At 42.1% G+C, this 136,555-nt stretch overlaps 1 protein-coding gene and 2 long non-coding RNA genes across 4 annotated transcripts; 1 reads left to right on the top strand and 2 right to left on the bottom strand.

Annotated features, from left to right (window-relative positions):
* Window positions 1-32,436: 32,436 nt before the first annotated feature.
* FEM1A (fem-1 homolog A) lies at window positions 32,437-37,355 on the bottom strand. The gene has a single exon (XM_027850985.1). It carries the CDS (start codon window positions 37,353-37,355, stop codon window positions 35,352-35,354), a length of 2,004 nt encoding a protein of 667 aa, XP_027706786.1. The 3' UTR covers window positions 32,437-35,351.
* Window positions 37,356-37,954: 599 nt separating this feature from the next.
* On the top strand, window positions 37,955-86,130 carry LOC114035058. Its single transcript, XR_003568182.1, has 4 exons — window positions 37,955-38,053; window positions 80,634-80,809; window positions 81,852-81,977; window positions 85,757-86,130. It is a non-coding gene; the product is annotated as an uncharacterized LOC114035058 (long non-coding RNA).
* Window positions 61,643-71,309, bottom strand: LOC114035057. Of its 2 annotated transcripts, none has more exons than XR_003568180.1 (6): window positions 71,277-71,309; window positions 70,504-70,711; window positions 69,915-69,978; window positions 69,092-69,172; window positions 63,718-63,821; window positions 61,643-61,938 (listed from the first exon to the last, which is right to left on the bottom strand). It is a non-coding gene; the product is annotated as an uncharacterized LOC114035057 (long non-coding RNA). The 2 variants fall into 2 exon arrangements; XR_003568181.1 differs by having other exon boundaries at window positions 70,504-70,738; window positions 71,277-71,300.
* Window positions 86,131-136,555: the final 50,425 nt, after the last annotated feature.

The following is a 136,555-nucleotide window of genomic DNA, read 5'->3' on the forward strand; positions in this document are numbered from 1 at the left end:
AAAGACAGAGTGAAACAAATTTCCAACCCAAGACAACCTGGATAAGTGATTAGAAAGGTCTATTGCACCAGACTGGGAGAGAAACTCAGTTCAGCGTGGGCACACAGGGAGAGACCAGGCCTCAGAGAACCTGGAGCAGGCCTCAGGGGACTGAATAATGGGCAGCTGTGGCAGTTTCCAGACTTCTCAACCCACAAACACCAAAGACAACTTAGAAGGTCAGTAGCAAAAGTCTGTGACCTTAGTTAGAGAAGCTTGTCCCACCCCCAGTCCCAGTGCAGCCTGGGGCCAGCAGTGGTTGCTTCCAGAGCTCTCAGCCCACAGACTGAGGGGGAATCAAGTGGCTGATCAGAGGGGAATTGCAGGGATCTCTTTGCTGGTGCTGAGGCAGGATTCTCTTGCTTTGCCTATGCTTAGATCTGGGTCACAGTTCTGGGTGGCGGTCCTGGGGTGAGGAGGAGGGCTGGCGTGTTAGAGCTTGTGGTTGCAGTAGAGAAGGAATCATTCTCACAGTTCCAAGGCAGAAAAGAGTGCTTGTGCTCATTCACAGACCAGAGCACAGGCCAGGAAAGGAGTAAACACCTCACCCTTTATCATACCACCTTAGAAGAACTGAAAATTTACATGTCCCTAGAAGTATCTCTGAAAACAGCTGCATAAAACCCCCAAAGCTTGGGATAGTACATTCTCCACACTGGAAGCAGACCCCTACCTTAACAAAGAGTTTAAAACTCAAGTAATTGTCTGGGAACATGAGCAAACAGCACAAAAAAAGAGTCAGACCATAGAATCTTTCTTTGGTGACAAAGAAGATCAAAACATACAACTAGAAGAACACAACAAAGTCAAAGCCCCTACATCCAAAGCCTCCAAGAAAAATATGAATCAGTCCCAGGCCATGGAAGAGCTCAAAAAGGATCTTGAGAAGCAAGTAAGAGGAGTAGAGGAAAAACTGGGAAGAGAAATGAGAGTGATGCAAGAAAATCATGAAAAACAAGTCAACAACTTGCTAAAGGAGACCCCCAAAAATACTGAAGAAAATAACACCCTAAAAAATAGCCTAACCCAAATGGCAAAAGAGGTCCAATGAGAAGAATACCTTCAAAAGCAGAATTGGCCTAATGGAAAAAGAAGTCCATAAGCTCACTGAAGAAAATAATTCCTTAAAAATTAGAATGGAGCGATTGGAAGCTAGTGACTTTATGAGAAATCAAGACATTGTAAAACAAAACCAAAAGAATGAAAAAATAGAAGAAAATGTGAAATATCTCATTGGAAAAAAAAAAACTGACCTGGAAAATAGATCCAGGAGAGATAATTTAAAAATTATTGGACTATCTGAAAGGCATGATCAACAAAAAAGCCTAGACATCATCTTTCAAGAAATTATCCAGGAAAACTGCCCTGATATTCTAAAACCAGAGGGTAAAATAGAAATTGAAAGAATCCACCAATCACCTCCTGAAAGAGATCCCCAAAGGAAAACTCCTAGGAGTATTGTAGCCAAATTCCAGAGTTCCCAGGTCAAGGAGAAAATATTGCAAGCAGCCAGAAAGAAACAATTCAAGTATTGTGGAAACACAATCAGGATAACATGGGATTTAGCAGCTTCTACATTAAGAGACTGGAGGGCTTGGAATATGATATTCCAGTGGGTAAAGGAGATAGGATTACAACCAAGAATCACCTACCCAGGAAAACTAAGTATAATCCTTCAAGGGGAAAAATGGACATTCAGTGAAATAGAAGACTTTCAAGCATTCTTGATGAAAAGAACAGAGCTGAATAGAAAATTCAACTTTCAAATACAACTCTCAAGACAAGCATGAAGAGGTAAATAGGAAAGAGAAATCATAAGGGACTTATTAAGGTTGATGATATCATAAGGGACTTATTAAGGAAAGATGATATTTGTAACTCATGAGAACTTTGTCAGTATCAGGGTAGCTGGAGGGGAAAAATATATATGTATAGATAGATTGATAGATAGAGAGCACAGGGTGAGTTGAAGATGAATGGGTGATATCTGGAGAATAAAATTAAGGGGTGAAAGAGGATTATACTGGGAGAAGGAGAAAGGGAGAAGTAGAATGGGGTAAATTATCTCACATTAAACAGACAAGAAAAGGCTTTTTCAGTGGAGGGGAAGTGGGGGGAAGGTGAGAGGGAGTGAGTGAATCTTATTCTCATGGTATTTGGCTTAAGGAGGGAATAACATACACACTCAATTGGGTATGGAAAGCTATCTTACCCTACAGGAAAATGGGGGGGGGGAAGTAAGAGAGCAGGGGGATGATAGAGGGGAGGGCAGATTGGGAAAGGGGGTAATCAGAAGCAAACACTTCTGAGGAGGGACTGGGTCAAAAGAGAATAGAATAAATGGGGGCAGGATATGATGAAGGGAAATAGAGTTAGTTTCCATAGCATGACTACTATGGAAGTGTTTTGCATGACTACACAAGTATAACCTGTAGCGAGTTGCTTGCCTTCTCAATGAAGGTGGGTGGGGAGGGAGGAAGGGAGAATATTTGGAACCCAAAGTTTTAAAAAATTGTTTTCACATGCAACTGGAAATAAGATATACGGGCAACGGAGTATAGAAATTTTTCGGCCCTACAGGAAAATGGAAGAGGAAGGGGATAAGAAAGGGGGAGGGAGATAGAAGGGAGGGCAGATTAGGGAAAAGGGTATTCAGAATACACGCTGTCTTGGGGTTGGGGGAGGGACGAGATGGGGAGAAAAATTTGGAACTCAAAATCTTGTGGAAGTGAATGTTGAAAATTAAAAAAAAAAGTTGAGCCAAAAAAACAAACAAACAAACAACCAACATTGCATTTTTCCTATGATATGACTCTTTAAAAACATAGCCTAGCCCTTAGTGAATTTTCTTTTTAAATCACTGGCTCAAGAGTCAGAAGACCCTGGGTTCAAAACCAGCCTCTGGTTCTTAATAGACTCAGGTGACCTTGGGCAAGTTCAGCTTTAGTTTTCTGCTAAGTGGCACAATGGATAAAATTCCAGGCTTGGAATTAGGAAGACCTGAGTTCAAATATGACCTCAGGCACTTGCTAGCTGTGTGACCCTGGGTAAGTCACTTATCCCTGTTTGCCTCAGTTTCCTGCTCTGTAAAATGAACTGGAGAAGGAAAAGGCAAACCAATCTAGTATCTTTGCCAGAAAAACCCCAAATGGGGTCACAGAGTATTGGAGACAACTGAACAACCTGATTTCAGAAAGGTGGTGCTGAGATGGTGACCTTTGGAATCAGGAAGCCTAAGCTTTAGCCCTCCCTTGGATACATACCAGCTGAGTGACCATGGGAAAGTTACTTTTCCTCTCAGTAGCCGGAAACAACTCGAAGACTAAGACTAAAAATGGGAAGGAAATACTGACTTGGATCCCTAGGTGTTTCTTTTTCTTTTTTTGGGTGAGGCATTTGGGGTTAAGTGACTCGCCCAAGGTCACACAGCTAGTAAGTGTCAAGTGTCTGAGGCTGGATTTGAACTCAGGTCCTCCTGCCTTCAGGGCTGGTGCTCTATGCACTGCACCACCTAGCTGCCCTCCTAGGTGTTTCTATACCAGGAGTTCTACAAACTGTGACTTGTCAGGACCAAGAGTGCCTGGGGCCTATTATAAAGATGGGTAAGGAAGGGCTAAGGGGAAGTTAGGAGAATTGCCTCTGGTTATATCTAACAAGTGGAGCTAAGTTGAGAACTCACGTCTGAATAAATCAATGCTCTTATACCATGCAGACTCTGACCTGGAGAGGCAGAAATGGACTTTTGATTCTACATGGGAAAATGCATAGAGTGCTGGACTTGGAGTCAGAGAGACCCAGTTCAAATCCCTACCCCAGATTTTATTGGCCTAGGAATCTTCCAATTCATTCAATAAAGGTTGAATGACTTGCTCAGAGCTGCATATTGTCAGCTAAAATCCTACCTTCTGCAAATAGCCTTTCCAGGCATTGATCTTAGTTCCTTTCCTCTAAGGCCACCCCTAATTTATCCTGTATATATCTTGTTAGAATGCTGTCTCCTCCATTAGACAGTGAGCTCCTTGAAAGCAGGGAATGTCTCTTGTCTTTGTTTGTATCCCAAAATGCTTAGCACAGTTCCTGGCATATAGTAGGCACTTCATAAATGTTTATTGACTGACTGGCACATAGTAGGCATCTCATAAATGCTAGTTGACTTGCTGATTAGGCAGTTGGTGTCAGAGGTGGGATTTGGGCTTGGGGCTTTCTGGCTGATTACGTCACATTTCCTAAGTAGGTTGTTAAGCTGTGTTTCCAATATGATAGGATGTAGTTTGTTGTTTCTGATTGATATTCAGAAAGAACCAAACATCTCCTAGGAAGTGGGCAGGATGAGTGATATAGTAGTTCCCCTTTCTGAGGCCCAAAGGCATGGTGTGACTCGTCTGAAGCCATGGCATGTGCCTGGCAGACTAGGGCAAGAAACCATGGCTTTTTCCACCAGACCATGACTTTCACTAGTGACATAAATGATTTTTGCACACTAACCAATCCCAGCCACCCTATAAAATTCACAAGCCAGAAGTAGCCATGCAAGAGCCAATAAAACCACACCCTCTTCACATCTCTGCACTAAGAATAGATGAAAAACATTTTAATTAAAATTTTATTTTTTCAATTATAAAAATATTTCCTCTCCCTCCAACCTCCTCCTAGTGGAAACAAAAAAGAAAAACAAAACCCTAGTAACAACTATGCATGGTTGAACAAAATAAATTCCCAAATTATCTGTAACCAAAAAAATTAAGCGTCTCTTTCTGCACTCCGAGTCTATTGCCTGTCTGTGAAGAGGTAGAATAACATTGGCCATTGATGAAAAACATTTTTTAATTTAATATTTTATTTTTACCCTAATAACATGTAAAAACAATTTTTACATTCCTTTAAAAATTTTGAGTTCCATATTCTCTCCCTCTCCTCATTGAGAAGGCAAGCAGTTTGATATAGGTTATACATGTGCAGTCATGCAAAACACATTGAAAAGCATTTCTTAAATGCTTACTCTGGGTCAGACCCTGTGCTAAGTCAGGAATGTACATTCTAGCATGGGGAGGCAACACATAGAAGAGAGGGGAGGAGAGGGGCAGCCTCAGAAGGGAGCTTTGATCTAGGAAGTCCTTGGGAAGGTAAGTGGAGCCATGGGGAAATCTGTTGTTGCACACTTTCCAGAAACAATGGTGGTATTGATTTGATTGCTGCTGGAGTGACTGGCTGGTTGGAATGGAAGCATGGCCTAGTCTGATGCTAGCAAGAGATGGTATTTTGTGAGTTTGTCCTTGGGACTCATTCACCAGTTGGGATACTTCAGGCCCAGGTAGAAAGTTCCAAAGCTGCATATTTGTATATGCAAATGCACTGACTGCCCCTGGACATGGTCAAGAAGAAGGCCAGGATATACGGTTTGTAATAGTTACCTCATATATGTGTCTATAGATATATGTGTGTTTTCACACACACATATATGCACAGACCCCTATATTTGTGTGTGTGTGTGTATGTGTGTGTGCATGTATGTATGTGTGTATATACCCAAGGTCATGCAGGTAGTGTCAGAGCCAAGATTAATGCCCAGGTCCAGTGATGTTCTGTTCAGCACCCTAGGTTGAAGGCTCTTTCCACTTCCTCATGTTGCCTTTTATACACAGTTTAGGTAGTGCAGTGGATAGAGCTCTGGGCCTAGAGTCAGGAAGACTCATCTTCCTGAGTTCAAATCTTGGCCTTACTAGCTATGTGATCCTGGGCAAATCACTTAACCCTGTTTGCTTCAGTTTCTTTGTCTGTAAAATGAACTGCAGAAGGAAATGGCAAACCACTCCAGTATCTCTGCCAAGAAAACCCTAAATGGGGTCATGAAGAGTCGGACACAACTGGACAAACAACTGAGCATGTCTATCTCATTTACTACTGGGTGAAATGAGGGGGTCAGTCTAGAATGGTCTCTGAAGACCTGTCCAGCTCTGAACTGCCTTTCAGACATCTTGAACCGGTTGTCCAATAGACATCTTACATTCAATGTGTCTGAAACAGAATCTGTTATCTTTCCCCCTAAACCCTGGCCCCTCCTGCCTTCCCTATTACTAAAGATGGCATCACCATCCTCTCAGCCCTTCAGGCTCACAACCTAGGTGTCATCCTCCTCTCCTTTCTATCTCTCACCCCCCATATCCAAGTTGTTGCCAAGGCCTGAAGATTAACACCTTTGAAACATCTCTAGAACTAGGCCCCCTTTCTTCTCTGCCACTGCCACCACCTGGTGCTTGTTCTCATTGCCTCTCACCTGGACTATTACATAGCTACTGGTGGGTCTGCCTGCCTCAAGTCTCTCTCCACTCCAATCCACCTTCCATTCAGCCACTAAAGTGATTTTCCTAAATCGTAGGCCCGACCATGTCACCCTCCTACTCAACAAACTTTATTGGCTCCCAGTCTCTTCTAGGATCAAATACAAATCCCTCTCTTTGGCATTCAAAGCCCTTCATAACCTAGCCCCCTCCTACATTTCCAATCTTCTTACACCTTACTCCCTAATACATACTTTTTAAACCAGTGACATTGGCCTCCTGGCCAGTCCTAGAGCAAGACACTCCATCTCTCAACTCTTGCCATCTTCAATGGCTGTCCTCCATGCCTAGAATACTCTTCCTCTCCATCTCCACCTTCTGGCTTCCTTGAAGTCCCAACTAAAATCCCATCTTTTACTGAAAGCCTTTCCCAACCCCTCTTAATTCTTATTTCCTTTTTTTTCCTACATAGAACTCTTTCGTACATATTTATTTGCATGTAGCCTCCTCCCTTTAGATTGGGAGCTCCTTGAGGTCAGGGACTATTGGTGTTGCTGTTGTTTTTTGTTTTGCCTCTTTTTGTATCCCCAGCACTGAGCACAACATAGAAGGTGCTTAATAAATGCTTATTGACTGACTGGCCATTCTAAGCTACAGTCCTCTGTAGTACTGACATTCTGAGTGGAAGCAGTGTGGGGTGAGTTGCAAGGCTGCTGGGAGGATCTAGATTTGAATTCTGACTGGCACTTATTGTATGACCTTGGGCCTCAGCTGCCTCTACCTTAGGATCAGAAGGTGTGTTTGTGGTCGGGGAGGGGGAGAGTAGGGACTGCCCTGAATAACCTCTAATGTTCACTCTTGAAATTCCATCTTCTAATATATAGTAGAAGATAGCTGTGATGTGGTAAAGAGGATATGGAACCAGAGGACCTGAGCCCAGCTCCAAGCCCAGCTCTGCCACTAACTGTGTCATGCACTTTCTCTCAACCTCAGCTTTCTCATCTGTAAAACAAGAGGGTTTTGACTAGATGATGTCTCAGATTCCTTCTAGCTAGGATCTTATAAAACCTGAGTCTGATTCCTAGTCCTATTGCCAGGGTGATAGCACCCTGGGTTAATCATTTAACTTCACTGAGACTCAGTTTCTTCCACTGTAAAATACTCAATCTAGTGACCTCATAGGAGGGTTATGAGAAAAGTCCTTTGTAAACCCTAACACGAATTTTTATTACATCCCTTCCAGCTTTGACATTCTGTGTTCTACATTTTAGCCAAAGTTTTGTTGTTGCGAGTCTGAGATTGTAGGAGTCCTAGATAAGTCCATGTTCTAGGTTCCACGAACATACCTGGGATGTCTTCTCAGGTAGAGAGTAGTGTTGTCTTCAGAAAACATCAAGGTCATTCGCTGCATCTCGGGCCATCACCAGTTGTCTCAACCTTTGTCTTGCCACTGGACTTTGATGACTCTGGAAGAGAAAGTGAGACTGACAACTTTGCGCAACTCTGCCTCACTTCAATCCAATTTGGGTACAAGTCAAGACATCACTCTATGATGTCATTGGTCCTCAGTGTTATAGAAATCCCTGTTGTCCCTCTTCCCCCTGGTGGCTCCTGTGGAAATAGCCTTGAAGCCAGGATAGGAAATGATGGAGACAGAAACCAGTCAGTATCGGCCTAGAGTCATGGCCACACAGCAAGGCCACTAGGGTCTTTCTTGGGAAATTCCCTGTAAATTCCTCTGTCTATTCTCTGTCCCTCTGGACTGGTTTATTAATATATCTTTTAAAAAAAGATGTCTAGGTCATCTTTTTTTTTAAAATTAAACTTGAAATAGAATAGCCATCAATGTACATAGATCTTCAACATCTAAGGTAAGGATAAAACCTTAGAGCTGAAGAGACCAGTTAACCATCTATCCTAAAACTCTCCTTTTATATGGGAGGGAACTGAGGCTTCTGGAGGGGCAGCGACTTGTTCAAGGTCACACAGTGAGTTAGCAGCAGAGATGGAATCCCCCATCTGGGGACTTTTTCATTGTACGAGGCTGCTGCTTCTGCATGTAAGAATCTCTCTTCCCTACAGATTTTTGGAAGGTGCTGAGTCTGGCTTTTAGGACGACATAAGCCATAGTGAGCAGACCCTGGGTTCTAAGAGTGGCACTAACCATACACTGCTTCCACCCATTGTCTTAATGATTTTGTTTCATTTCCCAACTTGTGTTTCCTTGGGTATCATAATCTCCAAGATACCTGCTTTAGGCGATGGAAGCAGGGTGGTATAATAGAAAGAGAGATCAATTTGGAGTCCAAAGGCCTGGTTTCCATCTGGGCCTTTGGTCACATGCTTCTCATGTATCAAATAGGGTATCATAATACTTTTTACCAAGTCACTTCCCCTCTTGTCTTTCTGTTCCTCATCTGAAACATATAGGGATAATAAAACCTACTTGTCTTGAAGGTGGTGAGGAAACATAAATTTGAATTAATTTGTTGTTTATTTATGTCTGATTCTTCACGACCCCATTTGGGGTTTTCTTGGCAAGGATACTGGAGTGATTAACCATTTCCTTCTCCAGCTTATTTTTACAGATGAGGAAACTGAGGCAAACAGGGTTAAGTGACTTGCCCAGAGTCACACAGTTAGTAAGTGTCTGAGGCCAGATTTGAATTCAGGATGATGAGAGTTTTTGACCCCAGGCCTGGCACTCTATCCATTGGGTCACCTAGTTGCCTGTTAAATTTGAATATCTATCTATAATATTATGTGTATGTATATATGTGTGTATATATATACACACATATATACATATGTATCCATATTTGAGACTATAAGAATCTCAGTCATGACGCATCTTTTTTTATTTTTTAATTTTTTTTAATTTTAAATTTAATTTTTTAATTTTTTAAATTTTATTAATTTATTTTGATTTATCAGCACTCACTTCCACATGCTTTTGAGTTTAAAAATTTTCTCCCCCTTCCTCTCCACTACCCTCATGATGCATCTTTAATCATAATTATTACGTGTGTCCATTCTTTCCAAAATGTCTCAGTTCCACCACTGATTTCTTGTGTTACCTCGGATAAGGTCCTTAACCTCCCTGGTGACTGAGGAGTGGGAGACACCTGCTGTGTCTCACAGAACTGTGATCTAGTTCATTGTAGCTAGAAAAATGGAAAGAAAATCAGCTACAAAGTCAGAGGGCCTGGGTTCAAATCCCACCTCTGACATTACCTGTGTGATCTTAGGCAAGTCATGTAACTTCTCTGGGCCTCCATTTCCCCAGCTGCACATGAAAAGGTTGAACTGCAGGAGTTCTGAGATCCCTTCCACTTCTGACATTCTGTATCTCCAGAGGTTTCCCAGGATCAACAGCTATGAAATCAAGACTTATCAGGACCTTTTAAGTAGCATCTCCTGTGGGATCCTGAGGGATGAGACAGTATGGCCTAGTGGGTAAAATCCAGCATGAGGATAAAGGACTTAAACCCTTGTTCTGCCACTCATTGGTTGCATGCCCTTAAGCTGCTCACTTCCCCGTGGGAGTGGAGGTGGGGAGGAGCCTATTAGATTTATATTTCTAAAATCCCCCAAAGCCTAAGAGATAATAAAATAGAAGCATCTCTTGATGAGAATTCAGGACTAGGCACTGTGCCCAGTAGGCAACGTCTCCCAAGCTTAAGGGGCATTGAAAGGTAGTTGATGGGGACTTTCCTTATTGAATAGAGTCCCAGAAACTGGAGCTCTGGGGTGGTGGTGACAGTGAGCTGCCTGGAGGTGAGGGGGGCCAGAGAAAATTCAGAGACTACAGACCCCACTTCCTCCCTCTCAGTGAGCCTGCCAGGCTCTGCCCTTTCTCTTGCTATTGGCTGAAGAAGTAGAGGAAGGGGGCTAATAATGACAGGGAAGTCCAGACTCCTGGGCCCCAAAACAAAAGAGCCGAGACAGAGCCTTCGCTTCAGCCTCAGCTCAAGTTTGCTAGGAGAAGCTACTCTCTGAGTTCAGCCTCTAAAGCTCCCCAGGGTAGGTTCTGCTCATAGCCACTTTATTTGGAGCCCTGGGGTTTCACTTGGTTGCCAGAAATAGAATTCACATGCCAGCAGGGGAAAAAAAAAAAGGAGCAACCCATTGTCTTATTTTCATTTCCTCAAAATTGCTGCCTTTTTCAGAAATACACCCAGTTCTCAGGGTGAAGCTCAGTCCCCTTTCTCTCCTGTGTCCCAGTTGGCTTTAGAGAATTCTCTTCTCCAACCCACCTCCTTTTGCAAAGTAGGAACCTGAGGTCTAGAGAGGTTAGGTAAACTGTATGAGGTTACACAGCGACCAAGGCAGGTCAGAGGATTTTAAATTGGAAGGGACTATGGAGACGATCTAATCATCACAGAGAAGAGAGAACTAAGATTCAGAGAGAAGTGCCTTACCCACTGATAACTGGTAGTGATGGCTTCCAACCCAGGTTCTCAGATGTGTCTGTACTCTTTCCACCACCCCATTCTCCTAGGCCCCAGACCAGCCCACACCACTGAACTGTGTATAATGATGATCTCATGATGAAGAGGCAATGTTAAAAAAGAGGCTGCTGGGTGCCCACCCGTTTCTTCATTTGCAGAGGAAAGTCATGCAGTATTGGGAGTGTAATCCAGAATTGGGCAAGGAGCAGCTGTGAGGTGAGGCCAGCAGCAGAGGTCACTGTTGGCCAGTACTTTCCTGCTGTCTGGCCCCAGCCTATTAAGTCTCAGCCAAGAGCCACAAGACCAGTAGCCTTCTGTTCTTCCTCAGTGGTGGTGGGGGTGGTCGGGGGGCAGGGAAGTGAGGAGGAAGGAGCCAATTTCCTTGGGAAATCAGGAACAAATCAGCTTGTTGTCCCCCTTTCCCTTTTTGAAAATTTAATTTTCTGTTCTTCAGTTAATAAAATCTATTTTATTTCTCCCCTCTAGCCCCGCCCCCCTCTTTTCCCCATGGTGGGGTGGGGATAGGGAGAAAAACAAAACTCTTGAAACCAGTATGAATAGTCAGGCAAAACAAATTCCCACACTGGTCATATCCAAAAATTCTGTCTCAATCTGTACACTGAGTGAATCGTGTCTCTTTCAGGAAATGGGTAGCATGCTTCATCACTCATCCTTTGGGATCATTCTTTTTTTTTTTTTTTGGTTAGGCAATGGGGTTAAGTGAGTTGCCCAGGGTCACACAGCTATTAAGTGTTATGTGTATGAGGCCGGATTTGAACTCAGGTCCTCCTGACTCCAGGGCCAGTGCTCTGGGATCATTCTTAGTCATTAAATTGATCAGGGTTTTAAAGTCTTCAAATGTTGTTTTTCTTTTTCTTTCTTTTTTTTTTATTCAGTTGTTTCAGTTGTGTCTGACTCTTCTTGGGGTTTTCTTGGCAAAGATACTAGAGTGGTTTGCCATTTCCTTCTCCAGCTCATTTTTACAAATGAGGAAACTGAGGCAAAGATGGTTAAGTGACTTACCCAGGGTCACACAGCTAATAAGTATCTGAGGCTAGATTTGAACTGAAGAAGACGAATCCTCCTGACTTCCATCCACTTCGCCACCTAGCTGCCCCTGAAGTCTAGAGAGGGTAGGTAAATTGTGTGAGGCCACATAGGGACAGTGGCAGGTCAAAGATCATCCAACTAGAAAGCCAGGAGTTGTACCTAGGGTCTCTGAAATCCAGGTTCAAGGCTCTTTGCATTGGCACAGCAAACCTATACCTGAGCAGGAATCCTCCTGGTGGCATGGTAATCTATGGTCCAATTCAGCACTTTAAGTGCCAGGAACCAGGTTAGGTACTGAGGAGCTAACTGCAAAGCTGGAAATGTCCTTGTCCTTAAGAAGTTTTATATTCTAGATCCCCAAAGAGTGGTCACTCTGCCCATGCTTGTCAACCTCCAATGATAGGTCAAGGCAGCGCCATGCAATGGAATTTGGCTTGAGAGACCTTTGCTCAGATCTCAGATTCGTCGAGGGTTGTATTATTGGTTGTATGAGCAGATCACTTAACCTATTCTTCATCTAAAGTGAAAATAACCTTTATACCACTTACTCACAAGGCTGCTATGAGAAAAAGTGCTAGAAGGAGGAGCTATATTGTCAGAAACAGCCTCTTTCATTTTTTTTTTTTTACATCTGAGATTTTTTTCCCCCTGAAGCCCAAAGTCTACTTCTTTGCAGATATTCCTGTGACTTCTCCCAGCCCCTCAGTGCTCTAAATTCTGCCCCAGAGGTAAAGCAGAATAAACCTCGTCCCTATTCCCCTACCTTCAGTCCTGCAAATGTTGGAGGCCAGATGATTAAGAGCTGGAAAGGACCATTAGGATCATCTTGTTCAATCTTAGTTTTGCACAAGAAAGGACTTGGAATAAGGGAGAGAAACTGGCAGATGCACGTAGTGGAACACCCTCTGTCATCCCAGGAATAGGAGAGGCTGAGGCTGATGGATCACTGGAACTCCAACATTCTAAGCTGATCAGGTGTTTGGACTAAGTTTAGCATGGTGGGGCCACCCTGAGGGGCCAACTGGCCCAGGAGAGAGAGATGGACAGACAGAGAGACAGAGACAGAGACAGACAGACAGACAAGGAGGCAGGCAAGAGAGGCTCTTCACTATTGTGGTTGCTCGCCAGCTCCTTCCTAAAATGCTGCCCCCAAAACTGAACACAGTACTTCAAATGTGATTGGACCAGGGCACTATACTTAGGGACAATCCCCTCCTTATTCTAGAAAACTTTGCTTGTGTATAGCACCCTGGTCAGATCCCATTAGCTGTCACATCACAGCTTTATGTCAGATCTTATCCAGCCTTCCTAACAACTGTTCATATATTCCCTTGTCTCAATGTCAATGTGCAAAGAACTTTGCCTGGCTCTGGGGGGCAGGGGAAGGGAATGAAAACTCTTGAGCAGACATAGTCCTCTTCCTCGTGGAGTTTCTTTTCTTGAACTTTGCTGCTACTGCTAAGGCACTGGTCATCCATTTCCTTAATGCACAGGATGAGAGAGAACACATGTGGTCACCAACCTGAGCTCAACAAAGTCTGGGAATAGAATCACAGAATGACCTTAAAGATTCCCTTCTGTCTCCATTTTATAGGTCAGAAAACCGAGGTTCAAAGAAGGGGAAGTACTTTTCCTGAGATCACACAGCAACTAACTGTTGAAGCCACCAGGACTTGAACCCAAATCTCCTGACTCTTTGGCCGTTATGCAAGGCTTCTTGAGAAAGTGGCAGGTGCTGCTGACCCTGCCAGCTCCATACCTCTGCCAGGGTCCTTTTATTTTTAACCTGACTAATGGCCGCAAACACCGTGATGGGTTTTTTATAGCCATCTGATCTCAGAAGAGGCTGTCCCTGGTTTCCTGTTTCCAGGAGGAATTTTTTGTCTCTTTCCTCATTAAGAGAGGACAGCTGAGACTTCCCTGAGAGATCTGGGCTCTGGTCCCATTTACCCCTCCAGCCTTATCAGTCCCCAGCTCTCCCATGGGCCCACTGTGTTCCAGCCAACCAGCTTTCCTCCCTTTCTCTTGCACATACAGAATTCATTCTGGCCTCTGAGCTTAGACACGTGCTATTTATTCTCCTACCCCAAAGATCACAGGATCACCTATTTAGAGCCGGCAGGGACCTCAGAGCCCATATAGTTCAACTTCTATTTTCCAGATAAAGAAAGTAAGGCGGGGGGGGGGAAGGGAGGGAGAGTTAAATGACTTCTCCAAGGTCACACAGGTACTATTAGAGGTAGAATCTGAATCTGGGTCCTTTGACTCCAGAATCAATGCTCTTTCTACTGTTCCATCACGTTGCCCTGAAATGCTTATCAATGCCCACTTAGGTAGGGGCAGCTAGGTGGCACAGTAGGTAGAGTATTGGACCTGGAATCATAAGACCTGAGGTCAAATTCAACCTTAAACACTTAATAGTTGTAAATGAACTGGAGAAAAAAATGGCAAACCACTCTAGTATCTTTGCCAGTATCTTTACCACTGAACAATAAAGCCTACTTAGCTATCCATATCTTCCCCATCCGTCGACGACCAGCTTCAGCTCTTTCTCCTCCAAGCAGCTTTCCCTGGCTACGTTAATTTCTAGTGACCATGCCCTCCACTGTTCTCTTAACAGCTCTTCAAATCTGCCCCATATGATCCAAAACCAGACCACATTCTTTCTTCAATATCTATTCTTAATGTGGGAGACTTCTTTCCCTAATAACAATGATAATAATAATAATAAAAACTAGCATTTCCATAGCACTTTAGTGGTTGCAAACTTCTATGCATACAGTTATTTATTTTGATCTCACAAGTATGCTGTGAGGAAAGAGCTATTATTATTCCCATATTATAGATAAGGAAACAGAGGTTGAGAGAGGTTAAGTGACTTACCCAGGGTTACACAGCTAAGTAAATATATGGGTCAGGATTTGAACTCAGGTCTGCTTGACTTCAGTCTAGCCCTCTATCCATTGTACCACCCAGCTGCCTAAGAAGACTATGAAATCTGAGGGCTAGCATATGTCTTCATTTGGGGGGGGGAAGAGAGGGGAAGGTCTTTCCCAAAGTGAAACTCAGGTCCTTGTTGATTGAAACTAGGCTCTCAGAAAGGTGATTTTTTCTTACATTTACATTCCTGCTTCTAGGGTGAAATGGAGAAAAACACCCCAGAGGGAATCAGGAAATCTGGGACTTATTCCAATCTGTGCTCTTAATTTGCTGTGTGACACTAGGCAAGCTGCTTCCCCTCTCTGGGCCTCAGTTCCAACATAAGGAAAAGGAGTAATTAGGCTACGTAATCTCTAAGGGTCCTTATATCTCTGTCATTCTCTGTTCCAAGATCCCTTTTGGTTTTAACCTGGGTTTTTTTTTTTTTTTAAACATGCTCAGTTTGCCTAGAATAGAGGCCTCTGAGTCCCCTATCACATGGATGGGAGCAGCTTCCTTTGACTGGCTGTCTGCATTTTTAGAACTCACAAGACTGTTTCTGCCATATTTTTGGGCACTCCTCTCTGCTGCACTGCCTGGATGACACGAACTGAATTGGTCAGAGGGGCAGGGCTGGCCTTCTCCTGCTCCCTTTCTCTTACCCCAAATCCAAGAAATGGGTCCAGTGGTGTTTATCTCTACTATGTGTTGGCTGTCCCCTTCAGTGTCAGAGGTGATCCTGGAGCAACAGAGAGTCTGAGCCATGGAGACCTTCAAGGCAGGATTATAGGTAGGGTGGTACAGCAAGCATGAAAACCCTGAGAAGCCAATGTGCCTAGGACTTGAGCCCTAGCAGGATTTTGGACTTGGAACTGGGATTGTTCTCTAAGAAAACCAAGTTAATCTATGAACCTCATCCCCTTTCCCTCCCCAGGACTGAGATGGTGCAGGGGGAAGGAATATTATGCTTTCCACTTGTTGGGGGGAGTAAGTTTGTATATTTGTGATTATACCTTCTGAAGTAAATTATTTTTTTAAAAGCTCCATTGTGTTATATATGTTCTTCATTCACATTTTCCTTCCACCTTCCATGGGAGAAAATTGTGTAGCAGAAGTAGAAGGATTTGAGAAGTAATCATGAAGGTGACTTAGAGGACTTTGGAATTGTGAGCAAGGGAAGATACTGAATATAGGGGAGGGAAAATTTGGGAGGCCTTGAGAAGCTGAAGCAGAAGGAGAAGGCAAGGTTAGAAAGGCTAGAAAGTGAGTTAAAAGAGAAAAGTTGGAGGAGGGTGGTGTCAATCTGTTCACCAATTAGAGAATGGCTGAGCAGATTATGAATGTAATGGTGCCATAAAAATGATGAAAGGTATGGTCTCAAAGAAACTTGAGAAGACTTGCATGAACTGATGCAGAGTGAAATGAACAGAACCAGGAGGACAATTTATACAGTGACAACAACATTGTAAAGAAAAACAGCTTTGAAAGACTTAAAACTCTGATCAGGGGTAATGACCGATAAGTTTATTTACTTATGTTTATGTGCATTTATAATCTTACCTTTTCACTGCTTTTCCTCAATTGAACAGCAATAAACCCTCCTTCTAAGCATTCATAGTCTAGAGTAACAAATACCCACATTGGACACATCTGAACATATATGTCTTATCACTCTGCATTTTAAGTTCATCATCTCCTTGGGAGAAGATGAGTGGAGTGTTTTATCTTACAACCTCTGGACTTGTAGTTTATTACTGCATTGATTAGAAATCTTTCTAAAGTTCTAAAGTCTCAAAATAGTTTTCCTCCACAGTGTTATTGTTAGTGTAGAAATTGTTCTCCTGTTCACTTTGCTCTTAATTCTTAAACTGCCTATTTATTCATTTACTATGGTTCAGTAATATTCCACTGGGCAGCTGGTTGGGCTTGGAGTCAGGAAGACTCATCTTCTTGAGCTCAAATCTGACTTCAGACACTTATTAGCTGTGTGATCTTGGGCAAGTCACTTAACCCTGTTTGCCTCAGTTTGCTCATCTGTAAAATGAACTGGAGAAGAAAGTGGCCCATTCCAGTATCTCTGACAAGAAAACTCCAAATGGGGGACAGCTAGGTGGCACAGTGGATAGAGCACTGGCCCTATAGTCAGGAGGACCTGAGTTCAAATCTGGTCTCAGACCAGACACTTGACACTTACTAGTTGTGTCACCCTGGGCAAGTCACTTAACCCCAATTGCCTTGCAAAAAAAAAAAAGTGGAAGAACTCAGAAGAAAGAAGCTCTGGAGGGGCAGAGTGGAATCCCTAATTAAGAGGGTAGAAGAATGTGACACAGAGGAGAAAGAAAAAGAAGGACCACAAGACGCTTGGATCTAAGAAGCATATATGAACTCTTCCCTCAGAGGAGAGAGCGTGACCCTCTGTCTGTCCTCCATATGCCTCCATAGGGGTTGTCATGTCATGATCATCCAGGAAAAGTCGAAGGAAGAAGAGTCAAGTCGCAGTATTTAGCGATTCCCTGGTGAAGGTCACCAGGTCGCCGAGACAGTTGTCAACCTCAAAACAACAACAGAGAGGTCTGCTGCCTTGCTGTTTTCTTCAGAGTGAGCATGTATCCAGGTTATGACAGAGAACCTCTCAAAGACATGTCAAACTAGATGCTCACCACCCTCTTCTGGTGATTCATAGGAACAAAAATAACATTGCCAGAAGGAATCTTGAGAGTAGCGCTGAAGCTTACAAAGGGCAAGAAACTGGATATCTTAGAGGCACAAATTGGGTTTTTATCTTTCCTGCTGAGTGAAAAGCAGGGGCTTCAGAAGAGAAAGGCACATTTGTGAAGTGAACAGCTGGTCAAGAAGATGGTTTCTGAGAATGGGATTAGGATTTCTGGAGCAGGACTTAAAATAAAGCAACCACAGGCTCTTGTCCAACAATGGAGAGTACCTGACAAGAGTGATCAAGAATGTATTTGCCTGCAGTCTAGAGGGGCTTTAACCTGAAAAAGAAACAAGAGGGAGAAAACTGCCCATTTATAGCTACCAAGCTAGTTATGATAAAGAATAGCTTCAGTGTAGCAAGAAGAAAAGCAGAACATATTCAGAAATTCATAGGAGGAAAAACAATTCAAGAAATAGAGACAACAGAAAAATACATGGCTTCAGAGGCAAATATACAAATGCACAGAATATGGGGAACCAGAAGGGTGAACTAGATTTATTAATGCAAGGAAGCAAATTTGTTCTTATAGGCATTCACTGAGACTTAGAGGGATGACACTTATGACTGGAATATGTCTCTGAAGAAGTATGTCATTTAAAAATAAAACGAAACAGGGTGGGTAAAGGAGGAGAAAAGAGTGAAGTGGCATTGTATACTAATAAAACATGCTCTAAAACATGCTCTTAGGAGGAAATTCAGTAGCCAGAAAGCAGTATAATGGGAGAGCATTTGGGTGAAGATCAACAGATGCAGAAATGTTGTTGTTGTAATTTTCTGCAGACCACCTGGACAGAAAGAGGAAATAGATGATATATTTGGGAACTGGATCACAAGCTTGGCATGCAGGCATAATATAGTAGTGACGGGGTACTTCAATAATCCAGACTATTGTTGGATATCTCTCTTACAAGAAGCAGAGAATCTAAAAATGTATTGATTTGACTGAATAATAATTTCATTCTTCAAAAGGTAGAGGATCATACAAAGGAGACTGGATCTGATTCTCACCAATAAGGAAGAGCTGGTGGAATGATAAGAATATTGGAGGAAATAATCACTTCATCTTAGAATGTGTGATGGAGAAAGAGAGAAGACATGATGGGAGTAAGACATGAACATTACATTTTTGGAGAGTGGATTGCAAAGGATTCAGAGAAAGAGGTAAGATAGTGTGAACTGAAATTCTGTAAGGAAAGTCACTCTTGGAAGGATGCAGTGCTTTCAAGAATGAAATTCTGAAAATACAAAGAGATTCTGATAAGGAAGACAGGGGGAAGTTGTTTGAAAAGAATAATGTGGATGCACAGGGAACTCACCAACTGATTTAGATTTGAAATGTGTGTGTGTGTGTGTGTGTGTGTGTGTGTGTGCAGGGGGGCAAACAAGCATTACTGAGTACCTACTATATGCCAGCTGCTGTGCTAAGTGTTTTACAACTATCATCTTATTTGATCTTCACAACACCCCTGTGAGGTAGGTGTTATTATTATCACTATTTTATGGTGGAGGGAAGTGAGACAGAGATTAACTGATTAGCCCAGGGTTCCACAGCTAGTAAGTGATTGAGGCTGTATTTGAATTCAAGTCTTCCTGATTCCAAACCTAGCATTGTGTACACTATGGTGCCACCTAGCAGCCTCTCAGAAAGGTAGATAATGGATGATGGCTACAAAATATGGCATGGCAGTTTAAGAATAATGTCTGGCAAGGAAAGTTAAGGTCAACAGAAGGGGGGATTTAAGCTATACTGGAGAAAAAGGAGGTTCAAAGAAGAGAAAGGATGATCTGATAGCACGAGGGAGAGCTGTTCAACTCTTATTTTCATTCTTTTTTTTTCTGCTAAGAAGAATGATCCTTATATTAAAAAAGACAATAAGAATACTAATAGGGAATTAATGCAAGATAAGTAGGGAGAGAGTGACCTTGATAAGTTCACCTGGTCCAGATGCATAATGTACTAGCATGCTGAAAAAGTAACAGGGGGATGTGATGGCTGAGCTACTGGAATGACTGATTTTTGGAGGATCAGGAAGGAAGGAAGGAGGGAAAGAGGGAGGGAGAAAAGGAGGGAAAGAGAAGAAAGAAGGAAGAAAGGAGAGAGGGAGGGAGGAAGAGATGGATGGAAGGAAGGAAAGAACGGAATGAAGGAGGGAAGGAAAGAAGAAAGGAGGGAGGGTAAAGAGGGAAGGAGGGAAGCAGAGGGAAAGAGGGAAAGGAGAAAGGAGGAAAAGAAGGGAGGAAGGAGGGATTTATTAAGTCCCTATTATGTGCCAGGTACTGTGCTAAATACTTTATAAATATTATCCTATTTGATCATCACAACAATCCTAGGAGGTATGTGCTATTATTATCCCTATTTTATAATTGAGGAAACCACAGCAAATAGAGGTTAAGTGCCTTGCCCAGGGTCAGTGGGAGAAGTATTGCTAGACTGCAATAGAGCCAGTGTCTCAATTATTTAAAAAAAAAGATGAAGAGTCTGAAATCTATCAAATTCTAGAGTATAATAGGCTGCTGAGTTAGTGGTGATCACTAAGAACCAATATAGCTTCCTCAAGGAGAAGTCATGTCAGGCTAACCTTAGTCCCTTTTGTGACAGTGCTATTACACTAATAGATGAGGAGGAAGACATAGATCTAGTTTCCCTAGATTTCAGGAAAGCTTTGAACAATCTCTTGTGGACAAGATGGGAGAGATATGGACAGAGTATATCCACAATTCACGTAGGTGGATTCAGAAGTGATTGGATGGCCTGATCAAGAGAATAGTCATTAATATTTTCAACGTCAGCTTAGCAAGAGGTCTCCATTCAGCAGCATGCTCCAGAGATATAAGTTTGACCCTGTGCTGTAGAACATTTTTATCAGTGTCCAAAAAATGCATAGATGATGTGCTTCTCAAACCTGTAGATGATACAAGTCTAGGAAGGAAAGCTAATATACTTAATGACAATGACAGGATCCAAAAAATTTCAACAGGCTAGAATATTGGATTGAATCTAAGATGATGAACTCCAACAGGGATAAGTGACATGTCTTATACTTGGGTTCACCCAAATCAGCTTCAGATGGGGCAGCCATGGCTAGATAGAAGTTCATCTGAAAAAGACCTTAAGCTTTTAATAAACTCAACATGAGTTAACAGTGTGATATGGACAAGGAAGCAAATTTGACTGTGAGCTACACTGAGAAGCATGCCTGCCAGAATGAGAGAGGTGATAGGCAGTCAGTAAGCATTTATTAAGTGCCTATTCTGGGCCAGGTACTGTGCTAAATGCTGGGAGATAAAGAGAAAGGCAAAACAGTCCTTGCCCTCAAGGAGATCACAGTCTAATTGGGGAAACCCCACGTAAATAAACACACACACAAACATATATTTGTATATTTGTGTGTGTATGCTATGTATGTGTATATATATATAGATAGATAGATATAGATATAGATATAGATATGTATACACACACAAATATACACACAAGATATAGACAGAATAGATGGAAGGAAATTCAGAGGGAAGGCACTGACAGTGAGGTGGGGGTGGGGGTGGTGGAGACCAGGAAGGGCCTCCTGCAAAAGCTGGGATTTGAGTTGAGCCTCATACTCTGCTCCGCTCAGACAACCTCTGAAGTACTGTGTTGAGTTCTGGGTGCTATATTTTAGGAAGAAGAAGCTGGAGAGCACCTTGAGAAGGACAACCAGGACAATAAAGGGTTGTGCTAGATGAGGGTTGGTTGAAGGACCTGGTGATGATTAACCTGGAGCATAAAAGATGGGGCAGATATGGCAACTGCCTCCAAGTATCTAAAGGACTGTCACATGAAAGATGGATTAGACGTGTCCCATTGGTCCAAGAGGGATGGTACCAGGAGTACCATGAAGATGCAGATATGAGCTTAGATTTGATGGAAGGGGAAATGTCCTAGCCTGGTGAGCACCACTATGCCACTGCTGTCCTCAAGCAAAGATGGGATGACCATTTGTCAGGCAGGTTGTAAAGGGGATTCCTGTTTGGCTGTAGGAGGGGCTGAATGACTTCTGGGGTCTTGTCCAGCTCTACCATTCCATGTTTAATGTTTTCAGAACATTCCAGCTGTGACACTCCAGGGATTTGTCTCATGTCTCTACGTCTTACTGGAATCATTCCAAGGAGCCCAAACTGCTTCATATCCTAGTGAACTTGGGCTGTCGAAACAAACTGGTCTACTCAACTCACCAACCACATTCACTAAACACCTACTATCTGCAGGACATTGTCCTCAGCCTGCAACTGCAGAAGGATCACAAAGATTAATAAGACCAGAATCGTGCCTTTTACAGAGTCTTAGAGCAGACACAAACAATATATATAAATAAACAAAATACAAATCAGAATTTGAGTGCAAAGGAAAGTTTCAATGTGGTACCTTCTCTCCTAATTTTTCCTGAGCACCCAAAGGATTTTATTAAGTTCCCTACTTCTTGTCTGAGTCGTTAAGCTGTTCATTCATTCAACAAATACTTATGAAGCACTGAATATGTGCAGAACATAGTTGTTCTAATATACACAACAATCATGTGAATGAAAGTAATGCTAAAAGGTAATTGAACCCTGAGAAAATGAAAAACCAATGATGGCCCCACAGGACAGATGATCAGGGCAGATGACATAGTGTACCTACCTCCTCCAGGCAGAGAGGTGGGAGTCTACTATGGCAGAACGTTACACACATTTGCCAATGTAGTCACCTGATAAGGTGTTTTTGCTTAATTGTTTTTTTGTTTTTGCTACAAACAGGGATCAGCTAGAGCCAGTTCCTATGGCTCACCAGATCTGATTACAACATTTTTGTTGCAAGCATTAGAATGAACACCTTAGAAATCCACCTGGACTTGATTTATTGTTTTGTTGATTATATGGGTTTAAGAAACTGATGGAGAAAAAAATGATACAGATGAAACTTAAAAGTGGGTCCTGCACTTTCAAACATTTACCAGCACACCTATGGTTCTAAGGAAGGGTTCCCCCACCTCACCCCCGCCAGAAATTAATAACGTATAAAGAAAAAAGTATCAACAAATATATTAAGAAAACGAAGTAACAACAAGGTACAAAAAAAGAGAGAGAACATAGTATTCTTCTGGTGCAGAGAGGGTAGTATATTCAAAGCAATGGGCTCTCATGCCCAAGTGTGTGGAGAACCCCAGGGGGAATGTCAAGTTTCCTTTTTGGCTAATGATGCTCCATCAGAATCTCTCTATCTTTAAACCACAGCCTGGGAAGCTTGTCATAAACACTGCTCATATAACAGGCCTGGAATCTGAGCGCAGGGGTGGGGTTGCCATACAAGGGAATTGAGGCATTAGCCAGGGCCACGTCTCCTATGAGGAACATGTCCTCTCTCTTGGCTTGCTCTGTCCCCCACTGCTTGCCAGCAAATTGTAGTCTCATGGAATTGGAGAGTTAGATCAGGCCATATCCCAGATCAGAATATTAGACATAAACTCATATATCCCCGATTGTCAGAGATGGAAGGACCCTTGGATACTAGTGAGTCACAGGATCATAGGGATTTGAGTATTGAAAGGGATCTGAGAAATCATCAAGTCCAACTGCCCCATTTTACGGGGGGGGGTGGAAACTGAGGCCCAGTGAACTACCGTGACATCTCAAGACCATACTTGTAGCAAGTTAGTCCTATGGCCAGCACCAAGACCCATGAACACCAAAAGCAATGGGATTTTATTTCATTTAAAAAGACACTCAGCAGTAACAATTTGAGTTGTTTTTAGTGGGGCTCAGGTGATTTTTGTTGAGATGTATGGTAGCATAGTAGATATCATGCTGGACATGAAGTTAGGAACTCCTCCTCAGATTGTTCTCCTCAGATGCTTAGTAACTGATCCTGGGCTAGTCACTTGAACCTCACTGGCCTCATCTGTAAAATGGGAATAATGATAGCCCTTCACTCACAGGGTTGTTGCGAGGATCAAATGAGATAATGTGTGTATGGGGCATTGCAAACCTAAGCTCAGGAAGGCTATGAGTTCAAATTCCACCACTCACAGTTACTAAGCTGTGTAACTTTGGACAAGTCATTTAAACTCTGACTCAGTTTCCTCATTTGTAAAATGAGGGAGATGGACTTGATGCCTCTAAGGTCCCTTCCAGCTTCAAATCTATGAACCTACGGAAGATATTATCTACCCCCTACATTTTGGCCTTTTTGTATTTTAATCTGCTCCATGGGTTTCTGTGGTCAGAAAATTCATCAACGAGCAGCTAACCTTCCAGTGATAAGATCCTCCACAATGAATATCAACACTTTTCTATAACTGTTTAGGGTTTACAAAGCATTTTCCTGACCAAAATGCTGTGGGTCAGGCCATGAAGTGTTATTATTTTTGCCTTGTAGATGAAGAACCCAAGCCGTCCATGATACAGCCAGGATAGCTGGTCATGAGGTGGTGCTCCCTTCTCTTCAGGCTTGCCAGCACCAGCCACAATGGGAGCATCAGAGGAGGTGTTCATTATATCCCATTTCTCACAGAAACGACCCTTCCTTTGCCAATCCCCTTTTGACCAGTCTCCCTTCATCCTTTCTTCAATACTTCCAAAGCACCAGGACTTCATCCCCGCATGTACTCTGTTGACCAGTGCAGAGAAAAGCCTCTTTAAGGGCCAGGAGCAGAGCCGCTGATGATCCATCCTACCACAGCCTACCTTCTGGGGAGGAGTCTCTGTTCTGAGCTAGTCCTCTGAGGACTAGTGCACAATCCATACTCAAAGCCATTTCAGCTTGAAAGAACCTTCTGGAGAGACCTTCAGAAGCCCCAGTTTCCTCTGGGCCATGATGGTGCATCAGAAGACAAAAGGGAAGAAAGATCTGCATCCTAACTATTCTTCAAAACCCAGTGCAAAAAAAAAAAAAACAACAAAAAAACAAAAACCCCAAAAAATCCCCCAAAAAACAAACAAACAAACAAAAAAAACCCAGTTCAAGTCAGGCCACCTCCATTAAGCCTTACCATATGTAACACTCATTCCACAAAGGGAAAGATATTCCGTCAGGGCTGCGTCTTGTCTCCACATAGTCATTTTAGTATATTGGAAAGATCACAGGATGTAGAACATTAGAGACAGAAGGAGACTTAGGGGCCATCCAATCCAATCTTTTTACATTATACAAGGTGTCCCAAAAGTCTTATTGCCGTCAAACTTTAAAACTGTGCCTTAGTACTTATGGGCTACCCTGTATATAGATGAGGGAATTGAGGCTGAGAGGAAATGACTTGTCCAAGGCCACACAGGTAGTAAATGGCAGATCTAGAATCTGAATCCCTCCAAATCTAAATCCAACAGTCTTTCCACTATGCAATGCTGCATTTGAATACTGGCTTTGCTACTAATTCACTGTGTGATCCTGGGCAAGTCACTCGTCTTTTCTGGGTCTCAGTTTCCTCATCTGTAAAATGAGCGGATTGGATTAAGTCATTTCAGCTTTCTAGTTCTTGAAATTAAAAAAGACAATAAGAAATTGTGTAGACAGAGAAGAGCATCTCTACAAGTGACCTAAACCAGAGAACTTCTCTGAGACCCAAACCAGAGAGCTGCATCAGGCATTTCCAAAGAACCAGATAGATAAGACTTATTTTACTATTGTACTTCTTTTTTGTTCTTTTTTTTTTGTTTTGTTTTTAAGGTAATTGGGGTTAAGTGACTTGCACAGGGTCACACAGCTAGTAAGTGTCAAGTGTTGGTCTGAGGTCAGATTTGAACTCAGGTACTCCTGACTTCAGAGCCAGTGCTCTAACCACTTCGCCACCTAGCTGACCCTCTATTGTACTTATTCCCCTTGTGCTTTTTACCTGTAAGGTCTACTTTTCCAAAGGGATTGCCTCCTTTGGTTTTGTTAAAATGTTATCAAAGAGGATTGCCTCCTTTGATTTTGTCAAAGTAGGCCTTTCCTCTTTCCCTCTTCCACTCACTGTTTCCTCTCATAAGCCCCATAGTTGGGCGCCATCTCCAGTTGTCCTGATCTATATCTTGCCAGTGAACCCAGATGGTTCCGGAGGAGAAAGCGAGGCTGGTGACCCTTGCACAGCCCTCCTTCACTTAAATCCATTTCATTTTCAAGTCATGGCATCATCTTCCTGATGTCATGGCCCTCTTCAAGAATGAAGGACAAACAACAAGCCCCATAGTTAGAAACTCTTGAGGAAGTATTTATCAAATATCAGTTAGTGACTCATTGAGGAGGCTTTACCTCTCAATAGAATCAAATGGGGGGATGAAAGAAATGATTATTAATAACTAATGATTTGGGGAGATTCAAAGCTCCCCCTTTTTCTATTTTCAAGACCTCAGTCTCTGAAGGTTGAATTAACCTTTTCCTCTCTCCCACCCCACCCAACCTTAAAAGGAATTCCTAGTCTAAGGTGAATTCCATTCAATCAAGCTTGGGTGGAGACACCCTTTTGTCTAAACTGCCCAAGGCTGGGGGTAGTCTGGGTATAGAGATAGTCTCTCTGTCCAAGAGTGACATGATGTCACTCTCAGCCCCTCATTGTAATATTCATTCTCTCATTAATCTTTAATCATAATCATCAATCAATCAGGGTCGATTCCCACACCTACTCTTTGAAGGGTATTTAAACTGTAAGCCAGCCCACCATGACTGTCTTTGGTCTAAGAGAAATGACCAAATAGCCATCCTTATACTAATAAACATGTTGACCTTATTAATAAAATGAAGATTATCGGGGGGGGGGGGGGGGAGACAGTAAGCACCTAGAGGGCAGGAATTGCAATTTACATCCCCTTGTTTTGGCACTTAGGATAGCATCCTTCCCAGCTTCTAAGTAAGGTCTGCTATGAATGATTCCTACTTTTATGGTCATCGTTTGTCATGAGATCCTAATTCTCTTCTTCTTCCCATTGAATTCTGTTATTATTTGATTTACCTGTATAAAAAAGTAGTTCGTATTTTGTCTGGGACAGGACTAAATCTGTGAATTAATTTAGGTATTTTTATTAGAATGGCTCAGCCCCTTGATGATGATAATAACCCTCCTAACCTGCCAGTCATGGATCATCTTATACTTCTCACTATTGTGTATCTTGTCTCTCCAAAACTAAGAGCTTCCAAATAGCAGGGACAGCATGCAGTCCAGGGCCAGGCACGTTGCAATCACTTACTAAACCCTGTTGAACCGAAAATCAACTACTGTTAATGACAAAAAAAAAATAGACCCGTTCCTCTGCCCACAAGCCTATTACCCAGCCCCGGCTTTTTGGGGGATTGGGGAAATGTGAACACACAATTGCTCCCCTTTAGCATTTACCCGCTCCATCGCCAGAATGGAAAACACACTTCCCTAGGAATGATCAACTCAAAGTCCACCTTTGGGGACATCAATATAAACTGACTTTGTCTCGAAAATTACCATTAGCATGCAATTACAGGCCTCTTAAATGTTAAATGATATGTACCTGTTCATTGTGGCAGGGAGTTCTGGAGTCAGAAGATTTGAGTTTTAGTCCTGACTACCACTAACTTGCTAGGTAAGTCACTTCCTCTCTGTGGATTTATTTCTATCAGAAGAGGACATTGAACTAGAATGACATCCCAGGGCCCTCCCGGCTCTGACATTCTCTATTCTAACACCTTTCCCAAATCCAACATTCTGTATTCCAAGGTCCCTCCCAAATCTGACATTCTGTGTTCCAAGGACCCTCCTAATCTGTTATTCTGCATTCTAAGCGCCCTCTCAGCTCTGATACTGTGTCCTTTCTAACTCCGAGATTCTATGTTCTAAGGACCTTTTAAGTTCTGCTATTCTGTATTCTAAGGTTCCTCCCAGCTCTGACTCTGTGTCCAGTTTTAAGGTCTCTTCTTACCATATTCTATGTGCTATGGGCCCTTAACAGTGCTGACATTCTAGTTTAATGGCTAATATTAAGTGCCTTACATCTCTGGGATTCTGTATCTAACATAAATGTTCCATAACTTCTTTTTAACTCTGTTAATTCTGTGATTTTAAGGTAGGGATAAGTCATCATGTGGGAATGTCCTCTCTCCTGGAGCTTCCCAAGATGCCACCTTCTTGTGTTTATCTAAGTCCATGTGCTACAGTCATGACAGTACTCCCACAAAGGCTCTCGATAATAGAGGGTACAGGCATCTTTGAAGTATACAGATAGTGTTTGTTTGCTACGGCAGCCTGAACTCTGTGGACAGAAGGATCGGCCAAGATGGTGGAGATCAGGAAGAAGCAGAGCCAGGAGGGTGTGCACTTCCTTCCCTCCTCCTCTCTTTCCTCTTGGCCCAGATGGTGGCAGCACGGGTAAGTGCCATGGTCTTCGTACCGCTGGAAAGCTCCAAAGCCACAGGAGAGACCAAAAGTGGCATGCCAAACAATATAAGAAAGCTCATTTGGGCACTCCCTGGAAGGCCAGCCCATGTGGAGGAGCATCTCACACAAAAGGGATTGTCTTGGGTGGAAGCCAAGCAGCCCAATTCTGCCATCAGGAAGCGTGTGAGAGTCCAGCTGATTAAGAATGACAAAAAAATCACTGCCTTTGTTCCCAACGATGGTTGTTTGAACTTTATTGAGGAAAATGATGAAGTTTTGGTTGCTGGATTTGGTCGAAAAGGTCATGCTGTTGGTGATATTCCTAGAGTCTGATTCAAGGTTGTAAAAGTTGCAAATGTTTCTCTTCTGGACTTGTACGGAGCAAGAAGAAAAGACCAGGATCATAAAAATTATATGATGTCTTTGTCATAGTAAAAAATTTTCATGTAAAAAAAAAATAGAGTCAGACTCTCCCTGTCCACAACTATCCCACAAAGGGATATTGAAAATGTACCAGACTGAATCCTAATGGAGAAATCCAAGAAAAAGTCAGCGAGTCACTTTTCTAGCTTCGGTTAGCCTAGGGAGACAGAACAACAACAACAACAACAAATCTGTGAATACTGAGGATGGGATCTAGCAAGAGCTAGCATAGGGACTGAATGTGGTGCGGACACAGTGCACCAAGACAAGAAGAGGTCCCAGACTTGGAAAAGAGGGACCTCACCATGTGCAGGGAACAGGAAGCAACAGGTAGCTCTGTTTCTCACTACTCAGTTTTGAGTCATAGATCCAGTGTAGACTGAGGAGCGGCTCAGTCACATGACCCCTGTCAAGGTGGTCATAACAAAAAGATGTTGGGAGGCCCTTGACTGCATACTGAATGAGAAAGCAGAAGCAAGCAACATCTGTGTGATTCTGACCCTCCAACCTTGGCCTTAGCATAAAGTCCAAAGTTGTAAAATATGATTAGAAGAATGAGCAAATGTGCATGTGTGTGCATGTACACATACACAAAGACAACATCTCATATAGCTTACAGTAACTTAGGGGATATAACACTGCAGATAAGGTCTTGTCACTGGAGTAAGAAGAGTTGTCCTGGGAGACTCACCATTCAGAAGGGAGATTAAAAAGGTACAAGAACTAAGGTGGGGATGGGCAATAAGATGGCTAAAAGATTGAAGAAAAAGGGACTACTTTGAAAAACCAAAAAGTGTAGTACTATTTGCCCCAGCTCCTCAGCCAGGCATTTAAGGTCCTGTTTTCTAGTGACTTCCTCCCTCTTATCTCTCTTCCAGATATGCCATCTTCTAATGGAACCAGGTTACCTCCTCACCACGTTTCCATCAGACTCAATGCCTGGACTGCCCTTACTTCCCACGACCACTCACTAGGGTAAAGACCTTACCCATTCTTCAAGTCCTCACTTGAATGCTGCCTCCTCTATGGAGTATCCTGCCTGATCTAGGCAGCCAGAAGGGTTCATCCTTCTTTTGAGCTCTCACTGCCATTCTGTCCCAACTTCTATGTACTTGTCTTATCAGTCTCACTTCTTGTCTCATTCCTGCCACCAGAGAGGATTATGAGCTCCTTGAGGGTAGAAGCCATGTCTTGTTTTCAGAGTAACTTGAATTGGTCACGCACTTTATGGTTTACAAATCATACTCCCCATACAAACCTGCAAAGACATGCAGTGCAAGCCCCATTTTACAGACGAGGAAACAGAGGCTCAGAGGAAAGGCCTGACTTACCCCAAATCACAAGAATAGATCATCTGACTCCAAGTCCAATGCTCTGCCAATGACAGTCTTTACATCGCCCAACCTGTATCTAGCATGCTTTTAATAAGCCTTAAGCTGAACTGACTATGCCCAACATTTTTTTTTCTTTTTTTTGGTGGCTGACTGCTTTTTTAATTCAAATTCACAAACATGCCTTCTATGTGTAATGAACTGTTAGGCTCCGGGAATATAAAAACAAAACAAAAAAACCCAATACCCCAATTAACACAGCACTGTCTCCCCTTTAGAACAGAGGTGGGGAACCTGTGCCCCCCAGGCCACACGTAGCCCTCCAGGTACTGAAATGTGTGTGTGGGGGGGGGGGGTTGGGGGTAAGCACTGAATCCAAACTTCACAGAACAAATCCACTTAACAAAAGGATTTGTTCTGTAAAACCTGCACCCAGCCAAAAGGCCACACCCAGGGACCCATCCCTGCTCTAGGAGCTCATACTAGGAGGATACCACATGCATACTGATGAGTTAACGTTAGGAAGTTGAAGAGACTCTTATATAATGAAAACAGAACATCCTTAACAATCCTAAAAAATAAAAGATATACAATTTTTTTTTTCTGGAAAGAGAATGACAGATTAACAATTCATCCTTGTCCTAGGCCAGGAGGGTCAACCTCGACATGAGGCCAAACAGATTTCCAAGGGGGGTGGGGTGTAAGAAAATGAAAAAACTAGTGGTCACTCTCCTGTCTGCCAGAAGAGTAGCCCAGTGTACCTCTACCCAGTGAAAAGTTGAAGTAGAGACAACGTTGCCTACTACTTCATCTTCCAGAAGACAAGAGAGGCCCTGCTTGCAGCTTAGCTGAAGGCCGCTGCTCTTGTGGTCAACAAGGAGGAGATGGAGCAAAGTTCTGAGGGAGGCCCTTGAACTGAAGCCCCATCTAGGACTACTCACCCAGTCAGGTCATTTGTTTCTAGTCATTTATTTTCTTGCTGGGATGCAAGCATCCTCCTTAGCTTGTTCCCTGAGGGCAAAACAGTATTTTTTCTGTTTCCTTCTAAGTTCTGCTAGGTTAGTGCTCCAAGCATGTGCAAGATCAAAAAGGGGTGGTTTCCCTTTTCTAGAGGAGTCGATTTAGAATCATAAAAACTGGCTGTTCATAATAGCTACCTTATCAGTCCGTGACCTGTTGGGGACCACTCTTCTACTAACCCAAGCCAAATGATGAAAGCATAGTTTATTCTACAGACTTCCCTCAATTCAAACAACTAGAAGTTCTTTGTTATTATGTTCATGAGGGTGGTAGAACTGAAAAAAGCTGGTAACAGTTGTCTCTTTATTGATGAGTTGATGATAGCTATCATCATGCCTATCTTATCAAAACAGTATGCCCAACATTTATGCTTAACTACTAGCATCATACGTAAACAAAATGTGAAAAGATGTCAGTTGTGAGGAAGGGAAAATCTGAGGGGCTCTCCCTCCCCTTCTCCTTACCCCCATCAGTATGTTTAAAGATCATCATTGGGAGGAAAAGATTGGTAAAACCCCAGACAACCTGAGTAGAACCACATACTGGCATGAGCCATACCTCATTTCCAGAAACCATTCTTATATTTGTCTTCCAAAATTCTCATCTTCCTCTCTGTCTCAGGTTCCAAACTTTCCCTCAAGCTCTCACCATTCTCATCCTTCCAACTAAATGTGAGGCTCCATCCTCCCATTTCTCATAGATCTCTGCCTGGGCCTTCTTGTCATTCTCTTTACCTCAGTTACTTGTGGACATATCTTTTCCCCACTATATCGTAAAAACTCTACCTTGCACTGTTTCTTAAATTTAAAATCTGAATTTGAAGTAATGAGACAAAGGACAACCTTGTCTTACTGATTTAGATTATTTCTTGTAGTCAGACCACAGACAAATACACTCACACACACACAAATACCACAGAACAAAATACAAAGCTTCCTTCCTAGTCTCACATCACTTAAGGTTGATTTCAGGTCAACTTTACATGCCCTTAATTAACATTCCTCAGGAACTGTTTTTCAATGTTTCCAAGTCATATTTTTTCTCATGTCGGATGTCTCTGGGCTGTTGTCAGTACTTCATGTTCTAGCCAGAGATATTAAGACATGTCCCTTTACACATGACTTGATTCCCTGTGTAACCCAATCTGTAGTTTGGTAATTTGCTGTGCTTTCTAACAGCTCACAGAGCACTCTTGCAGCATGGATGGGGCTCGGACTGTTTCTATTTCATGCTTTTTGAATTTCATACTGACACAAACATAAAAGTATATCCACTGAGTCATTCTGCTGTTACTCTGGGACCCTAAAGAATTCCCACCCTTTCAGCCTTGGCATCATATGCTACCAAGGCATATGGCATATTCCATACTTGTTTAATGCACACTCTTAAAAAAAATGTACACATAACTTTTTGAAGGTTACTTCTTGAGAAATAAAAGTACTTAGCATCAAATAAGATTTTGTTTTTTTTTTTTTTAAGTCAAAAGCACTTTACAATCTTGAATGCCACACAACATCCCTGTGAGGTAGGATAGTATCTTCATTTTACAGGTGAGGAAAACAACACAAGTGAAACCCTTCAGGGCTCGAACTTCAACAAAATCTCGAGGGTCTTTTTTGTCCCAGTACTTGGGTCCCTGAGATAATTCATGCCATCAATTCAGTGAGACAGCACGTGGAGTGGGAAAAAGAAATCCATCCAATATCTGCTCTTTTCTCCAGCCAATCTGGACTTTGAGGGGTTGGGAAGACATGCAAAGGAAGGCTGTTAACCAGTCAGGAGCAGTTGTAACCACTAGGTTGGTGAAGCATAGCATTCTAGGTTAATTAGGTCTTTTTTTTTCTTCTGAAAAATGTTTTGTCTGGAGAAATCTCAATATAAGCAACCTCTTTTTTTCTTTTGTAGTCAAAGTGGTATACATTAGGTTACTACTGTATATTCTTTCAAGGAACAGGACATATATGGCAGCATGGAATTTACACAGTAGCAGTGTTGGCTCAGTTACACTCATAGTGCTAAGTGCTACAGCAGAACCCCATCTTAATATCTGGGTACTGGGCCATGTATCCTCACCATCTTATGGCTTCTTATCACAGTGAGAAGGGTTGTGGACATTAGTGACTATAGAGGGGCTAGGATCTGATTTTTGGAATTAAATCAAACTTGCAGAAGGGCTAATTTATTAAAAAAAATCTACTGCATCAATCTATTCAAAAATAGGATAAATCAACAGGTTTAAGGCTGCAACTTAAGCTGGTGAAAAGGCATGAAGTGGGGAAAGTGTTTACTTTGTCCCCCAGCTTGCATCCTTTCCAGAAAGACAGTGTTCCTGGAATAGTCATTAGACAGGCTTCACTTTAGAGTTCATCAAAAAGGACGTTTTTTTCCCCTGAGATCCATACACATGCCAGATGCCTTTTCTTTTGGGACAGAAGTCAACATCGAAGAATTGTAGATCCAGTACGTTAAATTCAGTAGTCCAAAGATATTATGCCCATCCCTTTCAGAAGCCCGGACAAACACTTCCCTAAGTTGTTTTTGATTGGAGCTAACCTTCCTATCTTGCTTCAGCCCGTGGTTTAAAAGTTGGAGCATGTGCTAATTTGCTGGACAATTTTACCCAAAGTGTGTGTGTGGTGGGGGAGGGTTGGGTTAAGTCTGCTAACTTTCTGAGGTTCTTCAAAGCCTTAAGACTACATTAGCCAATGGATTACAAAGAAATTCCAAGTGGACAAAAGAAATCTTTTCATAACCAGACCTCCTGTCCAGTTATTATATAGTACGTACCACCTCGGAGTCCAGGAGGGGTCTTATAGTCCTGGAATCCAAGGCTGAGCTAGAACGGGCAGAGGCCTCCTCCCCTATCCAACCCACTCGCATACCCCAACAGCCCCCCTTGCCACACAAACCAGCAATCACCAAGGAATTCCCAGGCAAGTCAGTCTACTGCCTTTTCTTTTTAATTACTTAAATATAGGAGCTTAGGCTCACACATTAAACAAGCTTATTTTTTTTAGTTTATTCTGCATTCCAGTGAGAACATTAACTGCATTTTCCACCTTGATAGAAGTTAAGCTGTCTTATAAATAAATCAATTTATAGTTTATCACTGCAAAACTAAATGACAGACCTGGTTTCCTTAAACGGGCAGGGCATCAGATTATCAGCATCCTGGTCTTTGGTTGCCTGCAAACACTAATCTAATGGCAATTTTTAGCATAAGCAGTACAGTGGATTAGTGTCAAAACTTGATTCTCCTGAGCCTGACCTTTCTCCAAAAATGATGGGGGACAGCTGTTTAACCTTTTCCACTAGACTTTCACTCTGGACAGGCCAAAAATCTCCTTGCTGCCTGCCAAAGCATCTGTAATCAGTCATTTCTCCTGAGGAAAAAAAAAACCCATCACAGCACATTTTCCAAGACAACCTGCTCTTGGCCAGCACTTAACACTGGGCTACGGGAAACAGAGCTTTCTGCAAACTCGAGTTTAAAGCCTGTCACTGATGACTTAATATCCACATTCTAACTGCATTTACTTTATGAAACTATTGCCCTACATGGGACCTTGCTTGCAGAATCAGCTCTGGAAGATGGCTTTAAACACAATTGCAGCCCCCAACTCATGGAGTCTATCAATTAAATGACAAAATGGACATGAAGACTGTGACACTGTGTAGGAAACTTTCTCTGGCTTTAACGTGGAAATGAAGCTTTGGCAGCTATTTCTGTATCAGAGAACTGGTGTTGAGCACAGCTCCTTGAAATGGTGCTGGTTCATGGTTTCTAAGCAAGAGTTAGGGCCTCTCTTACTGAAAGTGGAGAAATTGGGAGGCCCATGTGCAAAGGGTAGAATGAGGTTTTAAAAATGGAACTGTCTATAGAGCTCTATGGACTGAAGCCACAAACTTCCATCTCAAATGTAAAAAACACACAAGTCTTCACATACCATTTTGGCCTGCATTGCCTGTTCCAGGGACTGCAAAACAAATACTGCTTTAAACTAAAGGGATCTGTCAGTGGGGGTAGGAGGAAGCACAGAAATCCAGCTTCACAAACAGGCAGCAAAATCTTAGGACTTCTGCACAACACTTGTGACCTGGCCACCAGAAAAATAAAAACCAAACCAACTGAAAGCTGTGTTACGTGGTGGCCAGTTCTACTGGGCTCCAGCTGACTCCCACTCCATGGTAACTAGGACAACACAGAGTCGTTGGGGACAAACTGGAAGAGAGAAACTGCCTTGCGTCTTGAATTGCAAAATTGCGCTGCTGTGACCCATCAGTCAGGGGATGGCTACTCAAGAGCTCTGACAGCTGAGTTCATCGGGCATCCAAGGGGAAAGAGCGGAGTACACCACCTTCTGCTTCTATCTCCCATTCCAATAGGTGAGGAAGGCAATGGCTTCCATCTCTTTGCCCCTAGGGTAAGGCCAATGAAAGCCTCCTTATACATGGGAGGACAGGAAAAGACAGAAATCACAAAAGAACTTGCACATCTTTCTCCCTTCAAACAATAAGTGAATTGATTGAGGGAAGGTAGCTCTCCTGGTGCACTTCCCTGAAGGCCTTTATGGTGTACCAACTCTAGATTTTTCACTCAAAGGAGAAGTCAATGGGGAATATGGAAGCTCTAGACCCTGCCCCTGTGGCACATTTTACCAGAAGCCATCCCACACCATCTGGGAAGGTGGGAAATATAAGGTGCTACAAAGCCCTGGTAGCTCCCTCTCCTCTGAGGATGACTGAGCAAGGAGGGATGGTGAGGGGTACCCCACTCCCCCTTCCACCCCATTTCAGTGCAGTTCAATGAAAGCCTCCAGCTCTTCGGGGATGAAACCCTTGTACGGGACCTTGTGCTTGTCTAGGGCACGGGCTGCAAGGCACTGGAGGGTAATGTAGTTGAAGGGCTGCATGGTACTCTTGCTGAGCAGCTTTTCATCCAGCAGCTCGTAGGCAGTTTTCTTGAAGGCATTAGTCGCATCCATGTGGGCACCAGCCTCCATCAGGGCACTCATGATCAGGGGGCAGTTGTTTTGGGCAGCTATGTGCAATGGGGTGTTGTTGTCAAAGTCCCTGCTGTCTGGATCGGCCCCACATTCTAATAACACATTCACCACATGCAGAGAAGGGAACTTGCCCACTGGGTAGCGGCCCACAGCAGTTGTGTCCTTGTCCACAGCCATATGCAAAGGGGTGAAACCATTCTTGCCCCGTGGACTGCATTTGAGAAGCCTGTAGACAGTCTGCCGTTTGAGGTGTTCTTGTTCTGGGGTACACTCCACTTTTTCTAGAAGGTAGATTAGGTGGAGAATGATAGCTAGGGCTTTGGTGAACTGTGAAGAGTCACCAGGGTCTTTGGGGTGCTGCAGGGCCCTCTCTACTTCTCGAACTCCTTTACTGAGCACACCCATGAGGTCAGCGAAGCCAATCTGGGTACCCAGGCTGCCCTTGGTGGTTCGGTCCTGCAGCACATAGGAGAAGAGTTCTGCAAAAGAGAGGAAGCTGCTAGCTGTCATGGGGCTCAGGGGTTCCAGGTTGCTCTGTTGCATGTCGAGGGCGTACTTCCACAAGTGGATGCACCTTTCAAAGTTGCCCGAGTCTGCATACACTGCCCCTCTGTAGCGAATGTAGTAGGAAGTGTCTGGATGTGAGGGTCCCAGGATGCGCTCCCGGATCAACAAAGCCTGCATCCTCATCTCATCAGGGTCGGTAATGAGGGCTTCCAGTTCTTCCGAGGTATTCACTTCCTTGGAATAATCATAGGCCAGGACTAGCTGTTGAGGCTCGGGTTTGGGCAGATACTCCCCACCCTGGTGCCGTAGCTCCATGGCCCTCCTCCAATACTTGAGAGCGCCCAGTAGATCCCTCTTTTTGTCCACGAATGTGGCCCCCAGTAACTCCAAGGCTTCCACAGCGGCTTCTCGGCTAGTGGGGCAGCAGCTCTCATAGGGCTCTGGGGATTGGGCGTCCTCTGCCCCCCGGCTGGTGCTGGGCACGGCGGCTTCCTCCTCATGCTGCTGCTGCTGAAGCTTTGGTTGCACTTGGAGCTCGGGGGTCGGCTGCTCCTGGATGAGGTATTCCACGATGTTGGTGTGGCCGGTGACGCTGGCGGCCAGCAGCGGGGTCATGCCGTAGCCATCCCGCTCCATGCGCGCCTTGCAGCCCAGAAGCAGCTGCAGGATTTCCAGGCTTCCGGACTCGGCACAGTCGTGCAGGGCCGTGTTGCCCTTGGCGCTGCGCCGGTTCACCTGCGCGCCCTGCTCCAGCAGGTAGCGCGCGATCTCGCAGTGGCCCTTGTAGCAGGAGATCATGAGGCACGTATGCCCGTGCCTGTTGGCCACCTCCAGGTCGGCCTGGTGCTCGCCCACCAGGTAGCGCACCACGTCCAGGTGCCCGTCAAAGCAGGCTGCGCGCAGCGGTGTGGAGTTGGTGCGCGTGGTGCGGTTCACCGAAGCGCCGCGCCGCAGCAGGCTCTGCACCACGCCCAGGTGCCCGGCAGCCGAGGCGGCCCACAGCGGCGGCGCGCCCTCGATGGTCTCGCCGTCGAAGTGCACCGAGCCGCCCGCCTCCACGCTGGCGCCGCAGCGGTCCACCAGGTATTCCACCACATCCAGGTGGCCGTAGCGGGCAGCGATGAGCAGCGGCGTGCCCCCGGCGGCCGGGCCCCCAGCCGCCCCGGCCACCGGCTCGCCGGTCAGCTCGTCCAGCTCTTCCCGGCTGCGGCCGCTTAGCAGCTTCTGCAGCAGCTGCAGTTTGCCATCGCGCGCCGCGTTGTACACGGCCGTGCGCAGATCCATGGCGCGCGCCGCTCCCCACCCATCGGCCGCGCGGGGCCGGGGCAGGGCCGAGCCGAGCCGAGTCGAGCCGAGCCGAAATCGGCGGACTAGAGCCCAGCAACCTTCACTCTCTCCCCCGCCGCCATCTTAGGCCTGCCGTAGGCAGAACAAAATGGCGCCCGGCGGCCGGGAGGAGCCTGGGGGGGGCTCGCTGCGCGCGAGGGCCCCTGGGAAATGAAGTTCTCCGTTAGAGACGGCAGCCACGCAGTATAAGAATCCGGGAAGTGTTAGGAGGAAGCGGGGGGGGGCCCTACTCGAACGAACCAGGAGGGAGAAGGGCTATGTGGGAATTGTAGTTCTTACCAACGAGCCTGTGGCGGTTGCGGGGCTGGGGTGGGTGATCTTGACTAAACTATGCTTCCCAGCATGCAAAGCAACTCCCCCATCCCACTCCCCTCTCAACTGCTGTCCTAGAAAAGTGAGGAATCTTTGGATAGGCTAGGCTCTTTCGAACGTCACCGCCCATTGGCCAATAACAAGTGGTTGATCACTCTCGAGTCGTTTACCCCTGCCGCTTCTGCCTTCAACCACCAGAGAATTCCATTTCCCGGCAACCTTTGGGAGCAAGAGAGCGGGCAAGGAGCCAATCAGAAGCTTGGATGGTGGACCACCTTCTGGGTTGGGCGGATTGAGGCGGGGTTTTGTCGTCAGTTCCTTCTGTGAGTGGTCTGTAAGGCTCTCTCGGGTAGGGGAGAGGTAGGGGGCGCTTGGTAGCGCCCAGGGCGGCTGGGGTGCCCCGGGGAGATCATTTCCCTCTGCGGCACAGAAGACCCAGGCCTACTCACTCCCGCTTTATTTCGTCTATGTCACAGGCGGGATCTTGTAGTTATGGACACAATCGTTCCAGCTCTCCCAACCGGTCTTGGGGTGGGGGAGGGAAGGGGGGGCGCGCGCGCGCGTGAGTTTAAACTCATTTTACAAATGAGGAGATTTGAGGTCCACAGAGAAGTCAGGCAGTTGGCATTTATTAAATGGCTACTACATGCCAGGGCCATGCTAAGCACTGGAGGCATAAAGAAAGGCAAAAGACAGTCTCCTGCCCTCACGGAGCTCACGGTCTAAAGGGGGAGACAACATGCAAGCAACGACAAAGTATAGACGGGGTAAACGACAGGTGATCCCAGAGCGATGCACTAGCATCACGAAGGATTGGGAAAGGCATTCTTCTAGAAGATGGAATTTTGGCTAGGACTTGAAGGAGGCCAGGAAGTGGAGACGAGGAGGCAGAGCATTTACAGGCATTGGAAACAGCCCGTGAAAATGCCCACAGCCCAGCTGTGACTTGCCAGGGTCACACGTGGGCTGTTAGTGTGATTAACCACCAGCTTGTTCAGCTGTTAAGTGGTTCAGTGGAAAGAGTAGGTCACTTGGAGTGAGGAAGACCCGAATTCCAACCCAGCCTCTGATTGGACTGCCTGTGTGACCCTTGGCAAGTCGCTCAACTTTCTCCTTATCTATAAAATGAGGGGGTGAGGGTCCATTCATTCTAGTTCTAGGTTTGTGAAGTTATGGCTACAAATCCAGGCCATTTTCTACGCTGCCACTACTTCCTTAAAGCCCTGGGACCTAGGGTATCAGATCAGACTATCATGCTCATTTTGTACCTGGGGCGAAAGAGCTGGATCTTAACCCCAGTGACTCACTGAGACTCACCTAAAATTAGTCACTTGTCCCCTCTAGGTCTCAGTTTCCCTATTTTATATAAAGGGGATAGGACCAGCCAGGGGTTCTTGACTTTGAGTTTGTAAACTTGATTTTTTAACAAAAATTATGATAACTCAATATAGTTTATTTCCTTTGCAATCTTATGCCTTTAAAAACATTCTGAGAAGGAGTTCATAGGTATCACCAGACTGCCAAAGGTGTGCAAGACACAAAAAAGGTAAAGAACCCCTGGGTTAATTCCAGTGGTACTCTATCACCCATAGGACTAAATGATAAAATGCCATTTGGTGTTCAAAGCACATTATATGGGGAAATGGCATCAAGTGCTTCCCAGATTTATCAGATTACTCACTTCCAGGAAGTGAATCTGGGCAAAAGAAAAGGTTCCATAAGGCCTATGAGGCACAAACGAATCACTGAGAATATCATATTTCTTACCATCTCAATGGGTAGAGGGAGAGAATTTGTAACTGAAAATTAAATTAGTAATACATACATATGTAAGGTTTTCATTGTCTATAGGAGGTAATATTGACTGAGTCATTTGATTTTTCCTATCCAAAAACCAAGTTTTTGGTGTGTTTTTTTTTGTTTTTCCTATCAGGCACAAATGAATCACTGAGAATATAAATTCACTGAGCCAAAAATATCTGACATTTATGCCACCCACCCTGTGTGGTAGATTAGTATCATGGAGAGGGCTAGACTTGGAGGGACACTGGCTGGTTGATCATGGGAAAATTACTTCATTTCTCTATGCCTTAGTTTCCTCATGTGTAAACTAGATTATAATATCTGCAGTACCCACCATACAGGGCTGTTTTTAAGGCTCCGATAAGATAACTTCTGTAATAATGCTTTGTAAACCTTAAGGTGGAATACATGTCAGCTATTTTTGGCTCAGCAGATTTATTCTCAGTGATTCATTTGTGCTCAATTGGGGGGTGGGGAAGAGAAACTTTTTTTCTGGCCTTTTGAAACCTTTTCTTTTGCCCAAATTCACTTCCTGGAATTGAGTAATCTGATAAATCTGGGAAGTACATGATGCTTTTTCCCCACATCATGTGTTTGTGAGAATGGATTTTCTGCATATGTTGCTAAAATATAAAATCAGAAACAGACTGGACATGGAACCTGAGGTTGAGGCTTTCATTATTTCAGCCAGACTTGGAAAGCTATAAAACAGCAGTAGCTAGATCATCAAGTGATTCAGAGATATACTTTCTATAAATAATAAAAGCTTCACACATGTATGTATTACCATTTTATTTTTTCAGTTACAGATTCTCTACCTCCCTCTACCCCCTACCTCCCCATGGAGATACTAAGAAATATGATACCTATCATATACCTGAAGTTACACAAAACATTTCTACATTAGCCCTGTTCTGTGTAAAAAAAAAAAAAAAGTGTTAATCTGAATTCTGAGTCCATCAGTTCTCTATCTGTGGTGCATAACATTTTTCATCATGAGTCCTTTGGCATTCTGATGGCTCATTGTGTTGATGACAGTTACTAAGTGTTTCACAATTTTTATAATGTTGCTGTTACTATGTACATCATTCTGGTCCTGCTCGCTTTATTTGCATCCGTTCATATAAATCTTCCAAAGGTATTTTGAAGCCATCTCCTTCATCATTTCTTATAGAACAGTAGTATTCTATTACAGTCCTATGTCATAGTTGGTTGAGTCATTCCTCAATTAATGTGGATCCCTTCAGTTACCAATTCTTTTACTCCATAAAAAAGTTGCTATAAATATTTTTGTACATAGGGGCTCCTTTCCTTTTTGTTTGATCTCCTTGGGGTATAGACCTAATAATAGTATTGCTGGGTCAAAGGGTATGCAGTTTTGTAGTCCTTAGGACATAGTTCCAAATTATTCTCCAAAATTGTTGACTGCTTCATAGCTGCACCAACAGTGCATTAGCGTACCTTTTTTCTCCTCACATCTAGAATTTGTCCTTTCCTTTTCTATGATCTTAGCCAATCTGATGGCTGTGAGGTGGGCGGGTCAGAGTTCTTTCAATTTGTATTCTTCTAATTAGAGATTTAGAGCATTTTTGATTATGACTATTGACAACTTTGATTTCTTTGATTTCTTCCTCTGAAAACTGCCTGTTCATATCCTTTGACCATTTAGTAATTGGAGAATGGCTCTTATTTCTATAAATTTGGCTCAGTTCTCTACATATTTAAGAAATCAGACCTTATCAGAGAAACTTGCTACAAAATTTCCCTCCAGTTTCCTGCTTTCCTTATAATTTTGGCTGGGTTGGTTTTGTTTGTGCAAAAACTTTAAAATTTTATGTAATTATCCATTTTGCCTCCCATGGACCTCGAGATCTCTTGTTTGGTCATGAATTTTTCCCGTTACTATAGACCTGACAGGTAATTTCTTCCATGCTCCTCTAATTTGCTTATGATATCACTTTTTATATCTAAATCATGTACCCATTTTGAACTTATTTTGGTATTATATATTAGGTATCACAACGTGAGATGTTTGTCTATACCTGGTTTCTGCCAGACTTCTTTCCAGTTTTGTTTTTGTTTTTTAACTTCTTTCCAGTTTTACAAGCAGTTTCTCAAATCGTGAGTTGTTGCCCTAAAAACTTGGATCTTTGGTTTATTAAACACTAGGTTACTGTGCTCGTTTGCTGCAGTATGTGGTGTATCTAATTTAATCCATTGATCAATCACTCTATTTTTTATACAATATAAAATTTTTTTGATGATTACCACTCTAGTATAGTTTAAGATCTGGTACTGCTAGACCCCTTCCTTTGCATTTTTTTTTTCATTGATTCCCTTGATATTCTTGACCTTTTGTTTCTCTAGATGAATTTTGTTATTATTTTTTCTAGCTCTATAAAGTCATTCTTTGGTGGTTTGATTAGTAGGGTACTGAATAAGTAAATGAATTTAGGTATCATTGTTATTTCTATTGTATTGGTTTGGCCTATTCGTGAGCAATTAATATTTCTTCATTTATTTAGATCTGTCTTTATTTGTGTGAAGTGTTTTATAATTGTGTTCATATAGTTCTCGTGTGTCTTGGCAGGTAGACTCTCAAATATTTTATACTGTCTGCATTTATTTTAAATGGAATTTCTCTTTCTGTCTCTTTCTGCTGTGTTTTGTCATCAGTATAACATAGATAGAAATGTAGATAATTTGTGTGGATTTATTTTGTGTCCTATAATTTTGCTAAAGGTATTAATAGTTTCAACTAGTTTTTAAAGTTGACTCTCTAGGATTCTCTTAAGTAAACCATCATATCATATTCAGAAAATTTGTTTTCTCATTACCCCCATTTATTCCTTCAATTTATTTTTTCTTGTCTTATTGCTATTGTTAGCATTTCTGGTACAGTATTGAATAATAATGATGATAAATGGACATCCTTGCTTCACCCCTGATCTTATTAAGAAGGCTTCTAGTTTATCCACATTACAGAAAATATTTGCTCTTGGTTTCAGACAGTTACTATTTATTTTGAGAAAAACTCCATTTATTCCTATGCTTTCCAGCATTTTTAAAAATAGGAATGGGTGTTATATTTTGTCAAAAGCTGTTTCTGCGTCTATTGAGATAATCATACAATTTTTGTTTTGTTTTTTGTTGCTAATATGGGTCATTTATGCTGAGCATTTTCCTAATGTTGATGTATTACTATTTTCAAATGAAATTACAAGCCTGTACCACCAAAAAAATGTTGTTGTAACTAAAGTACATATTAATTTTAAAACATTACTGAATTCGTTGCAGTTTTTGTCATTTAAAAACAAATCAGTGAATAATATCATAATTACTATAATGTTGTAGCATGAAAAATATTTTAACATTAAGAAAGGCTACTTGTGCTTAAAAAAAAAAATTGGGAAAGAGTGCAAAGAACATTAGCTTTTAAGCCATAGGCTCTGGGTTCCAAATCCCAGATCTGCTGCTTACTATGTAACCTTGGGTAAATCACTGAACTTCACTGTGTCTCAGTGCCTCAGTCTATAAAATGAGCAGGCTGGACTAGATGGCATGTAAAAACCTTCAAGCTGATGATCTCTGTGGTCTGGTCTAGCTCTGATGTTTAGTGATTCTGACTTGCTAGCCAGATAGCCTTGGGGAAGTCACCAAACCTCTGAGCTCTAGCTTTTCCATCTATTGGACATGAATACTAATACTTGTCCTATCTACCTAATCAGTCAATCCACAAACATTTATTAAGTCCTCAGTATATTTGTGACAAGTGCTGGGGTTACAAAGAAAATGCAAAAATAGTCTCTGTCCTTTAGGAACTTACATTCTAATGGAGGAAACAACATATGCATAAATAGGTAGAAACATGCAGAGTAGAAGAGAGGCCAGTAGCAGCTGGGGAGACAGGGAAGGCTTCCTGCAAAAGGTGGACAGACTGGGAAGAACTTTAAATGTGAAATAGAGGCATTTACATTTAATCCTCGAGACTACTGAAATTAATGTTGAGTGACGTGGTCAGACCCATGCTTTAGGAAAATCCCTTTGGCAGCTTTGTGGAGGATGGATTGGAGTGGGGAAAGACAAGGTAGGGAGATCATTTTAGTCTAGGAGAGAAGTGAGGAGGGCTTGTCCTCTGTTGAGTAGTGGCTGAGTGAATGGAGAATGGAAGACTCATAAGAGAGGTGTTGTGGAAATAGAAGATTTGGCGACTGAATGGGTATATGGGGTTGTGAGAGTGTGGAGTAAAGAATGTAATTAATTGAGGGTGGGAACCTGGTGGGAAGGATAGTGGTACCTTTACCAGTAATCTGGAAGTTAGAAGGCAGGGGTGTGTGATGTATAAAAAGTTTGAGAGACGTAATTTCCGAGTAATTATTTTATTAATTATGCTAGCATAGAATTAATTAAAAGGGTCAGTGACACTCTCAAATGTTCCCACTCAATGCTTATATTCCCTTGGAAGAATGGATGTTCCTAAGGGTGACAATCGACTCTGATTGGTTATTAGAGAGAGAATGTATGTTATAATGAAAGGTGGACTTATGCTGATGAGGGGGCTGGGGGATTTTGATCTTGTCCTTTAGTTTCAAGTCACCTCCAGACTTGGGCAATCTAGACAGAGGATTTACCCACCTTGCCTAAACCTGCCTGAGTGGAACACAGTGATCTGGAATTCACCTTAGATTAAATTTTTTAAGAGACAACAACTCCACCTAGATAAGATTGTTCTAAGTCGGGTAAATTTTTGGGAAAGGTCAGGGATCTCCCCAGTCATTTGTTATTATCATTTCTCTCAGTCGTAAAGTCCCTCCTGTCTCTAACATTCTATGTTGTATGTTCGAAGGTCCCTCCTGGCTGTGATAGTCTATGTTCTGAGGTCTCTCCCAGCTGACAAACTGTGGCTCTGTGACTCCACTTTTAGGTCAGGGCCTACTGCATTTTCTTTTCATCCCCTGTGTTCAATCTGAGAAAAGGACATTTGGATTTAAAAACAAAAACACACCAAAAAAAAAATGGAACGAAAAACAAAAAAACAAAAACACTGGGATTTGGAATGAATTGCCTGGGGTTTCCTACTAATGAAGTTCACCACAGTTTAGGAGATTGACTATTTGAGTCTCACATCACTTTAGTTACTAAGAAATGGTCTCCAAATGAATGTGTCCCTTTAAAGTTAATGTCCTTTTCAGGACTTACCCTTCACAGGGTACACAGTGTAGCCTCTGGTAGAGCTGGATGTGTAGTAATTGCTCCTCTGTGATTGAGTTAAAAGAACACTGGATTTGGAGGGAGAACATTTGGGTTCAGGTCTCAGCTCTGTCACTACTGGCAGTGTGACCTTGGGCAAGTCATTCACAGAACATCCGTTTCTTAAAGAGTAAGATGGGGATAATATTTGCCCTACCTGCCTCATAGGGTTGTGAGGATCAAATGATATGATAACAGACTGGGAGCTGAGGGGGACTTCTGAGGTCATCTAGTTATTTTGCCTCATTTTATGATAAAAGGAGACTGAAGCCCAAAGAATATCTTCCCAGGAGTCACAGAGCGACAGAGCTGGGATTTGGAACAGAGGCCCTCGGACTCCCATTCCAACATGTTGGACCATGCTATGTGCTTGATGTTTCTCAGGCGTTCTGTAAACTGCAAAATGCTGTAGAAAAATGAAGTCTTCTTATTTCCTTGATGATTGGTGATCTTCATATAGAGTTGGAAGACCTTACAAAGTACCTGCCGTGCTTCTGTAGTCTGGTAAAACTCTTGTTTCTTCTAGCCTTCCCTTTCTTTGTCTTCCTTTTCCTCACCTTTTCTCTGCCCCCTCCCCCCCCCAAATGGAAACTTCTATATTTGCAACATTCCAGGTTTCTAGTTTCCTGGCCGATTTGTGTCTCCCTTTCTGTGACCTGGGAATGGGTAGAGAGGGGGAAACCAGCCAGGCCTGCCAGAAGATGACCTCTCCTGTCTCCATAAAACGTTTGATCTGGGAGGTGGCATGGCTCCTGCACTGAGTGAGTAAAAAGCTGGCTTGAAGCTTAACATAAAAAAAAAAAAACAAAAAAAAACCCAAGATCTTGGCCACTGGTCCCATTGTTTCCTGGCAAATAGAGGGAGAAGAAATGGAAGCAGTTTATATTTTATAATTTTTATAAAATTTTTTTATAAAAAAATATGATTTTATAAAATTTTTATATATTTTATATTCTTGGGCTCAAAGATTATTGTTTCTTTTTTTTTTTCCCTTTTTAGGCATTTTGGGTTAAGTGCCTTGCCCAGGGTCACACAGCTAGTAAGTGTCAAGTGATTGGTCTGAGGCTGGATTTGAACTCAGGTCCTCCTGACTTCAGGGCTGGTGCTCTATCCACTGTGCCACCTAGCTGCCCTGGGCTCATAGTTATTGCAGGTGATGACTGTAGCTTTGAAATTAAAAGATGATTGCTCCTTGGAAGAAAAGGTATGGCAAATCTGGACAGCATACTAAAAAGTAGAGACATTACCTTGGGACGAAGGTCAATATAGTCAAAGTTATGGTCTTTCTAGCAGTAATGTATGGTTGTGAGATTTGCACTATAAGGAAAGCTGAGTGCCAAGAATATCTGATGCTTTTGAATTATGGTGCTGGAAAAGATTTCTGAGAGTCTCTTGGACAGCTTGGAGACCAAATCAGTCAATACCTAAATTAATTCAGGCTATTCACTGGAAGACCAAATACTTAACCTGAAGCTTAAATACTTTGTCCACATAATGAGAAAACAAGATTCATTGGATAAAACCCTGATGTTGGGGAAAATTGAAGGCAAAAGGAAAAGGGGACAGCAGAGGATGAAATGGTTAAATAGTGTCATGGAAGCAATTAATATGAGCTCAGACAGACTTCAGGAGATAGTGGAGGACAGAAGAGCCTGGCATGCTGTGGTCCATAGGGTCACAAGGAGTCAAACATGTCTGAACAACTGAACAGCAACAAAATCAGTGCCTGACTCATATATTAGCAAAAACCCTTCTATAGCATTCCAAATACTCTCTTCTTTGTTCTAATAGGATATATGTTCCTTGAGGATAGGAGTGGTCTCCCTTTTATTTCTATCCCCAGCATCTAGCACAGTTTCTGGAACATAAAAGGTGTTTAATAAGTGGTTGCTGTCCTATTGATTCTTTGTGGAAGAAGTAGCTTTTCTTGCCAAAGTCCACCCCTCTATTTGTGTCCTTGAGCCCATGATCCTTCCTATCTTCCTCTGGATGCTTACCCGGCTATCACTCATCAATTGGTCAATCAATAAACATTTTTTGTCTTCTATGTACATTATTAAGTATGCTGGGAATATAAAGACAAAAATGAAACTTCCTAAGGATAGGTTATTTTTTGTTTGTATCTCCAGTTCTTGGCACATTGTAGGTGCTTAGAAGCAGCTAGGTGGCGAAGTGGATAGAGCACCAGCCCTGGATTCAGGAGGACCTGAGTTCAAATGCAGCCTCAGACACATAACACTTACTATCTGTGTGACCCTGGGCAAGTCACTCAACCCCCATTGCCCAAAAAAACCCAACCCCCCCCCCAAAATACATCGTAGGTACTTAATAAATATTTTTTGAATGAATGAATCTCATTTGATTATAACAGCGACTCTGAGAAGTAGATATTACAAGGATTATTATTCCCATAATAATGGTCTGAGCTCAAAGAGGTTAAGAGGTTATCTATGGTTGTGCCACTAGTAATGGCTAACATTTCTCCATCTTTTCCACAAGAATACCTTAAGAGACTTTGTTAAATGCTTTCCTAAAAAGGAAGTTAAGTTCACCTGATCTTTCTGCCTAGTAGTCTTGTGGGGGGGGGGGGAAGAAGTTAGATGGACATCCTCTTGATGGTCCCATGCTGGCTCTTGGTGATCGCTGCTTTCTTTTCTATGTCCTCACTAGCCATCCTTTTGATAGTACTTTCTAGAATTTTTCCAGGAATGAAAATCAGGCTCAGTGGCCTATAATTCTGTGACTCCAATCTCTTGTCTTGTTTGCAAATCAGGTCATTTTCCCTTCTCCAAATCATCTGTATTGCTCCTATTCTCCCTGATCATTCCAAGGTTACCGACAATGGCTTAGTCTTCATCATTTCCACCAGTTACTTTGGTATCTGCCAGGTTTTTTTTTTTTAGCAGCAGCTTCTTTGGATGCACTGAGATGAATGAGCACCTGTGAATGAAAGTATAAATATTTATATTTATCCACACACTTGTGCATTCACACATATGTTATATACAATAATATATACAATGTGTATAATTCACACATGTTATATACAATGATATAAACGTGTATAATTGTATACATAATATTTACAATGTATTATATACACATTTCATACACGTTTATGAAAATATTTATGTATGTGTAAATAGGTAGATAGATTCATTTATTCCTCTGGCTTTAGGACTGGCATGAACAGTTGGGGAGGAGATTATCACAGACAACTAGTTTCCAGATGCAGACAAGGAGTGGGGGTAGGGAAGAAACTTGGCCATTTCCTTTTTTTGATACTGCAGGCTTGTTGCTATGGGGACCAGATGCAGCCAATACTTTTCTTTGAAGGGCCTATTAAGTAATACTGAATAATAATGGACTGTCTGTGGCAGAACAGGCAAGTGGCAAGAATGCATGCCATCCTTTAATAAGGGCATTTTGGTTTAAGTGCCCTGACCTAACATTACTCAGCATTCTTAATTGCCCTCCATTGCCCTCATGCTCAGAGTTGCCTGTGCTGTATCCCAGGGGTTAAGCAACCAGTACCTTTCAGCATTTTCCTAGCAGAAACCAGGAGTCTACTGATAACAGGACTCAGTCCTCCTTTGCTCTCTGCATCCTGTCCTCCACCCCCCTACGTATGCTGAAAAAAGCAGAATGGACTTCAGAATTCAGAGACTACAGTATTAATCCCAACTCTGCATGGCTGAGACTTATTGTGTGGCTTTGGGTAAATGACTTCCCTCTTGGCCTTTGGTTTCTTTCTCTGTAAAAGTGTTTGGGCTTAGTGTTCTCCAGAGTTCCTTCCAAGTCTAACATTCTATTATTTGTTTGGATGAAAAGGTCTAAAAAAGGCCCAACTGGATGTAGAGTTAAAACTTGGAAACGTGGGCTTTTAGATCTGTCTCAGCCAATAACTAATTGGGCAGCCACTGGCATGTCCTTTCTTTGTCTCCATTTCATCTATAAAATGAGGGAGGAGTTGTACTAAATGACCTTTAAGGTTCTTTCCAAAGTTAAAAATCTATGAATCTATGATATAGGACTTGGTGTGGATTAAAAATGAACAGGTGAAATAGGTTGGCTGTGTCTTTCTGCTTTTTATTAACTACAGTCCTAGACAGCAGCCTTCTGAGAAGCAAAAATGGGCATCGATGGATGCTGTGATCCTTCTTACAGTTGTCCACTAGTAAATAACAGGAGCCACTTCCATTTCATTTGCTATGCTTATTCCCACTACTGGACCTCCCCAAACCCAGTTATCAGGGGTTCCTTGAGTCTGACTGCCTCCAGCAAGCATTTGCTGACCAGCCCAGCCCACAGTGATGTCAGCCTCCTGAGTTCCTGCCGCACTCAATACCTTGGGCAAGGACTTAATCCTGTAGGGCCTTGTGACATTTCTCATAGTATTGTCTCTAATCTTAGGTTTTGGTTTTGTTTTCCACTTTTCACTTGTGTGTTAAGGTTCAAACTATTATGCTGGATATCTCTGTCTCCCCCTGCTCCTACTCCCCACCCTACTCATCTGATGCCTCCATTTTCAGCCTTACTCCATACTTGAGGCAACCAGGAGGCAACCTAGAACACTAGGCTTGAAGTCAGGAAGATCTGAGTTCAAATTTGAGTTCAAATCTAAGATGCTTGACAATTCCTAACTATGTGGTCCAATGAGACACCTCTCTGTGCCTCAGTTTTCTCATCTATAAAATAAATGGGTTGGCCTTCTGAGGCAAATTCCCTTCCAGCTCTAAATTTATGATCCTATCCTCCCTTCCATGCCCTCTGCTCCAAATTGGACAACTCTCTGCCTTTACAACATGTCTTGAGCTGTCCGTCCTCTCATGCTTTTCCTAATCTCTGGAATACCCTCCTTCCAGTTCTTTGCCTGTTGAATTCCTGCCCATCCCTTAAAGCCCAACTCAGATGTCACCTCCTTATGAAGCCTTCCCTAACCTTCCTGTCAGTAATGACCTGACCCCTCAAATCTCACATAGTGCTTTAATTGTAACTCTTAATGGACTTAGCATCTAATATTGAATGTTGATGCAGGACTGAGCACACAGTAAGCCCTTAATATTTATTCTGATGTATACTTTATCTTGGGCAGCTCAGTGGTGCAGTGGTTAGAGCACCAGACCTGAAGTCAGGAAGACCTGGTTTCAGATACTTACTAGCTGTGGGACCCTGGGCAAGTCCCTTAACTGTGTTTGCCTCGGTTTCTTCATCTGTAAAATGAGTTGGAGAAGGAAATGGCATATTACTCCATTATCTTTGGCAAGAAAACCCCAAACGGAGTCACAGAGAGACAAGACTGAAACAACAACATCCCTTGTCTTCCCAATCAAATTGTTAGTTCTTTATATATGTCTATGTATTTTCCACAGGCTCCAGAACAGGACCTTGTGCTTAGTGGGCATCAGCAAACATTTACTGACTTAAAACATACCCATTGTAGGGGAGCTACAACTTAGCATGGTGTTGGCCATCCCTGCCAGGGGATGGAGACATTATATCATCTTCCCTTGCACCAAGGCACATGTTGGATGAATGAGTGGCACACAGAGATGCGTGTCTTCCATCTGTGTTCACACATGTATACCAAAAGCTGATGCAAACACAGGCTAATGCTCATCTCCCCCACTTTGAGGAGTCCTGCAGTGTGATATTAGTGGAAGGAATACTGAATTGGGGAGAGGTCAGAACACCTGGGTTCCAGTCCTAGGCCTCGTTTTTTCTCATCTATAAAGAGGGCTGGACTAAAGGATAATCTAGCTCTGACACTATTCTAAGATCCCTTCCCCAATTCTGACATTCTATGTTGTATAGTCTAAATTCTGACCTTCTATGTTCCAAGGTCCTTCTAGCTCTGATGTTCTGTGTTCTATGTTCTTGTGTCCCTCATGGTTCTAACATTCAGTGTTCTCCATTTTATAGGCTCAGATGCTATTTTTTTGGTGAGGCAATTGGGGTTAAGTGACTTGCCCATAGTCACACAGCTAGTAAGTGTTATATGTGTGAGGCTGGATTTGAACTCAGGTCCTCCTGACTCCAGGGCTGGTACTTTATTCACTGTGCCACCTAGCTGCCCCAGGCTCGGACACTTTTAAGCTGTCATTTAGATCTATCATTCTATGTCTTATTTTATTTTAGAGACTGGTATTCCCTACCTCACCCAGTCTGGAAGTACAACAGGCTACTTATGGGCCTGGCCCCACTGCTCATCAAGCGTGAAAGCTGTGACCAGCTCTGTTTTCAACCTGGGCCATTGGCCACACCTTTGGACCCTTGGTGGCTCACTGATCCTGGAGGTTTGTGATCTTGGTGCCAGACAGTGCAGACACCTAATTGGCTATAGTCTTACTTCAACTCAGACCTCCCAAATTCAACCAGGTTCAGCCTTCCCAGCAGGGATTATGTGTGGGCCACTGCATCCAGCCTATGATTCATTTTAAAGGGGCATTGATAGCTACTAGTCTGATGCAATGAGGGTCATTGAGGATGATATCATAGATCAGTTAAGTTTCCCTGAGGCTTCCTGACTATCCCAGGAGGACAATTCTAAAAATACTCTAATCTCTTACTTCATGCTATCAATCCAGGGGTCAATCTCAAGATCTCACTCACCCCCTCTAGGGAACTTTAACCATATTTTTTATTAAGGTGTCTGATGATAGCATTTTCTTTGCTTGTTAACAAGCTACCAGGACTTTGGTTACCTGGGATGAGGGTTTCAATCTGTCTGGAGCAGACATGAGAGCTAGAGGGTAGCACTAAATAATGTTGAATCAGTGCACCTTAATTTTTATTAGGAACGAGTTTGGCAGTCTCCTGTCCCTCCTGAGTTTTCACAGATCTAATTTATTCCTGACTATAACATTGGTCATCCAGGATGTGAAAAGAAGAAATGGAGAGAGGAGAGGGTAGCTAAAGAGGAGGTGGGAGTTGATGCTGAAGTTGATGTTGATTTAAGCTAAAAGAATCAGGTCTCCAAGACAATGTAATAAAAATGACAATTCTACCTAAATTAATTTACTTATTCAGTACCATACCAATCAAACTACCAACAAATTATTTTATGAAGCTAGAAAAAATGACAAAATTCATGTGGAAGAACAGAAGGTCAAGATTATCAAGAGAATTAATGGAAAAAAATGTAAAGGAAGGTGGCCTAGCCATAACCAGACCTCAAATTGCTACGAAGCAATAATCATTAAAACATTCTGGCACTGGCTAAGAAATAGAGTGGTGAATCAGTGGAATAGATTAGGTAGACAATACACAATAGTAAATGACCATGGTAATCTAGTGTTTGATAAACCCCAAGATCTAAGCTTTTGGGACAAGAACTCACTATTTGACAAAAAATGCTGGGAAGAATGGAAAGTAGTTTGTGAGAAGCTAGGTATAGGCAAACATCTCTCACCATCTACCAAGATAAGGTCAAAACGGGTACATGATTTAGACATAAAGGGTGATACCACAAGCAAACTAGGAGAGCATGGAACGTTTACCTGTTAGATCTAAGGAGGAGGGAAGAATTTTGACCAAAGAACAGATAGCATTTTGGGATATAAAATGGATAATTTTGATTACATTAAATTTAGTGGATAGAGCACTGGGCCTTTAGTCAGGAAGACTTGTCTTCTTAAGTTCACATCTGGCCTCAGATACTAGTTGTGTGGGTAAGTCACCTAACCCTGTTTGCATCACTTCCTCATCTATAAAATGAACTGGAGAAGGAAATAGCAAACCAATCTAGTATCTTTACGAAGAAAACCCCAAGTGGGGTCATGAGGAATCAGACACAACTGAAACGACTGAACAGTAACGACAAAAAAAAGTTTTTGCACAAACAAAGCCAAATACAGCCAAGATTAGAAGGAAAACAGAAAACTGGGGGCAGGGGAAGTGTTTTTCTGTTTATTTGTTTTTTTTACAGCAAATTTCTCTGATAAAGGCCTAATTTCTTAAATATATAGAGAACTGAGGCAAATGGTTGAAGGATACGAACAGGCAGTTTTCAAACAAAGAAATCAAAACTCTATAGTCATATGGAAAAATACTCAAAATCATTATGATTAAAGAAATGCAAATTAAAACAATTCTAAGGTACCACTTCATACCTATCAGATTGGCTAATATGACAAAAAAGGAAAACAACAAATGTTGGAGGAGATGTAGGAAAATTGGGACGTATACATTATTAATGGATTTGTGAACTGATCCAACCATTCTGGAAAACAATTTGGAACTATGCTCAAAGGGTTATAAAACTGTGCATACCGTTTGACCCAATAGTACCACCACTAGGTCTGTATCCCAAAGAGATTATATAAAAAAAGGAAAAGGACCTATTTAGAAAAATACTTATAGCAGCTCTTTATTGTGGTGGCAAAGAATTGGAAGTTGAGAGGATGCCCATCAATTGGGAAATGACTGAACAAGTTGTAGTTTATGACTGTGATGGAGTACTATTGTGCTATGAAATGATGAGCAGATGCTTTCAGAAAAACCTGGAAAGACTTAGATGAACTGATGCAAAGTAACGTGAACAGAACCAGGAGAACATTGTACACAGTAACAGCAGTATTCCATGATGATCAACTGTGAATGACTTAGCTATTCTCAGCAATACAATGATTTAAGACAATTCCAAGGGATTCATGATGAAAAGTGCTTTTCTATCTCTAGAGAAAGAAGTAGTGGGGTCTGAATGCAGATAGAAGCAAACTTTTTTTAACTTTATTTTTCTTGGTGTGTGTGTGTGTGTGTGTGTGTGTGTGTGTGTGTGTGTTTTGCAGGAGTCTGTGTTTTCTTTCTCAACGTGACTAATATAGAAATATGTCTTGTATGACTGCACACATATAACCTATATCAAATTGCTTGCCTTGTCAAAGAGAGAGGGAGGGAGAGAATTTGGAAATCAAAATTTTTTAAAATGTTAAAAATTGGTTTTACATGTAATTGGAAAAAAAAGAAAGATAAACATTTAAAAAAATTTCGTATACACACACACACACACACACACACAAAGAATCAAGTCTCCTTGTAGTACCAGGATATCTCAGAGTTGGAAGGGATCCCCAAAGGTCTCCTAACCTTCACCTAAAACACAAATTCCCTCTGCATTCCCTAGCCTGTGCTTGAATACCTCAGTTGACAGGGTCATTTCTTCCTAGGTGTTATTCCATTCCATTATCAGGGATTTCTCCCTTATATTAGTACATATAGATTGGTCAGTTGAGAATTCTGTTACAACACTTTTCTTGATCCTTAGAAATTAATAATAATAATGGCTAGCATTTATATGTATAGTGCTTTAAGGTTTGCATTGTGCTTTATAAGTTATCTCATTTGGTCCTCACAATAACTCTGTTATGCTATTATTATCCCCATTTTACAAATAAGGAAACTGAAGCTGAGAGGGATTAAGTGACTTACCCAGGATCACACTGCTAGTGAGTGCCTGAGGCAGAATTTGTGCTCAGGTCTTCCTGACTCCAAGACCTGACTCTATCCCCTGCACCACCTAGCTCCAAAACTTCAAGGACTTTTTCTTGGAGATAATGAGTGTGGTAGCAAGAACACAGATCGAGGAATCAGAATTAGGCCCTAGTTCTTCCTCTAACCACCTATGTGGCTTTGCAGAAGTTGCTTCACTTCTCTTTCTCAGTTTCCTGCTCTGTGAGAGAAGGCCATCAGACTAGATGATGCTTCCGGTGCTAAAGTTCTATAGAAGCATCATTGGGAATTAAAGCCAACCTAGACTATAATTTTAAAACATCCTTCAATTTTGGGAAGTCAGCTAATTTCATATAAAAGTTACTTTGAGACTTTGGGGAAAAACAATCAAACTATATTGATTCAACAATTATCTATTGAGTTCTTCATCACATTGAAGGTTTTGCCAGTCAAGTATGAACTCTACTAAATTCTACTAAATTGGGCTTAGCCTATGAGCCCAATATTGGATTATGTGACTATCATCTGAGGACCAAAACCCTTTGACATCATTCCCCATTCTCTCATGATTTGCTCCATCCTTTGCTGTGAAGAGTTGGCCCTTCTTGCCAAGACCAACCTTTCAACCTTGTGCTCTTCATCTCATCCCTTCTTTCTCGTCTGGGAGCTTGTCCCTTCAATCATCCCTAAGTTGCTAGTTCCTTCCCTGCTTTCTGTTACCACACATATCCTTAAGAAAAATTACTCTTCATCCTATCATCTGCTCAAGATCTTGTCCTCTAAGGTTCACCTTTTGCAGTCAAGCTCTTAGAAAAAGCCATTTATATTTAGTACCTTCACTGCTTCTTCTCCCACTTACTGCTCTCTTTTTGCATTCTGGATTTGGATCTGAGTGAGCAACTGCAACTGTTTTCTCCAAAATGACCAGAGAACTGCTAACTCTGATGGCCTTTTGGTAGTCCTTATCCTCTTTGATTTCTCGGCGCCACCTGGTACTGTTGATCATTCCTCTTCCTGTATAGCTTCTCCTCCTTGGGTTTTGTGACACGACTCTCTCCTGATTCACCTTCTACCTGTCTTAATGTACCTTTCTCAGTCTCCTCTCTTGGGTCATCATCTATATCTCAAACCCTAACCATGGTGTCTTTCCAGGCTATGACCTGTGTCCTTTTTTCTTCTCCCTCTGTACTTCCTTTCTCAGTAATCTCATTATTTTCAAGGGGGCCGGTTATTTCTTGCAGATGACTCTCAGATCTATATCTGCAGCCATGATTTCTTTCCTGAGCTCCAATCCTGCATCACCAATTGCCTATTAGACATTTTCAATTGTATGTTCTTTAGGCATTTAAAAATTAACATTTCCAAAATGGATTTATGGGCATCTCTATTTCTATTCTTGTTCCTATATTGTAGTTAATTTCTGTGCTATCTAACTTGGTAGATATATTACCTCCACCTTCATTTTTGATTTAAATCTTTTTTTTTTTTAAGTTTTAAATTTGCAAGTCTCTAGACCAATACATTCTTGGCAGACTTTGTTAGGTGTACTCCTTCTGTGGTCAGGAGCCTGTCATTCCAGTTTTACCTGGGGCTCGGAAATATCAATCCCATTTTCAGTACCAACTTCTTAACCAGATGTTCCTTTCCCAAATCTACCTTTTTTCTTCATTATCATTATCTTCATTATCATCAGTAATGATAAAACAAACCACTTATCCTCTAAGGTTTTCAGTTTCTTGCCCAACGACTTAGTGATCTTTAGCTGTGCTTTCTACATTCTTTCTGGCAGTATCATTTACACTCACATGAATCATCAGAAGTGGGTAATAATCATTTGGTTTGAGAAGTCTTGGAAAGCTCTCTGTACATACATGGACACATGTCATGAACACCTGCCCTAGGAAAACAGCAGACCTTTCTGTTGTAATTATTATAAAGTTAACAAATGGCTATCCCAATCCCCTTCAGTGGGGAGAGGGGTCACCATCCACTACTACTGATACCTCCTTTGTCCAGTCCCTTCTGGATGATTTCTCACCAGTCACCTTTGGATCCATGACATTTAAAAAGTTTGAGAGACATAATTTCTGGGTCATTAATCATTTTATTAATCATACTAGTATATAATTAATAAAATGGGTCAGTGACACTCTCTAAAGCCGAAGACTCCTCACGGAACCCACTCAGCACTTAAATGCTCTTGGAAGAATGGGTGTTTCTGAGGGTGGAAATCTACTCTGATTGGTTAACAAGTAATGAGAAGAGTGACTATTATAATTATTCTAATGAGGGGCTGGGGGATGTGACTTTAACTATGTCTTTTCCTTCCAAAACACCCCAGCCTTGGGCAATCTAATCAAATAATTTATCCCTACCCAAACCTGAGTAGAAGAAGATAGGCAGGAATTCACCTAGATAAGAGAGTTTAGGTGGGGTAAATCTTTGACAGAGGCCAGTAATGTCCTTTTAAGGCTGGGCTTTGAACAAGGAAATATGTCAGGAAAAAAGCCTGGATCTCCCCCATAATTGGTTATTGATGATTATTTTTCTCAGGTCCATATCACTAGTCATAGGATCATAAGAGCATAGATTTAGAGCTGAAAGGGCCTCAGTGGTCGTCTAGTCCATCCCCCTTATTTTTAGTCCTAGCTAAAGGAGCTTCTTTCTCATGGGAAAGAGTCTTATATCTATTTATTGCCTCCAAGGGTTCAGTGATCTTTTTTCTCCCTCTACTCTGTTACATCCTGCCATCCTTCAATCTACTAACTCATGAAATCTTTTTTCTTCTTTGTTTTCAAACTGGAGTTCTTCCATTTTTGAATGGTTCATTTCATGTTCCCTGGTAACCTGAAAAGTGAGAAGGATCTCAAGACCTTTACCTAAAATCAATCTGCAGGTTGATTATAGGTAGCTAGTACTGGGCCTTGGCAGAAATACAACCACCACACACCGTGTAGGTCAGTGTAGAAGCCTCCCACTCCCCATTCTTGCTGGAATTGATGGCTTCAGCCTTTAGTCGTTGTTGCTAGTAGCTGTCCAAGAGAGCTACAATGGTAGTTAGTGGCAGCCTTTAATTCTGGCATTCTTCCGTCTCTTCATCTTGTCAGCTCTTTGCCAATCACAATAAACTTCCTTTCCTTTGTCTTACTAACCTCTTACCTAGCTTACCAAGTTGTCTTACCTTTTTTTTTTAAATCCTGCCTTACTAACTCCCTCCTCCTTGAGTCCTTTTCCTCCAATCCTCAAGTCCTTTCTGATTCACTTCTCCTTCACCTCACTCCCTTACCATCTCTTTCACTGAAATTATTTCTTCTGTTTCTCCTTCTCAGCTCCTTCTCCTGTGCCTTCTTTTCCTCCTCCTTCTCTTTATTCTCAGGTCTTTTCATTCTAGTCCCTTTTCAGCTGAAGCTCTCCTTTTTTCCTTCAAATCCTAAAATCCTCCCGTATTCCCCTACCCCAAATATAACCTTTGGCCTTTCATAATTCCAATTCAAATCTCCTTCACAATAACTTTTCCTTCTTCAATTACATCCTTCTCCTATACAGGGACCAACTTGACTTAAAAGGACATGGAGCAGCTGAAGCACATTTAAAGGAAGGTGACCATGATGGTGAGATAAAGGCAAGGAAGTCTGACCCAGTATAACACTACTAGGCCTCTATTCCAAAGAAATCAAAGAAGAAAAGGATGTAAATGTACAAAAATATTTATGGTAGCTTTTTTGTAATAGTCAAGGATTGGAAACTAAATAGGTAGTCCATTGGAGAATGGCTTAACAAATTATAATATGTGACTATAATAGAATGTTATTGTTTCATAAGAAATTACAAAATGGGCAGTTTCAGAGAAAACTGGGAAGGCTGCAATGAATTGATGCAGAACAAAGTGAGCAGAATTAAGAGAACAATTTATACAACAATTACATTTTAGAGAAAAACTTTGAAAGACTTTAGAATTCTGATCAATGCAAAACCACCAGCCGACAAGATTGAAGATGAAACATGCCTCTCTTCTCTTGCCAGAGAAGTGATTAATTTGAAGCTTTTTCATCCCTCCTCAAACCTCTCATTATTTCCCCTTCCCTGACTCTCTCAGCAGAGAACCTGTCTCATGTTTTACAGAAAAAATTGAGGCTGTTTGCTATGAACTCCCTCATCTTCCCCCTTTCTCACCTCCTTTAACTTAGGTGCCTTTGGCCATACTCTCCTTCACCTCTGTCTCACGTGGTGGATGAGCTACCTTACCCTTACCAAAGCTAACCCCTCTTCTTGTTCAAGTGATTCTATTCCAGCCTTTCTCCTCCAACAGACTGCCCCCTCTGTCATCCCCATTCTTTCACTTATTTTCAGTCTCTCCCTCACTAGTGGCATTTCTTGCTGCCTACAAACATGCCCATGTCTCCCTTATCTTAAAAAAAAAAACCTCACTTGATCCTTTCACCCCTTCTAACTATTGTCCTATTTCTCTTCTGCCCTTTGTAGCTAAACTCCTCAAAAAAGCCATCTACAATAGGTGCCTCTACTTTCCTTTCTCTCATGCCCTTCTTAACCACTTATAATCTGGCTTCTATCCCTATCATTCCACTGAAACTGCCCTCTCCAAAGTTACTGATGGCCTTTTAGTTGCCAAATCCAATGAGCTTTTCTCAATCTTCATTCTCTTTGACCTCTCAGCAGCTTTTGGCACTGTTGATCACTTCTCCTTGATACTCTTAAGTTCCCCCAATTAATAAACTTTAGTGGCTTTCCATTGTCTCCAGGATCAAACAAAAAATGGTCTGGACATTCAGTGCCCTTCATAACCTAGCTAGCCCCCTCCTACCTTTCCAGCGTTCTTATACCTTTTTCTTCACCTCATACTCTTCAATCCAGTGATACTGGCCTCCTGGCTGTTCCATAAACAAGACACTCTACCTGCTCCAGGCATTTTCTCTGGCTGTCCCCCATGCCTGAAATGCTCTTTCCTTCACTCGGATTCCTGACCTCCCTGGCTTCCTTTAAGTCCGAAGTAAAATCCTACTCTGTGACCCTGGGCAAGTCACTTAACCCTGTCTGCCTCAGTTTATACGTAAAATGAGCTGGAGAAATGGTATTTTTCTCCAGTATTTTTGTCAAGGAAACCCAGCAGGAGTCACGAAGGGTCAGAGACAACTGAAAAATGACTCAACAAAATAGTTTGCACTGTATATATTTGTTTGCACGTTGTCTTCCCTGTTAGATTGTTAGCTCCTCTAGGGCAAGAACTGCCTTTTGCTTCCTTTTGTATCCCCAGTGCTTAGCACAGTGCCTAGCACAGAGTAGGCATTTAATAAATGATTATTGAATTGAATTGGAAATGCCAAAGGAGACATACCTTTTCAGGTATGGCCAATGTGAGAATTTGTTTTGCTGGATTACTCACGTTTATAATGTCAATTTTATGATTGTTGTTGTTGTTTTTTTTTTTTTAATGGGGGAGGCAGTAGAAGGGACAAATAAAAAAAAAAGTAAATTCCCCCATGCTAGAGATCTTGTAAGTGGAATCTAGATGAGCATGTCTCAGGAATATTGTTAGGGTCATCCTTGCCTCCTTACTTTCTCTCGTCGCACATATCCAAACAATAACTGAATCTTACTGCTTTTACCTCCACCACATCTCTTACATCCACCCCCTTCTCTTCCTTCATATACCACCATCTTTGTCCAGGTCCTTTGGCCTGTACTATTGCCATTGACTTCTTACCTTAAGTCTCTCCTCATTCTAACCCATCCTCCATTCAAATACTCATGTGATTTTCCTAAGCACAGGTCCCACAGTATTAGTTCCCTGCTCAGTAAACTCAGTTGCTCCCGGCTATCTCTAGGCTCACATGTAAACTCTTGTTTTTGTCACCTAAAGCAGCCTGGTTTTGGTATGCCTTTCTACATTCATTACACATTCCTCCCCTTCCTGCCCTCTGTGGTTCAGCCAAACTGGACTTCCTTGTCCCTCACCCATAACCTCACATCTCATGTCTCCATGCCTCTGCACAGATTGTCCCCCACATGTAGAATGCATACCCTCATCATTTCTGCCTCCTTCAAAGCTCAGCTCAAGTACCTCTTACATAAGGTCTTTCCTACCTCTAGCTCTAAGTATTGACCCCCTCCCTGAATATATAATGTATTTTATTTGTATGTATTTGGTGTCTATTTATGGAAGTACATGTTTTATCCCCTGATACAATGTAAAGTCCTTGAGAGCAGGGATTGTTTCATTTTTGTCCTTGTATTCCTAGTGCCTAGCATGGTGCTGGCCATATATCAGACATTTAGTAAATAATAGATTGATTAATATACGAGTAATACTTTTTGGTACATATGAACATGAGAAAAAAATTAGAAATGAAAAACTTCCTAACAATGAGAGCTACCAATCAGTCAATCAATAAGCATTTGTTAAGTGCCTACTGTGTGCTAAGCTCAAAAACCTAGATGATTGAGAGGAAGCCAGTGGAAGCCAATGACTCACAGTTAATAAACATTTATCAAGTGCCTATTATGTGCCAAGCAATATGCTAAGCGCTGGGTATACAAAAGTAGAAGACAGTCACTGCTCTCAAGGAGCTCATAATCTAATGGGCAAGAGAGTGAAAAAAAAAGAAGGGACAGGGTCTGGGAGTACGCACAGTTAGGAGGCCCTATCTGGATCATGAACCAGAAAAGGAAGAGAAGATGTTGAAGAGGTAGGAGAAAACAAGAAAAAACAGCAATATGAAAACCTAGAGAAGAGGGAGTATCAGGGAAAGGTTAATAGGGGCCAAAGGCTATGAAGAGGTCAAGAAGGATGAGGATTGAGAAAAGGCCATCAGATTTAGCAGTTAAGAGATTATGGGTCACTTAGGAGAAAACAGCTTCAATTGAGTGATGAGGCTGGAAGTTAAATTTCAAAGGGTTGAGGAGTGGCAGAAAAGAAAGTAGAGACAATTAGTGGAGATAACCTCTAGGAATTTGGTTGTGAAAAGGACAGATATAGTAGGCTCTAGTAAGGTTGTTTTTATTTTTATTGTTTTTTTTCCCTTTTTTTCTTAATTTATTTTGATTTGTCAACAATCACTTCCATAAGTTTTTGAGTTTTAAATTTTTCTCCCCCTCCCTCCCCAAGATGGCGCACAATCTGATATAGGCTATACATATACATTCCTATTAAACATTTTCACATTTGTGCTGTTGTAAGGAAGAATTAGAACCAATAGGAGGAACCATAAGAAAGAAGAAACAAAACAAAACAGAAGAAAAAAAATAGTAAATAGTATGCTTCAATCTGCATTCAAATTCCATCGTTCTTTCTTTGGATGTGGATAGCATTTTCCATCATGAGACTTTTGGAGGTGTCTTAGATTAAGGTGTTGTTGTTTTTTTTTTAAAGGGTTGATATGGTTGTGTTTGTAGTCTGGTAATAGTAGCTACCAGTAGAGAGATTTTGAATATTAAAGATAGAAAAAGAATCCAATCTGTTGGAGAAGATGGGAGGGTATGGGATCAATATGGAATGGGCTGCCTTTCAAGGAAGGGGGTTCCCCCTGAATGGAAGTCTTTAAGCAGAGACTGGATAACCACTTGATGGGCATATTGTAGAGGGAATTCTTGTTCATTTATGAGTTGGACCGAGTGGTCTCTGAGGTACCTTCTGGATCTGTGATTCTGTGGCATTGACATTCTCCTCTCTGTCTCTTCATTCTTCCTTCTGAAAAATGAACAGGGTGGATTAAATGGGGACTTTAAAGCCATGGTTTGAACCCAGCTTGAAATCCTATAATTCTTTGGAAATTAATGTTATTCCTCATTCTTCCTCAGAGTTCTTGCCTTCATTTCCCATAGTGATGCTAGACTTGTAGTTTACAAGACTGAGATCATCTCTCACCTCCTCCGGCCACCAGCCCCATCATGTCCAGCTTGGGTAGATGTGGAATAGGGTCCACGCTGTAAGGTAGGCTGTGTTTTGTTGTCTTTTTCATAAATCAGAACAACAAAATCACTAGTCTTCCATACAGCATTTGACCAGTATTACCTCAGATCAGCCAGGTACAGAAGAAAGAGTTTGGGATTTGGGGCTCAGCAGCAATCCAGGTTCAAATTCTGGCTTTGACACGCCTTAGTTATGCAAACTTTTCAAGCCATTTCTCTCTGAGCCTCCATTTTCTCATCTATAAAATGGTGATGATGCCTGTACTACCTATGTACAGAGTCATTGAAAGGAAAGCATTCTGTAAACTTTAGAGTTCTAGTGAAATGGGAGCGATTATTATAGTCTGTTTCCCACCAGCCTTGCTTAGGTGATGCTAGTTACAGCACTAATTCTTCAGTTAGATTCTTTTTGGCCGTCACCTCTGACTCCCCTCCCCTGCTTTGGTGATATTACATATTCAGTACATTCCTAGGCATTCCTAGCTCTCAGTTTCTGCTTAGTTGAGCTGGCTAGGAACCACACTGATGTCCTTGTTTTCCATCCCTGGCCACTGCTTCCAAGTTGTCCTCAGCATTCCCATGCTGGAGATTTAGAAATATGATTGATTATTAATGTCAAGCCCCTGATGAAATGTTCTACTTAACAGTTTTTGGCTGTTTGGCCAACCAATCTCTTTTCCTTGCATACCTCTGTACAGTAAGCCTATGCTCATTCTGGTTAATTCTTTCAGTTTTCAGGTGGGGAAGCTGATATACACAGAGAAGTGATTTTCCTAAGGTCACAGACTGAGATCAATGAGAAAGCCAAAACTAGCCCTATGAGAAGGCCACGATGGGGCTCTTTTGTTAACAGGTCTCTTCACACCTGGGCTCTCCACTGTTTGAATTTTAGCTATATCCTTTTTCAGGAGGGTGACCCATAGAGAATCACTTACCTTCTCTTGAGCTTTGTTTTTTTTCATCTATAAATGAGGATAATAATTCCATGTGGGTTGCCTACATCATAAGGAATACTATGAGGAAAGGGCTTTACGATATAGTGGAAAGAGCCTTGGGCTTGAGGTCAGGAAGGACTTGGATTTGAGTTCCATATAATTATAAGCAAATTATTTAACCCTGTTAAGCCTCAGCTTTCCCATCTATAAAATCTGGTTAATAATACCTTTAGTATCCACCACACAGAATTGTTTTGAGAATCAAAGGAGATGTTTTATATAAAGCTCTTTGTAAACCTTAAAGCAACCATATGAATGTTGGCTATTATTGTGCTATCTTAAAGTACTATAGAAATAAATTATCATAATAATTATTATCATTATTATGGGTGACTTTTGTCCCTTGATCATCTTGCTTCCTTAGGTTGAGTCTTTGAGAAAGAATAGGGCAAGAAAAGAGCATCAATAAAAGTTTTTTTTTTTTTTTAAAAAACAGAATAGGGAACCGTTAATAGAATTGCAGAATGTGAGAGTTAGAAGGGCCCTTAGAAATCATTGAGTCTAGTTCTCATTTCATAGAGTAGAAAATTGATACTTAGGGAGAGGAAAGAACCAATACTTACTCAGGGTCGCAAAGCCAGTCAATGATGAAAAGAGATGTAGAAGGTTCTATTTTGAAATTGTGATTTATCTAAATGGGATCTTAATTCAGTCATCATGTCCATTCCTGGAAAAAAAAAAAGCAATTTTCTCCCTTTCCACTTTCCAACCCCCCCCTCCTCACCATGTGCTATGAAAACAACTACTTCTAATATCTGCATTCAGAAGCACCAGATGGACAAGCAGACAGTAGCCAGCTTTCTAAAAGGCTAAGATGGGGAAATTGGGAGCCTTGAGGGCTATTCTGCACTAAACTGCACACACCTAGACAACCCTGTTAGCTCATCACCTGGTCTAGGGGAGCATTATCAATTGGATCAAATAATGGCATCTGGACAATGCCAGCCCCTGTTCTCATCTCCAGGTCAAGTGTTCTTATCAACATGTCTCTCTCCATCTGGCCAAAACTCTAGTACAACAGGCAAATAAAAAGTCATTAGAAAGGTAGTCTGGAGAGCAAGGAAAATCAGTAGCTGGATTTCTCTCTTTTACTTTAAGTTTTTGTGACATTAAGGGAAAAGTGTCAAACTTGCCTAACTCAGTTTTCCATGCAATATTACTTCATTAAAAGAAAAAAAAAACAAATCCTAATATAGAGTCAATGAATATTAAGGCTGGAAGCAGTCTTAGAACAAAGAACACAGAAGGTGAACTCTAGGAAGGCCCTATGACATGGAAAATGAGAGGTGGGAGGGCTTAGAACTTAGAATATGAGAGCTGACCTTAGTGCTCATTCTGGTTAATTCTTTCAATTTTCAGGTGGGGAAGCTGATACACACAGAGAAATGATTTTCCTAAGGTCACAGACTGAGATCAATGAGAAAGCCAGAACTAAACTCTAGCTCTTAATCTGCTAGTTCAAGACCCTTTTTACTATACTGGATTTATTCATTGAATAGAGTATTATATTCCTTGCTCTTCATTTTAAAAGTAGAATGAATTCTATTTTATATCTGGTGTAAGTCCAATTTCAGTGAAATATTCCTTTTCATACCCTAAGGCAAATGGGAGCCATATATATTCACTCTTCATCACTTTTTCAAGATGATTTCCCTCCCAAACATTTTAGATTGCCTGAGCTGAGGTAATCAATGAGATTTGTCTTGAGTTGGCATGATAGAGAGAAACAATGCTTGAGGGTCATTCCTTAGAGATGCGAGTGAAACAACCACAGTATTTAGGATGGGTGGAAGAAATATTCACCTAGGCTTGTTAAGGAAGAAGTTTGGTGATAAAGGGAGGAAAGATCAAGGAATAGAAAAATGGAGATGTGTGGGAAGAGAGAAGGTTTTTTAGAGGAGATTGAAATGAATACTGTTAAATTTCCCTGGTTGATGGGATTCCAGTGTGTTCCCTGAAAGGTTATAGCTCAGATTGGAAGTGGGAGAAAAAAGAAAGACAGCCCACAGAAAGGAAACAAACACTCTGCTACTTGGTTTCTGTGGTAACTCTGCAAACATGTGGGTATGCATTCAATTGGCTGATCTTTGTCATAGAGAGAGATGGTGGGAGATAGACAAATAGGAAGAGAAAGAGAGAGACAGGAAAGAAAAAAGTGGACAAAGATGGATAGAGAGAGGAAGGAGAAAGACAGATTGATAGAAAAGAGATAGGAGAGGGACACTAACAGGAAAGAGTGAGAAGCAGATAGGAGAGACAGAGACATGAAAGAGGGAGAGACAAAGAGACGGAAAAGAATGGCAGAAGAGAAAGGGAAATAGGAGAGGAAATGATAGAGACAGACAAAAAAAGGGAACTATGAGACTTTCTCTTCCTCTGAGAGGCATTACTCTAAAACCACTGAAAGCCATCACTTGAAATATTGGCTGTGGGGTCACTGTGGAATTTGAAGGTCCCCTTACCTTAGGCTAATTTGGTCTTCCTGTTCATCTTTAAGTGTCCGCTTAAACAAAAGCAGCCAGGGCAGCTAAGTGGCACAGTGGAAAGAACTCTAGCCTTGGAGTCAGGAGGACGTAAGTTCAAATCTGGCCTGAGACACTTGACACTTACTAGCTGTGTGACCTTGCGCAAGTCACTTAACCTCAATTGCCTCACCAAAAAGCCCCCCCCCCCCAAAAAAAGAACGAAAGCAGCAGAAGATTCAGCCAATGTAGCTCTCACAACACTAGAAGGTATGAAGCTAGGGGGGCAGAACATTCATTGGTATTTCTTGGGTTATTGCTTTTTAAACAAAGCATCCCTTTCAGAAGGTCCTGAGAACAGCTCAGAAGGAGACATAAGCCCTATGCACTGGCTAGTGAATACCCACTCACTCAGCAAATATTGATCGTGCCTCCAGAACACTCAGTTACTGACTTTAAAGGGCCCACTATTTAAAATGAGAGATAATACAAGTGCAAAGATGTATGAGATGCAAAGGGATAGAGTGGAAATGTTGATGATGTTGATAACTGGCATTTAATTAAAGCTTCAAAGTCTGCAAAGAGCTTTACATGCTATCTTATTTGATAATTAGTAATTGGGCAATACCATTCCCATTTGGCTGATGACAAAAGTGAGGTTCAAAGACTTTCTTGTTGTCACATAGCTAGGAAGTGCCAGAGCTAGGATTTAAAGTCTGGTTTTCCTGTCTCTAAGATGTAGCGATTCTCTCCAGGATTCTCTACTGCTAAACTTGAGGGTCAAAAGACTTGGGTTCAGATCCCAGCTTTAACACATTACACTTTGACATGGGTGACCCTGGAAAAGTGACTTTATTTTTCTGATCCTGTTTCCCCATTAGTAAAACGAGGAGAAAGATTGCTTTCCCATCCCATCTCCCAGGCTCTGAGGAAGGGGGGGGGGGGGAAGAATGAATAGTGGAAGAGAGGACAAGATAGAGGCCTTTGCTTATTTCCCCTAACAATAGAGAAAATGCTTTGGGAGCTCAGAATTAAGAGAAGGACTGTTAGAAGCTACAGAAAGCAATATCCTCCTCTCCCATGTGCAAGACAAAAAGGAGGTAGGGTATCCATTATTAATCATCTTGAGGTTTCCTGAATGTAGATGGCACAGAAAAAAAGTCAATATGGAAAATGGAAAGAGCACCCAACTAAGATCCTGGAGTCCTGGGTTCTAGTCCTGGGCTCTGACACTTTCTTAGGCAAGTCACTGTACATCTATGGGTCTCAGTTTCTACCTATGTAAAATGGAGAAGAGAGGTAGCTATTGTTTAGTGCAGGGTTTCTATATTTTTTTTGTGTCCTGGATCCCTTTGACAGTCTGGACTGTGGTCTTTTCAGAATCATGTTTTTAAATGCATAAAATAAATGCAGAGGATTAAAAAAAAAAGGAAACCAATTATATTGAAATACAGCAAGAAAAATTTTAAAAAGACAAGTTCATGAACCCAAGGTTAAGAACTACAGGCATAGTAGAAAGAACAATAGATTTGGAATCAGAGGAGCCTGGGCCTGGGTCCTGGCCTCTAGTCAATTGCCCTCTCTGAACCTCAATTTTTTCATCTATGAAATGAAGGCAATACTTTCACTCCCGACCTCACAGGAGTGTTGTAAGGAAAGGGGTTTGTAAATGATTGTCATTAATAACAACAAGAGTAACAATAATCTCTGCCTTGTCTACATCTTAGCATTGATGTGATGATGAAATGAGGCTAACCAGTGTCTCAAATGTATAGTCTGGGTACCTCTAAGATCCTATAATTTGTCACGGTCCTGAATGCAGAGTGAGGTTGGGGGGAGATGCTTTATAAATGCTGGTAAAAACCCCTGCTGATTTTAAGAAAGGCTGAAATGAGATTTCTTTGGAGTCAGAGAACTTATGTTCAAGCCTTGCCCCTGCTGCTTGCTTCCTTATGTGACCTTAGACAAATCTTTGAACCTGTTTACTTATCTGTAAAATGGGGGCGGGGCGGAGAGACTAGATGACCTAAGGCCTCTTCTAGCTTTAAATCCTGTGATTATAGAACATTTTCTCATTTAACCAAAAAGCCACTACTCATCCCCTCTCCAGAGCTATCCCTGGGTCCAGCCAATTGTTTGGGGAGGGGAGATGCATAAGGGGAGGATGTGATTCCAGCCAGCTGGGGAGAGAGACACACGGAAGCTGATATGTATACACTCGGCTCATAATTCACAGTTTTCCCTAAGTTGAACCTTCATGGTGTGTTATTTTTTTCTACTGCCAGCCGTCCTGAGGCTCTGCCTGTCTCCTCTTTCACTTCCTCTAGCTGACATTCTTGGTAAAAGAGGCATGGGACAATCAGGGATCTCCTTGGGCCCACAAACTAATGGTGAGTGGTGCTGCCTCCCTTAGGGTCGATACTAAGGAGCTGGAAATACCTGGTTAGGATGGGGTGGTAAAGAAGATGAGATCAGGTGGACAGACTGGTTTGGAGCTCTGAGTTTGCTATCTTCACCTCCTCCCTGCTCTACTATGTCCAGGTACACTGTGTTCTCCACATACGCTCTTGTATTCCTCGATACCCAAGGTACACTTTGATTTTTCCTGGGTACAGGTGCACAAAGCATCTCTCTATGCCTCTATCTCCCTCTGTTTTCCAAGGCCCCTGTCATTTAGAATGCATAGTTTGGCAGATTGGGCACTGAACCTAGAGCCAGAGAGACCTGGGTTCAAATCTCACCTCAGACTTTGGTAACACTGGAAAAATCACTTACGCTCTCTCTATTTCAGTTTCCTAATCTATCATATTAAATTTTATGGCCTCTAAGTCCCCTTCCTAAATCTGTGATCTTTTGATCATTAAACCCTCACACTTGTGAGACTGGAGGAGCCTGGGCTCAGGGCTGAGGCAGGATAAAGGGAAGTATGGGGTATCCTCAGAGTCTCAACTCTTATCTTCAGCCTGTCTGGGTACTAGGAATGAGAGAGCCATTTGCTCTTTTTCTTAACCCCCTCCTAAGCAAGTGGGAGCATGGAATCCTGGGAAGTTCCAACCTCATTCCAGCCCTGGAATTGGAAGACCCTTTTCCCTCTCCAGCCTCTCCCTATGATTGGATGACTTCTCCCAGAACCTCCATTTAAGGAGGGCACCCAGGCTAGCCACGTCTCATTCCTCTCCAGGTTGTCCTTGGGACTTTCTCTATCATGCCCCCACAGTGGGTACCTTTATTTCCCCCACGTACCTTTTTGTTTCCTTTACTGTCTTTCCTTAATGTAAACTCCTTAAGGGCAGGGACTGTCTTTCTATTAGTATTTGTATTCACGGTGCTTACTATCTGGCATTTAATAAGCACTTAATAAATGCTAGTTGATTTATTGACTAATTCTAACCACCTGCTAGGGCTTCTGTCTCAAGTCCCTACCTCTTCAGACCTATGTGATTCAGATCTCATAAGAGTCATTAGAACTGAGTACCTGGATGCAGGCATTGCTCACGTCTCACTTGGTGTGATCTTTAGCATTGGTCCTTGTCCCATGGTTTTTGTGGTGCATGGTCTGGAGGGGGCGGGAAGAAAAGTCAGGGGCAAGTTCAGCTTTGTTCTAGCCTTCTCATTGTTGGATGGATAGGAGTATGGACTTTCCTAGTTCTAGGTACAGAAAACTGGAAGGACAGCAGGCCCTCTCCCAAGAAACAGAACTGAGATGTGGAGAAAGGGTTCATTGCCCAATGAAAAGCAAACACGAGGTGTGGAGTTGGGTGGTGACACTACCGCTGCGTGGACAGTCAGGGGCTCCCTCTGTAGTGCACTTTGCCATTCCATTAAATGAGAACTGCTCCCCCTGCTGCCTCCTTACCTCCATTTTAATAGGTTGAAGAAAGCAGAGGACTCTTGGAGATGGGTAGTGGGAAAGGGGAGAAAGGAGAACCTGGAGACATCTCTTATCCTCTCACTTTCCCGGCCTAGTTGCTAAGCTTAGAGATCATCTAGTCTAAACTCATTTTACATAGGAGGAACTGAGGTCTAGAAAGACAGAGGCAGTAAAAAAAACAAGATCAAGATTGAACCTGAGCCCTTTGTTTCAAATGCATTGTTCTTTTCATTGCATTATCATATGAGGAAACTGAACTCCTGGGGTTTCCTCTGCCTTGTGTTCCCAAGGCTATCCGAAGTTCAGTCCCCCAAATTGCTGGGTAAGATGTACTTGCACTAACCCTGGCTGTCGCAGGGGGGCGCCAAGCACATAGATTGACCAAACCAAAAAAAAAAAAAAAAAGACAAAACCTAGTTGGGCTTACCTGGTGGGCATTGTGGTCTCCCTTGCTTCTGTTGACCGAAGGTCAGCTAACTCTCTCCTGCAACCTGCAGGAGGCACCCCAGTTAGATTAGACGGTTCCTGCTTTGCAGGCTTAGTTGTTCAAACAATCGGACTCTGTTCTGGCTCTCCATAGAAGCATGCCTCTGGCATTGACAGAAGGGGTGAGGGATGAGGGACTCAGTATCTGTGAAGGTCCCCAGCATACACGTTTAGCCCAGACTCCCACTTAGGCTCGGCAGCCTGTTGTCTACAGCCTCAAATAGCACCGTATCCCGCAACCTGAGTCTTGAATTTAGCAAGAGTTTACCCTGGAAACTTGAACTCTGATCTATGGACTGGTAGGGGATTGGGGGGGGGTGATTGTTAACTTTTTGGGGTCCGCTTCTAGCAGATGGGGATAACGACTGGTGTTCCTGTCCCTCTCCCCCTTCCTTTGGCTTAACGCAACCGAACAGAACTGATCGTAGCATCCTAGTGAGTTCTACTAGAAAAGCTATGCTTGTCCTAAGTACCGGAATACTCCTTCCCCAACCCCGCCTCGCCCCTCCCTTCGTCCCCGCCCCGCCTACCCAGTGGGTGGCTAAAGAGCTGGGCTCGGGCAGTCTTAAAGGACTGAGAACTGTCCGGAAACCCGGTTCTGAAGCGCTTTACTCGTTTCAGCTGTGGGCTGCCTTATAGGGTTCTTGCTGAAGAATCTGGCTTCACCGCAGATCACTTTGAAAGCTGGGAGCTCTCCGACCGCCAGTGCTGAAGTTCTCTGCTCTTCTGACAGCGCCCCTGTGGGTACAGTCCACTGCCCTTTTCCTGGGAGAGCCCAGCATAGCCCAGAGCAGTACTCTGAGCTTAGAATTGTTCGGACCCCAGTTCTGAAGCCTCTGCCCAGCCCCCTCCACTCCGCGGCTCTATTTCTCACAGCCCAAGATTTTCCTCTCCCCTCCCCCGCACCCTGTTTGAAATGGACTGGCAGGACCCCGTTGGCATTGTTTTAGAGCCAAGTAAAGCCCATTCTTTCCTCTTAATGGGCGGGACCCTTATCCGCAGACTGCCTACCTCCGAGTTTCTTCTCACTTCCTAGCCTCCATACCCCAGCACCCCCGAGCCTGTCCGGGGACTTTGTTGGAGTCTGTTCCACAGCACTAGCAGGTGTTTCGCCTCTCCCAAAGACTCCCAGCAGGCACTCTCCCAGGTCGTCTTGTCTCAAGTACCTGTCAACATCCTAGATCCTCCCTTGTTGTCTTGGCACCCCCACCCCCATGGTCTTTTCAATCTTTCACCACCCATCTCTCTTTTTACTCCTTTTCCTGCACCCCCACCCTTGGCTCCCATCCCCTCGCACACATACGCTTATCTTCAAAGCTTTGCCAGCAGATCCAGGTGTAGAAAGCATCCAGGTCTCTGGCTCAGTTCTTTTATAGTCCTTGGGTAAGGGAGGAGGGAGGAGGGAGGGTGGAGTCCCTGGGAGGGAATTATCGATTTGGCCAATCAGACCCTCTCTCAGAGCTCAACTTCTCAGATTACATCATAGAAAGTAGCTTCCTTTTCAGAGTAGAAGAAAGCTACTGGCTGAACATTGGGGAAGCAAAGAGGGTGGGGGAAGGGTGGTCTGTACTTCGCCAGGGGGCGCAAGGGTTAGGGGGCGCTTGGTTTGGTCCCTGAATGTCCCATTCTTTCAACCCTTTCCTTCGGTGGCTAGGGCGTGCCTGGCGCAGGCGCAGGCAGTCACCTTTTGTCTCCCCATGCTCCCCTTCACTTTCCCCTGCTTACCATCGCTCCAGCTGTCAGCTGGCTTGGGAATCTGGAGAAGCGCGGAAAGCAAAGCCCTACTGGGCATCTGCCTGCTCTCCACCGGTCCTATGAAGATCAAAGGATTTAGAGCTGGTAGAGGTGGCTTTCTGGTGGCATCCTCCTAGGGGACCTTGTCTTTTTTCAGCCTGGAAGTAGGGATACCGTGAACTCATAGGAAACCTCCAGCCCTTCTCCTCTACCCCCATATACTTTAATGAAGTTCTCTGCTACTAACTCTGTAACCTTGCACAAACCCATACTTCTTCTAGGACTCAATCTCCTCATCTGTAAAATGAGGAGGTTAAATTCAATCTCTAAGGTCCTTTTTATTTTGACAGTAATTGTGTGATTCTGGGCAAGTCACTTGCCTTCTCTAACCTCAATGTCTTTATCTGAAATTATGGATAATAGTTCTTGCCCTACTGACCTCACAAAATTGTACAGAGGAAAGTGCTTTGTAAACCTGAAATTGCTATAAAAATGTGAATTGTTCTCCTCATGGGCTCAGGATTTCATCATTCTTTCCTTTCTCATTCCCACATAGCCAATCCGTTGCCAAGACGTGTCCTTTCTACCCCTGCAACATCTCTCTCATTGGTCCCTCCACTCCTTTTATTCCTATAGCAACTGCTCTGCTAAAGGCTGTCATTTCTTTTCACCTAGATTATTGTAATATCCCCCTGACCAATCTTCCTGCCTCTAGTTTTCGCAGCTTTCTAATGCATCCTTTACACTGTAGCACACAGTGATCTTAGCATCATAGATGCTCAAAGATGGAAAGGCCATCTTGCCTGACCCATACATGAACAAGAATTCCATTACAATATGTCCATTATCCAGTGTTTGTTTGAAGATCTTGTAAAGTTCTTTTATTACTGTACCCTGGTAGCTCTCACTACTTTGGAATAGCTCTAAGTATTAGGAGGTTCTTCCTGACATCAAGCCTAAATCTCCTTCACTGCAATTTCCATCCTTTGCTCCTACTCTGATCCTTTTAAGGTTAAGCAGAACAAGTCCAATTATTCTTTCACTTGATGGCCCTTCAAATACGCAAAGATTCTGTGTTCCCTAAATCTTCTCTTCTCTGATTCCTTCAACCAGTCTTTACATGGAATTGTCTTGAGACCCTTCACCACCCTGGAGACCTTCCTCTTAGATACTCTAAGTCTTAGCAGTGTTCTTCCTGAAATGTGGTACCCAGAGCTGAACACAATATTTGAGGTGTGGTCTGCCTAGGTCCCTTCACTGAAATGGTGATAATGAGTTGATCTATTTCCTAGAATTTAGAACTAGAAGAGATCTTAGATCAAAAACTGGTCATGCACCCTCATTTTTACAGATGAAGAAACAAAGACCCAGAGAGATTAAATGAGGTGTTTGTGGTCACATACACTAACCTACATAGCTTCCTAGTGTGGGTCCAACCCAATAATAAGAGAATACCTGTTATCTTTGAGAGTTTAAATCACCAGAATGGAATGAACTATATCTCAGGGTACTGAAAGCACTGGAGGATGTGATTACTGAGCCACTGTTAGTAAGTTTTGAAAGACTGTGGAGAATAAGAGAAGGGCCACAGGATTGGAGAAGGGCAAATGTTCTAATTTTTAAAAAAGTGAAGATAATGGAATTTGTAAACAATAGACCAATGAACTTGACATAGATTCCTAGCAAAATTCAAAACATTTTTAATGAAAATTATGGTTTATGAAAAATCTTATCTCAACTGAGTACTCATTGGGTCATATCAATCCTTTTTATCCTTCCCTGGTTGTAACATGGTCACATTTCTCACAATGTCTGTTCCAAACCTTATCTTCTACTTCAAGTCATCTGTGTCGAAAGTCCAACACAGGGCCTCCAACATTTCTGAGTGAGACCCAAATCAGATTAAAATGTAATTGGGAAATATTTGACAAAATCAATAAAAATGAAATAGAGCAAAGATATGTAGAAAATATGTAGTTTTCTAAGTTCTTTCTCTGGTGGTGGATAGCATGTTTCATCAAGACTCCTGTGGGAATGTCATAGATCATTGTATTGCTGAGAATAGCCAAGTCATTCACAGTTCTTCATTGTTCAATATTGCTATTACTGTGTACAATATTCTCCTGGTTCTGCTCACTTCACTTTGCATCCATTCTTGTAAGTCTTTCCAGGTTTTCTGAAACCATCCTGCTTGTCATTTCTCACAGCACAATAATATTCCATCATGATCACATACCACATCTTGTTCAGCCTTCCCCAATTGATGGGCGAATGCCTCAATGTCCAATTCTTAGCCATCACAATAAGAGCTGCAAGAAATATTTTTGTATAAATAGACCCTCCCTGCCCTTTTAAAAATCTCTTTGGAATACAGACCTAGCTGTGGCATTGCTGGGACAAAGAATATGCACAGTTTTATAGCCCTTTGGGCATAGTTCCAAATTGTTCTCCAGAATGGTTGGATCAGTTTTTTTTTCCCACATTCCTTCCAACATTTATCATTTTCCTTTTTTTGTCATATAGGCAAATCTGATAGGCATAAGGTGGTACCTCAAAGTTGTCCTAATTTGCATTTTTCTAATCAACAGTGATTTAAAGCATTTTTTCATATGACTATAGATAGCTTTGACTTCGTTGTCTGAACACTGCCTATTCATATCCTTTGACCACTTATCAATTGGGGAATGACTTGTACTCTTATAAATATGACTCAGTTCTCTGTATATTTGAGGAATGAGGCCTTTATCAGAGATACTTGTTGCAAAATTTTCTCCCAGTTTTCTGATCTCCTAATTTTGGTTGCATTGATTTTGTTTGTGCAAAACCTTTTTAATTTTATGTAATCAAAATGATCTATTTTATATTTCATAAAGATCTTTATATCTTGTTCTTCCTTCATCCATAGATTTGACAAGTAAATTATTCCATGCTCTCCTAATTTATTTATTATATCATCCTTTATGTCTGAATCATGTACCCAATTTGACCTTACCTTGATAGTGTGGGATGTTGGTCTATACCTAGTTTCTGTCATACTGTTTTCCTGTTTTCCCAGTTTTTGTCAAATAATGACTTTTTATTCCAAAAGCTTGGATCTTTGAGTTTATCAAGTACTAGATTACTATGATCATTTACTATAATGTATCATGTACCTAATCTATTCCATTGATCCACCACTCTATTTCTTAGCCAGTACCAAATTGTTTTGGTAATTACTGCTTTGTAATACAGTTTGAGATCTTAGTATGACTAGACCATCTTCCTTCACATTTCTTTCATTGTTTCCTTTGATATCCTTGACCTTTTGTTCTTCTAGATGAATTTTGTTATTACTTTTTCTAGCTCTATAAAATAATTTTTGGTAGTTTGATTGTGGATTAATTTAGGTAGAATTGTCATTTTTATTATATTGCCTCAGCCTACCCATGAGCAATTAATATTTTTTCCTGTTGTTTAGATCTGACTTTATTTGTGTGAAAAGTTTTATAATTGTGTTCATATAGTTTCTGGGTTTGTTTTGTCAGGTAGACTCACTTTCCCTTCTTTCAAGGCTCAACTCAGACATTACCTCTTTCACGAAGCCTTCCTTGATACCCTCCTACCCCAGCTACAAGTCAAACCAGTCAAAATGCATTTATTAAGAATTTACTATATGCCAGGCGCTGTGCTAATTGCCAGGGATACAAATAAAGGCCAGATACTGTTTCTGCTCTCAAAGAGTTCATGTTCTGATGAGGGAAACAAAGGAAATATATACATACATTCACGATATATAGAGTAGATGGAAGGCAATCTCAGAGGAAAGGCATTAGAAGCAAGGATGAGGAGGTGAGACTAGGAAAGGCCTTTTGAAGGAGGTGACATTTAAGCGGAGTCTTAGAGGAATCCAAGAAAGGTAAGAGGTAGAGGTAAGAGGGAGAACATTCCAGGCATGGGGGACAGCCAGTGTAAAGATATGGAGTGTGGTGTACCAAGAGCCACCCTGCTCAGTTTTCTCGTAACCCTTTGCCTGGATCTCTCCTTGGCATTTGTCATATTCTCCTTTGCATCATAATTTTTCATGTACTTGTCTTCCTGCTTTATTAAACTCTTCCTCTGATATCTCATCATAGCATGGAGGTGACACTATGTTCTTGGAGGTTATGCCTTGCATAAAGTAGGTGCCTGATAAAATGTTTGTTGACTTGAACTTATGGGATGACTCCTTTTTCTGCCTGATGGTTTTTTTTTCCCCAAAGCAAGATGCAGGAGAAGAGAGTCATGGAAAAGGAATCAGGATACTTTGGTTGTACTACCAGTTCTTCCATTATCTTGCTGGGTTATTTCCCTTCCCTGAGCCTCATCATCCCTTTCTGTCAGTTGTACTCTATAAATTCTCAGTGGATCAAAGGAAATGAATAATTTAATGACTTTTCTCAGATAATTCCATTTTTTGCTCATCTCTACCTCAGCTACACAATAGACCCCTACAGAAACGTGTTCTAGTAGTACTCTGAAGTCAGAAGATCATAGGATTTAGATCTGGAAGAGGTCATTTAGTGGCCTCATTTTACAAAGGAAAAAATTGAGGTTGACAGGGGTGTGACTTGCCCAAAATGATCACACTGAAATTAAGTAACCTATGTGGGATTCACACCCAGCTCCTGAGACTCCAAATTCAGTGTCCTTCTACCACATTAAGCTTTGTTTAACCTCAGTCTTCTTTGTGGGCTTCTGCAAAGCCTATAACTAACTCACTTATGTAGCACTTTCTAGTTTACAAGGCCATATACATTATTATCTCATTTGACCCTCAGTCCTGTAAGGACTAAGGATTGTTATTACTTCATTTTACAGACTCAGAGTCGGAGGTGCAGATGAGATAAGTGACTGGTTCAAGGTCAAACAACTAATAAGTGGCAGAACCCAGATGTGAACCCAAATCTTCTACCTCCGAGTCCAAGTTTCTTTCCTTTAAGTATAAGCAATTTTCTTCTTTTTAAATTCCATTCTATTCCATTCAACAACCGTTCATTTTTTTTTCAGCCCCTCAGAGGGCAGGAAAAGATTTTAGTGGGGTGTGGTCGCCAGATTAAGAAAAGTCACATGGAGTATAAGAGCAGAAGAATCGAGGACAGGCAAAGGAATGGATGCACTGATTGGCAGGGGCAACTGGTAGGGAAGGATTTAGCACCTCTAGCATGGACAACAATGCACCCCCAGGTCAACAGCCATTCATTAAGCACTTACTGTGTTTAAGGAACTGTGCATACACAAAGTAAAAAACAAAGCAAACAGTGCCTACCTTGAATGAACTTACTTCCTCTCTGGGGAAATGGAACATGTCTAGAAGAAAGTAAATACAAAATAATTTTAAGAGGGAGAGAGGTATAATAAAGGAAGGCTGAGGAGATATGGATCAAGAAATGCCTGATGTGGCAGGGGGTACCTGAGCTGGACTTCCAAGGAGACTAGGGATTCTCTTCTGACAAAGGGGAAGAGACATCACTCTCTCTCCAAAATGACCTCAAGCCAGGGGACCACAAGTGAAGAGCTTTGTAAACTTTAAAACACTAGAAAAATGTGAACTGTTATTACCAATATCACTACCATCACCATCATTATTGTTATTACTATGATGGAATTTTCAAACTTTCAACTAAGAAAAAGAGTCTCAGGATGGCTCCTTATGTCTTGCTCTCTAGGTTCCCTGGGTTTGGCCATCTGTTTGTAAAACAAACAGAGCTGGCTCTTGAGACAAAAGCCTTTCACAAATCTACCAGGTCAGGTTCCCTCATGCTCATGAGAGTGACCATTATTGCCACTGATAATAAGTGGGGAGTATGAATTGATGGCACATTTCACCATATAAACAATCTAAAAATAAGGATCCTCTATCCCTTCCCCCCCACACCCTCAGTTTCTCTCTCACACATACAGACATCCTCTTTCTTCATCCCTGTTGCTATAGAGATGCTGTTTCTGTAGCTATTAGGAACATTTATGAATCTAGAGTGCACAGATGGTGGCCCTGGCCCACCTGAACAGGAGGGTGCTACACTGTTGTTGCTTTCAGGGCAGGATTTGTAGCCCTAGGGGATTAAGGAAATGAGGTTACGTTTTACACACCTGCCCTCGTTCCAGAAACTCAACCTGTTGGCTGCCTAGGAGGAGATTAATTGATTCAGCCATCCAGAAGAGTAGGGACATATGCACACAACAGCCCTTCTCTACCTGAGCCTGGTTGTGGAAGATTAAATGAGGTTGCTGTGATCTTCCATCTCTCCCCCTCCCTGGTGTTTGATTAATAATAATACCACTCAAGCCCGGCAAGTAGGCTGCAGGTGCCTTGGAGAAAGAGAGCAGGTCTTACCTTTCTTTGTTCCCAGCACTTCACATGGGGCCCTGTACACTGTATCTTAACAGTTTCCCAATTGTGGGAGTCCCCAAGACCCTTTCAGGAGGCCTGTGAGGTCAAAACTATTTTCATAATAATACTAAGACGTTTTAGTTTCTAATATGGTAAATAGGGATAAATAGCACACACATAAACAAAATCTCTTTGAGGAATCCTCATAATTTTTAAGAATGTAAAGGTATCCTGAGACCAAAATATTTGAAAGACACTACTGTCAACAATAAGGAAAATTTTGTTTATGTTGATACTATTTACTTCCTATGTCATCTTAAATGAATCACTTGACCTCTCTAAGACTCATTTTTTTTTCCATTGATAAGATGAGAGAATTGGACTGGATGATCTCAGAGAGTCCTTCCTTTCCCATGATTCCTTGATACTTTGCAAAGCATCTCCCAGTCTTTGCTCTCCTCTGATGCTTCCAACCACCCCAGGGGGATAGTGTGAGTGGTTGCTTGTATTTCCACTGGCAGCTAAACAACCAAAGCTAAACCAGGTGAAGGAACTAGTTCATGGTCATGCAGCAAACTAGTGGTGGGGATGGGAGGCTATAAAGTGTAATGGGGTGTAATGGAAAGACCAGTGTATTCTGAGTCAGGGGACCTGGGCTCATAGTTCATCTACTTACTAGCTCTATGACCTTGGTCAAGTCATTTAACTTCCTCAGGCCTCAGTTTTATCACCTGCAAGATGACAAGTTGGATTAGCTGATTTTCAAGGTCCTTCCAAATTGAAATTTCTGCCCCTGTCTTTGGCTGCTTTCTACTGTAAGACAAGGATAATCATCTTTCTTGCATCACTTACCTTACAGGGTTGCCTTCAGAAAAGTGCTTTGAAAACCTTAAAATTCCATAGAAATTTGAGCCCCTCATTGTTATCATCATCCCCCTACACTGTAAATTCATTTATTCTTATCTTAGAAGCCAAGGACTCTTGAAAGTTATATACCTAAAGAACAAACAAATCTTTAAAGTTTTTTATATTTTTAAATAAAATTTGTGTCATTAACATTTTCTCTATCACTTTTTTAAGTCTAGATAATAAAACAATAAATCAAACCCTGTTTTTTTTTAACCATTTGCCAATTTCTAAGGGGCAAATGCTCACATCGAAAATGTAAGAATTGACTTTTGAGAACTGTTTTGAGCTGACTCCACTATACCCCTAGGTACATCCCACTTCTGTTGGAAGAGGTGAGCTCTAAGAACCATTCTAGCTCTAAATTCTATCATCTTATGATCCATATTAATGAAGGGAATCAATTGAAAACATGGGATTAGAAAACCAAAATTTGGGTTTCTGAAATGATTCAAGTATCTTTTTTTCTCATATTTACCTTCCAAGATTGTTTAGGATCTTAAATTTTAAAAAAATAATGATATCTTTTCTTTTTGTATCACCTTCGTTCCCAAATATAGCCCTCCCCTACCCAAAAAGAGGGGAAAAGCAATGCAGCAAAACTAACCAATACATCAACTGAGTCCGACTATATGTGATGTTCCATACTCATAGTCCCCCACCTCTGCGAAGAGGAAATGGGGGAAAGGATGCATTTTCTTATCTCTTCTTCAGGGCCAAGCTTGGTCATTATATTACACAGCACTGTTTCAAATGTTTTTATTCTTAACATTTTGTAATCATTGTGTTTATTATTTTCCTGCTTCTCAATTCCCTGCATCAGTTCACATAAGTTTTCTTGTGCTTCTTGGAGTTCTTCAGATTCATGGTTTCTTATGGCAGGGTAGTATTCTGCTACACTTAAGTATCATAATTTGTTTCACCATTCCCTAATTGTTGGAGTTTTATTTTATTTCCAGTTTTTCTAATATAAAAGTGTGTGTGTGTGTGTTGTATATGGAATCTTTCTGCCTATCTCTATAGGGTATATGCTTAGCAGTGAAATCACTGGGATAGTGACATTTTAGTCACTTTCTTAGAGTAATTCCAAATTGCTTTCTTGAATGGTTGGACCAATTCATACTCCACAAACAATGTATAAGTGTGCCTGTCTTTCTACAACCCCAAGAATGAACAAATCATAAGAACCATAAAGTTCTCCCAAAAGGAAACCATTCTCAACTGAAAATCATGGTACAAAAAAAAAGATTCTTGGCTGGGGATTGAAGAGACTTGGATACTAGTCCTGGATTATCCATTAATTCACTTTGTAATTTGGGTAAAGTTACAGAATAAATAACACTAGAGACAATCTTAGAACGTGTAATATACAGTGTTAGCAGTGGAAGGAGTCTTAGTGAGCATCTAGTCCTATTCTCATTCTTTAGAAGTAATCGCTTCTCTAAACCTCAGTTTCTTCATCTGTAAAACGAAAATTACAATACTTAAAGAATTGTTGTATCAAATGAGATAATGGATGTTCAACTGTGTTATAAACAAATTGCCATTTATACCCATATGCACATTATTATAATTTGTTACTCACATGTCCAAACTACTTTACAGAATGGTTGGGCCCGCTCAGAGCTCTCTCTACTCATGGTATTATTAGTCTACCTATGCTTATTACAGTGACCCCAAGCTTCTCCCTGGAGAAAAGTTCATCTTTTAAACAACTATTCTTCTCATGTGAGTGTAGAAGATCAGTCTTTGAAGACAAAGTTGAGGGTGACCTGAAGGGCAATATGGAAGGGAAAGGGAGCAGTTTGCAAGGCATAACAAATGAAGACTTGCACAAGAGAAATAAGGTAAAATTTATTATCAAAAACATGTATGACTTGGGGTGGGGAGAGATGGGGTAATTGTATCACAAGACCTAGAGATAATCAGTGAACTGCCCATATGTACCCACTGGCCTCCACATAGTATCAAGAGAACTGGATTTATAGAAAGACATAGACAAGATGCACATGGGCTGGAGGGGCATAGATGGTATGTGATCTGCATGTTTAGAAGGAGTACCTATCTGGGTGAGAGCTTGGTTAGAAAGTCATTCAGCTAAAAATAGTGTGATACAGCTGGTGAGATCTTATGCTCAATTAAGGGAGGCATAGCATTGAGGGCTAGAGAGGCAGTAGTTCTATTATATTTTTGCCTTGGTCAAACCACCTTTGAAATATTGTTTTCAGTTCTGGAAGGACATTTTAGGAAGGACATTGATGAGCTGGTGAGTGTCCAGAAGAGGCCACTAAGATCAGAAGGGTCTTAAGATCAGATCATAAAAGAATCGATTGAAGGAACTTGGGATGTTTAGCCTGGAAAAGAGAAGACTTAGGGAGAATACGGTGACTTCTGTCAAGAGTTTGAAGGGCTATCATGTGGAACAACACACAGGATTATAGATTTAGAGCTAAAGGGATCTTAGTAATTATCTAAACCAAAGCTTTCATTTTTTCCAAATGAGGAAACTGAGGCCTAAAGAGCTTCAGTGACTTGCCTGAGGTCAAATAGCTAGCAAGTGACAGAGCTGGGATTGATTGTAAACCTAATCTACTGACCAGTATTCCACAGAGCCTCCACATAATCTTCTTGGCTCCAGAGGTTGGAACAATGAACAATGAAAATTGCAGAGACAGATTAAGGTCAAACTTTCTGACAATGAGAGCTATTCCAAAGGAGAAACAGCTGCCTCCAGATGCAATGGGTTCACCCTTCCTTGGGGGATGGGGTGACTGGGTAACCACTTGTTGGGTATGTCGTAGAGGGGATAGAAGCTGATAGATAGAAGCTGAATTGGATAGCCGATGAGGTCCCTTCTCATCTTGAGATTCTGATTGTGTTATGGCACAGAAAACATTGGAGTCCTCAGATCACAAGATTTGTAACTGGAGTAGACCTTGGAGCTCATCTAGTCCATTCTTATCTTATGGAGAAGGAAACTGAAGCCCAGAAAGGAGAAGGACAGTCACATGGACAGTAAGTAATAAGGTGGGATTCAAACCTACATCCTCTGACTTCAAATCCAGTGTCTTTCCCACTATACCAAATTCTAGACCTCAGGGGAGCTGACTTCCAGCCCAGTTAAGCCACTTACTAACTGTGTGACCCATTGAAGGTGGCTTTCCCTCTCTGGGCCTCAGTTTCCACATCTGGAAAATGAGAGGGTTGGAATAGATGGATAATAAAATCCTTTCCAGCTCTGACAGTCTGTGACTTTCCGGTTGTCTGAGTGATGGGCCCCAGGAAGGTAGATTGTGCTTTCAGCACAGGGAAACTCAAGCTTCCTCGATAGTCCCTCCCTCATGAATCAGTCCTCTGTACAGTCGCCCAGCGTGGTCCCCCCTCACTTCCACCCCAGGAGCCCTACACCAGCAATTACGGTAATTAGCCCCAAGGCTGTGCTGAGAGCGCTGGAGACTTTGGCTCCCGCTGACCTCCTTTCAGGAGACACCTGATTAGTTCATTCGCAGTCACATGGTCTGGCCTCAGACTTGTTGCTGGGCATCTTAGGTTGCCATAGAGACTCGCTTCCCCAGCACAGCCTCTTGAACAAGAGGGAGAAAATTGTTGGCTCAAAAGGGGGCTGCAAACTCAGCCATGGGGGAGGGACAGAGACTGGTAAGGGCAGCCAGGTTTCTTTTCTCCTCCCCCACCAGGCTCCCGTTTATGTTCCTCAGAAATTCTTCCATCCGCAGCCTGTCATTACCCCATACAAGGAGATTCCTCCCCTATCCCCGCAACTTTTATTGCTACTGCAGAGATTCCTCTTCCTCTGCCCCCCCCCCATATATTTCACCCCATCCCTGCACCTCCCAGACTTGCGTGGCCATTCCAATTTCCTAACATCCTTCCCAGTGCTAACATTCACAGAATGAAAGAAAGAAGCCTTTCCCAATCCCTCTGAATTCTTCCCTAAAACCTTCCCTTTGTTAATTATTTCCTATTTATCCGTATATAGTTTGTCTGAATATTTGGTTGCTTGTTGTCTCTCCCATTAGATTGTGAGCTTCTTAAAGGCAAAGACTGTCTTTTGCCTTTCTTTGTATCCTCAGCTCTTAGAACAGTGCCTGTTACATAGTAGGCAATTAATAAATGCTTACTGACTGAATTACTGACTGATTTCAGAACTGAATAGAAACAGAGACCATCTAGTCCGACCTGGAGCCAAATAAGACCCCTCCTTTTCCCCCTTCCACAACATTCTTGGAAGAAGGAAGGGAGAGGGAGGGGTTACTGGAGAATACAATTGGCTGAATTCAGAATTGGTTGGATGGTCAGACCCAATGGTTTGGTGCCAGCTTAGAAGATCTCTAGTGGATTGCTCCAGGGATATATGTTTGGTCCCATGCTGTTTACCATGTTTTATCGATGACTCAGGAAAAGACATAGATGACATGCTCACAAAATCTGCTCATGAGCCAGCCCTCTGGATGATAATCAGGATCTGAAGAGATCTTGCCATTGAACTAAATCTGAGGTGAATTTTAATAGGAATACATGTACACGAACAGTCTGATATTTGAGTCTGGGTCCAATAAATTCAAGATGGAGGAAGTGTGGTTAAACAGCAGTTTGTCTGGATGAGATCTTGAGATCTCGTGGATTGTAAGCTCAGTATTTGTATGAAATCTCAGACCCCATGAAGAAGAGATGCAATGTCCAGGACTGAGGAAGTGGTGAGTCCTCTGTTCTCTGCCTTGGTCAGACCATATCTAGAGCACTGTGTTCAGTTCAGGCCACCATGATTTAAGAAGGGCATGGGTAACTTGAGGAGCATCCAGAGGAAGGTAATCAGGGTGGTGAAAGGTCTGCCTCACATGTGGGTCATTTGAAGGAACCAGGGATGTTTAGTCTGGAGTAAAGGCTTGCGGGAACTTTGTCATCAAATGACACAATATTTGTAACATGCTTAGCACATCTGGTACCACACATTAGGTGCTCAGTCAATACTTGTTCCCTTCCACTCTCTCAAAGAAGAAGCCTTGGCCATCCTGTTCTGCTTTGCCCAAAGGGTCCTAGGAAGAACTGGTGGAGGTTGAAGAGAGGAAAATTTAGCTTTGATAGCAGGAAAAACTTCCTTACAATTAGAATTCAAAACAAGTGGAATGGGCTGCCTCCAGAGGTGGTTGGTCTCCTCTCACTGAGGGTCTTGGAGCAGAGGCAAGCAGATGGGCTTCTTCAGGCCTAATTTGGGTCAGTTGGCCTCTAATGTAACTTCTAATTCTGGGACCCTGTGAATCTGAGATCCCTGACATGTGATCATCCAGCCTTTGCCATAAAAAATCCAGCCTTCCCCCTCTCCCCTCCTATTGCCCCGTTGTGTAGCAATTTTGTTCAGTTTTCCTGACATCAGCCTCAATCTGTGTCTTTGCAACTTCCACCCATACTCCTGGGTTTGCTATCTTGGGGCAAGTAATCCCTTTCCCACATGGCAGCCCTTCAAAGACAATGATCTTGTCCACTGCACCTTCCCCAACAAATCATCTCCAGACTAAATATTCTTAGTCCCTTCCATTGACCCTTGTGTGGCAAGATCTCAAGACCTTTTTAAATCTCATTTGCCTTCATGTGAAATTTCTGCAGCTTTTTAATGTCCTTCCTAAAATGGGCTGCCCAGAACTGACCTCATTACTCCGGAACAATCTATGTTCTAAGGTATCTCCCAGCTCTGACATTGTATATTCTAGGGTCAATCAATCAATAAACATTTATTAAATGCTTAATATGTCCTAGACACTGTGCTAAGTAGTGGGGATAAACAAAAAAGGCAAACAATAGTCCCTGCCCTCCAGGAGTTTACAATCTAATGGGAAAGGCAACATTCAAACAAATATTTACCAAGCAAGTTCCTCCCGGGTCTGCCATTGTATGTTCTGTGTCCTAAAGAGCTTCTCAGGTTTGACATTGTATATTCTAAGGGCCCTTCCAGCCCTGACCTTGTTTGTTCTAAGATTCCTCCCAGCTCTGATATTCTATTACTTAAGGGCCCTCCAAGCTCTGACAGTGTATGTTCTAAGGGCCCTTTTGGCTATGATATTGTATGTTTTATGTTCTGAGGTCCCTCCAATCTCTGACATTCTATATTCTGTGCTCCAATATTTCATGTTACAGACCCTAAGCTTCCTTGCAGCTATGACATTTTACATTCCATGTTCTAAAAGTCCCTTCCAATGCTAACAGTCTGTGTGGGACAGCGACCCTCGTCCAATTAAACTCAGAGACCTCTCAAGGTGGAAACAAAAGTCATTCTTTATTACAGGGGGGTCTACTCCTCCAGTGCACTACCAGCAGGAGAGAGGTGAGGCACAGAAAGAAAGACGAGGTTATATACCCTAACATAAACAAACCCCTACCCACCGCTATCCCTTCTTCCCATTGGCTGGGAGGCAGGCTCACAATCCCCGGAGACAAAGAACAAGGAAACAGGGTATAGCCAATCCAAACATACACGTCCTTATTTAGCAAACCTAATGCTGATGGGGCAGTGGTGTGGCAATCAAGGGGGGGAAGGGCCAGAAAGCCCGGACAAACAAGATACTTTCGGGGGGATATCGCCTGATGTGCTCCCTTATCTTGTTTATATATTTGTGTAAACCAATAAACCAAGAAATCAATTAATCAATACTAATCTCCCCCTGTCCTGTTTTCTTATCTCCTCTGCCTTTTGACACCCTTCCCACCTATTCCCTCCAAGCCCTTGTCAGGTTCCAAGACCATGTCTCTCTTTTTTACTCTTTTTTTTTTCAAACTATTAGGAGACTCCCTGTTTTCTTGAATTAAAGCCCAGCAAGCAAGTTGTGCCCTGAGCTTGGCATAACAACAATCCTTTTCGCTCACTCTGCCGCAACTAAATCACAGAACTGATGGTCCCTGAGCTTGGGCAAGCACCAACAGGCCCAGACATGAAGCCCTGCTATGAATGGATTTTTTGTCACTAGACAGCCTTGCCTCAATGTTGCTGTTGTGCCTCACTACTGTTGCTACACTATACTATTTGATTCTTTGTCTAGCCACAAATATAAAAATCAAGGTTTAGCTCCACTGCCTTGAGTCTCCTACTAGAGGAGGCCCCAACATATATGTCTAATTTCTCTCCTCCAATGGAATAAAGAAAGTTTTTTGCTTTTAACCTGTGTGAGCTAGTTGGTATTTTTAGAGGTTGCAAAACCTCTGTGACGCTTTGGTCATTTGTTATCAGAGTTGACACTGTCATGGACCCCAGAAATACAAACACAATACACTCCAAGGCACAGGCATGTTCTTGAAATACCCATATGGAAACGAGTACATACATAGTCATAGATTTATGAGCAGACATACACATTCAGAGATGCAGATAGACACCCAAGCACAAAGCCCACATCCTGCATAAGGATTGCTTATGTGTTATCTCTCTCATTAGAATATAAACTCCTTGAGGGCAGGGACTATCTCACTTATTTTTATTTGGATCTGCACTTAGCCCAGTGCCTGAATCTATCTGTCTGTCTATTTACTTTGTATAAGTTGGAGCCTCCCAGTTGAGTACAGGAACTATTTTAGTTTTGTCTCTGTAAAGCCAGCACCCAGAATAGTAAGTGCTTAATCAGCGTGTAGAATTGAGTTGTTACTTCTGAGTAGTTTGTTTTGTTTATGTGTTTGTCCTCTCAAAGCAGATGTCTAGAATTGGATTTAAATTGCACAAAGTCTTCAGCCTCACTCTCTTTTCCAAAGTCATTAAAAGTCCAATGGCAAGACAAAAGTCAAGAAAACTGCTGATGACCCCAATTCAGTGGATGACCTAGATGTTTTTGATGTCTGACCAAGTTCTGAGCACTCGCTGCCATTTGAACAAATTGTTCTCAACCTCTCATTCCACTGAGGGAAGTTTTCACATGCCTGGGTTAGACACTCCCCTGACTCACCTATTGGTTTGAGACCCATTGATTACCCTTAACCTGGTTTAGTCCCTCTGCTGAGGCAGTTTGCTAGGGTGTGGCCACTGCACATGCTACAATTTCTTGAAACCACAGGTGAGAATGGAGCACCAGGTGGACACCAAAGTTCAATGAGCAGCCCTGAAAAGAGCTCCTCACACCAGAGATAGTCCTCCTTGAACACCCCATACGCTCAGATTTATTAGAACCAGAAGGTAACATGAAAACAGAATTCACTGGTCACTTCTTGAAATAGACCCCAAAATATAGACTTTCAAGAACATTGCAGCCAAAATTTGACTTTCTTCTCCCCGATCCCCCTTCCCCATTTCTAATCAATTGCCAAGTCTTGTTCATATTCTCCCCATAACTTCTCTAAATTTGTTCCTTCCTATACTGACACAGCTCCTATCCTAGTTCAAGTTGAAATCACCTTTTGTCTGAATTGTTGCAATGGTCTCTTAATTGGCTTCCCTATCTCCAATCTCTCTCCTCTTCAACCCATATTCCACACAGCCACCATTCAATATTCTTTTTTTCCTTTTCTTTAAAAAAACATTTTTTGCATGTGAAACTCCAAGTCTATTATGTACAACTTGCTTTTCCTTTTAAATATATAATAAAGTTATCATGTAACTTTCTTTTTTTCCTTCCCTCTGCCCAGACCATTAGACAACAATATGTATAGATACACATATATATATAAATATATGTGTATTTGTTTATATGTATATATGTAAAGAAATATATATAAATCCATACACATATGTAAATATATATGTAAAATATGTAAATCTATACTATACATACTACTATTACTCAATTCTTTCTCTAAATGCAGATAGCATCTTCCTTCATAGATCCTTTGTAGTTTATTTGGGTATTTATAATAGTCAAAATGATTTAGTCCCTGAAAGTTGTTCTTTGCTGCTGGAGAACACTGTCACCCGTGGTCGTTTTCCAAGTTGGTGTCTACCAGTTCCCCTTCCTATATTGAGGCTCTGTCGGTGGAGGGGTCCCAGTGTTGGCACTTGCCTGTTCCACTAACCTGGGTTTCAGGATCTCCCTCTGGTATGCTGAGATGGGGCTTGCCACTGGCTTGCTGGAACACATCTAGTCCTGTACTGCTCCTCTTCCTTCAGAGCAAGAGGGGCCTTTCCCATTAATTCCCCAAGTTTCCTGGGGTATAAGACTGCTGTGCCCTGTCATTTTGCTGGCTCAGGGTTTTTCCTGGGTTGATATTTTCTGGGCTTTCAGAGGTCAATGAGGGAGAGTGAGAGTGACTTACTTCTTACTCTACCATCTTGGCTCCCCTGAAAGTTGCTCTTAAAACAATATTGCTGTTATTGTATACAATATTCTCTTGGTTCTGCTTGTTTCACTCTTCATTATTTCATGCAAGTCTTTCCATGTTTTTCTAAAATCACTGAGCTCATCATTTCTTTATTTATTATTTTAATTTATCAACAATCACTTCCATAAACTTTTGAGTTTTAAATTTTTCTCCACCTCCTTCCCCAAGATGGTGCACAATCTGATCTAGGCTGTACATATACATTCCCATTAAACCTATTTTCACATTAGTGATGTTGTAAGGAAGAATGAGAACTAATAGGAGGAACCACAAGAAAGAGAAAACAAAACAAAACAGAAGAAAAAAATAGCAAACAGTATGCTTTGATCTGCATTCAAACTCCATAGTTTTTTCTTTTGATGTGGATGGCATTTTCCATCATGAGACCTTTGGAGATATCTTATATCCTTGCATTGCTGAGAAGGGCTAAGTCTATCAACGTTACTCATCACGCAATGTGGCTGTTATTGTGTGCAACGTTCTCCTGGTTCTGCTCACTTCACTCAGCATCAGTCCATGCAAGTCTTTCCAGGTTTTTCTGAAGTCCGCCTGTTCATCATTTCTTATAGCACAATAGTTTCATTACATTCATATACCACAACTTGTTCAGCCATTCCCCCAACTGATGGACATCCCTGCAATTTCCACCACAAAGAGAGCTGCTATAAATATTTTAGAACATAGAGGTTCTTTCTTTTTTCCTTAATCACCTTGGGAAACCAGACCTAATACTGGTATTACTGGGTCAAAGGGTGTAGGCAGCTTTACAACTCTTTTGGCATAATTTCAAATTACTCTTCAAGATGCTTCCAGGCCTAGAGTCAGGAGGACCTGAGTTCAAATCCAGCCTCAGACCAGTCACTTGACAGTAGCTGTGTAACTCTGGGCAAGTCACTTAACCCAAATTGCCTCACCAAAAAAGAAAAAAAAAGATGGTTGGACCAGTTCACAGTTCCACCAACAATGAATTAGTGTCCCAATTTTTCCGCATCCCCTCCAACATTTGTTACTTTTCCTATCAATCATTTTAGCCAATTTAATAAGTACAAAATGATTTATCAATGTTGTTTTAATTTGCATTTCTCTAATCAATAATGGTTTAGAGCATTTTTTATATGAATATAAATTGTTTTGATTTCTTCATCAGAAAGTTGATGGTTCATATCCTTGGACCATTTATCAATTGGGAAACCATTCAATATTCTTAAAACAGAGATCCAAACATTCCACCCATCTATTCCAATATCATAGATAGACAGGATAGGATAGGATAGATGGTAGGTAGAGATAAAGCATTTATCAAAGATCGTGATGGGTACTGTGTTAAATTCTGGGATACGAATGCAAACAAACAAAAAGGTCAGTGCCCTTAAGAAAATTCTGTTCTAATGGGAAGACAACACATAAAGGAGATTGTGTGTATGGAGGGCATGGGGAAAAAGGCCACAGAGTTAATTCAGCAGTTTAGTTGGTAGTAAAGTTAGCATGGCAGGGGCCCTTCCTAAAATATCAGCTTGGCACAGTAACAACAATATTGTATGACAATCAACTGTGAATTCAGCTCAGCAATACAATGATCCAAGACTGTTCCTAAGGACTTTTGATGAAAAATGTTATCCGCCTTCAGAGAAAGAACTGATGGAGTTTGAATGCAGATTGAAGCATACTTTTTTTTTACTTTATTATTTGGGGGCATTGTTTTTCTTTGGTCTTCATTTTCTTTTGCAACATGGCTAATATAGAAATGTTTTGCATGACTGCACATGTATAATCTATATCAAATTGCTTGCCTTCTGAAGGATGGGTCAGGGGAAGAAGAGAATTTGAAACTCAAAATTCCAAAAAACAAATATTAAAATTTTTTTACAAGTAACTGAGAAAAAATAAAATACAAATAAGATAAAGAATAATGTAATATAGTAATATAAATAAATAAAAATTAATTGTTTAAAAAAAAAAGTCAGCTTGGGCAAGTTACTCAGGAGAGCAGGGCCTTAGGTCAGAAGATAGAGTCGAGGAGACATAGGGTGGAGGATGACTCCCTAAATCCTTCCCTAATTTGACTCCAGCCTAGCTTTTCAGAGTATTATACGTTATTCCCCTTCATTTACTCTTTGATTCAACAAAACTAGTTTCTTCAGTGCTCCCCACATAATGTATTCCATCTCTTACCTCCACACCATTGTACGCATGATTCTATATGTCTGACAAGCCTTCCTGCCTGAGGGTCTTCCCTTCCCAAATTGATTTTTTGACTAGGTAAAAGAGGCCGTTCTCTGCCTCATTTCTTACCTATCCTGAATCATTGATTAGGCATTGCCTCAGTCAAACTCAGCAGTTAAAACCTTCACTTAAAAAGGCCAAGGTCTCCCACTGCATCCAGGGTGGTCTCCAATTGTCCTGTTCTATATCTCACTACTGGACCTAGATGGCCCTGCAGGAGAAAGTGGGGCTAGTGACTTTGCCCAGTTCTCCCTCACTTAAATCCAATTCATTTGCATATCTTTGCATTACCTTCCTGATGTCACAGCCCTCTCTGAGAACAAAGGATAAACAACTTGACTATTTACCCCTGCCTCAAAGATTCTTTGTTGTTCAGTCCTTTCAGTCACATCTGACACTTTGTGACCCCCATCTGGGATTTTTTTGGCAAAGATACTAGAGCAGTTCGCCATTTCCTTCTCCAATCCATTTTACAGATGAAGAAACTTGAGGCAAACAGGGTTCAGTAGCTCCAGGTCACATAGCTAGGAAGTGTCTGAGGTCATATTTGGACTCCGGTTTTCCAGACTCTAGGCGCTGAGCTCTATCCACTGCACCACCTGCCTGCCCTAGCCTACTTTCAAACCCAGCTGGTGTATCACCTGCTATATAAGACCTTCATTCCTCCAGGGATTAGTACTCTTTGTACCTTGTAGTTACTTTGTACATTTGTATCTTATGAGATAATATGTATAAAGTGCTTTGCCAGTTTAAAGCTATATACATGTTAGCTATTATCATGTTCTTTGTTATTTATTTATTTGTAGGTATATATGTCATGTTGTCCTAGTAAAAGGCTCCTTGAAGGCAGAAATTGTTTCCATTTGTATCCTCAATGCTTAGTATGGTGCCTGTTACATAGTAGGCTTAATTAATGTTTGTTGAATTGAATTGAATTTGTCAAATGGAATCAGAACTTATATGCAACACCTATTTGTCTCCTATTTGTAAAGCACTTAGCATAATGCCTGGCACATAGTAGGTGCTATATAAATACTCATTCCCTCCCTCACCCCCATATATAATAACAATACAATATGATACAAAAAACATTCTGTGCTTCCTTTGTGTACCAGATTGTGCTAGGGATTGGAGAGATATAAAGTTGAGCTAAGCCAGAGCTGCTGCCCTCAAGGAGTTTAGTGTCTAGTAGCATAGCTGTCTGTTTTCTCATCAGCCTGGTTTTCCCACTGAACCCAATCTCCTAATGTTCATCTTAAAATCTAGTATAAGGAATCTCCCAGCTCTGATATTCTAGGTTCCAAGGACACTTCCAACTCTAACACCCCATGTTCTATGTTCTAGGGGCCCTCCCAGTTCTGATCTTTTATTCAATAGCCTAAGATCCCTTCTGACATCTTATATTCTGTGTTCCAGCTCTGACTTTTTCCTGTTATGTTTTAAGGTCTCTTTTAGAGCTGGTGTTATATGATTCTACAACAAGGTAGGAGAGGTGAGGGAGGGTGTGGGCACTGAAAATTAATTTTTCTTTTTCCCAGGGCTTGCCAGGCTTGTTTGTCTCTGGAGGCCCCTGATCCATGTATCATGTTACCCAGGCTGCTCGAGGGGCCAAGGCTGGTGAGGCGGCCTGAGTCACTGGAGGTTAATTGTCCAGCTTGAGCCTCATAATCCCCCTGTACTATCCCTGCACACCTTTTGGATGCTTCAGCCTAAACCCTGCTAAGGCCCACCTTGATGTAGCTCACGAGAGACAGCTGGCCCTGATCATACAAAACAACACTCCCCTCTCTTTTCTCTCTCTCTCTCTCTCTCTCTCTCTCTCTCTCTCTCTCTCTCTCTGTGTGTGTGTGTGACTGCTTCAGAACACTGTATTCTCTATGTTCCAATCCATATACTAGCTAACATTTATATAGCACTTTAAGGTTTGTTAACTGTTTTACAGAAATTATCTCACTTGATCCTCACAACAACCCTGGAAGGCAGATGCTCTTATCTTGATTTTCCAGATGAGGGAACTGAGGCAGACAGAAGTTAAATGATTTGCCCAGGGTCACATCGCCAAGTAAGCGTCTGAGGCTGGATTTGAACACATTTGTCTATTTCCAGGTCCAGTGCATTATCCACTGAGTCACCTAACTCTCTGTATCCACATACTGCTAGAGAATGCAGTCCACTGTGGCTGGGTCTATACTGCACTAGAAAATCTAGTCCATTGTGGCAGTGTCTCCATATACACTCCTGTAACTAGTTTGACCAAATGTAGTTAGAGATGAGCACTCACAATTCTTTTAACTTTGTAAAAATTACTTTTTTGTTTTGACTACATTTTTCATGTTTTTTTTTTAAGTTTTGTATAGGTCTACATGTTTTTTTTTTAACATTTATTTTATTTAAAAATATTTTCAAATTTATTTTCTTTTAAAATTTGTATTGATGCCACAACTTACATCTCTCAATCCACATCTCCCCTCCCCCCAGCTAGAAAGCCATCCCTTATAACAAAAAATAATAAAGACGGAGAGCAAGCAGTTTAGTGAAACTAATCACCATATCAGGCAAATCCAGCATTATATGTAGTGGTCCACTCTCATAGCCCCCCACCTCTGCAAGACGGAAAGGAGGTCCGTTCTCCTAGTTCTTCTTTGGGGCCAAGCTTATTCATGATAATCACATAGCATTGTTTCCATTTTTTCCCCATTTGCATTGTTACAGTGATTGTGTATTTTGTTCTCCTGGTTCTACTTATTGACTTTGTATCAGTTTGTATCAGCCTTCCCATGCTTCTCAGGATTCTTCATATTTGTTATTTCTTATTATGTCTATTTTATTTTATATATTGTATTCATAGGATTTAGAAATGGAAAAGTACTTACAGATCATCTAGTCGCACCCTCTCATTTTAGGGATACAGCATAGTGCTAGGCTAGAACACTGGACCTGGAATCAGAAATACTTAGGTTCAAATGCTGCCTCAGACACTTACTAGTTGAGGGAACCTGAACAGATTCCTTATCGGTAAAGTGGGGATAATAGTACCTAGCCTCAGTTTCCTCATCTGTAAAGTGGGGATAGTAGTACCCAGCATTGTTGTGAGGATCAAAAGAGATAATGTATGCCACTTACTACTTGCGTGACCTTGGACAAATCACTTAATTACTCTGGGCCTCAATATCCCCCTCTGTAAAAGCAGAGGGTTAGACCAGATGACCTCTAAGGTTTTTTCAAGCTCTAAATCTATGTTCCTATGACCCCTATATAAATGTTTTTCAAACCACAGAAGCCCTCCACATGTGATAACCATCATTATTAACTGATGTAGAAATTGAGGTCTATAGAGGACTTGTCTAAACAAGCAGAGGAGTTCAAATCCAAACTCAGGTCTTCAGGTTCCAAATCTCCAACTCCTTCTAATAAATCACTTTACTCCATCTGCAAAGCAACAACCATTTATTTATCAAGTTCCTCCAACGTGGTAGGCATTGAAGGCAGGGAGAAATGAAGAAGATATGGTATAGTCCCTGCCCCTGAATGTGTGAAATGCAGAAGAGCTATAGAAATATGATGTTCTGGGTCCAGAAGGAGGCATGACTATTTATGTCTAGGGCAGGGGTTCTAAATCTTTTTGAGTCATGGACCCCTTGAGCAGTCAGTCTGGGAAAACCTTCTCGGAGTGAGATTTTTAAATGCATAAAATACATAAAGGAAACCAATTCTATAGAAAGACAGTCATCAACTTAAAAAAAGTTCATAAACATCATATTAAGAGCTCCCGCTGTCATGGGAGCAGAGAAAGTTTCATGCGGGACCAGACAACTCAAGAATTTAGCAGATCCCATGAGCTTATATTGTGTTGGTGACTGCTGGCCCAGTTGGGGTGTAAGGAACAAGATGGGCCCAATGAAATGCACCCTCTGGCTTTGCATAAGTTCCAGGTATCTGATAGCTTTCTTCTCAAGAAAGGTGATGCTATACTTTATAAATGCCTCAGTAGGCTCTCAGAGGCTGGCAGACAATGTCTCCAACATCATGGTGATTCTTACATTAGACACTCATGATTACAATGACAATAATTTGCTGTGTATATTATTACAGCTGGTCTGATTACAAAATGCAGAAGAGTATGTGAGTATAAGCAAGCATGGCATGTGTATGTGTCAGGACAACCAGGAGGTGGTGTGTGCCAGTCAATTCAAACCACCACCATCACCTCCCCTTATACCCTAATAGAGATTCTCCAGGACCCTGAGCCCAAGAGCCCAGACCACCAGCCCTACTTTCAGCTTAGAGCCCCACAGACAACAGTGAAGAAAGAAATCACCATGGAAAAGGGGATCACCTTGCTTGCCACTGTTAATAGTGGCTGACTAAGTGCCACCAACAGGTCGATAGGCACAGGTGCCCTGGGAGTGGCAACATCCCCAAGATCACCAGTCCTGCTACTAGCCCAGCCCTCATAGCTATCATCCTTGGAAACAATCTCCATGGAGATGTAGCCTAGCAACTGCTTCTGTGGGTTCTACAGCTGCCTAAAAGTCAGAAGAGAAAATTCTTACCACGAAAGTCCTTGTCATTGTCAATTCAACATCAGAAATTAATAAGATTTTATAGATGGAAATGACATTAGTAAGTCAGTCAACAAATGTTTATTAAGCACTTACTATGTGCCACGCACTATGGTAAACACCAAGGATATAAAGAAAGGTAAAAGACCCATTCCTGCTCTCAGGAAGCTCACCATCTAATGAGAAACAACATGTAAACGACTATGCACAATACAAATGAGCTATGCAGAGGATAAATTGGAAACAATCACCAGAGGGAAGGCACTAGAATTAAGGGAGATCAGGAAAGGCTTCCTGTAAAAGATGGGATGTTAGCTGGGACCTGCAAGAAGCCAGGGAAGCCAAAAGGCAGAGAGGAGGAGGGAGAAAATTCTAGTCCTAGGAGACAGCCAATGAAAATGTCTGGAGTTAGGAGATGGAGTTTCTTATTCAAGGAATGACAAGAAGGCCACTGTTACTGGATCATGTATGATGGGGTTGGGGCGTAAGGTGTAAGAAGAATGAAGGAGGGGGGCAAGTTACGAACCCTAGACAGGGATTCTTAGCATTTTTTTAAAATCATGGACCCCTTCTCAAAAACTGAACACCAAACAGTGGATTTTATATTTAACACCAGAGATGATAGGGAGCCAATGGAGTTGATTGAATTGGGGATAACATCGTCAGACCTATACTTTGGGAAGATTACTTTGGCATCTAAGTGGAAGAGGAATTGTGGCAGGTAGTCCAACCAGCAGCCTATCACAATTGTCCAGTTGTGAAGTGATGAGGGCTTGAACCAGACAGGTGGCAGGGTCAGAGGGGAGAAGGGGGCATAGGTGAGAGCCGTTATCAAAGTAAAATCAACAGGCTTTGGCAACAGAATGGATATGGGGTGGGATGAGAGGGAGTGAGGAATCCAGCATGACCCCTGGGTTGTGAATATGGTGGACTGGGAGGATGGTGGTGCCCTTGACAGTAACAGAGAAGTTGAGAAGTGGGGAAGGTTGTAGAAAAAGATAATGAGTTTAATTTTAGACATGTTGAGCTTGAGATGCCTACGGTACAGCCAGTTCAAGATGTCCAGTAGGCAGTTGGAGATGTGAGACTGGAGGTCAGGAGAGTGTTAGCACTGGACAAATAGATCTGAGAATTGTCAGCATAGAGATGATAATTGAATCCATGTGGCTGATGAGGTCACCAAGTGCATTTCCATCTGCTTTGCTGCCATACCCTAAGAACCATGGCATCTTTTCATATGATTTGCTGCTGAAACCTACATGTGTTATCTCCCTCATTAAAATCTTCACTCCTGAAGAACAGAGACTGTCTTACCTTTCTTTCTATTTCTATCCCCTGTGCTTTAGCACAGTGCTTTGTACACAGCAAAGAGACGGCTAGGTGGTACAGTGGATAGAGCACAAGGCTTGGGGTCAGGAGGATCTGAGTTCAAATCTGACCTTAGATATTTACTAGTTGTATGATCCTGGGAAAGTTACCTAACCCCTATTTGCCTCAGTTCCTCACCTGTAAAATGGGGACATACTGGAAAAGGGAATGACAAACCACTCCAGTATCTTTGCTACGAAAACCCCATGGACAAAAATTCCTGGGGTTAAGTAGAGTCAGACACAACAACAATAAAACTGTACACAGTAGAAGCTTCATATCTAGTCATGTATTCACACATATGCCTGTTATGTGTGTGTTTGGTATGTGTCCCCACATATATCTGGTGTGTGTCTGTGTATGTATATGTATGTCCAGTGGGGTATAGGGTACACATTTATCTGAATGGTGGTGTATGAATGTCTGTGGGTATGCTTGTGTGTTTATCTGGTGTGTACACTACTTGTGTGTGTATGTTTGTCTGGTGGGCTGTTTGTGTTTGCTTAGGGGTGTGTGTGTGTGTGTGTGTGTTTGCATGTATGTGACTGCTGGGGCATATGTGTCAAAGGCCAGGTACAAGGCAGGGCCCCAGGGGCATGAATGTGTGTGCCTGTGTATTTGCGTGGGTGGCCACTGTGTAGTTAACCCTGGGTAGCCCTGGGTCAGACCAGGCCAGGCCAGGCTGTATGAGGGCATTGGCATTAACATGCATATACTTGCCCAAGACCTTGGGAGAAGAAAAACACCAGAAATGTGAAACTCCAATGAAAGGTCTTTAGGGTGCACCTTCACCAGTTCTGGGGAGAGATAGGCAGGGCCTCAGAACTAGGCCCCTGTGGGGCCCCATGCTCAGCCAAACATGTTAGAATTTAAACAACAGAAAAGGGCAAATAGAATTGGTTTATAGCAGGAGCATGAAGCCTTTTGTTTACCCAAGACTCAATACCTAACACCAGGGGGACTGAATCAGGAAAGTCTTTTAGGGGCTCTGGGGATCATAGCCCCTAAAGGAGCCCTTCCTTTAAACACAGGACATCACCCACATCAGATAACCCCAGGGCTTTTGACCCTCAAGGCCTTTGGAAAGATGGCTGATTTGAGAGAGAAGTAGCCAGAGGCAATCAGAAGACAGACTGGAATCAGACAGGAATGGGGTGGAGGAGGTGTGCACAAGGGATGAAGGTGGGGATTGAGGTGGCACATAATGGAGGCCCCAAAGGAGCAATAAGATTGTGTAGGAGTATGGGGAGGGGGGCCAGAGAGACAGGGATAGAGAGACACAGGGGAAGAGGGAAAGAGGAAAGACAGAGAGAGAGAGAGAGAGAGAGAGAGAGAGATGGAGGGAAGAGAAGAGAGAAAAGGCAGGAAGAGAGGGAGGGAGAAAGGAGAGAGAATAAGAGAAGGAAGGAAAGGGGAAAAGGTAAGCGGGCAAAATGGTATAAAGATTAGAGTGATGCAGTAGAAAGACCACTGGATTTGCTGTCTGGAGACTGAAATAAAAGTCTGGCAATGATACTCAATATCTCTGTGACCTTGGGCAAGTCACTTCCCTTCCCTAGGCCTCAGCTTCTTCCTCTGTACAATAAGGGGGTTAGGCTAGATAATCTCCAAGGTCCCAGCTTTAAAATTTAGTTCAGTCCAACAAGTATTTATTAAATAATGCTATGTGTTAAGCAATTAGTATGCAACAACAAAAACAAAACAAAAAAATGGACGAGTCCCTGCCTTCAAGAAGCTTCCATTCTACTGTGGCAAACCACATGTACAGAGATAAACAAATATGAAATATGTGCAAAATAAGTATAATTGTTTTGTATTGTTGTTGTTGTTGTTTTGTATTCCAGAAAAGATAGGGAGGGATTTCCCCTCCTATGCATTTGTTAACTGTCTGCTCTGGGCAAGACCTTGTGCTGGCTGGTGCTGGGGCTACAAAGACAAGTACAACACAGATCCTACTGTCAAAGAACTTACTCTTGTATGGGGAGGGGGAATAAGAAACTGGATTCAATATGGCAAGGAGTCATGATTTCTTAGGTGTCAGTACTCCCATGCTTCAATCTTCAAGAGTTGCCTGGCTGAGGAAATTCATCATCTGATGGTCAAACCCCTGGTGATGAGGTCCCTCTGCACTTAGTTGGGCTGATCTTGGAAACCCAGTAATACAGTCCAGGTGTGAACTCTTGCACAAGGTGTCAATTCACCTTGTCGAGGGATCCTTTGCCTGTTGACATAACCTTTCGTGCTAACATTGATTCAAGTTCTCAGTTTCAAAGTTGTAGCAGTAATGAGGCTCAAGGAGTTGACTCTTTACCAATCCATTTGAATTGGCCCTTGGGCTTGGGCTTTAATAGAAAACTGCAGAGTGGCTACACAGACACAGGCCTGGTTCCCCAACAAAGGCCTGAGTATCCATGTGGCCCCTCCTGGGAACCCTCCTGAGGAACTAGAACCAAGGACGAATAGGTAGAATAGATGTCCTCTTAAGTAAAAAGACAAGAGCTCCCCTCTTAGGGGCACAGGAGACATGGGGAAGCAAAACTGAAGGATTGGCAGGTGGCCAATATAAAGGAACAACTGGGACCAATCCCTTCGTTGGCACTGGGAGTCATATAGCAACCCCTGAGTTTTTTCCAGAGGTGGAAGGTAGAGGTGGGAAGGGAGAGGTATCTTGGATGGCACTATTAGTCGGAGCAGGGACAATTGTACAGATTTCTGGGGGATGGGTGTGGGATGGACTCTACAGCAATTTGGAGTCTTTTCTCCTTATAGGGGTGGACCGAACCAAATTAGCATTATACTTGAGGAAGATTCTATGATGGAAAAGATGGCAGCCCAATAGAGAGGGAAAGAGAATTATCTTAACTGTTTATGTGTTCAGACACAAATCCTTTGAATTTTCTGTCAGGTTAAATAAAACCCATCCTATATTCTCTATTTTGTTTTCTGAGTATTTTCACAGGAGTACTTTTAGACACAGCAAATTCTGATGTTACCAAGGGAAACTCTCAATGGAGACTAGATCAATGGTAATTAAAGAGATAATTTCTTGGAACTATGCCCAAAGGGCTATAAAACTGTGCATACCCTTTGATCCAGTAATATCACTGCTAGATCTATCTCCAAAGAGATTTTTTAAGAAAAGGGGAAAAGACCTACTTGTACAAAAATATTTGTAGCAGCTCTTTTTGTGGTGGCAAAAAATTGGAAGTCAAAAGGAAGCCCATCAATTGGGGAATGGCTGAACAAGTTGTGACGTATGATTGTGATGGAATATTAATGTGTTAAAAGAAATGACAAGCAGGATGATTTCAGAAAAACCTGGAAAGACTTACATGAACTGATGCAAAGTGAAGTGAACAGAGCCAGGAGAACATTGTACACAGTAACAGCAATATTGTGTGATGAAGAACTGTGAATGTCTTACCTATTCTCAGCAATACAATAATCCAAAACAATCCCAAAGGACTTATGATGAAACTGAAGCGTAGTATTTTTCTTCCTTCCTTCCTTCCTTTCCATCTTTTTGTACAAAATGACTAATATGAAAATGTTTTACATGATTGCACATGAATAACCTATATCAGATTGCATACCATCTGGGGGAGGGAAAAGGGAGGGAGAGGTAAAATTTGAAACTCAAAACAAAAAAAAAAGTTAAGAATTGTTTTAACATGTAATTGGAGGAAAATAAAATATTATTAAAAAAAGATAATTTCTGAGAAGCCTCCAAAATATAAGAAGTAGTGTTGTAAAGTAGACGGAGAGCTGACCTCAGAGTCAAGAAGACCTGGGCTCAGGTCCTACCCCTGAGAAATACTGGCTGTGTGACCCTGGGCAAATCACCTAGTCTCTCAATCCTCTATGCAGCTCTCTAAGCATTGCAGAGCAGGGGCCAACGTGCATTGGTAGAAGAGTATTTCCTATACAAATGAAATCACAGATTCAATGCCTATCCTTCCAAGATCGAACCTAGTGCACATAAGCTTAGAGCTGAGGCTCTGAGCCACTAATAATAATGATAATAATAATAATAATAATAATAATAATCACAACAATAATAGAATCTTGGATTTAGAAGGAAATTCCAAAGCTAGTCCAATCTGAACCTCGATTGGGCTGCCTGACAACTGGCCAGCCAGCATTTCCTTGATGACCTCTACATGGAGGAATCTACCACCAGTCAAGGCAAGCACATTCCACTTTGGGACATGTGGACAAGTGAGTTTCCTGTTAGGAAACTTTCCCTGACCTCTCTGTGACATCTACCCATCACTCTTAATTTTTCCCTCTGGTCCAAACAGAACAGTCTAATCCTTTTACAACCCTTCAAATACTTTAGTTGAGAGAGTTTTCATGGCCCTTTTAAGTCATCTGTTCTCCAGGCTAAACATCTCAGGTGCCTTAAACTAATCCTCCCAGACCATAATCTCCTTAGACCTATCCCTTCCTTAGTCTAGCCTAAGATTAGATTTTTTTTTCTTTTGGTTGCCAGATCACACTATTGACTCATACTGTTTTTTTTTTTTTTCCCCCAGGCCCATTAAAACCCCCAGATCTTTACTGATTAGTTGCATGGTACTTTTTTGAACCCAAATTTAAGACTTCACATTTATATCTAATACATTTCATTTTATTAGATTCAGTCCAATGTTGTAGTATATCGAGTTTTTAAAATTTTGATTGTAATTCAACATTTTAGCTTTCCTTCCTAGTTTTGTGTCATTTTCAGATTTGATAAGCTTTCCATGTATACCTTTTTTCACGACATTGATAAAAGCAGTTAAGTAGCACATGACCAAGGTCAGACTCCCGGGGCCCTCCACAATAGACCTGCTGCCATGTTGATATATATAGGCCCACAGCCTAGTCACACAGTTCTGGATTCATCCATCCCTCCACTTTGTTTGCAAGGATAGTATGAGAGACTGTCAAAAGCTCAGGTGACAGTCACCTAGACAGACACCAAGACACCTAGGCCTGTCCTTGAGGTCCTTCCAGCTTTTTAGGAACTTCTGGAGCTTCCACTCCATTGGCATAGTCTTCAATGCCTTGGTCTTTCTCCCCATTGTCACAATGAGTTATTTGGTCAATATTGGTCTGCAGGAAAGGAGACTTTTCATCTAGAAGCTTTAAATCACGTTTTCCTTCCAGGGGAGTACTAATCATAGTCTAGGGATGGAGGGACAGTTGTAGGAGGGCCTTGTAGGAGAAAGGGATTCACAGATTATATCATGACATTGCCCTGCCAGCAACCCTAAATTCATTTCCCTCCCGAGGGGAAGCCAAACCACCAGACTGTGCTCATTTACAGACTCTAGGACCTTATGGAAAAGTGAGACACCCCTCGAGAGAATTGTGTTGATGGCTCATGGATTATTGTGATTCCCTTCATATGTTTTCTATATTTATTTATAGGCTTCTTCCAGTCCTTTGTTTCTACTGCATTTTTTGTGGTGTGAAATAAAGGCTGGCCTCTCAGTTACCTTGGTTACCTTGACTGTAGATGAGTTGGGGACCTTGTTACTCACCCTCATGGAAATCTAGATTTGAGCTAAACAGTAAACTATATTTGGAGATTTTCTAAAGTAAAGGCAATAATGAGCCAAAGAGAGAGTTGGCTTTTGGGGTGATTCCAGGGATCAAATGCTGTCCAGGTAAACCCAGAGACAGGGAGCTCTGCTATGAGTTACAAAGAGCATGTGTGCTAGTAAAGTCCAAATAACTGCCTCTCCAGGGGGAAAAATGCATGCAGCATACACTTTTAAGTTTAACCTGCATTTTCTCCATCTTCTTAAGTCTAGAAGACAGTCAACCAAACAATAAATCGAGTCCAGATTAATATCATTTGTCAATATCTGAAGTGTAAATGAAAATTTAACATTCTGATTGAAGCTTGTTCCAGAAATAAATTTTGTATTTACTTTTCTTGGCATGTATTGTGTTTTTTTTTTGGTAATAGAATGGAAGCTCTTTGAGGGCAGGGGCTATTTTTGTCTTTCTTTTTTTATCTGTAAGACTTACCACAGTGCCAGGTACATAGTAGGCACTTCACAAGTGCTTGTTGAGTTTAACTGAATTAAATTGGATGATCCAGAGGTACCTCCATACCATGGAGAGACATTGGGGACAGAGGGAGAAATATATTTACAAATATTGTAGCTGAAATAGAAGGGGGGGTTAGAAACATATTGAGAAAGTTTCAGGCAATGTATTTGTTTCTTCTCCTCTGATGAAAAATGCACCCAAGTCTCCCCCTCCTTAAAAAAATCCTCACTAGACTCTCTATCTCTGTAAGCTACTGTTCCCTATCTCTCTCCCCTTCTCTGCCAAATTCTTGGCAAAAACTGTCTCCACTCATTACTTTCACTTGCTCTCCCCTCAATTTCTCTCAAAAACCTACCACAACCTTATTTCCAACCTTATCACTCCACTGAAAATTGCCCTTCCCAGAGTCATCTTTTCCCTTAGACATTTTCCTCTTTGCTTTCAGCCCTATTTTTATGAAGAATAGGGTATCGAGAAAGGCGTGCTTCGTGCTTGATGCAATCTGCTTCTGCTCCCCTGACTCTCTTCCACTCCCTCCACTCAACCCTACCCCCAATCACAAGTTATTTCCATTTCTTTCTTTCCTTTTACAAATCCACAACCTATCCCTCCATGAATCTACTCTTCCTCTTATCCCCCTCTCTCCCTTTAGCCAATTCCCTCCTGTAATTCTGCACCTAGTGAGTCCAATGATCTCTTAATTACCAAATGACCTCTTCCCAATATTCATTTGTCTTGACCTCTCTGTAAGCGTTAGGCATTATTGACCACCCCCTCTGCTCTCTGGATTTTTGTGAAAGTTTAGCAAACTGGTTCTCCTATTTGTCTGACTATCCCTTCTCAGTCTCCTTCGCTGAATCATCATCTACAACATAGCTGTGGATATATACTCCAAAGACTCTATCTTGGGCCTTCTTTCTTTATACCCTCTAAGGGAGGGAGGAAACAAGTACTGATTAAGCTCCCACTTCGTGCTAAGCACTTTACATTATCATTCTTCCCATTTTATAATTAAGGAAATTGAGGCATACAGAAGTTAAGTGATTTGCCCAGGATCATACAGCCAGTAAGTGTTTGAGGCTGAATGTGAACTCAGGTCTTCCTGAGTTCAGTGCTCCAGGCCCAGTGCTCTATCCACTGTGCCACCTAATTGCCTCTTCAATTTATATGGATTTAATTATCCTCTCTATGTGCATGACTCCCAAGTTGTTAGTTGTATCTGCTGACTGCCAGGGTCCTATAACCAACTGCCTATTGGACATTTCATACTTAATACCTTGTAGACATCTTACATTTAACATACCTAAAACCAAACTCAATTTCTTTCCTCCCAAACCCACTAGAATTCCTAATTTCGCTGATGGCTCAGCTCACATACCATCTTCCACATGAGGCCTTTCCTACTTCCCCATTAGAATAAAAGTTCATCTTAAGTAGGAATTGTTTCATTCTTTGAATTTGTATCTCCAGTGCTTAGCACTTGCGTGTGTGTGTGTGTGTGTGTGTGCGTGTGTGTATGTGTGTGTAATGGTAGACTGGCTGAAGAGGGCCCAATCGTGATAACATGGAATGGCAGACACCAGCTCTCCATCCCAAAAGATGTACAGATATTCCATAACTGCTTACTGCCCATTTACTTTGTGAGGAAGAAAGGACTTTTGGCTGGCTGCTGATCCAGATCTGCGTATGTCTACAAAAGGCACTAACTGACCAAATTGCCAGTCTCTGTCCTTGGCTGTGTTTGAGGGAGGGAAAAGAACAAAATGCTGTAAGCCTCCAGGGGGTGAGAGAGACCTTGAACCTTTATCTCCCTATCCAGGCTGATACCATTTGGCCTATGAACGCACAACCCCGCTGTTTCTCTGTCTCTGCTGTATCTATCTTTGTGTTATGTGAAGGAGTATTAGATATGGAATTCACTAGGCTACAGTCCCGTGAGCTTTGAAAGTGCGAGAGAGTCAAGGAATTGATCTGGCAGCTGAAATATGGCATCCTTTTGCCATATTCAGAAATGACCTTGGTGGAGAAAATGCTTTATAGCAACTGCTTTAAATTTGAGCCCACTGTCTCCAAGGACCAAGGTGGTTGAAGGAAGGTTGAAGGAAGACTGTTCCTCCCCATCCCCCCAACTTGAGGTATGGTTTTGTATTTTTGTCTCTGCCATATCTTCTCAGTAAATGTCCTTTTGCAAAAGTCAATTGATGTTACTTGTTCAATGATATTGAGGAGAAAGAAAATGGACAAATTGATGTTGAGGCACTAATCACTGGGTCAATTAGTGATAATGGCAGTAACAAATTGTAACCAGCAATTGGACATATTGGGGGAATGGGGGCTTGAGCCAACTAGCATTAGAGCATTAAAAATAATATCACTGCCCCTCAGGAGTACCACTAGGATACTCGAGGGGGAGGAGGCTCATAGCTGAGTTCTAGGCACTCAGCATGCCAGTGGAATTAGGATCAGGAGAGGGAGTCCCATGCTTGTACTATATAAACATATTCTTAATATGTGCAAAATTAATCCAAAATCATTTTGGGAGTACACTTTTTTGGATGTATCTCTATTTCCTCCCAAGCCTAGAGTAGTTTTTATGAGGGACAGCCCAGTGAATTTGTTACACACGTGTAAGAGGATATGACTACCAGTTGGCTGAGAGAATGCTGTTCCATACTATATAGGTAGAGAAGGCACTTACTTGAATTTAGTGGACACACTTTGGAGAGAGGGCTAAGTTGAGAAAGAGTTCAGATACATACATTTGAATGGCAGCCCCAGAGGCATAGACTTGTAGGGAAATCCCCCGTCTGCCACCATCATTTCCCTTCACTCCCACCTTTTTGCTGCCATAGAGATGGCTTAGAGTAGATTTCCCTTTTGTGAAAACATTCTCTATCCTGGTTTATCTCATTTAAAGAACTCATTTACTCTTATCTTTTCCTCAGTGTATTCTAATTTGTATAACTTTTTGGATTTCTGTTTGCTGCTTTCTTTGATAAAGAAGTTTACTAACTAATAACGATAGTCATTTGGGTAACCAGAGTTTGGTGGGAAGGGGCTAAGCTGATGAGTATAAACTAAAGGTTACATTCCCCTTGAGAGCATTCAGGGAAATATCTTTGTTTTGAACCTCTTTGAATCCTACCTTAGACAAGAACTATCAAAGGTGTAGAATCCAAATACAAATCAAGCCTGATGCCCCTCTTGGAGGTAGGAGAGATCACCTAGGCCTGGCAGTCCTGGATCCTGCCTGCCCCTCCCTCCAGCTAGGTTGCTAGAGGTACTGATATTGGCCTTATCCCACTTTATGGAGGGTCCGTGGAAGGGGTGGGTCTTGAGTTGAATATTGAAGGAAAGGAGAGAAGTAAATAGATACAGACTGGAGAGGAGGTAAATTTATGAGCAAAGGAAGAAGAAGGGCAAGATGGGAAGGTAGGGGTTGGGATAGATAGGGAGTGTGTGAAGGGGTATAGTATGAGACAAAGTGGAAGGGAGAGCCTTGAATGCAATGCTGAAAAGTTTGAATTTTATCTCATTGGCAATAAGGGTCACTGAAGGGTTTGGGACCTGTGCATTAGGAAGAATGATTCAGGTAGTTATATGAAGGATGAATTAGGAAGGGGAGAGGCTGGAAGCAGGAAGACCAATTAGGAAGCTATTGCAACAGCCTAGGTGATGAGGATCCATCTAAGATCAAACTTCTTCCCTCTTGTAAAGGAAAACACTGTTATAAGACTTAGGAACTGTGATCAATCACCATTGCGGAGGGCCAGTAAAGCATGCTACCCACTCCGTGACAGAAAGGGGGTGGACTGAAGATGCAGAATAAGACGGACTGTTTTGGACACAGCCAATGTGGGAATTTGTTTCTTTTGGCTATGCATATTTATCACAAGGGTTTTCTTTTTCTTTTCAATTAGGTGGGGTAGGATGAGGAAGGGAGCTATTGATAGGGTTGCCAAAAGACAAAAGAAAAATAAAAGAAAGAATAGGTTTTTTTTTAATGCACAGAAGAGAATAGAAAGAAACAGACCTCAAGGATAGTTTTGAAAGTTGTATGTTGAATTTATTATATATTTTTTAAATAAAAGCAAGCTACTTGTAACAGATTTGCAGTCTTACATAGAATCACCTTTTTTGCTTCTATTTTATGTAGCAATTGTTCTATCTTTACTCTTTCAAAGTCGTGCCAGCTACATCTATCCATCTATCCCTTAGGTTCCTAGAGATAACTATGTCGGGTTGGGAATGTATTTCTCTAAAGCTATCAGCACAAGCCCCCATTCTTGTGTGTTCCCTCAACTGTTAACAGCCAGTTAGCAGTGCTTTGGTTCCATTTAAACAACTAATATCAAATAGATTTTATAAAAGGATATTTACTTCAATGATGCAGCAAGAACAGAAGGATAAATATCCCCTCCAACACCCAGGGAACACATTCCTCCCAATACTACCTTAGTCCCTGGGTAGAGTGGGCTCAGACTTAATGTAGCTTTTATGTAACATCTGCTCCAGTAAGTTCATTTAATTCTGCATAGCTATTGATAGATGAGTCTGTATCCCTGTCCTTGCTGGACTGGACTAAAGTTTGTTCAACACTTCTTACCATCTGGCTTCTCCAAAATCCTGGCATGGACTATACTCCCAGACCTCTGGTGGCTTGATCTCCTGACCTTTCAAAGCTCATAAGGTCATGGCCATCTCTAATCTTCTTCACCTAAAATAGAAAAGAACAAATGGAAAGAGGCAAAGAACAGAGACCCACATTCCTGGGCCACTTGTTGGCTTTCTATGGGAAGGGTCTAAGGAAGGGGTGGGAAATCTGTGGCCTTGCAACCACATGAGACCCTCTAGGTCCTCAAGTGCAGCCCTTTGACTGAATCCAAACTTCACAGAACAAGGTTCCCCAGCCCTGGTCGAAGGCTTCCCCCCTTACAACATTGCCTCAGTGGAACGCAGCCAGGGAAGACAGAGGCTAAGTAAAGTAAGGCTTTAGTTGATTAGTGCCGTTTGAATTCCCCCATTTCAAGCTACACAGCCAGTCAAAAAGCCTCCTCTTGGCCACAGGGTTAGTCGACTAGAACCAGTTACAGATGGTCTATTCCTACATGGAGATTTCATCAGCAGAATCTACTGCACATTCTCATAAGGACTGGACTCACTGGTCAGTCCCCTGTTTCATTTGTATATGGAAATATTCACTTTATTTGGTGTTTGTTACATTCTGAATAAAAAAAAATAAAAAAGTTTTTACAGTCTTCTTCTGGTGTCCTGATTGTGAATCATGGAAAACCATGCTCTCTGAAGAATCAAAATTTCAGTTCACACAATGAACAATAGAGAAAAGCATAATAGAATGGAAGTTCCTTGAGGGCAGGGATCTTTCTTTTCTTCCTTCCTTTCTTTCTTTCTTTTATTTTTTTTTTGGTCTTTGTATCTCCAGCACCTAGCACTGTGTACATAGCAAGTGCTTAGTAAATATTTGTTGAATTTAATTGATAGCTTTAATTAGCTAGTAGCAGAATATAAGGATGTATAACATATACAATATCCCTGAGGTGAGGTGTCATCAGAAAAGGAGCTTACATAGCAAAAGTGAGGGACAGTCTGTGTGCTCATACATAAAGCAGGAACCAAGAGGAGGAGCCCCTACCCCCCCCCCCCACTGGGGGATTTGGGGAGGACATGGATAAGAGTCCCACAGGATGAGAAGCTGTGAATGGGAACTTAGATTCTATTAGGGAGATATGTACATTTCAAGGGTAGTTCATGCATGAAACTGAGCTGAGTTCCCCTGGTCACTTCCTGGGACTTGGGGATGATGTCTTAATGACAGTAACAAAGGTAGGATATTGTGTCAAAGTTTGACCAGTGAGCCAGGCACCCACTCAGTAGACTAAAAGGAGATACGGCTTCCACTCTAAATTGTTTTTCTTCTCTCTTGAACATGTTTTGGTTGGGGCTGTCTCTTTCTCTCTCTCTCTCTTTCTCATTCTCGCTCTCTCTTTCTCTGTATGTGTGTGTCTCCCTCTCCCTCTTCCTCTCCCTCTGTCTCCTTGTCCCTCTGTCTTTCTGTCTGTCTCCCTCTCCTTCTCTCTCAGTCCCTGTCTGTCTGTTTCTCCTCTGACTCCCTCTGTCTCTGTCTCCTGTCTCTCGCTGTCTTCCTCTATTTGTCTCTGTCTCTCTCATCTGTGTGACCTTGAATAAGTCTCACCCTCTCTAGATCTCATTTTTCTTACCTGAAATCATAATAGCCAACACTGATAAAGCACTTTGAAGTTTACATGCTTTATCTCATCTGAAACAACGGAATCTCAGTGAAGTTAAGTGATTTGTCCAAGGTCACATAACTAATATTTGTGCCAGTAGCATTCCATTTTTGAGAGCTTCTCATACCTTTTGGGGTCATGTCCCCCATAGAATTCTAACCCACAAGATCCCACCTCTCTTTTTGTCTCAACTCCTTGAAATCTTCTCTTTCATAATCAGATCATGCCTGGCTTTCCTCTTCTTTTCTGTCATGGATTCTAGGATGGAGAGGCCACTTGTCTAAGCTTGCACAGATGAAGTGGCATAATTGGGCCTCTTCAATTCTAGTTTTCTCTCCCATTACATTATACTGCCTCTCCTCTAATAATCTGGATAGACTACTACGGCCTCCTCATTGGACTCCTGGCTTCTAGTCCCTCCGCTTTCCAGCCTATCCTCCACACAGCTATGAAAATATCTTCCTAAAGCCCAAATCTGACCATGTCACTCCCCTGATCAAAAAGCATTAGACTTTTGCTTCTAGAATAAAATCTATGCTCCCCAGCGTGGCATTGAAAGGTCTTCATACTATGGCTCTAGCCTCCCTTTCCAGGCTTATTTTACACATATGACCCTTCATCTACTCTACTTTCGAGAAAGTCAGACTGATTTTCTTGCTGTTCCCTGACCTCAGCATTCCATCTGTTGCCTCCTTGTGTTCGTAAAGACTGTCTTCCGTTTCTGGAATGCACTCACTCCTCACTTCCTCAGGGAATCTCTATCAAGGCTCAACTCATGTGTGTTCTCCTAAGGAAGACTTTCCTGATCCCTTTTGCTGTTAGTGCTGTCTCTCTCCTCCTCAAACTATCAGATATATATGGATGTGCTTACATGTTATATCCCTGACCTCCCAGTAGAATGTAAACTCCTTGAGGGCAGGGACTATTTGTCATTTTGTCTTTGTTCTCTCAGTGCCTGACCAGGCCATGCACCTAGTGGGTGTTTAATAAATGCTCGCTGGCTTGGATTCCATGTCACAATGTCATCTCAGATTCAACAGATTCAAAATCCCAATCATCTTGCCTCCCAAGAGGCTCCTTTATCCAATTTACCCATTTTCATTCATACCACTACTTCTCTCCCAGTCTATTAGGGTCAACTTTCACTACTTCCACCCCCTTCTCTTATTTGTCCCATTTCCAAATCTTATCAATCTTTCAAAATAGCACATCAGTTCTTTCCTTTCCATTCCCATTGCAACCACTTTAATCCAGGCAATAATAACTACTGGATTACAATCTCAGCGGGTCTGCCTGTCTCTGGTCTTCCTATACTTCAATCTGCTTTGCATATGGCCATCAGATTAATTTTCCTGAAACGCTGCTCTGATTGTTTTCTGTCCCCACTTAAACAAACAAAACCAAAAAGCTATCTAATGACTAATGAATCAACTTCAAACCCCTCAGTGTGGCATTCAAAGCCCTGGCCAGTCAGTCTTCCTATGCATGGCCTTTTCAGCCTTATTATGTACTCCTGAAAATGCAAACTCTCTGCTCTTTACCCTCCTCCTCCTTCTCTCCTGCCCCAAATCTTTTATTTTCAACCCTAGGCTTTTACTAGAGTTTTTTCCCAGCCTTCCAAGCCTTCCCCACTCCTCCCTCTAGCCCAAGGCTCCCCTTCGGCTATGACCCAGCTCAGGTCCCCACATGCTTCATAATGCCTTCCAACATTGGCACATAACTTCAGGGTTCCTATTGTACTTACCATCTGTTTCACAAAGCATGTTTTCTGGTTTTCACTATCATCATTTACTTTCATCCCTGTATATTTAACTTGGATTTGTAATCATTATTGTTGACTTGGGGTCAGTCTGTGAATCATTTATTTAGTTCTGCTTTCTCTTTCTATCACTACATAAAAACTTTCTTATATTTCTTTGAATTCTTCATGTTCCCCATGAGGTCTGACAGCCAGCAAACAGTCTTTTCCCCCTCTCTTCCACCATTTATATTCATCCTTTCTTGTGCTGTGGCAATATTTCTAGATATCAATGTGTCGTAATGGATAGCAGAAAGGAGACAGGGAGACCTGAGCTCAGAGCCTACTCCAGACACTTGGGAGCTGCATGACCCTGGACAAGTCACTTAATCTCTCCTAGCCTCAGTTTTCTCATCTGAGGGTCATTTTGAGGCTAAAATGAAATAAGATATAAAATGCTTTGCAAACCTTAAGGCACCATACATATGTTAGCTATTATTATATTTCATCAATATACCAACATTTGTTCAGCTATTCCTCAACGGTTGTGGTCGAGTTTTGTTCAGTTTTACAAGAGTATTGGAAAGATCTATGATTTCCTTCCAATCATAGGATTGTTAGTCCGAAGTCAGAAGAGACCTGGGAGGCCATCTAGTCCAACCACCTCATTTCACAGTGAGGAAACAGGCAAAGGCAAGTTAAGTCACTTGTGCAAGATCAAACAGGTAATAAGCAGCAGAACCAGGATCTGAAGCCAGCTCTTCCTGAGCCAAAATTCAATGCTTTTTTTTTTTTTAACTATACTATGCTTTGTTGTTGTTTTTCAGTGTCTGACTCTTCATGACCCCATTTGGGATTATCTTGGCAAAGATACTGGAGTGGTTTGCCATTTCCTTCTCCAGCTCATTTTACAGGTGAGGAAACTGAGACAAATAGGGTTAAGTGACTTGCCCAAGGTCACACAGCTAATATGTTTCTGAGGCTGGATTTGAACTCGTGAAAAGGAGTCTTCCTGAATCCAGATCCAGTGCTCTATCCATTAGGCAACCTATGCTACCTCTCAAGTAAATTTATTTTTCTCTTTCTTTTTTCTTTTCTTTTCTTTTCTTTTCTGGTGAGGCAATTGGGGTTAAGTGACTTGCCCAGGGTCACACAGCTAGTGTCAAATGTCTGAGGCCAGATTTGAACCCAGGTCCTCCTAACTCCAAGACCGGAGCTCTATCCACTGCACCACCAAGCTGCCCCTCAAGTAAATCTAAAGAAATTAACTGAAACACACAGAGGTCAGTGACTTCCCCAGGGTCACAAAGCTGGTTTGATATCTGAGGTAAGTTTTGAACCCAGGTCTTCCAACATCCTAACTCACTCAGCACCCTAAACACTAAACCATGCTGCTTTTTTCTAGTTTTGGGTGTGGGAGAGGTAAGCTCTGATAATTATAAAAGATTCAAGTGGGAAAGTTTTGGGGAACAGATCTGAAGCAGATAAAAAGAGTAAGGAAGACAGAGAAGATGTACTCTATTTACAGGTTGTCTGCATCTCTTAAGAACCCCTAGCTTTTGGACAGAGAAGTCTGCTCTGTAGAGATTCTGTATCAGGACTTGAACTCTGGTCTTGACCTAGGATTTGCTCCACACTCTGCCTTCTGGTTTCCTCTCTCCACTAGCAGAGGCTGCAACTCATCCATACCTGTACTTCTGTGTAATTCATACTCCTTTCCCCCTAACTCCTCATTTCTAGCCTTGTTATTTCCAATCTAGGTGGCCTTGGCTAAGTCATCTCTCCACTCTGGGTCTCAGTTTCCTCACTAGCAAAATGAAGGGATTGGACTAGATGGTCTGCCAGGTCTCTTTTAGCCCTAATACCTCCTAGTTAACTTGGGGTTGACCGGTTAGATTTCTTTGTCAAAGATCACACCTTAAACCCAATTCACTCTGGAGCTCATAGATTGGACAACAATAGGTCCCTGGCCAAGCACCACTTCATGGTTATTTTTTGGGCCCTCCTGGCTCAGAGTAAATGTAAATAATAACTGTTTCTCTTTCAGCCAGCAACCCTGAGGGTCTTCCCCTCACAGTTTGATTTTTTTTTTTAAATAAAAGGGGCCATCCCTTGACTCACATCTTAAAGAGGCCTATTCACTGAATGGGTGTTGTCTCACTCAAAGTGAGAACCTGGAAAGACCTTAGCTTAAAAGGGCCAAGGTCTCCTACTGCATCCTGGGCCATCTAGAATAGTCTGGATCGATATCTGGCCACTGGACCCAGATGGCTCTGGAGGAGAAAGTGAGGCTGGTGACTTTGCATAACCCTTCCCCTTCACTCAAATCAAAGTCAATTGAAAGTCATGTCATCATCTCCCTGATGTCATGGTGCTCTTTGAGAAGGAAGGATAAACCACAACCACAACCTCTGGTGGACAGCTCATTGCAGAAAACAAGCATGACTCTAAAATCATGAAGACTTAGTATGTCTTAATAGAGGAGTGAATACTCCCCTATCATCTTGGTACTGTATTTATAGGTTACCAATGACATAATAATAATACCTAGCATTTATATCATTTAAATATTGCAAAGCACTTTACAAATACTATCTCATTTGATCTTCAAAGCAACCCTGAGAGGTAGGTGCTATTTTATTGTGCCCTTTTTACAATTAAGGAAACTGAGGACAGAGATTAACTTGTTCAGAGTCACATAGGTAATAAATGACTGAGGCTGGACTTGAACTCAGGTTTTCCTGAGGCCAGGCACAGCACTCTACCCACTGCAACACCTAGTTATCCCTTTACTTCTCTTAAATAAGTCTTAGATCATGAAGGCTATTCACACTCACCATCTTTGTATATTTAATTACCTTGGGGTCATTTGCCAGTCTCTGTTAGAGTTGGAAACTCCCCTAGAGTTCATCAAATTGAAGCATTTGACAAAGGGGATAAACTGAGGCCAAGGGAGGGAAAATTATTTGTTCAAGGTCACATAAGTGATCAGTGGCAGAGCTCCTTGGGTTCAAATCTAGGTCCTTTGGGTCTAAATCCAGGGCTCTCTCCACTCTGATGAGAACATGAGGGTGATGATAATGAAAGCTCTGTTCTGTAGATTTTTACAGATGACAAAACTTTCCTGACGCTATGATGGGTTTGTGACCTCACCAACAGATTATCCCTCCAATGATAAATGCAGTCCTGGCTGAGGATTTGCTCTATATTCTGCCTTCTGGTTTTCTCTCAAATCATCCATGCCTTCTCTTTGCAATGATTGTCCACATCTTCCTGCCAGTCACTTGCCATGCTGGGTGCCTTCCTTTAAATCTCTGGATATGGAGTGGATACCAGTGGCACGTGTGAGCCGTTGGTAAGTTATGCAGAGCCTTCAATGCATAAGCTCATCACCTTTTCCAGTCTTCACTTTTCTGATGACAGCCTTCAGGGTTACTTCCCTGAAATAGCTGATTTGGAAATGCCTCCCATATCAGAAAGTATAAACAATTTCATTTTTTTATGGTGCTTATTTGGTGTTTGCCATGTCTGGCGCACTTACTAAGCCCTTACGATGTGCTCTCAGGCACAGTGCTAAGTGCTGGGAATACCAACACAAGCAGGAAGAAAACTAATTCCTGCCCTCAAGGAGCTTACCTTCTAATGAGAGAAGACCAACACATAAAAGGAAGCTAAAAATTGAAGGGGAGAGTGGGGAGGGAAATGAAGAAGAGGCTATCAAGACCAGGGGCACAGTAGAGAAAATCCAGAGACAACCTTGAGAGGAATAGATACATTCTTGAAGAAAGTGTTTTATGATATATAAAAGTGAGATTTCTGGATAATCTCTAAGATTTTGGCCTCTTGGGTGTTTCACTCCAAAACCATGTTTTTCACATTGTTTTTTACTCTGTCCCTGTAATAACCTTTACATCAAAGTCACCAAGTATCAAAAGACATAATAATAACAATACTTGGCATTTATTTGCAAATACTTTACAAATATTATTTCATTTGATTTTCACAATAACCCTGAAAGGTAGGTGTTATTTTATTGTGCCCTTTTTACAGATAAGGAAACTGAGGAGGACAAAGGTTAACTTGTTCAGGGTCACATAGGTAGTAAATGACTGAGAGTGGATTTGAACTTAGGTTTTCCTGAGTCCAATCATAGTATTCTATCCACTACACCACCTAGTTATCCCTGTCCTTCTCTAAGAGTCTTCATGGAATTTCTCTGCTTCATCTAGAGCATTGTGATAAGTTCTGGACATCATGATTTAAGAAGGGCATTGATGATTGATGATCTATTCAGAGGAGGGCTACCAGTGTAGTGAAAGGCCATGAATTCATAACATGTGAGAAGTAGCTGAAGGAACTGGGCATGTTTAGTCTGGAGAAGAGTAGAATCAGGGGAGACATGATAGCTGTCTTCAAGAATCCAAAAGGCTGTCCTGTGGAGAAATGATTAGATTTGTTCTACTGGACCCAGAGGGTGGAAGCAGGAGCAATAAGTGAAATCACAAAGGGGAAAATTTAAGCTCGGTGTTGGGAAAACTTCATAACAATTAGAGTTGTCCAAAAATGGAATGGACTTTCTCCAGAGGCAGCAGACAGAAGATTTCCTCCTTGGAAGTTTTCCATTACAGGTTAGTTGACCACATCTGATATGGTATAGTGGGAGCTGGACCACCCGGCCATTGAGGTACCTTCTAGTTCTCAAATTTTGTGATACCATGACTCTCTACTCCCTTATCCTCTCTAACAGGAGGTTATTGGTACATAACATGAAATTATTTGCATGGTAATCTTTTTGCTAATATTTCTCATGAGTCTTAAAATATGAGATGACCAAGTGACTCGTGAAATAATATGGCCTTTGATCATGTAATAAAACAAATTCTGCCCACTCCTTTTTTTTTGGGAGGGGGGTGCTCTACAAGGAGAAGTCATCAGCTATACTTCTATTTAGCTCTGGCTTCCTTTTGTCTTCTAGTTTTATTTCTGGTGAGAATGTCAAGATTAACATAAGCTAATAATAATAATAGTTAGCATTTATATAGCACTTTAATGTTTGCAACATACTTTACAAATACCTCATTTTATCCTGCATGGTAGGTACTATTATTATGCCTATCTTAGGAAATTGAGGCAGATAGAGGTTAAACTGATTTGCTCAGGGTCACATAGCTAGTAAATTTCTGAGGCTGGATTTGAATTCAGGTCTTCTTGATGCCAGGCCCAGTTCTAATTAACTGTACCACCTAACTACCACTAAGCTACCTAGCTAGCATGGTATAGTACAAAGTACACTGGTTTTGAAGTCAGAGGCAGTACTTGGGCAAGTCGTACTGCCGCTCTGGGTTGACTCAGTTTCCCCGTCTGTAAAGTGGAGAAGGTTGAACTAGATGGCTGAGTAAAGAATACCTGAATTCAAATCCTGATTCTGATACATATTGCCACTCTCTAGGTGACCTCTTTTTGCTTGAGGCAACTTTCTTTCTTTTTTTTTTTTTTTTCCTGAGGCAACTTTCTAAGTAATCTGCATCGGTAGAGGGAGTTGCCTCACTGAGAGTGCCCTATTCCTATGAAATTACAAGTCTGATCCAAGATAATTTAAGTATCCTCTGTTATATGGTCACTTGGTTTCTGGACAAGGATCTTACATTTAATACTAATAGTTAAAGTCATAAGATAACATTTGTAAAGTGCTTTGTCAACCTTAGAGTGCTAGTTAAAGGTCAGCTATTATTTGTTGTTATTGTTCAGCCTTCATTCTTGAAGAGGACCAATGACATCCTGAGGCTGATGTCCTGACTTACACATGAAATGGTTTGAACACCGTGGGATTCTTAGCACCTTCTTGACATTTTGCCACTACTCTGCTTCTATGGAAGCAAAGTGAGAGCTATGGAGGACCACTTAGGCTTTTTCTTTATTTCATGAGTTGCTTTATGGCCACATAATTCATTGCCAAGTGGAGAGACTGATTATTGGTAGGGTAGGTAATACAAATTTCTACCACCTCCTCCTCCTTCCACGTAAGGAAGTTCTCTAGAGGTCCACTGTGTCCCCACAAGATTTTGAGACTAGAGAGATTCTGCCTGTTCCAGGAGACTATGTGTAGGCACAAAGCGAAAGGGATGCCTTTGAGTAAGAGGTGTCAGAAAGAACACAGGGGAAGCTGGAAAGGAAAAAAAGAAAGAAGGAAAGGAAAGGAAATGGTTATGCAAGTTAGATATTTCTCTCCCCCCATTTTCCCCATCCCTTCGTAATGATCTCTTCCATTCCAAGGTGATGATCCCCTCCATCCTGTGGCAATGGTCCCTCCATCCCTCTGTGAGGTTTGTACCCATCAAGGTTTCACCCTTCACTATTACCAAGTTACAGACTTTAGGCCTTAATGAAGCAGTAATGAATACAGCTCAGAGTAGTTGCATCCGCTCTTGCTGAGGTCTGACTTGGGACCCAGCCCAATCACTCCTACCCAATCCTTGGAGACCTCAACATTTTCAGTGAAGTGGTAACTGATTCCTAAAGACTCAGGAGTCCTCTTATGAGACACAATGATGGGACATACAAACAGTGGAACACAATAACTTTTGTGTTCAATTGTTGGGTGATTATGACACCCTGTATGCTTTCTTGCTTGTAGATGTGAGCCAATAATCTGAGCGTATAAAATGAGTAACTCATATCTCACTGTGGCTGGAAGTGAGGGAGGTAGCTTGCTTTGGGAAAGACTTCCTAAGTCTTTCAAAGTTGTTTGTCTTTACAATATCGTTTTCGTTGTATAAATTGTTCTCCTGGTTCTGTTCCCTTCACTCTGCATCAGTTCATACAAGTCTTCCCAGGTTCCTCTGAAATCATACCCTTCATCATTTCTTACAACTTTGTAGTTTTCTATAGCATTTATATACCATAACTTGTTCAGCCATTCCCCAGTTGATGGGTACCCCATCAAATTCCAATTCTTTGCCACCTCAAAAAGAGCTATAAATATTTTTTGTATATCCTTAGAGTTTGTTTTTCTTAGGATGAATCCCTCCCTCTAATCTACCCTTTATACTTAATCTGCTCACCCCTTTTTCCTTCTCTCTTTTCTCACCTATTTCCTTGTTGAATGAAATGTATTTTTGTACCCACCTGTATGTGTGTATTCTTTCTTCCTTCAACTAGTTCAGATGAGAGTGAGGTTCAAGTATTAGCTGCTCCCTCCACTCTTTCCTCCTTATTTGTGTGGACAAACTTGCACACCCCAATTATATGAGATAATTTCTAACCCCCCCTCCCATTTCTATTCTGCTTTTAAGGTCATCAGGTCATGACAGAACCATTCTCAGGCCTTTTTTAGGCTTCTTTTATGATGTCTGATAATGATAGGGTTGAAAGACCAGGGTTCAAATCTGACCTCATACACTAATTAGCTGAGTGACCCTGGGTAAGTCACTTAACTCTTGCCTGCATAAAACTAGAGAAGGAAAGGCAAACCACTTTAGTATCTTTGCCCAAGAAAGCACCATGGACAATCGGTCCACAGGGTCACAAAGAGCTGGACATGACTGAAAAACTGAACAACAACAGCAAATGAAAGGATTCAGAGAGGACACATGTATCATGTTCCCATATTAGGATGTAAGCAGTTTTTCTTTGTTTAGTCTGTTTATTGTCATTCATATTTACCTTTTTATGTTTCATTTAACTCCTGTTTTTGAACTTCAAAGTTTCTACACAGCTCTGGTCTTTTTATCAGAAATGCTTGGAAGTCCTCTACCTCATTAAAAATCCAGTTTTCACCTGTAGGATTATATTCACTTTTGCTGTGTAAGTTATTCCCACACGTAAACCTATATTCTTTTCCTTCTGGAATATTGTATTCCAAGCTCTCCTTTAAAGTGGTGGCTGGTAAATCATATGTGACCCCGACTGTGACTCCTTGGTACTTGAATTCTTTCTTTCTGATTGCTTGCAATATTTTTTCTTTGACCTGGAAGCTCTGGATTTTGGTTAGAATGTTGGAGTTTCTTTCAAGAGGTGATTAAGAGTTTTTTTTTTTCTATTTTCACTTTGCCCTCTGGTTCTAAGAGATCCAGGTAGTTTTCTTTTAAAATTCTTGAAATATGATGCCAATCAAGTTAATCAATAAATTCTTGTTAAGTTAATCAATAAAATCATCAAGTTAATCAATAAACACTTATTAAGCACCTACAATGTGCCTGGCATTGTGTTAAGAATGGAAACACAAATAAAAGCAAAAGATACTACCTATCTGCAAAGTTCTCACAGTCTAATGGAGGAGGTAAGATTCAAATAACTGTGCATAAACAAGCTACATATGAGATAAAATAGGATAAATTGAAAATAACCAACAGAGGGAAGATACTAGAATTAAGGAGGATTGAGAAAGGTGGAATTCTAACCTGGACTTGAAGGAAGCCAGGGAAGCCAGGAAGTGAAGATGAATGGAAGCATTCCAGGGGACACCAGAAAAAAAATACCTGGAATTGAGAGATTAGTTGGACCACTTCATAACTACAACAATGCATTAGTATGACTATTTTCCTGCAGCCCCTCCAACAATGTCATTTTCCTTCTTTGTCATCTTTGCCAATCTGGCAAGTGTGAGGTAAAACTTCAGGGCTGTTTTAATTTGCATTTTGTTATTATTAGTGATTTGGAGCATTTTTTCATATGATTATTGACAGTTGGAATTTCTTCCTTTGAAAACTGCCTATTCATATCCTTTGACCATTTATCTGTTGGAGGATGGCTTATAAACTATACATTCTTATAAATTCAAATCCACTCCTTGTACATCTTGGATCTGAGATCTCTATCAGAGAAATTTACTGCAAAGATTTTGTGGGTAGTGATTTCCGAGAGGCTTTTTTGCTGTAATATGCTATATCTCCCTTGTATTCTGAATAGCCCTGAAGGAGTTAGATATGTTGCCCACCAAAAAAAAAAAAAAAAAAAAAAAAAGATATGTTTCCCACCAACAGGCTGTATAGACAGAGAAATTTAAGAAGGGGTAAGGAGCTGGATCAGAGAGAGGGTAATGTCTTTGTGGCCCAGTGTTTAACCGCAGAACCTTATTTTTCGTATGAGGTAGTTTAAGGAGTGCTGGATTTGGAGTCAGCAGACCCAGTTCTGACTCCTGGCTCTGCCATTTATTATCTGTTCTAGTCAAGCGTGTTTGCTTCTCTGTACAATGAGGGTGTTAGACTACAGGTGTCTAAAGTCTCTTCTAGCTGCAAAGTCTGTGATCCTTTAGGGCCTCGGGGTGGGTGGCAATGGAGGGGGCAGCTCCCTCAGGAAAACAATTCTGATGTCTGGGTTACCCCTGGCCCTTTATGGGCATCAAGAAAAGAGTCAGGTGGTACTGTGATTACCACCATCTGCAGAAACCAATTTTGCAGCCCCATCATTATGTCTGAGTGAAGAGCAGGCAGAAAGCAGAGACAGAGTAATTGCTGATTGAGGGAGTGGAGGGGAGAGCTCTCATTCCCCAGTCCTTCTTTCCTAACTCCTCTCCTCCCTCCCACCCCAACCTCTATGCTGTTCTCTCTATCATTTCACCAGAAGATACCCTCCACTCTAGCTGGCCCAATCCTGCCAATCAATCAATCATCAAGCATCTAATACATATCTATTTTATTGCTAAGCATTGGGGATACCAGTACAACGAATAAAACAATCCCTACTCTCAAAGACCTTACAATCTAACAGAGAGACAACAAGTATGTATAAAAGTATAGGCAGAATAAATATAAAGAGAATGAATACAAGATAGTTAGGGAAGGAGAATATTAGTGGTTGGGGGGCATCAGGAAAGGCTTCACGTAGAAGATTGTGCTTGAGATGTCTGAAGGAAGTAAGGGATTCTGTGAGTCAGGGGTGAAGAGAGGAGTGCATTCCAGGCATGGGGGTGGAGGGTGAGGAATGGCCAGTGCAAAGGCAGGGAGACAGGAGGTTGATTGATTGTAAGGAGCAGGGAAAGGCCATTTGGGTTGGAGGGGAGGTAATGTACAAGGAGGCTTTGGTTTTACTGATTTGAAGACCCCTTGAGTTGCATGGTATGATGGAAAGACTCTGTGTCACAGAATCAAAGCTCTAGAAATGGAAGGAAACTCAGAGGCCATCTGGTCTCACCCCTTCCTTTTGTAGATTATGAAACTGAAACCCCCAAAAGGAAAGTGACTTGTTCAAGGTACCACCAGTAATAAAAAAAGATTTGAACCTGGATCCTCTGACCCAGAATCTGTGCCCTAGCTGGTTAACCATAGTTCTCCTCTGCAGACTTCATTCTTCTGATATGTATCTACCTACCTATCTATCTATCTATCTACCTATCTACCTATCTATCTACCCATCTACCTATCTATTTTTTCTGTCTACTTTATCCATCCTTTACCTATTTATCTTCTATCCTCATCTTCTCTTTCTATCCTCTCTTTCTATCATCTACCTATCCTCTAGCTGTAATCTATTCTCTCCTTCCATCCCTTCCTCTCTCTCCTAACTATTCTACTTTATCTATCCATCCTTTATCTATCCTCTATTTATCTACCTACTCTCTGTCATCTATCTAATCTATCATCTTTATCCTCTTTATCTATCTTCTTTCTATCATCTGTCCAGCCTCTAGTTATAATCTAGCTAGCTATCTTCTCCTTCTCTCCCTTCTTCTCTCTCTCCTAATTATCCTATCCACCTATCTACTTATCTATCTATCCATCCATTTATCTATCAGTCATTTATTCCCAACCCCCATCCTGCTTAAACCCAAATTAGGAGGGATCCTTTTTGGAGGAAGAAAATGATGGCAGATAAAATCCTGGTGATGAGTACCCAGGCGGTGGGCGGTGAGGGATGGGCTGGGACTCATTACTGTAATGGTCTCATATGCATTGGGGTGGTTAGCACAGCCACTCCAGAAGGAAATGGGACTACTTAGTCCTATTAGAGCTGTCCTTCAGGCCCAAGCAGCTCATTTACTTGCACTGCATTCTGGGGCCCAGATTTCTGAGAAACCCTCAGCATTAGACAAGAGCCTCTCATTAGTTTGATGTTTGCATCCTTTTCCAAATGGATCTGCACAAGTGGAGCCCTTAGCCCCAGAAAATCAGGAGCACTTGCATGCAAATACATGTAGGCGTGTGTACACACATCCACATGTACACACACTAATAGCAGTCTGTACTCAGAAACACACACACACACACACACATACCAAGCTGCATCCAGAACTATACATAGAGACAGACACACATGCACATATGCACACACATCAGTCCAGGGCCAGAGTCACAGGCATAGGCGAGTGGACATTCCCCATTGCTCCCAGTTCGGCCTTCTGTGACCACACAGAACAAATCTGCTCCCTTTTGACACAAGAAATCCCTTCGGATGCCAGAAAAGAGGCATCATGAACCCCCTAAGTATTTTTTAGGTTGAAAACTTTCCATTATTTTGTTGAATGAATAAACAAATAAACGAATGGATGGATGAAAGAATGAATGAATGAATAGCCAGGGGGAGGTTCTGGGACAGACCACCAGGAGTGGTCTAAGGAGGCCTGTGGGAGGAAGGCTGTTGTCTCAAAGGGACTAATGAAGGGACAGAGACGGCCCAGACTGGTCCTGCTAAGAACAATTCTTACCCATTGACTGACTGACAGACAGACACACATTGTGTGTCTGTTTTAGACACAGAAAGGGGAAGAAACATACACATAGCTTGATTAATCTGGAAGTGGGGGAGAGACACCTCCTTGGCACATCCCTGGTCTCAGTCCTGCCCTCCCTCTGTGAACGTTCCCTCTTAAAGGGCAGGAGCGGCTGAGAGAATAGGTTTGCACTGACTGCTAAGGGCTGCTGTTTCTCCCAGCCGTGTACTTGTACTTGCGAATGGGGTGAAGGTTGAGGGGGAGGATGGGCAAACCTGAGCGCTGTCTACTCTGGCAGAATTAATTCTAAGCAGATACAATATGAAGGGTCTCAAGTGCCCTTGAAGGGAATTAAAAGGCCACAGGCCTCAGGAGGGCAGGGCCACCGGGAGCTAGACTACAGTGTTTTCAATTGCTAACTGGGCCAGGGCCCACCAAGGCACATACAGAACACACAAAAAAGCCACATGTGTTCCCTGAAAAAAAGTTCTGCAGAGGCCCTGTCCTAACCATGGGCCCCTCCCCCAGAGACCTCTGTTACCTGCTTCCGGCTCCCTATCCAAGGGGCAGCTATGCCTTATACAAAGACCTAAGAACCAGTAGGGAAGGCTGTATGTGTGCACACTTGTGTGCATATATGGATACCTGTATGTCTACGTGACTGTCTGGGTGTGCCTGAGTGTTTCCGTGACTGCGGCTGTATGTGACTAATTCTTTGAATATGTTTATGTTTGACTCTGTGTATGAATGTGTGTGGGTGTATTTGTGTCTTTTTGTGGACAAATTAGCCTGGTCTCCTAACCCAGCAGGGCTGAGTTCTGACCCCGGTTCCAGACTAAGCTGCTTGCTAACCCAGCTACGGCCCGAGATTCAATATCTGGACCCTACTCTGCGGGCCCAGGCTCAGAACAGGGGCTCCATCCCCAAGGCCCCACAGGCTTTAGGGAATGACATCGGGTATCCTGGAAGGGTCAGAGTAGGTAGCCAGGATAGGATAGTGTAGTCTCTAGCAAGGGGTGGGGGGGAGGGTTCCTAACTCTAGGGGGAAACTGACAGCAAATATTTCTTTCTCCTTTCTGGCCATGAACTGTATGTTAGGAGGCACTGTGTGGTCTGAGCAGCCTGCTGGGGCCCCCTCCTCATGCCTTCCCCCACATCCCCCCTCCTCTTTAGTACTGTGCTCTATTTCCTGTGCCCCTAATAAAGCTAAGTGACTGTACCAGGGCCTGGACCATCCCCGCCTCTGGCCTGATTAGGGCAAATGGGAAGAGGTCTCGTCCTTAGTCTGGGCCTCAGGGGCTGGAGCCCCCAGGGGAGGAAATGTTGTGCAAGTTACAGCCCTTCATTCATCAAGGGCCCAGGAAGGTGGAGAAGTAAACCGGCCCCCCAGGCCCCAGGGAGTGGGAGCTGCAAGATCTGAGGCTTCTTTCAGGTGAGGAAAAGCAGGGTCTCCCACTGAGCTCCAGACTACAATCCCGGAGAGAGGATGAGAAGGAAAAGAATTGGGAGGAGGGGAGGAAGAGGCTGCAAAAGAAGGGGAGGGGGGGCAGCCAGAAGAAAGGTTTTAGAATACTCTTCATCACAATAGCACAGTTGTGTAGGCTTTTAAGGTTTACAAAGCATTTTTTCATACATTATCTCAGTTAATCCTTACAACACTCCTGGGAGGTGGCTAGGGTAAGTTGCCTTATCACCATTTTACAGATGAGAATACTGAGGTTCAGAGGGTCAAAAATGACTTGCCCAACTACCCAATTAGTAAATAGCAAAGCCAAGAATGGAACCTAGGAAGAAGAGAAGCCTTGATGTGGGAAAAGTCCCAGGCTGGATGTCAGTGGGTCCAGGGTTCTACTTCTGCTTCTGCAGAGGCAAAATGGTCCCTGTGCAAGAGATGGGGCCCAGACAGGTCAGGGAGGGAAGGAGCCCATGATTGCATGGAAGGCTGAGAGCCCAGGGGCCTGGCCTGGCTTCTGAGCATGGAGGTGGGCATCTGTGGGTATGTGTCCATGGCCATATGAGCTTCTCCTTTCAAAGATATTTTATTGATATTTTTCTTTTTATGTCACTGGGTTCCAAGTATATCCCTCCACCACCCCGTAAGCCTTGCAACAGAGAGGAAAAAACAGGAGGAAAAAACCCTTCTGCAACATTAATTAATCCATTGTGGGAGTCAGGAGACATATGCAACGTGCCACACCCAGAGCCTCTCTGGTCTGCGAAGAAGGGAGATGCTTCCTGTCGTTTGATCTTGGTCGCAGAGCTGGGCTCTACGGATTACACATCATCCACTTTGGTGGTGGGGTGCTCGTAGATCTCTCTTTCCACTTACGTAGCCTGATGTCTGTGTGTAGATTGTTTTCCTGGTTCTCTATGGCTGCACTCTGCACTCGCCCCTATGAGCCTCCTCGTGCTCCCAAGATTCCTTTTAATATGAGGACCAGGCTGCAGCCTTCACAAAAGCCAGGCTTTCTCTATCATCCTTTGCCTCTCGGGCATCTCTCTCCACCTCTACTGTTCTCTTTAAGTCGGTTTCTTTCCAACTTGATCTCTAGTTCACTGCTCTTTTCATCCCTTTCTCTGTCTGGGGCACTTTTACTCTGTTTCTACCTGTCTCCATTTGACTTTCCCTTTCCCTTGGTGCCGCTCAGCTTCTCTTAGCATTATTCAGGGGACAGGAAGAACCCTCAGAATCCTGAGGAGCCCTCAACCGCCTGAAAACATGCACACACACATTTAAACATCTCAGTCATTTAGTCAATCAACAAACATTTATGAAGTGCTTACTATGTGCCACGGTAAGCTCCAGGGAGACACATATAGAGAGATGCTGGACTTAACTCTCTCCTAACCTATGCTAACACTGACAGAATCATCCTCTACCAGAATTCCTCCTTTCCCCCTACAACGTGTGCTAGGAAAAACTAGGAAAAGATGAGAAAGCTAGGACTTCATTGGCCTGGGACAAGACTCAAGCTGTGCCTCCCTGGACGTAGCTTTCTGGTGGTTTCTGGCTGAACTGATGTGGCTTCCTAGGGGCATGTTGGACTTTCAGGCTTGGTGAACTCCGGAAGCCACTTAAAATCTCCATTTCCTGCCCTGAAGACCAGACCTCCTTATCTGAGGGGCAAAGTCTATAGGAGCTAAATGCTACTACTGTATCCTTGTTGCATATCCTTGCTGTAACAGGGCAAAGTAAACCCTTCATTAACTGTTCAGTGATTTATGAGTGTCTCATTTCATCCCAACATTGAACCTGGACTAATAGGGTCAGGCCTGCCCCTAAATATACTGGCAAGGTGGATTTCCAGAGCAGGGCTATTACATACCCTGCCTCAGAATTCTAGGGTTATCCCTGAGGGGCAGAGGGGTGAATCTTCCAATGCTTTTGTCTTCCAGCCCCCACTCCATTGTTTCCACCACTCCTCAGTATTGATTAGCCAATTAGAATTAATCAGCTTTTATAAAAGGATATTTAGTGAAAAGATATGGCAAGAGTCAAGGCATAAAAACATCCTGCCAAATCGGTGGTTTGGTTCTACCACTTAGGTTCCTGGGGAAAGGAGGCTCAAACTTAATGTGATTATAACATTTGCCCCACCAAGGTCACTTCTGGATCTAGCATAAAGCATTGGATGAGTTGACCCCTTCCAAGAGGACATTGCAGTCTTGGTTAGTGGGTCAATCCACTTCTAGGGTGGGAACTCATTAAAAGAGGGGGAGAGGTGAGACAAGAAAGACTAAGCAGGTAAAAAATGTCTACTGCCCAGATTTCAACATACATTTGGAATACAGGGCTTGTGTAATATGTTACATATCTGGGACTGACGTTACACGTCAACCATGAGTATCGAGTCCAGGGCTGAACTGGAAGAATTGAGGTTGGTTTGCTTTTGAGATATATTGCAAAGGTCCTTTACTGACTCCAAGCTTCCCATAAGAGCAAAGGTTCATTTTTTCCAATATTGACATTCTTGTATGACAGCAAGACCTAGAACACCACCACTGGCAAAGAATTAAAGGTGAGCATTACAGAGTAGGCAATGGACAGGCACATGGTGGGCATAAGCCGACTGTAACACCATGCCAAAGAGAAACCGAATTCAAGTCAATTCAATAAATATTAGGTGACTACTATGTGCCGAGCACTGGGCTAAGCACTGGGGATACAAATAAGCAAAGGGCCGGCCCTGCCCTCAAGGAGCTTACAATCTAATGGGGGAAGATAACACCCAAGAAGAAGCTCAGGATCCATGGAATTGAGACCAAACAGAGATGCAGATGTAAAGATGTAAAGTGGAGTTGTTGTGGTCTGAGAGACTGTGACCCCTCAAAGACCGAAGTACAGGACTGGGGTCATCTGGAATGAATTCACAGACTCAAGCATTCTTTAAGTCAAGTTGGCAAAAAGTTTGTTGTTATACTATACAGCGGGCAAAGATTCTTAAGGAATCTGCCACCTTAGAGAGGCACAGTTAAAAGTTTATATAGGATAAAATGTAATAAAACATGTGCCAAATATGCCAGGTGATTCAGGGTGGGATTAAGGAGTGGTTAAGGAATGATCAGTTCTTAAACGAACATGCACTTTTTGTATCTACTGTGAAGACATTTTACCCAGAATTCACTAAGAAAAGCCCACAAGGGGGGCCATACAGAGGTGTGGTTTTGTAGAGGGTGGGAGTTTTTGGGGTGCTCTTAGATGCACAGAGGCACCCCAAGATTGTGAGAAAAAGCCCAAATCGCAGCACGGATCTGCGTGAATGAATTCAACTCAGATCTCCTTCCAGTCAGAGAAAAAGTTTATTAAAAATATAGCATATAGGCCAGACTCCAAAGGAACCCAAACATCAGTGATCTAAATGGGGTTTAAGGTGGTCAGGCGACGAGTGGCATGAGGCAGTCTAGAAAGCTCAGCTTCTGAGTGGGGGCTGGGGTGGATAGGTCACGTAATGCCCTTGAGGACAGGTGGGCATGAGGGGTCTCAGCTTCTGGGCTTGAGAACAGCTCAGCATCAGAATGGGGGAAAGGTGAGTCTTAAGTACAGACTGATTGGGGAGGGGTCTAGGAGTGGCCAAGCAGCTTGGAGTGATGGGAGGAGGGGTCCAAGGAGATCTGGATGGGAATGGCCAGCAAACTGGGGGAAACAGAACTCCTGGGTCCTGGGCCTTGTGGCACCTAGCTAGGATTAAGAGTGAGAATGGCCAGGAAGGCAAAACAATGGGAAAGCCAGTTGATGGGGGAGGTGTTTGGAAAAGGGTCCAGGTGAGAATTTCGTTTGGAATGTTTTGAACAGACAATGAAAATAGATAATGAAGGGAGCTGGAAGGGGAAGTTTGCTTTCAAAGGGCTTTTAAAGGGAAATAAGGCAGTTTCTAAAACTTTAAGGGCTTCCTGGGGCTGGTAAACAAATTGAAGCCTTAGGGGCCAGGGAGGAAAGATGTCAAAGAGAGATAAGTGAGTCTAAAAGTTTTAAGGTTTTTCTGGGAATTGTAGGTAAACCTCTTCGTTTTTACGCCTGCTATGTCACTAAGTTAACTAGCAGTCAAGTGTAACTGAGAGTTGTCCAGTCTGCCACCAGTCAATGTCTTGTTTAACGAGATAGATGTAGGGAGTATACATATGTCTTAGGTTTAGAATGCAGATCATGAGGAGTCTAGGATGTAGATAATGAGGTAGGGCACTAGTGTAGATAGTCCAGTGGGTAAGAATATCTCTATGACCCAGTGCAGAGCCAGGTCAAACTAATAATTCCTTCAGGTGCTGTTTGTAACTGCACCAGGGAGAGAGATAAGTATAGGGTCTTGCTGGGGTCCACTCATGGGTAATTGCTAGGCACACTGTCCTTGGGCTAAGGGTGAAACTGCCAGAGATGGTGTTTCTGAGGCTAGGGAGAAATTGGGGTCCAAGCATAAGCACAAGCACCCAAGTACCCCATCAGAGTGGGTCACAAAGTCCAGGTTCTGTCCTCTATAAAAGAAGGCTTTGGTGCTTCACATTCCAGGCCTCCAACTGGAGAAGGAGAAGAGGCTGAGGGAGTTGGGAGGGTGTTGAATGTGTCCTAAGATGGGCAAGATGTGTGGGTGAGGGACCTCCCAAATTGATACAGATTTATTGGTTGTATCTGAGTAATCTTTGCCCTCCCTCCCTGGGCTTTTGTGAGGGAAGCGCTCTGGAAACTTGGAAGTGCTATAGGAATGAGAGCTATGGGAGGGAATTACTTGGGGCCTAGGGACAGATTACTTTTAGATACCCAAGATGATAAAAAGAAATGTAAAAAAAAATATATATATATATATATGTATCCAAAGTATAAAACCAAACAAGAGCCCAGGGGGCCTTGGGACACCAGTCTTGTGTTCTCTTCCTTAGCTAGGTCCCTGTTAAGATGGTGCCTAGCCTGGCACATGACCTTTGGGACAAAATCATTATTATAATTCTATTATCATTGTTACTATGCTACCAACAAGAAATCACACTTATGTATGACTTAAGGTTTGCCGAGCACATTCCATACATTATCCCCACAACAACCTTGTGAGGTAGGTTCTGTTATTGTTTCCATTTTACAGATGAGGAAACTGAGGTTTCCACAGAGCCAAGGAGGTGTTACAGCAAGGAGAGAACAAGGAGCAGACACAGCATTGGCAGCATCCGGAGCCAAGAGAGGGAACAAACAGCAGTATTGACGAATGAGAGGGGAGAGAGCAGAGTGAACTTGGGGTTCAAGTAGCCAAGCAGAGAACTTGTTCAAATCTCATATTCCAATAACTACTCCTCCCCCTGCCCCCAAACCCCGTCAGACAGCTTTGAAGCAAATGAAGAAAGCCATCCACCTGCCAGAAACCAAGACCTACTCAGACATCTTGCTAGCTGCCCTGCGTCTGCCCCCTAATCCCTCCCAGGAACAACCAGTCTCCTGACCTGGAACCTGATCAAGAGAGACCAAGGTCTCTTCCCTCCCCAGTGCTCTCTGCCCCTCCCCCACCCCCAATCAGGACAGATGGACATTTACTAGTCAAATATGAACAAAAACTTTTGCATGTTTGGTATATGGGATTTTAACATAATAATAAGTATCATCATGAGGAAACATGCCACTCACTCCCTGATAGAGAAGTGACTGGTGTCATAGCGCAGACTGAGACATGGTTTTTTTGGACATGGTCAAGGTCAGAATTTGTTTTGCTTGACTATACATGTTTGTAATGGGGGTTTTGTTTTTCTTGCTTTCTCAGTGGGGAGGAAGAAGTGGGAGGGAGAGAATGCAGATCTCAAAATTAAATTAAATTAAATATTGAAATAAAAACGTGTCTAATGATTTAGTAAGCACAGCCAATGATGTGCTTGCTTCTTTCATTTGTATCTCTGTATCTCTGTGAGTTCCCTTTTATGACAGGCATGCAAACCAAGTATTGCAATATACTGAATTTAGAACCTTAGAACTTTGAATTACTACATAAATGGTGATTTAAAAAAAATAATGAAGCACAAGCAATCTTATTGTTCACATCAAAAAATATTTTTTGAAGTAAAAACAAAAAAAGGCCTTTTTTGAACTGTGAACAGATGAAATAAAATCATTTATAAAAATTATTGTTTATTTCATCTTTTTCTAATTTCTATTTTTGCATATATTTTATAATGTAATAATTTATTAGTACTGTGGTGCTAATATATTATTTTGTATAATATACTATGGTACTAGTATATTTTATTGTATATCTGTATCGTGTTTTACATGTATATATAGTTTAGAAAGAAATACATGTATATTGAAGGAGATCTGCTCAAAAAATTCTTACTGATAGGGTTGTATGATCACAAAAGTTTGGAAATCATTCCTGGTCTGTCTGTCCTGCCTGAGTTACTCTCCTGTTCTGGGGGTGGAAAGAAGTTCTAACATAAGACTGCAGGAGACTGAAGGAAACAGTAATGAGCATTGAAGAGATCAAGACTATTACGGGTTCACGGAGAGTTCCAGCCCTTGAGTCCCAGACTGAAGACAAGATCTTTTTCCGTTTGCAAAGATGGGGAAAAGCAGTAAAGAACATTATGATGCCAATACTGTCTTAGTCAGGATGAGGGAGTGTGACCTGGTGTTCCATAGATCACAGCAAAAGGGACCTGGGTGAGATGGAGAGAACTTTAAAGGAGGGGGAGCTGGTTGCTGAGTAATGGTGGCAAAGGAAAGATATGAAGGGGGCAGTGGGGAGCAAGGAGTGCTCTACAATTTCTTCCTGGCCCTGTGTGCCACGGACTGTAAGAGGAGCAGTTAGCCTTGAAGAGGGTGCCAAGAGATCAGGTAACTCCAGAGGAAAAGCTAAGTTTCTGTGAGTAATTGAAGACTGAAGAAACATTAAGAGAAAGAGGTCTAGGGTGAAGGGGAGAGGAGGGTTCAAGAAGGCACAGTGAAAAAAGAAGATAATGGAGGCTAGGGATAGGTGAGGGCTAGGTCTGATTTTACAGTGGGGAAAGGATGGCAGCCAGAGCACTCTGCTTTTTCCCATTCTCCACCCTCAATCCTGCAGTGATTCCCCAGGCCAGGAGGCATATGGGAAAGCAGAACCTGACAGAGGGATGGAAAAGCCCTGGGACCATGGGGGAGGTGAAGGAGCAGGTTTGTCAAGTGTCTGGTGCTCTCGTGGGGTGTGTATGGGGAGTATGCTTCCCCTTCCCTCCCCAATGTTGGCTCCTGGGACAAGGCCCCAATTGCCCTTTGCTAGTTCCATTTTTGCTGTTTACTTTACATCCAAGGATGGGAATCTCTTGTTACCACACAATCATCAACATCAAAGGAATTTTTTTTTGACATTGCTAAACATCCAGGGAATTTGCAGACATAATTAATAATTGTAGGCATAATCTCACTATCACATGGTCTGCTTTTCAAATGGGACATCTCTAGAGCTTAATAATTTTGTTGTATCTACGTACTATATTCATGTATATGTCACATCCCACTCTCAGTAGAAATGTAAAGTCTTTGAGGGGGACTATATAATTTTTGTCTTTGTATCTCCAGTGCCTAGCACTGTACTTGGCACATGCTGCATGTTTATCAAATGTTTATTGACTGGAATTTTGTTGATTCGAGGGGATTTTACATGATAATGCCTTGCTCAGGATTCCTGGATCTGGGTTTACATGGACTACGCTAAAATTTTTCTTCACTTATTAGTATTTTATTTTTTCCAACTACATGTAAAGATAGTTTTCAGCATTCACTTTTACAAGATTTTGAGTTCCAAAATTTTTTCCCTCTCTCTCCTCCTCCTTCCCCAAGACAGCATGCAATCTGATACAGGCTATACATGTACAACCACATTAAACATATTTCCACATTAGTCATATTGTGAAAGAAGAAAGGGGAAAAACCACAAGAAAGAAAAAAAAAAGAGAAAATAGTATGCTTCGATCTGCATTCAGACTCCATAGTTCTTTCTCTGGATGTGGATAGCATTTTCCATCATGAGTCCCTTGAAACTCTCTTAGATCATTGCATTGCTGAGAAGAGGTAAGACGAGGCTCGATTTTGCAGATAATCCCTCCTAAATCAAACTCTCTAAGGCTCTTTAAACCTCCACTAGAGTTCCTTTGGGAAATCTCAGAATATAGTTTATGTCTAGGTCTCCACGGATGTGGCTAAAAGAGTCATCAGGTCCTGCACAAACACTCAAGGGAGCAATGTATATACTGGATCCAGGGCATCCTTTATTCTATCCCATAGAAAAAGCAAAACGGCATAAGAAGAACTCACATTAGTACTTCAACAATGTAGCAGCAAAACACATAAAGGCCTCACATTAGCTCTTAAACAATCAACATGACCATTCTCTGGCAGTGAGTTCCTCAGAAGGGTAACAGGTGGCTACAAGATGAGCAATGCCCTGTGGTCCAAATAACTCATGGTCATAGTGGAGTTCCAAGCCTAGATCCCTTGCTTCTGTATATCATGGTTTATAGTCTCTGGTTGCTCCTCCAGCTTTAGGAGTCATTTGCACCATCACATATGTAGGTATTCACAAGTATACTGTGTAGAAATTCCCCTTCTCTCAACAGAAATTCAGAGTTCAGGCACTCTTACCACTTGGATGACATGTAGTTGAAAGCAGGTATACTTCTTGCACTATTTCTCCAAGAACGCTTCTTTCTTTCTCCACCACTGCAGCAGCTGCTTCTTTTTCTCAGGCGAAGAGGCAGTTCTCTCTGGGACACTTTGCCGCATAGCGGAGAGTGATGCAGCTGCCTTTCCAAGGCATTGTCCAGGAACTCTCCACATGGCTGCTCGTGTCTCTGCTACCAGCTTTTGAACTTCTTTTCAGAGTACTTCTTGACTATCTCAGCTCTTGTGCACTAGTGTAGTACTCAGAAAGCCTCTTTCTGTTGAGGTTAGGCTGATCACTATGAGCCACTACATCTAGCTAGGGTCAAAACTGGACAGAGTATTCCCAGTCTAAGATGAAACCTAATTTTTAAAACTTCTTGTCCTAGAAATAAGTCTCAGTCCTTTGTCTCAGATAATTTTTGATTAAAGCTAGGTATTCCCAAGATCCTTTGTTCTCATGCAGATGAAAGGGGGAGGGAGCAGGAATAAAATCTCTTTGGAGAAGCTACAAGTTGTTTCAAATTCATGCCATTGTTATGTATATACAATAGGCAACAATCTTTAGTTTGTAAGCTCCTTGAGGGCAAGAACAAGTCTTTCGCTTCTTTTTGTATCTCCAGTGCTTAGTACAATGCTTGGAACACTGTAGGTACTTAAATGTTTATTAAATGAATTGAATGAATCAACAAGTCTGTAGGCTAAGAATATGAAATAGATAATGCTATAGTTGGAAGAGTCCTTAGTCAGAACATGAATGTCAGATAGGGTTGGAAGGAAACTTACACTATAGGTAAGCAATGTAGTATTTTGAGGAGTTGCTACGCTGGGATGGTGAGCAAGAGTTGTCACTCCTCCTTACTGTTCTTCCTCCACCCTCCACCCCCCCCATCGCTATTACTTCCTGGCTCTCTCCCTCCAGTGTCACTTCTCTCTTGGTCCCTTTCTAGGTCAACTTCTCTAGAGAAATGGTTTTGCTTTCAAACTGGCCATAGTAAACCAATGGAAAAATGGAAGAAATGTTACCTCTCCTATCAATCTTAGCTTGCCAAAGATTTTTCCAAACAACCAAAAGCTGCCAATTTCTTCTCTTACGAGAACTGGGTCTAAGATTTCTTTGTTTCTGGCCTAAGAAGTTGCAAAAATAATTATTTTCTTCAGCTTGAGCCCCTAGCTAGAAAAAAATGTCTCCAGTGAAAACACACACATATCACTATTTTTTTAAAAAAGGATTTATTTCTCTCTTTCAGGTAGTCCCTTTCTATTTTCTCTCTGCTAAATTTACACCAAGACATACTCATATCAGTAATGGTTTAACCACATTCAACTTTTAAAGGGAGACAGAATGCAGAAATTCTGGGAACATGTGGTCTCCTAAGAATAAGAGGCACAATAAGAGGAAGGAAGAGTGTGAAGAGTCACTCCCCTTGGTATCAGTAGTTTTAACAAGTTCAGCAAACCCAGAGTCTGCTGTCAGATTCTGGTGCATGGCTGGAGCCCAGAACTGCAGACCTGATTGTTTTCATTCTTCCTCCATGGCTTCCTGGAGCACTTCTCTTGGTCTTTAGCACACCTGCTGGTGAGGAGTCAACTTCCTTGCCTAGAGCCCTAAGCCCTCTCACACATCCTCCTTGTCTGCATAACTACCAGAAGATGGAACTTCTCAGCATTCTCTTCTTTGATTCTCCTGGGAATAGACCCTAGTGATAGTCTGGGACCAGATTTTGACTGAAAAGCTAGCCTTACTATCCTGAGAAGGGGAATATGGGGGATTTTTACCTGCCATTAACCTCCATTGTCCTGTGACATTCTTGTTGGGGTCATAAATTTTGCAGTCCCTTGCAAAATCAGCTTTAGTAACACTGGACATTTGCAATTACACATCATAGCAACAAAATAAGTAGTATCACTTGGCTGAAAATGCATGCTTGATCCAGCATGCCAAGTAATCAGTTCAGGGTGCCATTCATAGCATATATACATCAACAATTCATGCAATAGACATAGCATGATGTAAAGCATTGCTTGACAGACTATTTCAGAACCAGACCTAAATTATATGCCTATGTCACAGCAGCACAAGCACAGCCATATAACACAAGCAAATATGCAAAACAGCAAAGCATCAATAAGCCTATAGAAAAACAAAACATGCAGAAAAAGTAACACATATGCAAATAAACAATGAAATAATGGAGTTAACAGATAACTGTATCTATAATAATACATGCATTATAATGATAATTGTGTATAATAATGCTATATAAAATACTATCTATAAAACATGATATAAATTCATAAATAAAACACATAATATAAATATATAAATAAAATATATACAATGCTACATAAATAAAATTATATGTAGTAGTACTAGCCCCAAAGCAAATATTCATGAAAAAGAAAAGAATAAAACAGGACTCTCAAAACATGGAGTAATTAATACGTGTATCAATGAGCATGCAATTTCTTACAAAGCACAGATTATTTGGGTAAACATTAGCATTGTCATCTCGCTACATATGTAACCACTTCTGTTTTCTCTGTAACATCGTAAGTTAGTCTGGTCACAGGTTAAGTAGACTTCGTTCTCCTGTGACTCGCTGACCTGTCTGCCCTCCCTAACAGATTCGTTAGCCCACTGCCCACCACACGCCAGTTTTCAAACCTTCTCATCCGTCCTCACTCTTCCCTTGATTCCCCCTCAGCCCATCCCCAAGCTTCTCAGTGGAAAACCTTGCCTCATATTTTACTTAGAATATTGAGGTCATTCACTGAGAGTTTCCTCTTGTCCCTGCTCTTCAACTCCCATCACTTAGATGCCTTTCCACACTCTCTCCTCCTTCCCCTTTGGCCCACATGAAGAAGTCGTTGATAAGGCAGAAAGCCTCTTATATGCACAGGGGACTGTTCTCTCTACTGTCCTCACTATTCCTTTTTTTAAAAATTTTTTAAGGCAATTGGGGTTAAGTGACTTGCCCAGGGTCACACAGCTAGTAAGTGTCAAGTGTTTGGTCTGAGGCCGGATTTGAACTCAGGTCCTCCTGACTTCAGGGCCAGTGCTCTATCCACTGCACCACCTTGCTGCCCCTTGTCCTCACTATTTCATTAATCTTCAATCTCTCCTTGTCTATTGGTTATTTCCCTAAGCCAACAAACATACTCATGCCTATCCCATCCTCAAAAACACCTCACTTGATCTATGTGTATCACCACTAGATATGATCCTGAACGTCTTTTCTCTTTTGTGGCTACATTTGAGAAATTTGTCTCTAATTGGTGACTTCATTTCCTTTCTTTCTTCACTGTCTTCTGTAGTCTGACTTCTGACATCATCATTCAACTGAAACAGCTCTCTTCCAAGTTACCAATGTTCTTTCTTTTTTTGGGGTGGGGGGAGCAATTAGGATTAAGTGACTTACCCAGGGTCACACAGCTAGTAAGTGTCCAAAGCCGGATTTGAATTCAGGTCCTCCTGACTCCAGTGTTGGTGCTCTACCCACTGCCTCACCTAGCCACCCCCTAAAGTTCTCTTAATTGCCAAATCTAATGGCCTTTTCTCAAACCTCATCCATCTTGATCTCTCTCTCTTCAGTCTTTGACACTGTTGATCACACATTTCTCCTAAATGATCTCTTCTTTCTAGGTTTTCATGGCACTGCTTTCTCCTAGTTCTCCTGCCGGTCTGACTATTCCTTCTCAGTCTCCTTTGCTGGATAGTCATCCATATTGCACCTGCTAACCATGGGTGTCCACCAAGGTTCTGTTCTGGACCCTCTTCTCTCTCCTATATACCATCTCTCTTTGTGATCTCATTAACTACCATGGATTTATTTATAATCTCTATGCTGATGATCCTCAAATCTACTTATCCAGCCCTATTTTGTCTTCTGACCACCAGCTTTTCATCTCCAACTACCTATTAAACATCTCCAACAAGATGTTTCATAGACATCTTAAACTCAATATGTACAAAAAAGAAAATTCATTATCTTTTCCCCAAACCCTCCCCTCTTCCTAACTTCCCTGTTATTATTGAGGTCACCACCATTGTCCCAGTTACCCAGGTTTGCAACCTAGATGTCATCCTTAACTAATCACTCTCTCTCATCCTCTCCCACCTCCCATACCAAATCTATTGCTATGCAATGCTGATTCTACTTTCCTAGCATTTTTGTATACAATCCCTTCTTTCTGACCCTGCTACCACAATGGCATAGGACCTTATCAACACACACCTGGACTATTATAATAGCCTGCTAGTTGATCTCCCCACTTCAAGTCTCTCCCTATTACAATTTATCTTCTACTCAACTGCCAAAGTGATATT

Source organism: Vombatus ursinus, unplaced genomic scaffold (genome assembly GCF_900497805.2).
Source record: "Vombatus ursinus unplaced genomic scaffold, bare-nosed wombat genome assembly UNPS02009173.1, whole genome shotgun sequence".
Lineage (NCBI taxonomy): Eukaryota > Metazoa > Chordata > Mammalia > Diprotodontia > Vombatidae > Vombatus > Vombatus ursinus.

What these genes read in the sequence shown, in the direction of transcription:
- FEM1A (XM_027850985.1), bottom strand. Translation starts at nt 37,355, where the DNA reads ATGGATCTGCGCACGGCCGTGTACAACGCGGCGCGCGATGGCAAACTG.